Source organism: Pseudochaenichthys georgianus, chromosome 6 (genome assembly GCF_902827115.2).
Source record: "Pseudochaenichthys georgianus chromosome 6, fPseGeo1.2, whole genome shotgun sequence".
NCBI classification, from domain to species: domain Eukaryota; kingdom Metazoa; phylum Chordata; class Actinopteri; order Perciformes; family Channichthyidae; genus Pseudochaenichthys; species Pseudochaenichthys georgianus.
In genome coordinates, this window is record NC_047508.1 from 27104762 (window position 1) to 27248940 (window position 144179).

At 41.2% G+C, this 144179-nt stretch overlaps 10 protein-coding genes across 13 annotated transcripts in view; 7 read left to right on the forward strand and 3 right to left on the reverse strand.

Moving 5' to 3' along the window:
* otogl (otogelin-like) overlaps positions 1–105 on the reverse strand; it is a 25322-nt gene extending 25217 nt beyond the window's left edge. The window contains exon 1 of the mRNA XM_034084495.2: positions 1–105. This exon is cut by the window's left edge and continues 163 nt beyond it. The gene's annotated coding sequence lies outside the window, so the exon portion shown is untranslated.
* Positions 106–1211: 1106 nt separating this feature from the next.
* Positions 1212–6625, reverse strand: syt1b (synaptotagmin Ib). Its single transcript, XM_034085448.1, has 10 exons — positions 6404–6625; positions 5524–5607; positions 4882–5053; positions 3755–3930; positions 3040–3153; positions 2736–2903; positions 2453–2620; positions 2028–2145; positions 1817–1950; positions 1212–1703 (listed from the first exon to the last, which is right to left on the reverse strand). Exons 3-10 carry the CDS (start codon positions 5021–5023, stop codon positions 1497–1499), a joined length of 1227 nt encoding a protein of 408 aa, XP_033941339.1. The 5' UTR covers positions 5024–5053; positions 5524–5607; positions 6404–6625; the 3' UTR covers positions 1212–1496.
* Positions 6626–7951: 1326 nt separating this feature from the next.
* Positions 7952–12164, forward strand: bbs10 (Bardet-Biedl syndrome 10). The gene is made up of 4 exons (XM_034085171.2): positions 7952–8024; positions 8888–9087; positions 9165–10145; positions 10316–12164. Exons 1-4 carry the CDS (start codon positions 8022–8024, stop codon positions 11118–11120), a joined length of 1989 nt encoding a protein of 662 aa, XP_033941062.1. The 5' UTR covers positions 7952–8021; the 3' UTR covers positions 11121–12164.
* A 107-nt stretch (positions 12165–12271) lies between these two features.
* cd9a (CD9 molecule a) lies at positions 12272–18424 on the reverse strand. 2 transcript variants are annotated; one of them, XM_034085172.2, is made up of 8 exons: positions 18218–18424; positions 15378–15480; positions 15153–15250; positions 14621–14695; positions 14377–14481; positions 13753–13842; positions 13317–13400; positions 12272–13195 (listed from the first exon to the last, which is right to left on the reverse strand). In XM_034085172.2, exons 1-8 carry the CDS (start codon positions 18284–18286, stop codon positions 13130–13132), a joined length of 690 nt encoding a protein of 229 aa, XP_033941063.1. In that variant the 5' UTR covers positions 18287–18424; the 3' UTR covers positions 12272–13129. The 2 variants fall into 2 exon arrangements, with proteins under 2 accessions (XP_033941063.1, XP_033941064.1); XM_034085173.1 differs by lacking the exon at positions 18218–18424 and adding an exon at positions 16597–16734.
* Positions 18425–19746: 1322 nt separating this feature from the next.
* vwf (von Willebrand factor) lies at positions 19747–41766 on the forward strand. The gene is made up of 53 exons (XM_034084506.2): positions 19747–19920; positions 20073–20124; positions 20279–20422; positions 20724–20826; positions 20941–21149; positions 21435–21556; positions 22726–22945; positions 23016–23138; positions 23227–23338; positions 23433–23479; positions 23579–23715; positions 23812–23950; positions 24459–24559; positions 24665–24860; positions 24932–25147; positions 25947–26193; positions 26297–26391; positions 26529–26680; positions 26897–27000; positions 27081–27219; positions 27354–27488; positions 27799–27945; positions 28043–28183; positions 29027–29125; positions 29223–29379; positions 29896–30063; positions 30195–30330; positions 30429–30738; positions 30915–32067; positions 32152–32256; positions 32686–32829; positions 33175–33312; positions 33758–33922; positions 34269–34315; positions 34404–34581; positions 34761–35002; positions 35086–35275; positions 35661–36002; positions 36088–36326; positions 36496–36598; positions 36735–36806; positions 37430–37534; positions 37667–37872; positions 38441–38590; positions 38670–38786; positions 39156–39336; positions 39600–39640; positions 39738–39854; positions 40131–40229; positions 40695–40823; positions 40907–40946; positions 41056–41153; positions 41452–41766. Exons 1-53 carry the CDS (start codon positions 19915–19917, stop codon positions 41635–41637), a joined length of 8544 nt encoding a protein of 2847 aa, XP_033940397.1. The 5' UTR covers positions 19747–19914; the 3' UTR covers positions 41638–41766.
* Positions 41767–46876: 5110 nt separating this feature from the next.
* Positions 46877–62782, forward strand: ano2a (anoctamin 2a; the record flags this gene model as incomplete). The annotated part of the gene is made up of 27 exons (XM_034085316.1): positions 46877–47038; positions 47190–47492; positions 49116–49211; positions 49407–49579; positions 49991–50045; positions 50147–50198; positions 50317–50372; positions 50572–50619; positions 50896–50960; positions 53189–53323; positions 53411–53571; positions 54850–54932; positions 55332–55343; positions 55772–55846; positions 55947–56003; positions 56484–56558; positions 57032–57233; positions 57468–57579; positions 57659–57716; positions 57810–57910; positions 58022–58185; positions 58263–58415; positions 58604–58656; positions 59644–59822; positions 60065–60170; positions 60790–61495; positions 61644–62782. Coding segments are annotated over 27 exons (4107 nt in total), but the record flags the coding sequence as incomplete, so codon positions are not given.
* Positions 62783–64833: 2051 nt separating this feature from the next.
* cers3b (ceramide synthase 3b) lies at positions 64834–92661 on the forward strand. Its single transcript, XM_034084538.1, is given in 12 exon segments — positions 64834–65006; positions 65121–65238; positions 65555–65626; positions 65628–65674; positions 65827–65884; positions 66400–66450; positions 66542–66563; positions 71862–71932; positions 72060–72188; positions 91891–92006; positions 92084–92223; positions 92359–92661. Coding segments are annotated over 11 exon segments (981 nt in total). The 3' UTR covers positions 92208–92223; positions 92359–92661.
* Positions 92662–93077: 416 nt separating this feature from the next.
* On the forward strand, positions 93078–97166 carry cfap161 (cilia and flagella associated protein 161). Of its 2 annotated transcripts, none has more exons than XM_034085703.2 (8): positions 93078–93256; positions 94742–94831; positions 94929–95146; positions 95224–95311; positions 95710–95745; positions 95831–95953; positions 96102–96175; positions 96923–97166. In XM_034085703.2, the coding sequence occupies exons 1-8, from the start codon at positions 93194–93196 to the stop codon at positions 97107–97109; spliced, it is 879 nt and encodes a 292-aa protein (XP_033941594.1). In that variant the 5' UTR covers positions 93078–93193; the 3' UTR covers positions 97110–97166. The 2 variants fall into 2 exon arrangements, with proteins under 2 accessions (XP_033941594.1, XP_033941595.1); XM_034085704.2 differs by having other exon boundaries at positions 95230–95311.
* A 202-nt stretch (positions 97167–97368) lies between these two features.
* On the forward strand, positions 97369–106948 carry LOC117447671 (high-affinity choline transporter 1-like). Of its 2 annotated transcripts, XM_034084488.2 has the most exons (10): positions 97369–97491; positions 98084–98155; positions 100117–100306; positions 100405–100518; positions 102267–102422; positions 102525–102673; positions 102876–103022; positions 105118–105271; positions 105574–105791; positions 105898–106948. In XM_034084488.2, exons 3-10 carry the CDS (start codon positions 100123–100125, stop codon positions 106411–106413), a joined length of 1638 nt encoding a protein of 545 aa, XP_033940379.1. In that variant the 5' UTR covers positions 97369–97491; positions 98084–98155; positions 100117–100122; the 3' UTR covers positions 106414–106948. The 2 variants fall into 2 exon arrangements, with proteins under 2 accessions (XP_033940379.1, XP_033940378.1); XM_034084487.2 differs by lacking the exon at positions 97369–97491 and having other exon boundaries at positions 97975–98155.
* A 9229-nt stretch (positions 106949–116177) lies between these two features.
* The window catches only part of igf1ra (insulin-like growth factor 1a receptor), a 93205-nt gene continuing 65203 nt past the window's right edge, over positions 116178–144179 (forward strand). The window contains 2 exon segments of the mRNA XM_034085204.2: positions 116178–117250; positions 130290–130853. Coding sequence (XP_033941095.1) covers positions 117145–117250; positions 130290–130853 — 670 coding nt within the window. The 5' untranslated portion in view covers positions 116178–117144.

Consider the following 144179-nt stretch of genomic DNA (forward strand, 5'->3'; position numbering starts at 1 on the left):
GGACGATGCCTGGTCTTTCCTATAACTCGGTGAAACCTACCTGGTGGCGACAGCCCCTCTGAGCAGGTGACGACCAGCCTCCACCTGTGTGGGCAGATAAGCTGCTCTCTGTCACTCCAACATTCTCAGCCAGCACACACAGACTGGGTTTTTAGCCTCAGTGGTATTTGTGATAGTGTGTCGCTCCATCACAGAGGTTTTCCCTCTAAAGTTACATTTCTGTCTGACCACATGTCATGACCTGCGTATGACAACTTCTGACGTGAACATTAGCGGATCAGAACTGCGTTGCCAATGAGCTAAATAGAGGGCAGAAAGTTTCATTTAACTCGCTAATTGCACTTGTAACACGAGATAGCTTTAGTTAAGCTAGTTAGCTGGGTGTAAACTGTCTCTGTCTCTGAACTAAGTAGGATAAATATCTGTTGTAAATATTATATATTTTTATGTTTTGATCAAACAAAGAGTAAGGGGGATTATTTTCTGGCTGAAGATAATTAACTATACAATATTTAATGTTTTTATTCAAATATGAATTATTTCTAAAAATGTAGGCCTACGGAGAAAAAAAACGCTATTAGCCTACATGCCTGGCAACCTGAAGCTCAGTTCTGTGCTCATAGTCATTTCACCACCATTTTCCAATACATTGAAAGGAATGAGCAATGTTTACTGCCTATTTCCCATGAAAACATTTTTTTCTTGTAAATAAAAGTATTAGTTTTGAAATAATATAGATTATTCGGAACAAAGATGAACCATCCATCCATCTTCTCAAAGTGATTAAATGTTCAAAGATGAACATTTAATCATATTATTGGTGTGACTCTAGCCTGTTCATCCTTCCTGGTTGCTATACTGCAGAGAAAATGTCTATTAATGATGAGGCCCCAACTCTTAGCTTTGCATTTCTCTTATTTAGGGCTGTTCTCCAAGACTCTTCACTCTCCAATGTATTTTCTTAGCTTTATAAGAATCACTTCTATTGTGTTGTGTTTCAAATGGACATTTAGAACACATATATCCATCCAAGCATTTAGCTAAATGCAACAGTGAATAATAATATAAACATAAAGTAGAGAAATAATAACACTCATATGAGTATCTTATTTCATTAGCCATTGGATTGTCTCCCTCTGCAGGCTATTCATGTTTATATCATGCATAGAGTACATGCATTTAAACAGCAAAGTACAGAAGAAAAACACAGGTTTAAAAAATCTCATGGTTTAATAGCACTTTACATAGTTATACATTTGTCCTTAATACTGTTTGTAGTGATTCAGTAAGAAGTAGGAGGAGGTATTTGCGGAAGGAAGATCATTTACATGTAATAACAGTGACTTAGATAGTGTCATGGGTAAAACCGGATATTATTGGGTAGATTTACTTAGTTAAATTAATCCTAAAGAGTTTTTATTGCAATAAGGGGAGGCACATACATTTGAATTAATGTAGTTAAATGCTGCAAGGTCAAAACATACTAGGTGACAGTTTCATCTCTTGTTTGAAATGAGAGCGTTGACTTCATCCTCTGGTTTGAGACTATGCCATTGTGCTATTGGCCTCCGAGGATTTGCCACCATGTCTTCCCAGTGGCGCTGCTCAGTCCCAGTGCTGTTACTGCCCAGCAGCACTTTGCCGATGGCGTCATTCTTCCCGATCTTATCATAGTCCAACACAGTCACTGCTATCTGCACCTTCTATAAAAAACACATGAAAATACACACAAAGAAAAAATGAGTACATTTCATGAATTGCTTTTTTAAATGTTGTTTTTTGTGTGTGTTTGCATAAAAATATATACAGTATTTACCTCCATCTGTTCATATGTCACTTCAAAGCTAAAAGACTCATTAAAGTAAGGGTTTAAGGTGTGCTTCTTTGTTGTTGTTTTCTTTTTCTTGAGTCTTTTTCCATTCTGCATTAAGTGGATCTTTGCATATGGGTCTAACAGAGAAAACAGAGTGGTTAGTTTTTCCTTTTTTAAAAGTCTTGTTGGTGAAGTTGTCTGTCGCTTGACTCACCTGATAATCCACCCACGTCCATTTTCTTCAGGTTTTTGGCCTCCAAAATCACCACCGTCAGCTTCCCTGCAGTAGGCACATACCTCAAGGACAAACATATGTCTCCAAGTCGCTCACTCTAAAACAGAGAAAAATAAGTTAGCATTTTATTAAAGATAAAGTATGGCTTTGCAATTACAATGACATATAAGTGACCTTTCTGTGCATGACTCTGGTCATTGAATGTAGGTGTAAATATAAAAAGAAGAGAGTATTTGATATTACTCACAAAACCCAAATTTTAGTACTCAGTTTAGAAAAGCTTTTTCGCCAAAAAACAGTAATCATTTTGGATCAAGAGATCAATAGCAAGTTTTAATAGTATTTGACTAGTGCATCCCTATTTCAAGGTCATATCCTCCACCCCTCTCTCCGTGTGCTCACACCTCCTCCTTCTCTGCCTTCTGCAGATCCCTCCACTCCTGCAGAGACTGGCTGAAGTCCACACTGCTCATCAGTATCTTCACAGCTCCAATGGCGTCGTGTTTTGAGAAACGGTCGAAATCGTACACAGTCATCATCAGTGTTTTCCCGCCCAACTCCGTGTACGGTACCTACAGAACACATTCACAGATAATAATTAGAAACATATTTTGCACCATTTGCTGAGCCTGAACCCATTTGGGATCATTTAAAAAAAAAAAAAAAAGTATTTATCTTTGAGTTTACCTTAAATGTAAACGTCTCATTGAAGTTCGGTTCAAGGGTCTTCCTGTGCACTTTGGTTTCAAACTTTTTCTTTTTGTCTGGGAGCAGAAATACTTTAACATAAGGGTCAGAACTACCTCCCACATCCATGGCAGGAAGTTCAGCAGCCTGCAAGATGCCGACTATCAGCTAGAATGTGATAGCAAAGGAAAGTAATAACAAGAGATGAGATTCTCAATAATTGACAGCAAGTTATTAATTTGGTGAACATTTTAGAGTTTGCAGATGGTGGGGGAACATGTCATAGGGAATAGTGGCATCTCACTGTGTTGTCTGTGAAGTTGTAGTCTAATGTGTAATGGAGCCTGCCCAGCTTCTCCTCCTCCTTGGGCTCATTATCTGACAGCTCGGTTTCTTTGTTACCTTCGTCTTTCAGCGGCTGCAACCACAGACACACACAGATCACATGCAGGAATAATAAAACATAGCTTTACAAGTAATCAATTAAGTGCTTCTATCTCACAGCTATTTGTGTCGGGTTCATGCAGTATATTGTAAGCACTGCACAGCCAGAGGTGATTAAACAAAGATCTAGTTACCGTCTAAAGCTTATTTATTGTTTAAAGTATACAGGCAGTTTTACAGCATCAGTGTGGTTAAATGCGACCTGAATCCTTGAGGACAAGGGAAACACTCTTAAACAGCTCATCTCAGTCCTCAAACTTTACTACAATATGAGCTATGTGCAAAACATCCATTAGTCCTAACACACACTGACAGTTTTACTAGTCCTGTGTGACCCGGACGTCAGGACTGTGATCCATTGCAAGGACAGTACATCTGCAGGGGGACAGTGTGTGTGTGTGTGTGTGTGTGTGTGTGTGTGTGTGTGTGTGTGTGTGTGTGTGTGTGTGTGTGTGTGTGTGTGTGTGTGTGTGTGTGTGTGTGTGTGTGTGTGTGTGTGTGTGTGTGTGTGTGTGTGTGTGTGTGTGTGTGTGTGTGTGTGTGTGTGTGTGTGTGTGTGTGTGTGTGTGGTTTACCTTGCTGTAATCTCCATCCATTTCAGTGTCAATGCCTCCATTGCTCTTCTCTTTTCCCTTTTTCTTGTCCTTTTCTTTGTCCTTCTTTTTCAAGCACTTCTTCCACACACACACTGCACATGACAACACCACGCACAAGCTTACTATGCAAAGGGCAGCAACTGCCCATGATGGCACTGCAAGATGAAATAAACACACACATAGAGGATGCAAAATTGATTTCTTTAGTCAGCCACTTGAATGCAAAGGTAAACAGAGTGAGGAAAATCTTTATAGATCATATTTTGTGGTGGTGTTGTACTGCATTGCAATGTTCAGTCAGGTGTTTTCATGTCCATCTCTTATGTATTCTGCTTGTTCTAAAGCATCATGGAAGCAATATTTGACTATAAAATCATGTCACATATTCAAATACAAGATGACATTTTTTATGACTTTCAGTTTGCTTCCCCATAAAACATGCGCATAGCATTACAAGCAGTACGCATTAACAATCCTGGTATGTCGGAACTAATACAAATGAATAACTTCCACACAAGAGGAACATAAAACGCAGTTCTAGAGTAGATTTTAAAAGTAGCCAACCTAACCTGTTTTTCTGTCCCCTTTGAGTCAACGCTTGTTTGGCCTTATCATATGATGTGTGTACCTTGCTCATTCAGTCACAAAATGCTAGACACACCATGAGCTTTTACTGTTTTAGGATGGTTTGCCATCCAATTATTTAAACTGACACAAACACAGATGACTATGTTATTTATTAAGTGACTTGTATGATAAATGGAGATTACTTAGACCATTGTAAGACTCTGGCATTGTAAATGTTTGTTGACAGTGGTAGATAGTCCATTTTATTACTTTTGGTTGTGTGCGGTTTTTTTCAAGTTCATTTTTATATTTTTATATAACAATGACTGAATATTTTCTGAACATTATATTATACTTACGGCAGTTGCATAAAATCGTCTTGAAATGACAATAATATTTTGTTCTCGCAAATTATTTCTGTGATATATTTTAGCAGGCTACGCACCATAACAGCATATCAGTATGATAGTTTAGTTATGTTATTCCGGACATTCCTTTGGTTCCAAAAGAACAGAGCATGACCTCAGAGTCTGACTCACTGTGGACGCTGTGCAGTTCACTCATGAACTTGTTGGGACTGTGGCCTCCAGAATGGCCGGGGTTGGTTGTTTCATTTGGCAAGTGGGTTGTTGGAGCAGGGGTGCCCGTTGCAGGGGGGGCAGCTCGACGGTTCCCAGTCATTATTGGACAAGTAACAGATCCAGAATTAAACTGACAGAGAAACACAGAGTCAAGAAAATATTGTCTCAGCCCTTAAATAACAACTTGAGAAATTTAAGGAACATCACACTATACTAAACAAAAAACTAAAAATCTATTTTGAGGAACAATCAAAACAGAACACATAAACACATACAGCCTCCAAGTTTCCTTAAATGCTTTTGATTAGATGTATCTGTAGCATTAATATGCTTTTAGAAACGGTATGACCATCAGTGTCAAATGACTCCTGTTTCTGCTGGCCTGGCACTAACACTTTAACACAGGATATGCAAGCAGCTGTCTCGGTCAAAGCTGCTGACATGCAGGGGAGAGGAAGGGGACAATTGAAGTTGAAGCGTCACGCGTGGACCGCTGCTGTTCCACTGTGAGCTGCAGGGGTCAGAGTCATGGGCCAAGGTCATGCTCAGTATCTACGAAAAAAACTGCCAAGACTCCCATGTTAACAAAAATGTAGATACCTTTTTTTGCTATTCTGAAGTTGAGTCAGCAGATGAGATCTCACACCAAAGCAGGACACTGATCTCAGTTTATGTCTGCTTTTTCTGAAAAGACAGGTGCTAAACAGAAGCCACTGATTAATTACAGCTGCAGGAGCAAACAGATGTACCTAATAATGGCAGAAAGAACACCATGTCTCACATGATACAGGTCTCTTATACTGATCACATTATGTATTTCAATACTTATATATAATATTTCTGATTTGCTTTTGCAAAAGTTTGACTAAGTAATAATGAGAAATTCACAGATTTGATTTTTTTCACATGGTAATTCGAAATGAAAATACTTAAATGATTAATTGTTAAATATCGTGTATATATAAAACATATGTAAACGTAACTAAATGTGTAAATTTGCATCTTTCAATATGTTTGATGCAGATGATAATGAATAATGAATGACCAGCCGCACCATATGTCCCCTTAACTTTAGTTAAAACAGCAGTTAAAACTATTTTTACACCTCATCCAAAAAGTTAGCAAATTCATTACATTAATGTGTTCATTCTAGTGTCATTGCACCGTCACTGACAACTTAAGAGAGCCTTGTTGTTAGCTTGACATTGGACATTTTCTCAACCTTCACAAGAACTGCATCTTTCATAGACACAAAAGAAAATCACGGAATTTGGAGGTAAAAACTAATAAATCACCCAAGGTTATTATGTTGCACCTAGACTGTATCTGGTCAATAAGAGAATGACCCTCACCAACCTGATTATTCTAATGTTGTTATGGTTTACACAGTTACTTTTCACTGAGCACAGTTGGGAGATAAATACATCAAAGTACTTTAATTTGATAAAACTAAGAGAAAGATAAGGACCCAGAGACATACCTGTATTCAGTCGCCCCAGCAGCAATGTCCAGACACACAGGTACTCCTTCTTCCCACAGAGAGGTGGAGGTGGAGGAGGAAGAGGATAGATGACAGGACCAGAGAGGGTGGGACAGGCGGAGGAAAACAGTGAGGGAGGAAAGAGCTTTTGTATCACCAGTTCATAGATGTCACAAAGAAGAGAGCAGGTGTATGAAAAGCTGGATCAAGGGGGAGAGCAAGAGCGTGGTAGCGTAGGACAAGGTGGGGAATTGCAGCTCGGTCTTCTTCTATTGCTTCCTTCTGTGTGGGTGTGTGTTACTTGTGAATGTGATCTTGTCCATCCCTTCAGGTCTCATGGGAGCACGGGTGCTTATTTGCACCCCACCTCTTGTGACCTCTGTCCCATCCCAACAGGTCACCCTCACTGGGCCACTGATGCATATTCATTAGCGAAATGACATGGCTTTTTAAAGGCTTGTTAGCATAGTGAGAGTTCAGCAATAGAGGACATTTACATTCACTGTGGACAGCTCTGTATGTGTGTGTTGGTGTGTGTGCATCTGGCAGGAGCTGCAAAACTGTCTCATATTGTCTATGTATAGATGATGTTGCCTAATTTAGAAACTTAGGATGTGGTTTCTACAGCAACACAGAGATCAAGTTCCGGCCCCGCCCCGTTCACCTTGAGGTACCAGACATACTGTAGAGATACTGTATAGAAGGAGGGAAGAAAGAGAGGGGGATGGGCAGGGGAGGGTGGGGTGGGGTGACATCACCTCTGTCCTTGACATGTGGAAATACACACAATGCATGTTTCTGCTTATCGGGAACATTTTAGATCAACATGGATTATCACTTCCCAAAGTCTGCTATTTTAATAATGATGTGACAGTATGGTCAGCTGACTTTTGCTTTCAGCATTAGTACATTTTCATGTGTAGAAAATAAACTTTATTTAGTTCTAGCCAGTCCCATTGATAATGATCTCTTTAACAAGGGAGACCTAAGAACAATTACATATAAACAGTATAACAGCACAATTTATGAAACACTTACAAATATTGTTGACGTCTGGTGATGTTATATCTGATCTCAACGAAGAATATAAAGCTTCTCTGCAAACATTCAGGAATTTCTTGAAATCAAACAGATCTTCATTTATGTGCTTTCTTAGAGACAAAGAGTGTTAATGGTGGACATAAAGCTTTTTAAAAGACATTGTAGGAAACGCATACGTGTTTGCTTTTTTTTCTACACCTAGCACCACTCCTATTGACCATGTACAGCTATATTATCAGATTATGAAAGAGACTTATGATTTCCATAAAGAAATTGTTCATTCATCTAACCCTAACTCTAACCTAGTCACATGACATTTCATGTCCAGTATCATATATTAATAATCTTAAATGTATTTGTATTTAGTACTTTTGCACAAGCATTTTAAAAGGAAAATTGTGGTACAATAAATGTTGTACATAAGTGTTTACAGTATACCAATGTCCTTGGTTGTAGGGTTAGAAAACATCTTGACGCTAGGTGGCAGCAGTCACTTCTGATGTGAATTACAGCTCTACAACAAACCACAGAAGAAGCCTCGTCTCTAGGATACGGAGGAAGCATTCCTGTTGGGCTGATGGTAAGTACTCTGAGATAAAAGCATCGTGTTGTGGCTAATATTTTTGTTTGTTTGGTTCATACTGGCAGCTAGAAACTAGTGCGTTTATGTTATATCTTGGGTTTGTAATAAAATAAGCCCCTGTGCGGAAGGGTCCATCTCATTTCATTCAGCTAACTAGCAGATGCTAATGTTATCTACGCAGCTTCTAGCTGTTAGCAGTGATCAGAAAATAGTTATACGAGTTTATAACGCTAACCAAGTAAACTAACTTTACACTGATTTTTTCAAAGTGAACATTGAGTAGTGGAGGTGGAAGAAGTAAAAGTAGAAGTACCACAGTGTAGGAATACTCTGTTAGAGTTAAAAGTCCTGGAATCAAAATGTTACTCAAGTAAAAGTACAAAGGTTTGACTCGTAATTATACCTTATTTATCGAAAGTAAAAGTAGTTATTTATGCAAATTGGTCCATCCCAGAATAATATTTGGCATATATTTTTGATATTGCTGTATCGATGTGTTTATTTAAATGTGGTAAAGGGGCAGCTAATTTGTATTACTTTGTAGCTTGTGAATTTACTCCAGGTGTAACTAAAGTCTTATTTAATTGTTGATTATTTTTTACATTATTAATCCAAACGTGAGATGTAAGACTGTAACCCTAAATTGAAATCCATCCTGTGTCAAATGTTTGTAAACTAAAACTGTGCTGCATACATTATATTGTTGGAATTTCAAGCCCATCTGTAGAGTTTTGAGGCAGTAGTATTTAAATGTCGTGTTGCTTTTTATGAAATACCAAAAGCATATTTGGAAAAAAGTTCTGTTTCCTGTTTGTAAATTGTGTATTTTCTCTTGCAATTGATATTTATGTTTCTTTCAGGTTGCAGGGATGCCGCCAGTGGAGCGTCTTCATCTGGATCATGTTGTGCAGACTGTGAGTGTGTTGGAGTCAGTTGTCCTCCGCAGTTTTGGCCCTGAAGGAGGACAGGTTCTGTTCACCAGAGACACGGGACAGGCGATGTTGAGCCGCAGTGGGGCTCGCATTCTCACTGCGCTACGACTTGAGCATCCACTGGCCAGGTAACACACACACTCTGTCACTATGATAGTCTTTGACAAGTGACATTTTATATTTTTTACATATTTGTGTGTTTTAGGATGGTGGTGGAGTGCGTCTTGAAACACAGCACTGTAACAGGCGATGGATCCAAGACGTTTATCCTACTGCTAGCTTCATTACTACGGATGATTCATAAAATGGCCTGCAAGGAGCCTAATGTGTCCCACACCTACACCTCCAGGCAAACGGCAGAGGCTTCAACTGCCAGGCACTTGGCTGACAACATTCTGGCATTTGCATTGGAGGAGCTAGATGATCTCATAGCCATGGGAGTGATTCCATATGGATGCTGTCTGTCATGGGAGGATTTCACTGCAAAAAAACATTTACCAGGACCCTCAAACAATGACTGTGTTCAAAAACTGCTGACATCATTCTTTCAATCACGTCTGGGTCGTTCCCACTGTGACTTTATAAGCAAACTAACCTGTGAACTGCTGACTCACTGGAAGTTTAAAAGGGACCAACCTTCCTTATCACTTGAGTTTGTAAATGACAACTTGGATGCATTGCACACACCTGTGTCAGGCTTCCCTATCAGTTGTTCACGTTTGATTGAGGGGCAAGTCATTCACAGAGACTTTGCTACACCGTGCCCTCAGACTGAACAAAAGACAGTTAAAGCTGCAGTTTTCTCTGGTTACCTACAGCCCAAATTGCTCAATGCAGGACAAGTGCTGCAGCTGGGATGTGGAGAGCAATGGATGGAGGAGAATTCAAAGAACAACAGAAGTATAGTGCAGTTTAGCGCCTGGACAGAAAGGTCCCTGGACTGTGTCTTTGCAAACCTGCAGAGTTTGGGTGTCTCTGTGATCCTGTCTGCAGTGAAGCAGTCGGCTGCTGTCCTGTCTTTAGCTGCACAGGCAGAGATGTGCGTTGTGGAGTGTGTCAGTGAAAATGAGCTGTCTCTCTTTGCCCAGCTAAGTGGGGCCACACCTGTCTCAGACTGCTGGATGGTTGAACCAGAGCACGTCGCTACGCTGACCTTTTGTAGACCAATTCTGCTGGGAGCCCATAGGTATAAACATGTCTCTTTGCCACTCATATAACATGTATATTTAAAAGTCAGAAAAATGCATACAATTCATTATCATAGATAATAATTGATTTAACATACATGTATATTGTTTTGATTTTCTCAATCTTCTTTGATTCATGAATGTTAAAATTGGACTTTTTCTCCCACAGGTATGTCCATGTGGCTTTCAATGATTCAGAGGAAAGGGTCACGGTCAAACCATGTAGTCTGGTCATTTGTGGCCTAGGGGAAGGACAAACTGACCAGTATACATGTGCATTTCGAGACGCCATCCGCATGCTCCTTTCAACATGGGAGCCCATGGGTATGACTGCAACCACAGCCTCAAAGAGGACCTTGCAGTCAACCAAAAGCACTTATTCACATGTGGATCAGATCCCCAATGTACCTCCCTTCCAGCAGTGTGGGTTGCAGCCAGGTTATGTCATACCTGCTGGTGGGACATTCGAGTTTCTCTTACACCATGCCCTCCTACAAAATGGCACCAGTTGCTCAGCCTCTGATGACACTGTTAAGAGTGGCCTTGCTGTTTCCCATCTCTTGGCAAATGCTCTGCTGATCGTGCCCAGACAGATTTATTCCCACAGTCCAAGACATTTCCTGCAGGCTCAAGCAAGGTTCCAGACTATTATTCAAAACCATTCCCACCCCTTTAGCCTTGTCTACAAACAGGAGCACAGATCAATCTTTGGGGAAAGTGCATTTCCTCTAGAGGAGGATAAACTAACAAAGCATCGTTTTACTGAGGCTGACGTGTCAGCAAAACTGTTCATGTCAGACTCCGGCCTTGAATCTGTGTCTTGTAAATACCAGCTACTTCTGGCTGTTCTGCAGTGTCTCTCAAGTATTCTCCATGTAGACACCGTGCTGCACACACACACTGCCTTACACACTCAGTCACGCAGACTTGCTAACACTTCCTGGGAGGACACAGACGACGAGACTGAAGACTGAGATTGTATTGCAAAAGGTAAAATAATTAATATATTTTTGTATCATTCAAAAGGTGGAAGGAGATCATTTGCAGATTGCTCTAGCAATATTAGTAACACATGTATTTGAAATGCAACTTTATACTTCCACTGTAATAATAAATTACATTTCATGGCAGCACTGTTGTATAGTTCAGTTTTTGGCTAGTAAAATGTTACAGTGGTTCTTCACCAATCAGTCCAATCAAAGCTAGGTTTACCAACACCAAAGAAAACATCAAACAACTTAGTCTTAGTCTCTGTATTTGACAGAATGGGCAATTGTTATCATATAATTTAGTCTGTATCTACTGTGTTTGTGTGGTAGAGTTAATGTTGATTTTGGCGTAGTTTCTCTTGAGTTTTCATCATGGTTCCTATTCTTCTCTTCCTTATCTCGTTTTTCCTGCCCTCTTCCTTTGGCCAGTACACATCATGTTACATAAGAGGCATACACACAGAACAACATGGAGACATGTCTCACATATGAACATAGTTCTTTTTATAATCAGCGTTATCTCCATAGTGGGGGTGGGGTGTCTGAGAGGGAAACACCCGGCTGTCAACAACCAAATCAAAGGGTACTTCCTTGTGCTATAATCAGAGGAAAACTAACTTTTCTCACCTCTTTTTGGATGAAAAAGCGAGTCATTAGAAATAACATGACTCACTACCATACATAATTGTGCACCGTTTACTGTAATCTGTCTATACGCCTTGTTTTGAAACACATATTTGGATTGATTGTGATGACATGACTAGGAAAACAAAAACACTTCTTGGCATGGATCAAACTGTACATGAGTCACACTTAATGAAAGAAAGAAGAAAAAGAAGCTGGGAGGAGTATTAAGAATGTATTTTTCCATTGTGCACACAGATTAGGTCCTGGATGTTGTTTTGAGTCTTATCAAGGCACGTCCACCCATCTAACCCCTGCATCCCCCTATATCCTGCACCACTAAATCCAACATGCCAAGGAAAGTCAGTTTGATAGTATCTTATTTTAATAGTGAAGAATTTGCTATTGTACTTAATGTATTTAACTCGGTGACCTTCTGAGAAATGGCTTAAAGAAAACAACATGACGTTCGCTGTGTGAGTAACTGCGTGCCATTGCAAAACACCTTCAGAGTCAGTACAATTTATTTTATTAGGCTCTCATTAATTTTGTCTCTGTGAAACATAGTGCATATGGTATAAATCAAGTCCAGTCTATGTAACATGGAAAGAACATTATAAAATACATCATCACATTTAAAACACATGTACCATACAACCATCTATGTGTATAAACCTTTTACAAATAAAAAAAGACATTTACAAAACTTGACAAAAAATGAAAAGGCGTTTTTAGAAAGGGCATGTTATGGATAGAGACAATAGGAAGGGTACAAATAAAATGTCACAATGTAGAAACTGAGATGCTACTCTAATACCGAGCTAGGTGAACCACACTGACCGCAGTTCCCAGCTTAGCATTGAATCGGCTACTAGTCACCATAGTTTTATATCTGTGTTGTAAAAAAAAAAGGACTAGAATTTCATTGGCTATTGCTGTAGTGATGGTGGTGGCCTTTTCTGAGGCCCTGAGCCATGATTCTTCTGGCTGTCAAGTGATGGCAATAGAAATGTGATCCATATACAATAATATGATCTTTTGTTTAGATAATTAGCAGTTCACAAACACTAATTACAGTCAAATGACCACACAATTATGTCTTCAATACATTGCCACTGAAGCACAGATGACACCCATTCTATAGTTGGGCCTTATAACCACATTGCATCTATGTAGTCCAGAAAGGGTGGGCCTAAGTGTCAGTAGCAGTTATAGCTGATGTATTATGTAATAATCAGAGATATCCCCACACAGCCGAGCTTAGATTGTCCCACTTGAACAAGCAGTGTTTATGGCAGTGGAGAGTCATGTGACTCTAGGAATAGCATCATGCAATATTAATAAAGGACTCCAGGATGTGATGGTGGGACTCACACCACCTCCCGAGATTTCCTGATGGCGCAGCACAGGAGCATGCTAAAGATCATCCCAAACACCTGCAAAAGAAAGAGAGACATACATTACTTGTGTTTGTTCTTTACTCACCTCTGCCCTGCGCTCATCCTCCAGGGCAGCTGTCACTTAAACTTGATGAGTTACAGTAAATCCCACACTTACCATAACAACCCCAATGGTGATGCCGGCTCCTCCAATGATGTGTAGCTTGGAGTCAAACACCTCTTCAATGGCATCAGGGCAGCTCTGCAACACACCAGCATAATTCCTTTCAGCTTCCTCTAAGCCTATGCTGAACAACATGACGTGTGGTATTGCACACTTAACAGACAGCCTGAGAGCATACGGGCTCTGGTAAACCAGTGTTGCCATAGTTACACTGCAAAGAGGCTGAGGACATTAGTGTGCAAAGGAAAGAATGATAACCTATGGCACACGTTTGACAATTATTTGACATACAGTAACGTAATTGCTTCCTAACAGCTTTTAGAAGTTATGGATTGTCTTTGTTATTGAAATATGATGTTCTTTCTCTAGCTCTTGACTGAAGTACCTATCTGTGTTGGCATCCAATCTATACAAACATTCAGAGTTGTACCTTAGTAATGAGCTCCTCAAGTAGCTCTCCCTGGGGACAGGTGTCTTTGTCAGCCTCTTCTACCGTACCACTTGGCCCGCAACAGTTCAGCTGTGGAAAAAAGTCATGCCTTTAGAACACAAGATGGCAGAGGGAATAGACATCTATAACTTAAAGTATTTTAAAGGAACATTCTTGTTACAATTGTTATGTTGTTATCACAATGAGGTTGCTAGTCAACTGGTGGAGGCACTGTCCAAAATAACCGATCTCCAAAATAACCTATAATTTTTCTTACATAACTATTGGTGCAGAGATTAAAGGAACCCAACATGTTTATGCTGTTAAGAAGTTATAAGTAAGTGTGTGTTTAGACTAGCTGTTTCCCCCTAGATGATATGCTGTAGGATAATTGCCTCCGGGCTCACTAAAAAAGAAAGTACAGGTGCTTATTTTCCTAAAATGTGGTATTTTGCTGAATTTACAACTTCTAATCATCGTAAACATTCTTAATATTAGGCGGCACCGACAACTTTCCCATGGGAATACATTGCTTTAAGGAAATATTGCGTGTCAAGTTATTTTAAGATAAGATCTAAGTCTACCTGAATTAGTATGAAGCTGAAACTAAAAGACATGGCTCACCCCAGTTTGAATCATCCGCAGAGTGTCTCTGAGTCTCTTATCTGAATTTGGCATCTTGAACTTCTTGTAGGTCTGCATGTAGGATGATGTGATGTCGTTTACCACCTGAAAAACAGCAGCAAGACGATAAAATAATACTTTATACACATAACTCACATTCATTGTGGTACCATTCATGTTTGTAGCTTTGTAGAAAAGTTCTATCCAAATAAATGAATAATTATTACATAAACTTGTACATTACCTTGCTTTGGTTGGAAAATACCCAGATACCAGCCGCAACTTCAATGGCAAATATGATAAGCAGAAAGAAGAAGAACTGCAAAGAGATAGACAAAATTAAACTCTTTTGATTGCTTGAATGTGTGCAGGCGTCTGCGCATGTCTTTTGAATGCATGTGTGAACAAGTTACAAGGTCACTTGAGTGTAGCTGAACCTAATTTACAGGCTCCTCCTCCTGGGAGATTTAGTACAAGAAGATTAGGGCCAGACAGGGAGGGAGGGGGAGAGACGGGGAGAGACAAGTGCTGCGAAATCTAGAGACTCTTCTCTGGCCTTGATACTGTTCAGTAAACAAAGATGAATGTAGCTTATATTTCTTGGAGAGCCCAATGTCGGTCTACAATCCACACTTGCTTAAGTTCAGTAACAAGGCCATATGCTGCTGAGTAAGATTGTGACAAATACATATAGACCCGGATATAGTATAAGAAACTGTTTTAAATAGTTTACGTTTAATGTTAGTTAAGTGCAGAACGCAAAAGATGGTACAAACCATTCCCAGCATACAGGGGGACTCCTGGATGGCCCCACAGCAGCCCAGAAAACCCACCACCATCATTAGAGCTCCAGCTGCTATCAGGATATATACACCTGCACACAGATACAGAGAATCACAGACATATACAAGCATATTTTGCAGCACTCACATAATCCAAAATGTAACTTTGCTTAAAAGATAAGGGATAATGTTCCAGCTCAAGGACAGAGGGAATCTTACCCGTGTAAAACACATTTGGAGAGTCTGTTTCTTCAAACAGGCCTTTGGTCTGTGGGTCTAATCTCAGCCACAGGCCTATCGTGAAGACAGCAGTGCCTGCAAGCTGAAACACAACATCATGTTTATTTTCACAAACAGTTCTGCAGTTAATTATCATACCACTAAATGCACGATGTACACAGTCAACCTGATAGTACATATCAATTATATTAGCGAGAAACTAAGCTGAAGTTCTTGTCATTCATAAGCACTCTCCATATTTATGCAATATGCCATTTGACATCTTGTGTATTTAATTTTAATTTTACCACACCAGTTTACTTGGTGCTGTCTGAATTTTAAAAATGTTTCTGCTTCCAGTTATCATTTAAAACATGTACTAACTAAGCATTCTTGTGGTCTAATTGTTACATGTTTTTCTCAGTTATCAGTCGAGGAAGAGGTCTCCACAGTCCTTTCTGTCATATCTAATTCTTCACCCACAACATTTCCAACAAATCTATTGAAGATGCCTTTTTTCAACTCTTAAAAAGTATAGGTCTGGGGACAGACATTTGTAACTCCTCACCAATGAGACTTTGATATTATAGTGTATAGAACACATTGATGTATTAAAACATATTGATGGAGGCAGGAAAGGCTGTAATTTGCTCATCTAACTGCATAAAAACAAGGACCCTTTGTGTTTGTATTGTTCACATGTTTGCTTACACATCAACATGTATATTTAATATTGGCACAAAGTAGCATGTCGATCCATCAACACATAGATGCCTGCATGTTATTATGTATGCATGTACATATATTCTGCAGCACTGATGTTGTGCATAGCATGTAACCAAACAGAATAAAGGTGTGTATTTTACACTGCATACGTCCCTTCATGGTACCAGAGATTGTGCAATGTGCTACACATTGACTCACTTACAGGGCTTGGCAGCATACACAGGTCTGTGAATATTTAACTTTAAAAGTCAAACCGAAAGATGGCAATCTGTTTCATTCCAAGTGTGTTTGTGTATATTTGGCCATTCTGTTGATGACTTTTACCTACTCTTTATTCTAGGATGTTTTATGTTCCATTGTGTAAACAAAAGAGCAGGTTAGAGCAAAGAACAAATGTGTACTAGTCCAGTAGTCTTTTCCACCTCTTCTTTCCTCTCTCGTTCTCACACACAATCAATCCAACACCACATGATTAAAAGTAAAGCACACCTACCCAGAAGAAAGAGTTGAAGACAAACATAAGATATTTCACACACTTGATTCCCCCAACGACAGCCATGCTGATCCAGTCAACACAGTTCACAGCTCTGAGTGATTTTTAACTATCTGCTTCCCAGGAGGAAGTAAAACATAATGGTGTCAGTTTAAAAAAAACGTGGTGAAAGGAGAGATCGTTTTCATTACCACGCCTTCATGAAATCACATGACTTCTACAGTTAGGGAGTGGCAAGAGAGCCTTGTTACTCAAAAATCTGACCTCCATTGTTTAATGTGATATGAACTCCTGCCTGTGTTCCTTCCTCTCTTTTGTCCCATGTTTATACACACACAGCTTATGTTTGTAACTTCTGCATTTCTGAAAGTTATGCTGGTGCATACATTTGGATATAGCAGGAAGTAGGACATAGGGCTCTGTCTAGGCATGTTAACCAACACATTTTTTAAATACCTGCCCAGCAGCATATTACCTGCTCTGTTATCTGAACTGTGTGCACAGTTACTAGACTGCTCTAAAATGTGACTATACCTATGTCTCACAGAAGCTGTTTTATTTAAACCAAGGTCTGTTAACCCCTTGAAACTTGATGCATTGACACAACAATGCACATAGACACTCTTGTTGTGTCCAGATTATCGGTGTCATGTGATCTGTGGCTGCATAATGACCAGTGTATCATATATTCACTTCCTGCTCAGTCCAACACAAATGGGAAGTGTCTGCACTTTCATTGGGTTGGGATGTTTGAGCAGGATTTTTCTATTAATTGAAATTCAATCAAGGACATGCATTTTCAATTCATGGTCACCATCCTGGCTTCTTACTGCTATTATTTACAGACACTGGTGATTTTTACAATGTATAGTGGATTTTATTTTTATTTTTTCCATGTTGTGTTGCCTGGGTCATTTGCATCTCACACATAAGCACACACACACTTTGGGAAATCCCTGCTCTGTAATGGATGGTTATTCTAGGCTCTATCTATAGCTGCACTGCACACATAATAAACGTTCATAAATGGGCAAAGCATTCATGTGAAACCACACACACAAACACACCACAAACAAACTGACAGAAGACACACCCTGCAGGCTTAGCTGGACACAAATAGCCTCCATGGGATATCTAGGATTTATGCACACACTCACTCCCTGACATGCGCAACTGTTCACATCACGTGAGGAAGAAGAAGCGTTCATTATTATAATATCAGGGACATTCTCCACCACAATAAAGCCCCCCCCCCCCATTGCATTTATTAAAATGCTGTGCGCGCAAACTCCAAAGAGTAGTCTGCACGGTGGAACTGGGTCACTTGGCCACCGGGAATTATTCGTCCAGCCCTCTCGGTCTGCACGCGTATTGGGACGCTTTGTATTTAGTTGTGGTCAGTGCCCAAAATAATGCAGGGGCACCTCGAGGATATACTGTGATAAGTAACCGAGACTGTGAGCACTCAGTACGATCCTGCATCTGGGACGTCGTCTTATTTCATTCATGATAGTAACTGGCTCACACTCGAACGCGCATGCACGCAAAACTCTCTCTGTCACACAGACAGGGTGTATAATTTATTCTTTAAGAAGAATACAATTTCTCGCTTCAAACTCACCCAGAATACGAGGTTGAAGGCGAACATCAGGTATTTGACGCACATCTCTCCCCCCGACAGTGCAGCCATGGCGGTGCTTGATCTATCTCACTTCTGCTGGTAGCACCAATTAAAACACTCAGTAGAAAAGAAGACCTTCGAAATAACAGTCAGTATGCAGATTGAGGTTATTTGCCGACGCGTCGCACTGATACGCGCACCGTGCTGTGCGCGCCGGTAGTGGTCCGCCCCCACTGTCTGCACAGCCCCCTATAGACTTTTTTTAATTTATCACAACATTTTAACTTTATGCTTTTACACGTTACATTTCTAATTACATTTTTCAAAGACATCTACATTAAATTAAATTAAAGGGCTGATAATTATTGGAGGGTTTTTTGTGTGAGTTATCAATCATGTAATGACGTTGGCATTTGTGGAAATGTTTGCTAAAGTTATCATATTCTTTTAGAGGGGATTGACATAGCAGTTTGCGAGACTAAATGGGGATTTAGTGCACGAGTGAGAATATCTCTGGTTGTCCAAATAGGATTACAGAGAACATCATTATTTTTAATTGTTAGCCTGTAGCTCTGATAGAAAACCTTAAAGTCTGCACTCAGCGTGCGTCTTTGCTTCATACAATGGTACATCAGAGTCCTGCACAGCAGCCTGCGGTGGGCTTTTTGACCACAAGTTCCTGCAGCACCATGGGCTGTGGGATGACGTAATTTTCCCAGAATAGAAAAAGCGCGTTCAGGGATTGAATATACTGTACATGAATGAACACGGTGCACGAGCTGTGCATCTCCCCCAGACAAATTCCTCAAACAAACAGAAAGTGACCAGAATTATCCTTCAGTTCAAAACACCAGTTAGTCAATATCATTCATTTTGGTAATTATATTGTGTGCATGTGTGTTTTGTGGTCTGCATCAGAATGTTGAACCACCCCCTAATTTACCTATCAATGTGGGGTTTAGGAATTTAAACTAATGGTTTTATCCATGAATACATGATTTACTTAGAGTTTACAGATTCATTATTAATAGTTAGTCACGAATAAGAAAGGAAGAACCATTTTTTTATACGTACGTAAAGTTTGCACCTGAGAGCATTGACCCATACACTTTCCCAGTGTGTGTGTGTGTGTGTGTGTGTGTGTGTGTGTGTGTGTGTGTGTGTGTGTGTGTGTGTGTGTGTGTGTGTGTGTGTGTGTGTGTGTGTGTGTGTGTGTGTGTGTGGTGTGTGTGAGAGAGAGATTTTGGCAGAGTTCAGTGTTGTGTTTGTGCATGTCTACCACCACAACAGTGTTATTGCGTGAGATATCTCCAGTAAGTGTGTTTTCCAAAAGGATTGTTTGGGTTGGCGTCGATACAGATACGTATGAGTAGACTAATCATTCAGCCAGGCGATCAGTGGGCATATCCTGGTATTGTCCTGCTGAGTGTGTTTGATGGTGTAAGATTTGGACTGAGTCATAGTCGGCCCTTTTTTATAAATCTGGCAAGGGCGGGGGTCTTAAAGGCCAGCTTTGGCGGCTGGGCGGTGGTATGCTCTTTCCTATAAAATAGATTCCAGGCAGGTTGAGCATTTTACCAAGTTCTGAATGTTGGACAACGACCCTCACACACCGATCATTATGACATGACTGTGTGAGGTCAACATTGTGGATTGCGTTTGCCTTTTCTTTGCAACTCTGTGGATTTACTGGAGACATGGAGGTAGGACTTGCTGGAGTTTAGAGAATTGAAGATTATTACTGTTATTAAAACAGGCTGGCAGACAACTCAGAGTAATGTGATATTATAACAGGACGTGATTCTGATATATGTGATGCTCATGATAATGGAGGGCATATCTACATGTGTTTCAGCTGTGTATGAGGCGGTATTTGCGAGAAATCTGGGTTCTACTGCATCTGACATGTGAGTATCTGAAGGTTATTAATTTATTTTTGTTGTTTGCACTTAAAGGTAAAACTCTCTTATAGACCAATAATATGTGAAATGTTTCATATAAGATCTCCTCTTTTTGTACTCTCACTGACAGTTGCATATTGTGTCTTTTGCATGTGTTCAGCTTGCGTGGCAGCTTTGACAGGGAGATGCAGTCTCTTCGGACGGGACTACGTGCACACGTTTGATGGGGTTTTATATGAGTTTCCTGGAGATTGCAGCTATCTGCTGGCTGGAGACTGCAGCCATCGCTCCTTCACACTGCTGGGTGAGTCACACTCAGACAGTTCAATAAAAAACAAATAGATTTAAATTCTACAGGCATCTGATGCTCATCCAGTGCAGATCAGTGGCTTGTGCATAGTCACAGCCATGGGTTTGATTCTCACTGGGATATGTGTGCTTAAACAGTCTAAGTACTTGCACTGACATTTAAAAAGCTTACTCATTTTCTCTCCCTTTTAATTCACTGATGACCCAGAGATCATCGTTGTTATCATTATGTTATTTCAAACTGTTATTGTCGGTTGAAGGTTTCATAATAAATGAAATATATTTTCAACCCATAGGTGATTTTGCCAATGGCAAAAGAACTGGAGTCACTCTGTTTCTGGGGGATGCCTTCGAGCTGCACCTGTCTGTAGACGGACGGCTCTCACAAGGAGAAAAAAGGTTAAGATAGAGAATATTTAAGTAGTCGTGGAAAAATAATATAATTATGTGAGTAATCAAATTGTCTTAGTCGAAAAAATAAAATCACCCCATAGTGTGTCTCCTTTTTTGCAGACTATCTGTGCCCTACGCATCTCACGCTGTGTTTGTGGGCTCTGAGCTCGGCTTCTATAAGCTCTGGAGTGAGGAGTTTGGCTTCACTGTTACCATTGATAATGCAGCCAACATCGCCTTGACACTGACCAAACACCATGCAAACCGCACCTGTGGCCTCTGTGGCAACTTCAACTCTGCATCAGCTGATGAATATACTGCACAAGAGGGTAAGATCATTCAGGACAAAGGGGTAAAATCAACAATCTGTAACTTTGTATCTGGGATATTCGGATGTTTGAGAGCAAAGCAAGGGCAAGTTCATTATTATTGGAATCAAGGAAAGGATTTGAGTCACCAGCACTCAGCAACAGGAAGAGTAGCAGCTCAGTACAGGAAAAGATAACAAGGTCAAAGAAAGCAAGAGGAACAGTAGTGGGAGGATGAGATTAAGGAGAAATCTGTCAACTCGTTTATGTGTGTGTGTGTGTGTGTGTGTTTGTGTGTGTTTTCAGGATTCCTAACAGATGACAGTTATGATTTTGCTAATTCGTGGGCAGTGAAGGGGGTCGATCAGTCATGTCGACGTGTCTCAAAACCCAGCCAGTCTTGTAACAGCACCAAAAAGAGTTCAACGGTGAGAGAACAATTTATACACAGATACATATACACACATTTACACACATGTTGACATTGTAAGTTCTACTTCGACTTGGTACAGTACTGTGTAAAAGGGCAGAATTGTTGAACAGTTTCTAAATATCTGATAATTTTACTTAGAAATCTGAATTTTGCCTTACAAATTATAAAATGAAATGGAAAACATACTGTTAAATTCTCTTGGGGTGCCTTGATGGCCTAGCGATGAAGGTGCCAACTCTCTATGTTGCATATCATTACCAATCTAGCTTTTCCCTTATTTCCTGTTCTCTCCCTTTTTGTATCTGTCTAATTTAATGAAATCTCCCAGGAATATCATAATTGTGTCTTGCAAAAGCCTTATAATTGTAACTATGCCAGTTAAACCGTTAGCTTGTGTTGCCCAATATCGATTCAGAAACTTTATTTTTACATTTCATAATTGTTCCCCTGGTGCAAATGGGCTTTCATTTACAATAGGTACGAGTTTCGTTAAAAAGGAACAGCTGGTGAGCAACAGATCTGACAGGTGTGAGTTCTGTAACATGTTTACTGTAGACGTTGTGTGTGCGCTGATCACTGAAAATCAGCCATATTTAGCAAGAACATTTTGTTCCACATGAACACCCACGTTTGATGAAACCAGTAAAGGCTACATGACAGTGTGAAACCATCGGGTGTCATCAGCTTCTCCTTCACTAACCGCAAACTGATCCTGCGTCTCTAAACAAAATGGTGCTCCAGTGTAACTGGGATTCATGTAGTAGCTCCCAAAGTCAGAATATTAAATATTGGTTTAAGCTTAAGATATATTCATTGATTGAGTATTTGTTTTATCATTTAAATGTACTCTCTGTTTGCCTTATTTTATGGTTTATAAATTATCAACATTCCGTTTCCATCATGATGACACTAGAAGCCCATCTTCATGTTTACCTAACAAATGTCATTTTTTAAAATCCTTTATCCCTTATTTACATAACCATGCATGATAACTGAAGAGTACTTCTGTTTTCAGTCATAAACAACTAGGGTCTTAAAAGCAAACAAAAATGAACATCACTATCAGCTACTATACACAAAACGTTTTTTTATTTCATCTGATATGTTGAAATGGTTTGACCACATTGCTTCCTTGAACTTAATTTTGCATGCGTGTTTATGTAGATTTTGTCCAGCTGCAGTGTGTTGCAGACGTCCACTGTGTTTCTGCACTGTGCCCACCTGGTCTCTCCCGAGGCCTTCCTTATTCTGTGTCAGGGGGAGGCGTGTCACTGTGACCAGAGGGAGTCAGAGGACTGTTACTGTCCAATCCTGTTGGAGTACGCTCGAACGTGCCACGCCCACGGGATACTCCTGCGTGGCTGGCTGGAGGAGAGCCAATGCTGTAAGTTTGTCATTACATCGGCAGTTGCAAGCTATAACGTCACATTTATAACCATAATGTATGTGTTCAGTCCCCAAGTGTCCAATTGGGATGCTGTACAGTGAATGCACCAAGTCCTGCTCCACAACCTGCCACAGTCTCAACATCCAGGAGGTCTGCAAGGAAGAGTGTGCGGATGGCTGCACCTGTCCTGGTAACCTCCCACTCACTGCATCTCCCTTGTTTTACTTTCTGTCACTCTGTTACTAGTATGTGTAACATGGTGTGCGTTTGTGTCTCAGTTGGCAAGGTTTTGGACGGTAACCGCTGTGTGGAGGTATCTCAGTGCTCCTGTGTGCACATGGGACGACATTTCCCTCCAGGATCCTCTATCTCTCAGGACTGCAACACCTGGTGAGGGAGGAATTACATGCAGAAACATGTATTAATACACAGATACAGATGTACTGCTATATTAAAATGTTTCCTGAATTTTTTTTCCCTGCAGTGTGTGCCGTCATGGCTCGTGGGAATGCACCAATGAAGGCTGCCCGGGTAAGATTGACGTACAGTAGTACCTGACTTTCACATACTACTGGTATATTACGTCCTGAGTTGCTAATTTACAGTGTTATGTCTTTGTTTTATGTGTAGCTGAGTGCTTGGTGGTGGGCCAGTCTCACTTCAAGACCTTTGATAACAAGTTCTTCACTTTCACTGGTCACTGTCAGTTTCTGCTGGCAAGAGACTGCACAGAGAACATGTTTTCTGTCATTATTGAGAATGTACAGGTAATGGGTGTTTTCTTTGATTATTTGTATCTCTTACTTTCCTGCCACTAGCTGCTTGACACTTACAGAATTGAGCCTGTTGATTTTGTGTTTCAGTGTGCAGATGATCAGGATGCTGTGTGCACACGCTCAGTGACACTCAGCCTGTCCTCTCTGGAAGACATGACAGTGAAGCTAAAGCACGGAGGAATTGTCTCTGTCAACAGCATGGACATCCAGACCCCGATGCTTCATGGTATGCCACTTTGGCACAATAGTGAATATATTTCACAAGCCTCTAATCAAACTATACTGTATATGGTGATAAATAATATATAATATCTTTCATTATTCATTATTTACTCATAGTGTACTTCAAAATGCATGTTATAAAGTCCTTCTCAACGACAGCTTTATATGAACAGACAAGTCAAATCATATTTGTAAGGGAAAGATAAAACAATTATTATACTACACATAAAAGAAAGTACAGTAACATATTGCACTTCAACCTATTGTATTTTGAAGAGGCAAAACATTGGCTCTAAGATAAGAAAACACATTTTTCCTCCTAAAATCATTGAAGGAATGTAGTCAACACCAGTATATAAACATAAATAAAAAACACCGGATTTCTCAATAACATTTTGGTCATTAGCATCAGCACTGAAATGTAAGTTGTTGGAATCACTTTTAGTTGTTTCAAATGTTTACAACAACATTATATTAAATCCATCAAGTTAGCTCACTGTACACTTTAACAGGGAGTCTGCAAATCCAGAGATCTGCGCAGTCCTCAGTGCGTGTGAAATTTGGAGATGACCTTCGTCTGGACTGGGATGGGCGAGGCCGAGTCCTCCTAAAGGTATTAGAAAAGCCAATTTAATGGAAAAAGTATTTTAATTTCAGCAATGGTTCATATGTTATAAGATAAGCAAACATGTTTACTGAACCCTGTCTTCCTCCACAGCTGGGACCCCGATGGGCAGGACAGACTTGTGGTCTCTGTGGAAACTTTAATGGTAACCAAGGTGATGACTTCCTGTCTGGATCTGGTCTGGTTGAGGCGAGTCCTCAGGCTTTCGGCCAGGCATGGAGGATCAATGGAGACTGTGAATCTACCCACAGACATGAGACTGATCCATGTGCCATCAACCCCAAAAGAGGTATAACACACATATAGAGGAAAACATAACCACAGATTTGACAACAAATTCACCTCTGCTGCTTCTTTCAGTGCGTTTTGCAGAAGAGGCGTGTGCGGTGATGATGTCAGACGTGTTCAGCCCGTGCCACTATCTGGTGAACCCGGGTCCGTTCCAGCGGTTCTGTCGGTATGATGTGTGTGCGTGTGTGGACGGGGAGGAGTGCCTGTGCTCTGCTCTGTCTGCGTACGCTGCGGCCTGCACTGCCAGAGGAGTGCTGCTCAGCTGGAGGTCTCCCTCACTCTGCGGTAACTCTCACACTGAAGCACACACAGCTGATCTTTCATATGCACATACAATGGTAAACATCCAAACATTTCCTTTTTTTAGAATAGCATTGTAGAGCGAACGCAAAAGTCTATTATGTTTAGCTTTAATCACGTATAAGTAGTTGTATATTAGAAAATCAGCAATCTCATATGAATCTGTCTACGTCAGTGAAGTTAGTTTTAGGTTGGACATTTGTTTTAGTTTTAGGTTGGATATTTGACAGACCTTTAAAATAAACATATTTATAGAACTAATCCAATAATAAATCCAAAGAAAAGAGGCGTGTCTTATGTGTCCAGTGTAGTGATACTATCTAGTATAGATGAAACCGGAAACAACTGAAATGGTCTTCTGGTAAATATAAATGTAAAATACATTTTTGGCACATGACTAATGAAAAAGCGGTGCCACATAAGACCCTTTTAATTATAAATGTGTTAACGTAATTTTACTAATATTGGCACCTAGACCTAGCATTAAGTGTAAGTTAAAGTGTTTTTTTTCATTTCAAACACTTATTTATTGATAATCCATAAGTGAAACCCTGAGGTTAAGAGAGAGGGCTCAGATGTGAGCTGACTGCTGACAGTCTGTGAAGGGAGAAGAAGCCACTAGATTCGGAGTGGATGTCCAACCTCAAACTAAGCATACTGTGTTTAGGAAATTGTAAAATAACAATCATTATTCCAGGGACAGAAAAAGCAGGAAAATACTATTAGAGATAATGACACAGTTTAACTGAGAATATATCCCTAACCCTCCTTGATGTGATGTCAGAGCTGGAGTGCACTGGAGGCCAGGTGTATGAGGCCTGTGGGAGTGCGTGCGAGCAGACCTGCCGTGCTCTGTCTGGCGCTGAGGCAGGATGTGAGGGGGAGAGGGTGTGTGAGGAGGGCTGTTTCTGTCCTGCTGGAAAGTACCTGAGCAACTCCGGAGAATGTGTGACAGCTGACCTGTGCTCCTGCCTGCACGATGGACAGCTTTACCAACCCAGTGATGTTTACGCAGATCATAACAGCATCTGGTCAGTGACTGTGTTTTCAAAGATTTAGCTGATTAAGATATACTAATGGATATTTTGTTTTATACATACGCTATAATTTTGTTTCTGCTTTTCTTATGTGTAGCTATTGTGAGAATGGCTCCATGCGCTGTAGCTCCCCTGAAATGAGCACATTACTGTCTGACCTCTTCTATGATGACGACCTGGCCCCATCCAGAGGTACGATTTCAGGAGCCCTATTGAATGTCTGTGTGTTTTACATTTTCTTATAGTCCACTCTCTATGTGGTATCTTGACTTTGGCCATTTGTATTTGACATGAAACTTGGGATTTGAGTATTGTTTTTGTGTGTGCAGAGCGCCGGTCAGCCCAATGCCCTCCCCCACTCGACCGCACAGAGTGTGAAGCAGGGGAAAAAGGACTTGAGTGTGCCAGAACCTGCCAGAACCTGGATCTGCCCTGCATCAGCCTCGCCTGCATCCCTGGCTGCCTCTGTCCAGCCGGCACAGTAGGTTGTGTGTGTGTGTGTGTGTGTGTGTGTGTGTGTGTGTGTGTGTGTGTGTGTGTGTGTGTGTGTGTGTGTGTGTGTGTGTGTGTGTGTGTGTGTGTGTGTGTGTGTGTGTGTGTGTGTGTGTGTGTGTGTGTGTGTGTGTGAGTGAGGGGGGGTGCCTGTTTGTGTGTATAAAGCTCAAAACATCTTGATTGACAAATGGATTGATTTCAGGTACGTCACCGCAGAGACTGCATTGCACCGGAACAGTGTCCCTGTTACCATAACAACAGGCCATATGCATCAGGACAGAGCATCTCTGTGGACTGCAACACCTGGTAAAATTATTGTTTGCACATATGGATATCAAGGGGAATACCTGCAATATGTTTCCTCATTGAGCTTTTCTTGTTTTCAGTGTATGTGAGAACAGGAAGTGGCGCTGCACAGAGAAGGTGTGCGATGGGGTCTGCCGCACTGTGGGGGAGGGGCATTACATCTCTTTTGATGGCCTCAAATACTCCTTCCCTGGCCTCTGCCAATATGTCTTGGTCCAGGTAAGAGAAAGACACATCCAATAAGAGCTCCAGGGTGGATGCACAGTAAGCTGGTGAAATCAAAAATGCAACATGGATTTATTTTCCTTTAAGTCACTTTTCATTTTCCCCTTTACTACTTTCACTCTCAACAGGATAGCTGTAATGGAGAAGAGGGTTCATTTAGAGTGCTGGTGGAGAATGAGGCCTGTGGAATTGTGGGACATCGCTGTGCAAAAGCTATCACAATCTTCTACCAGGGAGGGTTGATTGTTTTGCAACATGGAGAGGTAACACGCGCGCACACACACATATGTAGTTGGTAAGTGATTTAGTGTCATGGCCGTATTTACTAAAAAAACACTTTCAACAAGACATTCAACATGGACATAACTTCTTACATGTGACACTACAAAGCAAACATACAACTTTGTCTCCTGTCCCAAGCCTGACTAGTAAGATAATTTGCAATAAAAGTTTCCTTTCTGGAACGCAACTCAAGTTTTTGTTCCAAAAGAAAAGTAATTGCATTTGGCAAAGCAGCAAACTGACGCTTGATGATGGTCTGTTCATCTATGTTGGGATCTTTCTCTCCTCTAGGTGAAGATGAAGAGGCCGGTGCTACAGAGCTCACAGGTGGAGATTGTTAAATCTGGTCAGTTTTACACCGTGCTGCTGGGGAAACACATTTCTCTCAGCTGGGACAAGGGAACTCGCCTTCTGGTTCACATCTCAGCAACATACAGGGTGTGTATGTGTTATTATAACACAACCTTTGACAGTTTTGCTTGTTTTATCCACATACATTTGTATGGTGTCTTTTATGTTATATACATGTGTGTAGGACCGGGTGTGTGGCCTGTGTGGTAACTTTGACGGGAACGTCAACAACGACTTGGTGAGCAGCAACAACCAGCTGGAGGTCGACCCCTCACACTTCGGGAACTCCTGGAAGGTTGTTCCCAGCTGTGCAGATGTAACACAGGTAAAGTCTATTCTTAGAGTAAAGGGCTGGTTCTCTTAAAGTAAAAGTTATATATTCTCTTTTGCTTTGGTTTAAGGACAATTTAGGGCCATGTCTTTTAATATAACTGGCTAGATGGGGTTGTACATAAAATACCTGCATCACGGTTCCATACATGATCCTTTGTTTTTGGGTAAGTATAAATAAACCAGATGGGCTGTCAGTAGGCAAGATGATACATTTGATAGGAAATGAAGCAGACTCCATGTTCACTGTGATGGATTACCCACCTCAGGCAAGTCTGTGCATGTTGAGTTTTTAACAGCCTGATTTGAAAACAATGCCTTCCCGAAAGGTTTGAAACCAACCTTGAAATGTAAATTATGCTTTGGAAAATGGTTTGCTATCATGCAAAGTATGAATGATTCGTAGTTAATGTTCTGAAAAATGATTGATTGGACTCTTAAGTCAGACATGCTGTTTTATCTAGGCTGTGTGAAGAAGAGATACCAGAACTACAACAAAAGATTCACTTGTGATAAATATTAATGTGTACCAAACTGTGCAATATCATTTCATATGTGCAATGATGTGAATTCAAGCATTCATGCTTTATATTTTGTCTCCTAATTATGTTTAACTTGTTATGTTGTTTACTTAATAATTGTATATTTTATTTTATAGTTTATTACTGATGCCATTAATTCCGCTATGCCTCACACTGCAAAATACCACACTGTGAGAATAATAAGGATAGATATTATTTTAAGTTTGGCCTTTCTAGTATAGGATAAGACATAGATACTGTTGCACTGAATGTGTGTGTGTGTGTGTGTTTTTGTATGTGTGTTCTTGTGTGTATAGATACCTCTGCCTTGCAGCGATAACATTGTAAAGCTGATAACAGTGGAGCAGTCATGTCGAGTGATCACTGGTCCTCCCTTTAAAGAATGCAACAACCAGGTGAGGGTTATTACAGACAGAATTTAAACTTAATGTCCCGTGACACACCATGCATTGTAAGGTTCATGCCCTTGGTTATTTGCCCTCGTGTTTGTAGGTGGATGCAGAGCCATATGTAGAGATGTGTGTGGAGGCAGCATGCTCTTGTCCCTCAGTGGGCGACTGTGCATGTTTCTGTGATGTCATCGCGGCCTACTCTCAGGCCTGCTCAGAGCAGGGGGTGTCCGTCCGCTGGAGATCCAATGATCTTTGTCGTAAGTGTGTAAAATATCTCCAAATGTCATTTTCTGGCTGGAATAAACGTTACTGTCAAAGAAACATTTCGACTTGTTAAAAGTGTTTTCTGAGTTAAGAATTCTATCCGAGACACAAAGTCCGCTCCCAATGCAGCTCCTCTGCTTTTTTTAGCACACTTTTTCAATACTGCTGTTATTTTGCTACATGAAGCATTTTGTGTTATCAACTAGACTTAAGAGATCTTTATTAACTAGTTATTGGGTTTAAGTAATGGTATCAGGTTCTTAATTTTCACTCAGATCAGGATTTATACTCTTTAAATGTGATGTTCTGAAAATCTCCTCTTAATGATCTAGTTGAGAAAATGTACTTGTTTTTTTTTACATTTCTAAATACTTTATCGTCCTCAGATCGTCTTTATCTTGAAGAAAGATACTTATATGTAGTAAGGAATAGTCAAAAGCAGTGGCCACATTTTGTTGCATGATCAATACAATAGTCTAAAAAATGTAATATAACTTCTGTTTCCTTAGCAATAAGCTGTGAGGAGCTGAACCCCAGGAGCCCAGGTTTGGGGGAGGAGTTATGCCAGTGGAGGTTTAATGCTTGTGGTCCTGCCTGTCCAATCACCTGCCAGCACCCAGATCCCCTCCACTGTTCACTCGATTGTGTGGAAGGTTGCCATGCCTACTGCCCCCCAGGTGCAAAATACTGGACATACAACAAATGCAAATAATTTGAACAATATTTGTAAATACTGAATAAATATAATTGGATCTATTATTGTACAAATAGGCAAGTTAGATGAGTTATATTTATTTTAATCTTTTAGGCCAATTACTGGATGAGGTGGCCATGCATTGCGTGGAACCCTCTCAGTGTCAGGTGTGTGTCCATGAGGGTCAGAGAATTTCCCACGGAAACAAGGTCATCCTGAACCATGATGACCCCGCCCACTGCAAAATATGGTAATACAACACAAGTCTGCACATTTTGGATTTGTCATCAATGCTTTCTAATTTGATTATTTGCAGAATTTAAGATGATTTATTTTTATTTTCCAAAGTCACTGTGAAAACAACACACTGAGCTGTGAAGTGTGTGCCTCCTCCGCCATCTTCACCACACCGACACCAACCCCCACCTATGGCGCCTTCACGACCCTGCCCTTTACCACCATGATGCCTGAGGGCACGTGTGACCGCGCCATGGATCTGGCCTTCCTGTTGGATGGTTCAGAAGCCCTGACCGAAGACGAATTTCAGGCGACCAAAGAGTTCATACTCGGAGTGGTTGAACGATTCCGCATGGGCTCGGCTCACACTCGAGCCACAGTGTTGCTTTACCACTCTGGAGTCAAAACATATGACCTGCAGGTAGATAACTGCATATTATATATGTGTGAGACAGGAAAGTGTGTATTCTTCCACAAGTAAGAAGTGCTGCATGATGCACTCAAACTAATTTAGCCCATAAACATGCTGAAACTGGAAACTATAATAATAATTAATGCCTGGGGAATCTTCCTGTTTTCCCTAATTTATGCTTGTAGGTTCAGAAGTGGCTGTTTAAGAAGACTGTGCGTGAGCTGCATTACACAGGAGGAGATGCAGCCTTCTTGGATGAAGCTGTCAAGTATCTAGTTATCAACATCTACGACAAAAACAAGCGTGACAAGGCTGGCCGGGTTGCCATCATCTTGACTGCTAGTGCCAACCCTCGCCCCGTCCGTGCTGTGGTCAAGATGCTCCGCAAGAAAGCCATCACCACCCTCACAGTGGCCCTGGGTCCCGGGGTAAACATGGGGCAGATTAATGACATCACCAAGGCAAACCCAGAAAACAGGGCGTATGTGTTGAGCAGCACAGGCGAGCTGTCCGATCGAATGTTAGAGCTGACAGATTACCTCTGCACCCTGGGGATGGAGCCTGAGGTGGCCAAACCTCCAGCGTCAAAGTCCACTTTGCAGGGCACCACCACCACAACCCTGGCCCCTCATCTGGAGTCCAACCCAACACGACATCTCCCCAACACTCCTACGTCCACAACCCCTTCTGGCTTGTCTCCCGTCACCACATCGCCATCTTCCACCCCTCTAGCCAAAGATGTGACCTTCATCATAGAAGGCTCTGATGCAGTCGGCGAAGTCAACTTTAACAAGTCACTTCTCTTCTTGGAGGAAGTTATCTCAAAGCTGACGGAGGAAGAAGAGTACTTTCGTATCACTGTGATCCAGTACTCGGTAACGGTCACTGTAGAGATCCGTCGGTGGGAGTTGAGACGCCAGAGTACCCTGCTGCGACAACGACTGAGGGAGATTCGTTGGAGGGGTGGAAGTCAGACCAACACAGGCACAGCTGTCACTACCACTTTTCAAGAAATGGCTACAGTAAGGCCTTCCCGCGGCCCCACACCTCCTCAGCTGGTCTTCCTCGTGACAGAAAACCCGCCTACTGACACTGTGACCCGCCCGCCTTCTACGAGCACCCACACACAAGTCTATCCCATTGGTGTTGGACCAAAGATACGAGAGACTGACTTGCTACCATTCAGCTCCCCTCAGCGGCCGCTGCTTGTTGACGACTACAACCATCTGACAACCCTGGTCCACCGTGTAGTCAATATCACAAAAACCACAGTCAGGCCCCGTTCTCCTACTCTGCCTCCCCTCGTCCTCACAACACTCTCCACCCTGCCGCCCTCAGGTACAGAAAAACATACTTGCTTCAATCATTCAGTCCACCATGAGTCCTTGGCTTGTAATAATTTGTGAGCTTATCTTTGTCCAGTGCCGTGTCAGAAGCCTATGGATGTGGTGTTCCTGTTGAAGGCTGGAGAGCAGTTTGAGGACATGAAGACCTTTGTCAAAGCTTTCATCAATAATGCAGACATAGGTAGGTGTGACCCGGACCCTAAATACCCTATCACCTTTTAAATGTAATATGGACTGCATCTCACTGATGTAATGTATTATTGTAAGTTCTACCTGTTTTTAATCCTTCTGTCTTTCACAATAACATTTAAAAAGAAAATTTGAAAAACCTGGAGCTGAGATTTTTTGCAGCTTAACTGTTTTATTATTTCTCAAATCATAAGTGGTTTAACAGGAATGTACTGAATTACTTACTGTTGTGAGATCACCCAATTATTTGTATGCCTCTGCACTGACTAGAGCCGTGGTGGGTGTATTTTAACATTTTCTATAAAACGATAAAACTTAATTGCATTAAGGTACAAATCGACTACATATTTGTATATAATCAACCAGGTTGTAAATCTCTCTCGTGCATTTCTATAATGATCGAACTTGTTTATGTGTGCAGGGCTAAATGGTACTAAGGTGAGTGTGCTTCAGTATGGAGTCACTAACACAGCAGAGCTCACGTGGAAAGAGGAACAAAGCAAACCCCACCTCCTGAAGCTGGTGGAGAGAATACCAAACCGGACTTCTGCTGCCCCAGCACTAGGTAGTGGACATGTACACTTACACGTGCACACACATTAAAGCACACACACACACACACACACACACACACACACACACACACACACACACACACACACACACACACACACACACACACACACACACACACACACACACACACACACACACACACACACACACACACACACACACACACACACACACACACACACACACACACACACACACACACACACACACACACACACACACACACACACACATACACACTCACTCACTCACTCACTCACTCACTCACTCACTCACTCACTCACTCACTCACTCACTCACTCACTCACTCACTCACTGTTCTGTCTGTCTGCAGGCTCTGCGCTGCGATACGCTGTGCAGACGGCCATCTCCAGCGGTGGGAGAGTCGGTGTAGCCAAGGCCGTGGTGATGCTGGTGACTGACAAATCAGCTGATGATGTCAAAGAAGCAGCTAACGAGGCACTGGCAGCAGGTAATGAAGTCACTATTGACATGTTTACACACATGCATTTCCAAACATTTGGACTACCTATGTTGCAAATGTATTATCTTTTCAATTTACACACGGCATCTATTGCACGTCTGTCCGTCCTGGGAGAGGGATCCCTCCTCTGTTGCTCTCCCTGAGGTTTCTCCCATTTTTCCCTTTAAACTGTGGGTTTTCTTTGGAAGTTTTTCCTTGTACGATGTGAGGGTCTAAGGACAGAGGGTGTCGTATTGTCATACTGATATTCTGTACACACTGTGAAGACCACTGAGACAAATGTAACATTTGTGATATTGGGCTATATAAATAAACATTGATTGATTGATTGATTAACATTTTCTCCTCAGTTAAAAAAACATTTGGTATGTTTCCATCCTTCATCTTCCTGTGTAGTGTCACTTCAAAGTACCTGATAAGTGTTTTCCCTCAGGTGTATCAGTGTTCCCCATCGCGGTGGGACAAGGCTATGACAGGAGCGAGCTTGGTTTGATCGGTCGCCACGGCAATGAAGACAACACTCTGCACTTGAACAGCATGGATCAATTACTGATGGTGCTAACTCTGGACCACAGTTTCATAGAGAGAATCTGTAGAGGTGCTTACCACACACACACACACACACACACACACACACACACACACACACACACACACACACACACACACACACACACACACACACACACACACACACACACACACACACACACACACACACACACACACACACACACACACACACACACACACACACACACACACACACACACACACACACACACACACACACACACACACACACACACACACACACAGTTTCATTTTTCCTAGTAAAAATAATGTTATGAATAAATACATCTGTTCTTAAATATAGTTGTACTATTATAATATATAACGTGTTAATTGATCATAATGCTATTGGTCATTGCTTCCTTTCTCAGCTGGTCCTCCAGGACTGTGTGTAGATGATAATGGGAATGAGAGAAAGGTGAGTAAGGTCTGCTGAGGTTGAATAAAAGCAGTTTAGAAACCTTTTACAGCCCGTACAGCAATACTTGTCTGTTTATGTTTTTCAGCCTGGTGAATCATGGCTGCTGGAGGACGGCTGCCACTCTCTCCTCTGCCACCCCAGTGGGGCTGTGACATTACAAAACCACAAAGTCAGCTGTGACAGACTGGAGCCTCCAGCCTGCAGTAACAACATGCCACCTGTCAGAGTCCAGGAGACCTGTGGCTGCCACTGGGAATGCCCTTGTATGTACATCAGAAGGATGAAATAGCTTCTAAACTTGCATTCAATGTAACCCGTCTATATTCGGTGCACAACATTTGCCATGTGGGTTGCTAACAATGACACTTGCATTCCAGTCTATTTATACCAACTGTTAAGGGATCATGTGTCTCTCTCCTCCTCCCGCCTGCTGTGTTTACAGGCATGTGTATGGGCAGCTCCACCAATCACGTTGTGAGGTTTGACGGCTTGGCGCTCAGGCTGGATGGGGAGGGTTTGTGCTCCTATACACTTCTCACTGTCAGCAAAAACATCAGTGAAGGGTCAGAGGTCAAACTCCACAGCGGGCCATGTCAGGACTCAGCGAATTACAACCAGGTCTGCATGAAAGCCATGGAGGTTATCCATGGGCCGCATACATTGCTGCTGAAGGATGACATGACGGTAAGCTGTGTGTGTTGCTAAAGTGAATCAATACATGTGAGTCCATGAGGGGTCATTTACTAACTATGTGTCTGTTGGAGCAGGCAGTGATTGATAGAGAAGAACTTACGCTGCCGTGGCGGTTCGCTGGCCTAGAGCTGGTGCGTTATGGAGGAGTGATGCTGCAGCTGAAGTCCGACCACGGCTACGTCCTAACTTTCACTCCTCAGAGCAACGAGTTTACCATCACGCTGCTCAGCTCCACCACCTCAGGCCACACTGCTGGACTCTGCGGTAACACACACTGAACAAAAACATAAACACTTCAGTTCACTCTCTCCAATATTGAAGATGTTAAGATAAAGTATTTTATAAGATTTAAACTATGCATGAAAAAGACTTGTACATTTCAAATTAGGCTTTTAGTGCGAACAGCCCAAGCCACTGTAATAACAATGCTGTGAAATCAGCATCTTGAAATGCTACCTGTGTGGATGGATTATCTTTGCAAAGGACAAGTGCTCACTAACACGGATTTGGAAAAGAATGTTGTACATTAGAACATAGTACATAGAAAACATTCTAGTACATAGAAAAAGCATTTAAAACTCAACTGTAACACTGTCTCCTTCCTCTGACCTCTGACCTCGCTCTCTCTCTCTCTCTCTGTTTCTTCCAGGTGCCTGTGGAGAGGAGCAATTGAACGTCCTATCTTTACGTAATGGCAGCTCGACCGCTGACCAGCCCTCCTTTATCTCAGACTGGACCGTGGCTGCAGATGAGGGTGTGTGTCTGCCAAAGCGCAGGGCAGTGTGTGTGCTCGGAGCATCGATGGGATGTCAGGCCCTGCGTTCTGAAGTGTTTGAACCGTGCCACGCACATATTCCTGTCCAGGTGTTCCTTGCCAAGTGTGATGAGCAGGCATGTGAGGAGTCAGATGTGTGCGAGCTCATGTCTGCCTATGCACGCCTCTGTAGACAGAGAGGTGTGTGTGTGGACTGGCGAAACCCCCACCTCTGTCGTAAGTAAGATTTATGATTCAATTCAGCGGACGCAGTTTAACACCCAGTCCGAGCCTAAACTTCAGCCTGGTCTTTGTGTCACAGCGTTACAGTGCCCCAGCTCCATGGAGTATGAAGCCTGTCGGACAGGGTGTGTGGACGATTGTGGCAGCACGCAGAGGTTGCGAGGCGACTGGCCGGTTGCCAGGGGTAACGACTCATCCTGCATGGACACGCCTACAGAGGGCTGTTTCTGCACTGGAGGGACGGTTTTGCATCACGGCCAGTGTGTGTCACCAGAAGCATGTAGGCAGTGTGTTGACCAGAAGGGACGCACGTATTCGGTGAGACTCATGAGGAACATCTAAATTACCATCTTAATTACAGAAGTGCATGCTGGTAGAATTGGATGTGCCAACCATTGAAGTGTTCACCATTAAAACTGTGCTGTGATCGCCCTCTAGTGTCTATTCCTAATATAACCAATACAAATGGTTTACTTTGTTTGTACAGTACATGCAGAGTTGGGTACCAGATGAGAACCCATGTTTAATTTGCATGTGTTTGGACCAACAACACATCAACTGCACTGCCCGGCCCTGCAACGATGTCAAAGGCAAGCTGCCACTGTGTTACTGCTGCTCATTCTCATACAGTAGATCTGGTTTAGCAAACAATGATCCAAAAAAAATGACAGTGTTGTATTAAGATGTCACTCTTTAATGATTAATCATGTGTGTATGTGTGTGTAGCGCCAGTATGTGGACCCTGTGAGATCCTGAGAGAGAGGAGAGAGTCAAAGTGCTGCCCAGAGTACGAGTGTGGTATGTAAATAACAATATGCAACATTATTAAAACGTTCCTATTTCCACACCAATATTACAGGAGCCTCATCAAATGAGAGCAGGAAGAACAGACCAGTCAGTCTTCAATATAATTTAACATTATATTGTGTAATATAATGATATATTTTATGTGAGTGCATGCATTGCTTGTTTTTTTTATCTTAATGTGTGCACATGTATAAATGTGTCTGTTAATTGTGTATATATAGGATATACATATTTTATACATATTTTTTATACATATTTGTATCTTTATATTCGGGATTGTGGGAAACGATATTTCGATCCCTCTGTCTGACTCTGTACACACAAACTGAAAGATTTAAGACAATAAAGTTGACTTTGACTTGACTTTGACTTTGATTGTAATAAAGTCAAGTCATAGTCAATTGATTGCTACTGACAAATGAATAAACCTCTTCCACCTGTATGAAGAAATAGCTAATTAAAAAATAATCTAAATAAGGAAAGAAACATTTAAATAATTCATTCAAATGATTATCGGTGTTTTTCAGTGCTCTGTATTTAACGGAGATGGATTGTTCCTGGAGAGTAAATCCTCGCCCCACTTTAACATGCCGTATCACTCTGTGCATTTTCAGTGTGTGATCTGGTGACGTGTGACCTGCCTGAAGTTCCTCGCTGTGAGGACGGTCAGACTGTGGTTCTGAAAAACCCCGGGGAATGTCAACCTATACACGAGTGCGGTATGCCTTTTTCAGATTCTCTGTGATGTTCCAGCTCTGATTTTCTCTGGCACACATACAGACATGAAACAGAGCACACATCCATTTGATCTCTTTTACATTTTTCCTTTCATCTCTTTTCCCACTTCACAGTCTGCAAAAAGGAAGAGTGTGCTCTGCAAGCTCCCCCTACTTGTCCCGCACATCGTCAACTGTCAGAGAGAAAAACAAAGTGCTGTGATGTGTTTGAATGTGTGTGTAACTGCCAGAACTCCACACACACCTGCCCTGCTGGGTTCATCACTTCCTCTTCTACCAATGACTGCAGCTGCACAGAAACCAGCTGCCTGCCGGACAAGGTGTGTGAAGAGCAGTGGTGGAGTTCTCGAGGAATCTGAAGTATTCAAGTAAAATTATTCCCCTGTGACTATCATTAGGGTTATTATATAGATGAACAAATGCATAACCAGGGTTTGAATGCTGTAGCTGGTTAAGGTAGATGTCATCTTAAAGGAGTGTAAATAATGATTATTTGTATGACTTCCTTTTTCTTTTTGATTAATCTCCTGATTATTTTCTCTTTTACTTTTTGTCAAAATGAAGATATTAGTGAGAAATACGAGAACAATCACACAGAGCCCCAATTGAGTCCTTTGTGCTCATCTATCAGCGGAAAATTATTTGCGTGTTCTGTATGCCAATTAATATTTATGTATATTAATGTAATATTTGCTTCCTAAATGTAATTGAGTAAAAGTAGAAAGAGGCATGATAAGGAAGACTCAAGTACCTGACATTTCTAAATAAAAAAACAGTTCTTGTTTAGATGTAGTCAGTTACATATTGTGTTTGTCAACATGCATCGGTTCCTATTTCTGTGTTGTTACTGTTGAAACTATCCTGTTTTATCATCATGTGTCTCTCCAGGTATGCGTGGTTGGTTCCGTGGTCCACCCAGTGGGGAGTGAATGGGAGGAAGGATGCGAGAAGTGCAGTTGTACCCAGCTACAGGACAAAGACACATCACTGCACATTGCTCAGTGTACACCGCCTGTGTGTGATCGAAACTGCCCTCAGGTGGGACACACACATATCAAACATTTGCTTTATGCTTCTATACCTTTATTGTAACATATATGTTTATTGTGTATTTCAGGGCTCCACGTACACTCCATCAAACGGAGAGTGCTGTGGGAAGTGCACACCGAGCAGCTGTGTGGAGTCAGCGGGGGAGATGCGAGGGGACAATCTGTTGAGGCAAAACCTCAGACATGTATGTGTGCAGAGAAATCATACACGCCTGAACAATATAGGAAACCAATTCATTCTAATGTTTGTTTTTTATGTAATTGTCAATGCACGCTTTGGGTGTTAGGTGTAGAATTACATTTACAGCTGACTGTTTGGATGTTTTAAAGAGGAGCTGTATGTAGTTACCTATCCATAGTCAATGTATTACACAAAGTAGATGGGCATCTGCATGATCCGAGTTTTGAAAAAAAGACACCTTTACAAGATCCAAACATTCTCTTTAAGAAGCATTTAAATAAATAGGGGAATATATGTACAGATACATTTGACACTTCTGCATTTTCTTTCTCTCTTATATTCACTTTTATCAAATATCTGTCTCTGTTTATAGGTGGGAGAGGTATGGCAGTCTCCACATGAAAAATGTGTGTTACATCAGTGTGTGAAAGTAAAAGACGAGGTGTTCATCTCTGCAACAAACGCCAGCTGCTCTGCTATGGACACTCCTTCCTGCCCGCTGGGAACAGAGTTACGCTGCAACACCGAAGATTGCTGCCCCCGCTGCCATTGCGGTAAACTCACATTCATAAACATCATTTAAAAAAGGACTCAAACACACCATTTGGTAAAGCAGGGTGGCATTATGAGTTAGGAGACTGACCTTCCACTAGCATGCATTATTTCATTTTCCTGAATCATCATGCTGTCACTCATACACTTTACTGAGGTGCAGATGCAGGCTCTGTCCAGCAGGTGACTCTCTCACACCGGTGTTACCATTACCTGTCCTTAATATGAATGGCAAATGTATTTATTTGTGCTTTTCTCTTTGCAGCTCCAATGAATGCTTGTGTCCTGAACAACACTGTGATAGGAGTAAGTCATGTGCACAAGAAAAGCACTCTTTTTCATATAAGAGCCTTTAAAATAGTTCCTTCACTTCACTTCCATGTGTGTGTGTGTGTTTGTGCAGGCAGGAGAGAAGCTGATGATGGACGTGTGTACACAATGTGAGTGTACGATGGAGGATGGTGCCGTGAGGAAATACCGGCTGTCCTGCAGGAGTATGAGTTGTCCCACTTGCCCCATGGTAACCAACACCCCGTCATTATTTTGTATTATCACCATTATCCTTTGTCATCATAATTATGTTCATGACTAACCATTCAAATCAAACTTCCATCATTTCCATCAAAGATCCTTTAATCCACTGACCACATTCCCTCTCTACTCATCAACACATTTTAAACTCATATTTTTCTATCATTCACTCCATTCACAGAGGTAAGTAGAGAACTGTTTATTTGAAAAAAATGGCCGTAACAAAATGCCTATATAAAGACCATATTAATCCAATTGTTTTCAGGGATACACTCTTCAAAAGGAGGAAAACGCTTGCTGTGGTCGATGTGTTCCCACTGCCTGCTTCATGCAAGGGCCGGATGGAAATCTGATCAGTCTGCAGGTAGGTGCTCAGCATCAAAGGACATGCCTGGATCATTAACTCAAACTTAAACAAATTTAATTCAAATAATAATGTTGATGTTGAAAGCAGCCGAAATAACACATTGTAAAATCGAATGTTTTGGACGAATCAGTACTGATTCTGCAACAAGGCTGTAAAATAATAAATGTTGTATACTACAGTATATCATACAACTGCATACTGCAATACACTATACGATGTTATACCATACTAACTAGCGCTAGACTGCACTATGTTATATTAAACCAAAGTTAACTACACTTTCTTTAATCAATAGAGTAGTGCCACTAAAATAAGATATGATATAGTAAAAGTTGGTTTGGCATCAGATTAGTGATATTTTGTCTTCAGCTGTTTGCTTTGGTACATTTCAAATGGCGAGAATTGCTTTTCAGCAGCATGCATAAAAACTGTATTTGTATGTGTGTGCATGTCTCTCTTCAGGTGAACACCACTAGCGAGGACGGTTGCAACCTGTATAGCTGTGGTGTGAACAGTAAAGGGGATCTTGTCCTGCAAACCAAAATTACCACCTGCCCTCCTTTCAACCACCAGACGTGCCTCGACCAGGGGGTACGAGGCTACACAAACTGCCCATACATACTGACATCTACCCTTACTTTTCTGTTAAATGTTTCTCTCCTGTGTGATTTCAGGGGAAAGTCAGTCAGATTGGAATAACCTGCTGTGAAATGTGTAAGTAGAACTGTGACCTTTGCAAGATTGGTACAATGTACCATGTAATACAATGTTTAAAAAAAATGTGAACGCTGTGATTTTAATAAGAGTGTGTGCATATGTGAAGGTACGGAGCCAGAGTGCCGTAGGACAGCAGGAACGCTAAACTACATCAAGGTGGATGACTGCCAGTCAGAGCACCAAATAGAATTGCATTACTGTGAGGTAAGAAACTACACACACACACACCCACGCACGCACGCACGCACACACACACGCACGCACGCACGCACGCACGCACGCACACACACACACACACACACACACACACACACACACACACACACACACACACACACACACACACTCACACAGGGTGATTATTACTTCCCATCCCCTAGGATTAGCCTGCAGAGTTCAATGAAATCGTTCTTTAACACTGTCCCTCCATCCCTCCATCCCACCCTCCTCTCTCACCCTGTCCATCTGTCTATGTCTGTCCATCTGTCCGTCCGTCCATCAGGGCAAATGTCGCAGTAAGTCCATGTACTCCCTGGAGAGCGCTGCAGTGGAGCAGGAGTGTGTGTGCTGTGCTGCTGTGGAGACGGAGCCTCTCGATGTTCCCCTGCTCTGTGCCAATGGCACCCGCAGCCACCAGACTGTCCTGTCTGTCACTGTGTGTGACTGTCTGTCCAAACACTGCACCTAGAGAGGAAGGAGAGGAGGGATAAGTGAGTTATAAGGTTATAAATGTAAACGGATTGTGTATATCCACATCAAATGTATCCACATACAATGATAAGAGCAACAATAACAATAAAACAAACTTGCCAATTTCCATGAGCCCTTTTTGTCTGTGTTTGTTGATATCTACACACTGGAGATTGGTATCTGTTTACATGTTTGAATAATTCAAAAATGATATAGATTCTTATAAAGATGTAATGCTTTTTCATACCTAGATCTTGCAATTTCAAATGATCATAATTGAATTTCCTGTGGTTTTGACTGCTACTTAACATAGTTAAGATAAATACATAATATTTAGCATTTATAATTCCAATATCAATCAATCATTCAATAAAATAATGAATCTTTGCAGCCCTTTGTTAGCAAATAACTTATTTTTGAACTATTATTAAATTAAATTAAATTAATTAATTAAATTATTAATATTAAAATATTATTTGTTGAACTATGAAGCCTTTTGTAAAAATAAATAAATGATATCATGATAATTTAAATGAATGAATCTGAAAACTTTTCACGGACCCCCTGGCAGAGTGCCACGGACCCCACTTTGAGAACCACTGCATATAGGGTATACAAGGTTCTCTTTTAGTCACCTGTAAGTTCTTTCTTTCTGATTTCTGAGAAGCTTTTGTTTTGATATAACCTTAAATTGAATATGTTTGGGTATTGGACTGTTGCTCCAACAAAACAAGCTCCTCTTTGTTTATTTTCTTGATCTTTTAATAGATGGACCGTACAAATGATAAATCAATTCACTGGCATGAGAGAAAATGGCTACTTAAGAAAACTGTAATAAGCTTCCTTAATGGGGAAAGCAGAATTTCCTTGAAACAGCTTTCGATTTGATTTTTAAATCAACACTTTCTCCTAATAATTGCTGAATGTTAGGCTTGCCTGTTGAGAGATTACATTGTTTCATTTTAATCTTAACCCTTGTGCTCATACCAAATATTATTTTGCTAAGTGAAAATAATTAGTTTGAGGGTATACCCACGGAAAGAATCAACAGATTGCTCAATAAGGTAAATAATCAGTTGCATCCTTTCTTGGATTTGTTTTGCTCACTGATCATCCTTTCTTCTGGTACAACAATTCCAAAAGACTACAATACACACACACACACACACACACACACACACACACACACACACACACACACACACACACACACACACACACACACACACACACACACACACACACACACACACACACACACACACACACACACACACACACACACACACACACACACACACACACACACACACACACACACACACACACACACACCTCTCTTGCATTGGTAACTAATTTGTATCAGAGCTTCCTTCCCTTGCGTTCGAAACGGTCAGGGAATTAGCTGCCATGTGCGCGCGCGCTTTAAGCCACGGGTTTGGGATCGCGCGAGGATTGTCTCTACCATCTCAGTTTCTCGTCAGGCTGCGCACCTCGCGCGTCTTAGCATCCATCTCCATCGCGAAGCACTGATCCTCCACGAGCACTGGTGAGTCCACGTTATTCTTTTCTTGAATGTAAAGTAAGTGTGATTTTTATTTTAAACAACATTTTACATATTTTACTCTGTCATTTATTTGCCCTGCTGTCGGGTTGAAAGTGTCTTTTTGCACTTTGACACTTAATAATTGGAACTATAGCTGCTTGTGTGGACGTTAGGATTACTCCATAAACAAAGCTTCACCTAAACCCCTTTAGTGTAGAAATCCCCCGATAGCTGTTGGGTCGCGTGCCAGGGGCTGTTTTTTTTTTTTTACCTCTGACCATCTGGGTGCACACGACTGTTGTGTCCATGAACGATTAATTAAACACATATCGAGTAAACAGCTCCTGGAAATGCTTGAGGATTCATCAGTCAAAATTGAATTGAATTAGTTTATTGTATGCTGTATTTTTAAATACAAATGTGCTGGCAGGTGTACCGGTTAAAGTAAAACTCACACATGTGATTTGCACTTGTATTTAATGTATCACTTTAAGCTAAAGTCTTTGTTAGTTTTACAACTGTATGTTTCCTTTTATGGCATTAGAAAGGAATGATTTAGATGTTAAAATTAGCAAAGAGTAATCTGCTGTATCCCAGGACAGGCCGTATTAGACCTTTCGCCTGTTACCCTTTGCCTGGTTCTTTTTAGTGTGAGGGTGCAGCTGGCTCTCCTGCCTGTCAGAGAGCTTACGAGCCTTTAAACCCCGAGCAGAGACACTCTTGGATGCATTTGCGCATTCCTCTTGTGCCGTCTCCAGAGTGCAGAAACGATATACAAATATTACTAATGCCTAATACTCAGGCATTAGTTATAATACCTATGAAGGAAACTAATAAGAACATCTTATAAAGCAAAATAGGATCCATTTTGATGTCTGGTAAAGTTCTATTTACAAGGAGTGTTTTTGGAAAAATTAAATGCCCCTAATATTTTAAACTAAAATGTTTTCTTGCATTGCAAATAATGACAACATTTTGAAATTCATAATTTAATTGGTTTATTACACTTTAATGATAATTTTCTCCTTTCTTTAGGTAGATCTATCACTTTATTTGACCGAGTAAACTTGTTTTTGATAGTTAGACATTAATGTAAAGATATATCATGCCCAAAGAACAGCATAAAAACGTTTTACAAATATCATGAAGGAGTAAAACAACAGTCACAGACAGAAATATTGGTTGTTTTCCATATGGAGAGTGAATAGTAAAAATAGGAAATAAAATCCAAGGCATGGTCTATCTCTGATGTGCTGGTTAATTGATGCTTAATTAAAGTTTGAATTAAATGTGCATTTATTTTTTATTCACAACTTGAGCTGTGTAAGCATTCTTTGAGACAGCATGAAAATCAGCCATTAAAATGTATGACATTATATGCAAAGTGACAAAAGCACCACGCATTGAGAATCTTGCTAACAACATGAGATCAACAAACTCAGACCTCTATATTTTTCCAAACACAACCAAAGTTGTACTCGTACTTATTCTGTACAGATATGACTTTAAAACACATCGATGACACTCTCATGGGATGCAACATAAATCTGACTAAGAGATATGAGGACCAACATGCATATTTTTGTGTGCACAGAATATAACAGTTTTCCAAATGTGTGTTCCTTTATTTCTTAATAACTGATATTTCACCTCCTCAGTCCTTTACAATACTTTAAAAAAGTCTCATAAGGAAAAGTAATTATGTTGTTTATTTGTTCACCAGTCATGTTCACAACAATTAAATGTAAAAGACGGAGAAATTTAGCTTTAAACGTAACTTGGTGTTAATGAAATGTTTATGTGTACATTAGATAGTGTCCATACTCAATATTGTCAGCATTTTACATTCTTTCTGTTTTCATTTATGGTCTGGATGTACATGCCTGATAGATTGCAAATCGTCATCATTTGTTTTATGATGGTTAGGTCAAAGGTTTCAGCAACCACTGACCTACATATCACTGTTTCAAGATGGATTTATTGTTACATAATCCCTTTTTGATCTGCTGAACCCTAAGAGATATATTCTCCCTTTCCATCTTTGCTCTGTGTTTGCCAACACATTGTAAAGTGGGATAATCAGGGATGTGGAGGGGGTGTAAGGAGATTGACGCTTGAAGCACTCTATATGTACACTGATCAGTTGACTGTTGGTGTATTTGTTTGTCTCATGGCTCTTGAGCGGATAGTTTTAAACCTAGCATGGGACAGCTACTGAATGCAACCCCCGTTCTCTTTCACCCACAATAAAACCTAATGATGGAATCTGTATGGAATTTTGACCGACAATATGTGTCTAGATTAGATGTAAAGGCTCAAATATTGTATGTGTATATTTCCCATCTTACAACCTGATCAGTTAAACGACCCAAACTGTATGATCACTTAAATTGACACAAGTGCATTCAAAAAATGTTTAATTTAAACATTGCAGTATACATTTCCATTCATTGTTGTGTGTACAAGTTTTGAATTTCAAACAGAATTAACAGTAACAGATAGGGGTGTGAAACATGGAGTAAAAGATAGATTCATTTGAACAACAACACAAGATGACAGCAACATGTGAAAGATGTGTCTTGTTTATAAGAGCATGTGTAGGGAAGGAGACTTTATTCAGCATTAGGGAACAGATGTATTTCATTACCTAGAGCTCAATTCATGTCACAATACTCCGCCAAAAATAAATGAATGTGCTTCTGAGTTGTGGTGTCACATGTTAACAGGACACACACAGGTAGGGCACCATACTATCTATATAACAACAGGCTCATTGTAATTCAATTAAATCCATTAAAACTATGCTTCCTGGTAACAGCAGTCTTATCCAGCTGTTTCCAAACTTGGAACAGTTGAGAAAGTGAATGGCACATTTTAGGGTTATTAATAGTGTTATGTGTTGCTCTTAAAAACACTTTTTTGATATTTTATATCTGTGGATTCTAGCCCTGGCATACCCATGTGCTTCTGTTAGCGTGAGACTTAACTTCTTGGTTTCCCTTTAACACTTCCGTGTTCCGGAGAATGAGCCGAGTGACCAAATTACCCCAACAGATTGTAAACTGTGCCGCTTGGATTGCAGGGTGAGCTTAATCTGAGCCTACAGCTTCAATTCGGTAAAAAACAGAGGAGACAGCTTAACTTTGACTTACTTTGCTGTCTGTAGCAGCTACTACCGTGATGTTTTTCAAACACAATGCTAAAAAGTCAAATTGACCTACGCTATAAAATGTATATTTCTGTCTCGACATAAACAATCAAAATCAGAGGTCCTTATCATAGCTTCATAATAAAAGAAACCCTGTTCATTCAAAGGAATACGCATCCTAAAATAAGACATGAAAAGAAATGGAAGCACATTCCTATCAACAGAAAACACAACTAAATACAAAATAATTACCAATGAGTAAAACATTGGGTTGTCCATTTTTTCCCCAATATGACATTGATGGGCTACACAATAAAGTAAAATGCATACAATCAGTGACTATGGTTTCAGTTAGACACACTTCACTTTAAATGGTCACAAAAAGTTAAGGCACCATTGTGTTTTAATAATATAATCTAGCTGGGAGTAATGGTGCCTGCATTAATGGATTATTTCTTTCCATTAACAGACACAGAACTGGTGATCGTTCCAATTTCTGAATACTGAATTCTTGTTTTTCTGATCATGTACCGACAGTGATGAAACGGAAAAGAACGTGTGCCTGTCACCACAGAAATGAGTGAGCGGTCTTCCAGTCACTCAGTGAAGCTTGTGTCCTTGGCCCAATCACTGTCCCAGCTTGGGTTTGAGCCCGCCAATGGAAGCCCCGTCAGCCCCCCCGACGATGACGAGCCCCCTCCTCCGGTATGGACTTCTATGAATATCAACAGTCCCATCCTGAATCCTCAAAATCACACAACAATTGATTACCTACTTGGCATGATCTGTATCAAGTACTACCTACATTCTCAATGTGTAACCCCATACATCTGTGTGCTTTTCTGCATTTCTCCAGGAGTCCGGCATCGAGCTAGGCCCTGGACTATTTTTCTCCGATGGCAAGAGAAAAGTTGACTATGTCCTTTGCTACAAATACAAAAAAAAGCCATCCAAACCACGCCTTTCACTTATCCCCAATGGGACTGTGCCCGTTCCGACTACGGGCCGCTGTGAGGTGGAGGCAGAGTCTGGGGATGGAGGTGCTCCTGCAGGAGAGGTGGAGGAGTCAAAGCTGACTGAGGAGGAAAAGGCTTTAATGAGGGAGGAGTTTGAAGCGGGTCTAATGGAAGCAGGACTACAGCTACAGCGTGATAAAGAGGTGCGTTTCTGCTTTTACAGTCCTTTCAACGTGATTATTGTTCATCTGCTACACACTTCTATAGACGTTTATGGGTCAGAGCTGACCTTAAGTGATGTGAACATAAATCCTGTCATGGACGGCTGCCAAACAGGTTGAGGGGAAGATTGACCTTGTCCCTTAAAACTGGAGGACATGCCTGCACTCTGGTTAAAAATAGCCTTTATTACTTATTGGTGATTTATTATGGGATATAATAATAGTTATAATAGTCAAAATTACAGTAATAAGTATGTTGTATGTCTTTTGTCGTGTACATTATATAGTATCTGCAAGTGTGTTTGTTTTCCCTATGTCTGTGAATATGTGCATGTTAGTGTGTGTGTCTTTGTGTGTGTGTGTGTGTGTGTGTGTGTGTGTGTGTGTGTGTGTGTGTGTGTGTGTGTGTGTGTGTGTGTGTGTGTGTGTGTGTGTGTGTGTGTGTGTGTGTGTGTGTGTGTGTGTGTGTGTGTGTGTGTGTTGGTGTATGTGTTTGTGAGATGGTTGTGTGTTAAATCAGCTGCTGTTTTGGTTGAGGATTAAGAACACTCGCCATGAGTCTAAAGCCAAAGGCCAGATTATAGGGCCTTATTAGAGTGATCCACTGCTCAGAAGTGTGTGTGCTGAAACATGAGTGCACAGTGGGGGAGATTGGTGGGTTTAGTTTTGATTGAATGGGTGGAAGGGGGCACTCAGTGGTCACTGTGTACTGGACAGTATGTCTATCTGTCTGCCTGTGCTTAAATACGATAAGAATCTCATTTTTGTAACTGAGCTCTGACGGTTTCATCCAATTGTTTACTGTTGTGGGTATGAATATGCTTAATTGTGTTGTTTGTTTGTGCTACAGCATAAGGAAGTTATTTTACATCATACTTACATCATGATTGTACAATTTACTTTTCAACCAAACTGTGGACATACTTTTTTTTACCACTACTCATTCAAAGTGGTAAAAATATGAATCTTTGCATCAAAATTCTTCCTTTTTATAACATTTTGATGATTTCTGATCAGAATGAGGCAGCTTAATAGTAGTGTATAGTGTCCAATGATGGGTGTTCATGTTGCTGTTGGAAAATTGCTGGTAAATTGCTGGTGACACACAGCATTAGAGGTGTTGGTTGAGCCTGTGCAGTGGTAGCTGCCTTGCATTAAAGTCATTACAGTAATTGCATGGGCAGGTTATAATTCTGTGGGCCATAGAACAAGGTAATAGCTTGTCACTTTTCACATGATCAAAATGGATAACTGGCTACATTAAGGCGGCTTTCAAGTACCTAGTCCAACATTATCTGCACTCATTTTCTATACTTTGGAGGATTGGGAGGTTCTTGGCTTGACATAATGGGATTTCCTACAAAACAGCCTCATTATTACACAAAGTAGCATACTTACAGGTTTAGGGAAGGCTCATCTGACTGCCATGGGCCATGGGTAACAAGAGCATTACATCCAAGGCAAAGGGAGTCAAAAGACCAGATACACAGTTAATCTATTCATAGAGGCCTGTAACCCACATCTAATTACCAATATACACAATGGTTGTAGTAATGCATTTTGTGTTTTTATTATGTTAATGTTTGTCTGTGTGTACATTGGCAGAGGGCTAAAGGCATAGGGTTTATCCGGCTTCACATCCCATGGCCAATACTCAGTCGAGAAGCGGAGCTCCAGAAGATCAAAGTGGCTGTGAAGAAGGTCAGCAGCCATTTACACACCCTGGTTTTGAATGTGAAATTGTATGTAACATGATTCTAACATTTGCAGAAGAATTAACATAACATCCCCTTCAAAGAAATGCAATGTGAATAGTGATGACGGGGATGTGTGTAGTGTGCACAACTTAGTGTAGAATATAATCAAACCTTTTCTACGTGTGTTTTCATTGAGCAGAAGTGTGAATTGCGGAAACGGATGGGAATTGCGGGGATGTGGGATTCCATTATGAACAAAATCAGCACACCGTTTCTTCCGGATGTTCCTGACTGTGAGGTCCAAAAAGACTCACAGACACGTGTCCACTTCAAAACCCTCAAACATCCTTTTATCAGAGACAAGCTCCACCTGTGAGTACCTGGCTGTCCCGCTCACATGCACACATTTCATGGAAGGGAAACTAACCCACTTTATCCACGCCCTTGGCTGGGGACACACATGCCCTTCAGTTGAGTCCTGATAAGTGATTTAGATAACACCCATAATATCCAAATCACCTGCAGGCTGTGTGCTTACATCATTCTTATCATAACATGGTGGAGCTTTCATGTAAATTAATTGTACTGTTTGGACTACTGAAATGCTACTGAATGTCACACTCAAAAGTGATTTCCTCAAGTTACCTGATTTATTTGATTAACAAACACACACAAAGACAAAATAAACACTTTTATTTGGTAAATGTGAAAGTGAGTGAAGTCTGTTGTTAATATTAATCGCTCACATTTTGGTCTTTGACTGCTTCCTGTCATTTCCTGCAGGTATGACATCAAGTCAACAGAAACCTTATTTGACAACGCAACACGCAGCAGAATAGTGAGTACAGAAAAAAAATCCAACAAATGTTATGTAAGGAGGAATATTTATATATATGTAGTTGAGCTCACACAATTTGGATTTCCTTTTTTTGTGTTTAGGTGGCTGAGATTATTTCCCGCACTGTCTGCAGTCGAACTTGCCAAACCACTGGTGAGGTCAAACTTTAGCTGTGGTTTTATTCTCCTTTCCTATATTGTGCATATGCACATTCATGCTACCTCTCAACATGTCTGTGACACTGCGTTGCACTTCCTATTTTCTAATTTAGGCATCAACTCATTATTGGCTCAGGGTGTCTACGACTCTGCCTTCCCTCTGCATGATGTGAGTATAACAGAAAAAGCTACTTCACTTGACAATGTGAAAGTGCATGTGCATATTCTTTATGTTGAGGGCCTTATTGATTTATATAGCACCAAACATAGAAAAAATACTGTTCTTAACCATTGTAATTGCTGTAATTATGATATTGCATCACATAAAGGAAGTGAATCTCTATATAAAGGGTTCTTTTTTTCTACAGGGTTCGTTCACAAGGAGAGGGAGGAGAGATCAGCGAAATGACAGACAGGTGAGTTTAGTGGACCCAAAATGTTCTCAAAAAGCCTACTACACATATTGGTGGGACCAGTGGAGATGGTACCTGTCACTTTTCAGGGCAGGAACATGTAATGTAAAGTGTTGAAAGTTTAATTAACAAAGCACTCTTTTAAATGTATAATGCTTTTTTCCTCTCAAAGCATGACTTTGAGAGGGAAATGGCAATAAAACCGCTGTATATTGTCAAATTAAATCCAATCTGCAATTCAATTATCAAGTGATTTATTCTTGTGTCATGTGCTTTCAGCTCCTCCATGAAGAATGGGCCAACTATGGAGTCATGTATAAATATCAGCCGGTTGACTTGATCAGGTATGGAGCAGTTAGTGAGAACAAAGAAAAAAAGTCTTTAGCTACAGCTATAGTTGGGACTGCAATGAAAACACTCTGTTCCCAGGGTGTTTTAACTAGAAAGCTCATAGAGTCTTAAATGTAAGAGATCTAAATAAACAGTAAGCTACTACTGAACCTACCATGAAGTAATCGTTTTGTTGGCAGAATGTTTTGACATTAGCCTTCACTGGGATAATCTGGCCTTTAGCTGGGACACTGTTTACTACGGTGGAACAGGATTGGACCATAGGCCGGCAACTAGTTCATATATGATGAAAATGAAATTATTGACACAGTTAAAAAACTTAAGCGTAAAAGGTCTACAGACTGTCATGATATTGACATGTATACAGTTAAAAACATTATTGAATGTATAGCCAAACCACTAATTCACATCTGTAATCAGTCAATACAAACCGGTGTATTTCCAAATCAAATTAAAACTGCTAAAGTCATACCAATAGATAAATCTGGAGATAAACATGTACTGTCAAACTATAGACCAATTTCATTGCTCTCACAGTTTTCTAAAATGCTGGAAAAAATCTACTATACAAGACTAAATGACTTCATCACCAAACATAACATACTCTATGAACAACAATATGGTTTCAGAGAAAACAGAACTACATCATTTGCAGTTATAGAATTTATGGAACACATTACAAAGGCAATAGAAAAGAAAGAATATGCAATAGGGATATTTCTGGACCTTAAAAAAGCATTTGACACGGTTGACCATGAATTATTAATTAAAAAACTACAGAGATATGGCATTAGAGGTGTTGCATTATCATGGCTATCCAGCTACCTACATAACAGGGAACAGTACGTTGAACTACAAAGCCATAAATCACAACTACTGCAGGTTACATGTGGGGTGCCTCAGGGCTCAGTCTTGGGGCCATTACTATTTATTCTGTATATTAACAATATATGTGAAGTATCAAAAATTATTAAAACCATTCTTTTTGCAGATGACACAAGTCTACTCTGCTGTGGGGACGATTTAGAACAGCTATTGGTCACAATGGAGAAGGAACTGAGCAGGATGAAGATCTGGTTTGACCAAAATAAATTAACATTGAACGCAAGCAAAACCAAACTAATAATATTTGGGAATTGATTGACCAATACAGAGAAGAAACTCACTATAAATGGCGTCCAATTAGAAAGAGTATCGGAAATAAAATTCCTTGGAGTAATCATAGACAATAAATTAAGTTGGAAACCACATATAAGCTATATCAAAGCCAAAATATCCAAATCAATAGCAATTCTGAATAAAGCCAAATACCTAATTAATCAAGCTTCTTTGTTTATGCTGTACTGCTCCTTCATACTTCCATACATGATGTATTGTGTGGAAGTTTGAGGGAACACATATAAAACAAATACACATCCTATCTTCATCCTGCAAAAAAGAGCCATACGAGTTATACATAAAACTACGTACAGAGAACCAACAAATAAATTATTCATCAAACTAAAAACACTAAAACTACAAGACCTGGTTGACTATAAAACTATTCAAATTATGTTCAAAGCCGCAAATCAACAATGACCTCATAATATCCAGGGACTTTTCACACGGAGAAAAAGCATGCACATGTTGAGAGGAAACTGCATTTTCAAAAAACCACCCGTACGAACAAATGCCAAACTTCATTGCATCTCATCAAAAGGTGTTAGTCTGTGGAATAACTGTAACAATGCACTGAAATATTGTACAAGTCTATCTAAACTGAAAGTATTATTTAGGAGCCAAATCAATAATGGTTATGAACAGGACCTGTAAAATCCCATTTGTTGTTATTTCTTGTAATTGTAAAAGTAATTTATTTGTGATTGTTTTGTAAAAAAACAAAAAGCAAACAAATTAACAAGACAAACATGTCGCTGATGACGATGACCTAATGTTTTATTTATAATAAAAATATATGCTAGAGGGGGTAGGACCAGAAAAGTTTTTTTAAGCTTCTTCTTGCCCCTGTTGAACATGACAGACTATTTGAGAATTACTATTGTTTTTTCATTTTGTACTTTGTTATAATTATTAATTTGAGTGAGAAAAAAAAGGAAAAAAAGAGAATATATATATATATATATATATATATTATTGTTGTATGCTTTTGTTTCTGACATGTTCAATAAACTGACTACAATTCTTTTTTTTTTTTAAATATATATTTGCTTCATTTCAACAGGAAGTACTTTGGAGAGCAGATTGGGTTGTATTTTGCCTGGCTCGGTGTCTATACTCAGCTCCTCATCCCCCCCTCTGTGCTGGGCATCATTGTCTTCCTGTACGGTTTATTCACTGTGGATACCAATGTGCCAAGGTAGGCAGATTAAAACACTCTAATGGATGATTATCAGAAGTACACTATTATCGCCATCCATGTGGTCACATTATTGTCTTTGCTCAGCCAGGAGACATGTGATGACCACCATAACATCACCATGTGTCCACTGTGTGACGGAGTGTGTGACTACTGGCTCCTGAGCTCCGTCTGCTCACTGACCAGAGCATCGTACCTGTTCGACAATGGAGTAACTGTCCTCTTTGCCATCTTCATGTCTCTGTGGGGTAACTAATCATTCAAAGACACTTCCTTGATCATGTTTATTTCTGTAGTCCAGTTTAGAAGCAGTGGCAGGGAGAGTATGAACACTTGAATACAGCACTACGAGAATCACTGATAAAGATATATTATATCAATATCAAGCTACTTAACTGCATGCAAATGTACTGTAGGCCAAACGAGTTGACTCATGTTTGTATCAATTATAGTCGAGAACATTTCTGTATTAAGGGAATACTTTACTCCCAAAAGGATAAATTGTATATCAATTATTCACCCCATGTTATCTTAAGTACATTTCAATAATTTTATGTAAATTATTTCCGCATTTAACAACAACCAAACTATTACAAAATCTCAGGCGAAAAAATCTCACAGAACTTGTACAGTATGAATTAAATGTTGTGTGTTCAGGCTCATCCTAACTATTACCTAAACAAAAAGCATTTTCTTTACAAAAACCTCACTATTTTAAAAATAAAGGAAATACTTTTGGAAGTCTTTTGCAAGTTGAATAGGGAATAATAAGACATGGATTATGCTGGATAAGATGTATGATGGTTTTTATAGATTTGCTCTTGCTAAAGGTGGGGTAGGTAATTTTGGAGAAACCAGCTCGAGTGCGCAATAATTTGAAAATACACAGCCGGAAAAAATCTGTCACTTCCTTACAGAGCCCCTCCTCCAACACACACGAACGGGCACATGACCAATGAGGGCACGAGATAAGTTTGTGCACAGATGGAAGGCTGACAGGCAGGTAGGCCATCCAGTTATTTTAGCCCGGCCGGCTAAAATGATTGGTCGTGCTTTTTACAGTACTACGGCTTCCACAGATGACATTTGTTTATGTATTTATTGTCAAAGCACTTAAGATATTCATTGCTATCGGGATGTTAAGAGCATTCCATGGAATATAAGAAAAAGTGTTTCTGAAATTAATTACATACCCCACCTTTAAATGCAGCAAACCTTTACTTTCATTAAGAGTATCCTCTGTTTTTTGATTCTGCATTCAATGTGAGGGTATAGAATAATTTGTTTTCTCGCAAGCCAAAGCTAACAGGGGTTGAGAGTAATGGATCTACAAACCATCATTTTGGATGTAAAGTATATAAAACATTTGCTTCATTTTGTTTGCTGTTAAGGGAGGCTCATAATACTCCATAACTAAAACATTATTGCCCACTATAATACTTTCTTGTGTAATAAAACAAAAGGGGAAATCTTTTTGTATTGTTTACAGCTAATGATTGTTATTCCTTCTGTGTTTGTTCTTGTAGCTGCCTGTTTTCTCGAGCACTGGAAGAGGCGCCAAATGTGTCTGAAACATATGTGGGACCTTACAAGCCTTGAGGATGAGGAGGTACCAAAATAGATTCAAGAATACACCCACACTATTTTGGAATAGACATAGTGTCAACTGCTTGTCATTGAGAGTATCCATGTTTTTCTCCATGTTGTAAGGTCAGAAAGTGTTAACCCCCTGGCCCAGGTGAAGCATAATAACATTTGTTTTTTTACCTTGCAGATTATCATTCGTGACAGAACAGTGTCAACATACACATTTACACTTGACCATCAGAGCACTAACACAGCTCTTTACCCTGTTAATGGCTGTAATGGGATTGCTCTATTCTTAAAGGCTGTGCTTGCTAGTGACACTGCTGTGTTCAATTATAAACACTCCCAGCATTGCAGCACCAATACAAATCTCTCTTTTTCTCTGTCTCTCTTTATGTATTTCTGCCATTGCTGCTTATAGGAGCGAGTCCAGGTGTGTATTATAAATCATGTCTTTCAGAAATATCTTTGTTTGAATATTTATTACCAATGTATTTGGATAACATATTTTGAGTTGTCTAGGAGACGACTCTTTTTAAACTTTACTGTGGTGGGTCTTCTAATAAGAAATTGTATAAAAAACAGCATTTTATTGATTTTGGAAAATAAATTCCAATCAAAATCAGTCTGATCCCTTTGATAAAATCTATGTTTTTGGGTCAAGGTCCCTGAAAAAACGTGATTCTCTCAAACTGCTAATGTCATGCAGTTTTTCAATCAGAAATGTCATAGAATATGGCTCTGTTGTATAGGTCTGTCTAACCCTTAACTCCGTAGCTAGTGACCAAAGTCCATATACTAAGTTGTGGTGTGAGGGTTCTTTTGTGTGTGTGTTTTACCATGTGCATGTGTGTGATGCAGGAGGAGCTGAGGCCTGAATATGAAGAAGCTCTGCTGGAGAAAAAAGCAAAGGTGAAAGAACTGTCAAAGAAAAAGGTATTGTTTCTGGGTTTATGTTTCAGATTCAATTTTATGATTTGTGACACCAACTGAGTGACAGCTTCTAACACGTTTCTCACTCCGTTTTGACTTGCAGATGGCTCACATTGGGGATGGTATAGATGGAGAAAAAGACCAAATGCTGACCTCACAGGTATCACTGCACCCTTCTGTGTGACTTTATTTCGAGACAGTTGCTAATGGGAGACGGCAGGGCTGTTGCTTCATAGCAACATTATCCATACCAGCATTAATTACAGCATGTCTGAGTTTTTATTCGAAATTAAAGTTGTAACAGACCTACTCTGTCTGTATGAGTTCATGTTGGTGAACAAAAAGGAAACCACCTTCACCTCGAGTGGATGGTTGACTCCAAAGCGGCTTACCTTCCTGAGATTAGCTCAGATTACTGATAGAGAGAGAAAAAGGGAGGAGGGAGAGGAACAAGGGGAGGGGATTCTATCAGGCGGTAAACATGCACCTGGCAGACAGAAACCATAATGTCCTCAAAACCTGTGCTCAGCATTAATGTACATCCCATGCTGTTCATGCATTAAAGTATATTACAGTGCGTGCGTGCGTGCGTGTTTGTTTTTGTCTTTGTACCCAATTAATATGCATGTTTTCTCGACAGCTTGAACCAGAGTCCCTGGAGATTGAGGATCACCTTTCAGGTTATCTCATCAATGTGTCCACTTTACTACTGCTGGTACTGCATTTGCATTCCTCCTATTATAATCACATCAAACATTATATAATGATTACTGTCATTTTTGGTGAGAACAGTGTACAACAGAATTATTCAGCTTTTTCCTTCTGTCATTGTTTGTCTATTCACTTGAATCACTTCCTCACTGTGAAGCATATTATGTCTATTATTTTTCTCACAATGACAGTGTTAATAGTAGTGACCCAAAATGTGTGCTAACAAAACAAATTTATTCTGGAAACAATCTAACTTGTTCCAGACATTAAAGATCATAAAAAAAAAAATTAATTCAAATTCAACAGAAGGATAAAACTGCCCTTCATAAAAATAAGAGTAGAAGCAAACAAAAAAATGCTGATTTACATGCACTTACAATTATAAACATACACTGCTCATAAAGAATAGTCATTAAAAAAGCAATCCTATGTTGTTGTCTAACTTTAATATTGTGGGTATGTGTGTTGTGTGTGCAGATCTTCGTCACCTTCTCAGCAGTTTTTGGGGTGGTGGTTTATCGTATCTGCATGTTGAGTGTGTGGTCCATGAACCCTGACCCTGAAGCCAAGGCCAGCGTGAGGATGACCGTCACCACCACAGGCATCATCCTCAACATGCTCGTTGTTCTGGTGCTGGAAGAGGTCTACGGATCCATCGCTGTGTGGCTGACTGAACTGGGTATTCAATATAATCCTGTCATTATGTAAAAACGGTTTAATAGGGAATCGTCACGTCTCTCAACATTGGGCCAATGGATATTTGCTGAACAAATAAACATATTTTTGGATTAAAACAAAACGATTTGAGCATGTAAGGCCTTGTTAGTTATTTAGTTGACTCCTTTGGATGAAAATCAATCACTGTGATGCCTAACATGATGTGTTTACGTTTCATGTTTCTCCTTTCCAACAGAACTTCCTAAAACAAAGGAAGAGTATGAAGAGAAGCTGATCTTTAAGTCTTTCTTCCTCAAATCCATGAACGCCTTTGCACCTATTTTCTATGTGGCCTTCTTCAAGGGCAGGTGTGTGCCTCATATACAATCTTTTACCTCTCAACATTGTCTTTCCTTATTGCTTATTATGCAACATCTTTTCATACAGGTTTGTTGGGCGGCCTGGGGACTATGTTTACGTCTTTGGAGATTATCGCATGGAGGAGGTATGTTCACTTACACGCATTAAAAATGACGCGTATGTATGTACAGTTAATGTGTATCTGTGTCTTGAGCAAATGTGTTTTGTCTTCCTACAGTGTGCCCCGCCAGGCTGCCTCATCGAGTTGTGCATCCAGCTTAGCATGATCATGCTGGGAAAGCAGCTCATCCAAAATAATGTATTTGAGGTTCTCATACCGTAAGTATATATAAAGATGTGAACACTTAACTTACACTTCTCCTTTATTTATCAATCGTTGCTATCTTTGCTCTGACTCTGCACTCTGTTTTCTCACATTTGTCTTTGCAGTAAGCTGAAGAAGATGTACAGAACGATACAGGAAGAAAAGGGAAAGAAAAGAGCAGCACAGGATGAGGATTCTGTAGCAGAAGAGAAGAGGCCGAAGCAACAATTTGACAAAGACTTCACCCTTGAACCCTATGAAGGGGTGACTCCAGAATACATGGAAATGAGTGAGTCTCTTCTACTATTTTGCTCACTCACTACTGCAATCACACAACATGCTTCTTTAACTTTGTGTGTTTTACAGTAATCCAGTATGGGTTTGTGACTCTGTTCGTGGCCTCCTTCCCGCTGGCGCCAGCGTTCGCTCTGCTCAACAACGTCATTGAAATCCGCCTGGATGCTGCAAAGTTTGTCACTGAGCTCAGGCGGCCTGATGCTGTGAGGTGTAAAGACATAGGTACAGATCACACATGAGAGCACGTCCACTCTGTCAGTCAGCCTGTGTGAATGTGAAACAAGCTATCCTTGAAATTGTAATCACTTTTTCCCTTAATCTTCTCTGCCTTTGTCTGTCCCGCACACATTTCCCTTTTCCTCTTTGTCTTTTTGTCTCTGTGTCTCTTTTCATGCAAATTCTATGTCCAGGGATTTGGTACAACATACTCTGTGGAATCAGCAAGTTTTCTGTCATTACCAATGTAAGTGTGTGTGAGTGTATCTGTGTGTGTGTGTGTATATACTATGTATGTATCTGCTGTGCCCATTAACTCGATGTGCACAACTAGTTACTTAACGTTTTCAATACTGAGTAATAATATATGAGTGAAATGTTTTGCTTTTGCCATATCATTGTTTTTTACATCATCAGGTTTTTATCTTTTGTTTTATTTGCATTTCATACTTAAAGCAACATCAATTAGTTCATTATTATATTGTTGCCCCTTCAATTCTACAATGCAAGTAACCCATACACAGCTGTCTTAAACATATACATATGTCCCTTTACAGGTGCATTTGTACATGTTTTCAACTTTTGATATTACACATTACTATCATAAGTCAGTGTAGCATCATAAACAATTTTGAAGCTGTTAACATTTAAATTATTTTAAGATTAAAATTGTGATATAATGTTGCGTTAAAGAGACAGAGGATCATCATGTGTAAAAAGGAGTGCTCTGGAGTGTCTGTGTAACAAAGAAAATATGTTTACATTCACTATTTCTCACAAAAATGCATTGTGTCATTGATGCAATTTGCATTTTCTAAAGCCTTTGCAAAATAGTTGGAATTATTTGCGTGAATACATTAACATTCATGTTTGCTAGCTGGCAGTCTCCTTTTCTCTTGACTTGTCGGTGCATTTCTTTACACAACATACCAGCTATGTTATCAGTTGAGTAACAAAAGACCATTGGCAGGAATGTGGAGCCAATTAATCAACGAATAGTTTTTGCTGTATTTGTACATTTTCATTTTTGTTTGTAAAGTAACTAGCAATTATATCTGTCACAAAACATATTTTAAATTAACTTTGTCAAAATTCTCACCAGTGTACCTTTAAGTCTAATATAATCCTATATGGTTGTATATAGCTTATCACCAGTTGATGTTGCAGCAGTAATTGGTACACGATGATCATATTACACTATTGTAAATTCATCACTCCTTGTTTGTCTTCCCAGGCGTTTGTCATCTCCTTCACGTCAGAGTTTGTTCCACGAATGGTCTACCAGTACATGTACAGTGAAAATGGCACCATGAAGGGCTTCACAGAGCACTCACTGTCCTACTTTAATGTCACCAACTTCCCACCGGGCAGTGCGCCCACCTCCACCCTCATCACCGGAGTCTCTATGTGCAGGTCAGACTGACTCTCTTATCCCTGACCTACCTAGGTTTTCCTTTAAATCCTGAGCCCAGCAGCTTAGCTCTTACTTTACCTAATTACCAAACTTGACAGGAGTATTCAGAAACTGTAAAATGTGGGGTTTACAGAAGGGGTTTTACGAAGGCAAATCCTCAGATTTTTCTCTGATTGTCAACCTTTTTGGATTTATGGTAGTGTATGATTCTCCTTGTTAATACACTGTCTGTGTTTTTCAGGTATAAGGACTACAGAGACCCACCGTGGGACTCTCATGCCTACACCTTCTCTAAACAGTACTGGTCTGTCCTGGCTGCAAAATTGGCCTTTGTAATATTCTTCCAGGTATACAAATATTATTTACAATGGTTCTAATATTAATGTCTAAAAAGTGTTCCCTGATCTCCAAGTCTTTCTTTTTCAAATCTAACACCAATGCAACCAACTGATATGTGGCTTTCTTTAATCGCATATGTGCACTGTAATTGATTTGTTATTTACTCATTCTTCACCATTGTTTTGTCTTTTTTGCCTGCACATGCATGATGTTATAGATATATATCTGTATATATATATTTGTTTGGGATGCGCCAAACAAACATGTCCTCTCCTGATACTGATTTGTATACATCCCCACAGATTATCTGCTTGTACAGATTGAAGAAGATACTTTATTTTTCCCAAATCTAAATTGTTGGAATTCTTTTTATGTAAGCTAACATAAAGCCAGGGATTTCAATGGTGCTCGTCTGGAGCCCGCTGTGTCTGAATTAGTGTATCTGAACAGCTGAAGATCAATCATTAATATCCCTCGAATACCAGGCGATGGAGCCATTAATTGATGTAGATGGCAGATGGTTAGGACCACTGACCTTCTTCTGCAGTTATTAAAACCTATAAATATGCACCCTTTGATGTGTAAACTAATATAATCTAAAAATGCCGCCTGTCTTTTCCCCTGCAGAATTTTGCAATGTTCCTCAGCATGTTGGTGGCCTGGATGATCCCAGACGTGCCACGATCTCTGCGGGAACAGCTGAAGAAAGAGAACATGATGCTGATGGAGTTTCTGCTGAATCAAGACCAAGGAGCACGTGCCAAATCTCACTCCCCCGAACACTCAATCTCCCGCTATTCCACCATAGAAATTGTGGTGGAGGAACCAATGGGAGAACTACAAGAGCCGCAAGTGGAGGAGGACGAGGAAGAAGAAAGGGTTGAAAACAATCTGGATGAACTCAGAAGTAACAGTGACAGTGATCTAGAGGTTGGGAGGTCTTCCGAAGAAGTTGAAGAGAAGGGAAAGGAGGAGCAAGGAGAGGAAGGAGAAGATAAAGGTGTAGTAGAAGAGGTGGAAGAAAAAGAGAAAGAAAAAGATGAAGAAAAAAAGGAAGAGGATGAAAAGGGGGATACTGAGCAAGAGGAAGGAGAAGAAACAGTCGAAAGAGAAGAAAACAAAGAGGAAGAAGTGGAAGTAGAAGAAAACAAAGGGGACGAAGTGGAAGTAGAAGAAAACAAAGGGGACGAAGTGGAAGTAGAAGAAAACAAAGGGGACGAAGTGGAAGTAGAAGAAAACAAAGGGGACGAAAAGGGAGTTACGGAGACGGAGGTTCATTATGAGGAATTTACTGTGGATCTGGACGCCTTCATGAGTCAGCTGGGTCTGTTAGGTGAGAGGAGAACATGTGCTGTGTTGGTGGTCTTGCTGTTTTGGGCTTTTCAGCTTCATTTAGCAATACATGTCTTATCATTTGTCATCCTTTCTGTAAAGTAATGTTGTCCTGTTTATAATACATTTCTGTATTTCTCATCCTTTAGATGATGAACCCTTCCCAAGCACAGCCAGAGAGACAGAGCTCCCCCGCTCAGAGTCCAAACAGGAACACCAGAAGGAACAGATGCCTCCTTCACATCCATCGTCTAAAAGAGGCTCATCCCTGAGTCTGAGTGGCTCCAGGGCAGAACTGACACCATCAGATATTGACACGAGGCCGTTGTCCTTAATTGCTCCTCCTCCCAAAGAGCACGTCTCAAGGGCCAAGTCCAAGACCCTGCCTTCTCGTCAAAGAGAGTCGGAGGCTTGTTACAGCCTGCCGCGGCCCAGCCACTCCACCAGCCTCACCAGGCTCCAGCAGGCGGCCACAAGTATTCCCCTGGTCCCACTGGGCTCTTCATTACCAGCCTCAAGCAACCAATTGTCTCCCCCCCACAGACATGTGTCACCATCATCACCTCCTCACCCTGCGGAGTCTCTATCGGCCCAGCAGCCCCAAGCCCCCATTGAACTATTCGCGCTGAAAGCCCCCCCCCCTCAGCAGCCACGCTCCAGGGGCAAAGCCCGGTGCTCCACTCTGCCTCCCCGACAGAGAGCCCCCGGTCCTGAGGAGAGCTCCATCAAGCCTAGCCAGTCCACCAGCTTTACAAACCTGGGGGACCGCATCCCCCCCTCCCCCAGTGAACTGAAGCACAACTCACCAGTATGAGAGAGCTGGAAGGGAAAGGGACAGAGGGGGTCAGAGGGAGGGGGAGGACTATCCAGATTAGCCCCTCTGTGACTGGAGCCTCACCCCTCCGTCTGTCCTCTCTCTCTACCCACATAATACCTGGGGTCTGAAGAGTAACCACCTAGAAACACTGAGCGTGCTTTTATCCTCTTAATCTTAATGTTTTCACCACTCAGAGGTTTAGGGCTGACACTGACAAAGGGAGTGCTGAACAATTCAGAGGAAGCGGCTCTGAAACTCTCCCTCCCGTGCCAGAAAACATTACCTCTGGAACTTTGACTCTTTCTATTCCTGCTGACTTTTTTTGGGGTTTGTTTTTTTGTTGGTTTATTTTCACAGCTAAATAGCCACTGCTCCTCTACCATTTTCTGTCCCACACATGCAGCAGTGCTGCCTTGTAGACCAGAGGAAGATGGAAATATATACAGCACCGCTAGTCTCAATACCGTCAGATACCGTTTATTTCTAGAGGTTTTGATATATACAAAAATGTGATTTATAATAAATGAAGGTTTTTAATATCTGTTTTTTTGTTTGTTAACACACAAGGTTATAAGATTTTTTTATATTGCATTCAGTCTTGGCAACTTAGACACAAAGGCTTTTATTTCTGACATCAAATGGGAAAATTGGAAGTATTTTATTTCTTAAAGTTAATTTGAACAAATTACCCATATTCAGCTTATAAGAAGAATACAAAAATTAAGAAGAATAAAGAAACATCAAACAAAAATCAGAGAAAATAACAAAGGCATTAACCCAGCACTCACGACACATTCCCAAAAATGTGCGAATGAATCCTAATCAGGAGAAGAGGGCAGCGTCAACAACACTGAAAGGCTTTGTTGCTGCTGCCCCCCTGTGGTGTGTGCTGAAACACTGAGAAATGATTTGGTGTCCTGTCTTTAGATATCGAAGCTCAGTGATGTTTGCTTTTATATCATTCTCAAACCTGACAATACCAAAGTTCTCAGGCAAAAGAAGAAAAACACCTTTAAATTGTAATTACTTGCTGAAAATGTTGCCTAACAAAAACTTAAAAGGGTAAACGTTGTTATTGTAACCAAGGTTTCGTGAGTTTTTATGATATTTTTGTCCCTGACAGCTGTGCTATTTTTGCAGAGTGAAGTTTCACTCTTTCTGTTTGTGTACGAAAGATCCTTTTTCTCCTCTATCCATAACCTACACTGGCTCCTCCTCCCCTCCCCATCACTGAATGGGGCCTTTGTGGGGGCTTCCCTGCATTCCAAGGGAATTCTTGCAGGTGAGGGTACACAAACTATCCCACTCTTTAACCACTGCGCGTCACATTTATATCTGAAAATACTAAAATGCTCTGTCAGGGCTGTCCAGCGCTGAGCTAACCTCACTTTAGAGGACCGGTTGCAACTTCAAGGGTGTGATCACAGCAGAGAGAGTGGGAGGTGAGAATTACTTTGTTTCTATCCAGGTGAGACAACGTATGCATTCGGAAAAAAAAAAAAACATGCCTACTGCAGCCTGATGCCTCACACAATGAGCTGCATCGTACAGCATTAGCTGAAAAGTTAATTTGCCTTATTTTGAAACTTTTGAGGCCGTCTTTGAAGAAGATTGCCACAAAAGCTGAAATAGTGAACGTATAGGATCTAGGGCTTTTATCTGGAGTGAATTAGTGAAGTACATGAACTGTGTGAGTAACAGGCTACACACACACAGAGGTCCCTGAACATCTCAGTGGGAAGGTGAGTGTGTCTGTGTGTTTCAATGTGCATATATATATATAAATGTATTTATTTTGTTAACAAAGGGACTGAATATGCAGTACGTTTGTTGGCATATTCTACTTTATTGGACTGTGTCCACCTTCTGCCTCAGCTTCCCTCTCTTCGGTTGGTACTGGTCAAGACGAAACAGCCTGCAGGTATGTACTTGTTTTCACATTGAGGTTAAACAATAAACTAATGTGAGCTATACTGTATCCCAGTGAGTAAATCATGGCATTACAGGAAATATTTCTAGTTATTAATGACTGATTGTACATTTCTGGAAGTAGTTTTCCAACAGATTAAATATCAAGTTTTTATCTTCTCTGTTATGGGGAGAGTCCACAAGAGGACAAAAGGGCGTCACTTCTCTAATATTTTGCTCTCAGGAGGGCTCCTCCTCACCCTCCTTTATCTGGCTTGCCCTTTGATATCTTTTGTTCTCCATCTGCAAATTACTCTTCCTTCATGATTGCATGTGCACAGAGAAGTGGCACTGACGGAGACAAGTCTAATCTAATTTTGAAATGTATTACACAAAGCACAATTACTTTACTTGATTGTGTAAAGTATCAAATGTAATTTATGTAACAATAGTGAACTCATGTTCTGTCCTTGAATCAAGTAAACTCACTCACTCACTTTTATGTTGAAGAATGTGATTTCAGAACCTGAACATGAAACCAAATGGTCATCAATAGTGTAACATTTGGTGTTGTTTTGTGTTTTTCTTGGGTGTATTATGTGTTCCCTAGCAGCATGTTGCATACAGTCAGTGAGTGGCTGTGGTGGGAGCGTATGTGGCTGCCAGAAAAAGTCTCCTGGTCGGATCTAGAGGACAGTGAAGGTCGTGTTTATGCTAAAGCCTCTCAGCTCTACGCTGCTCTGCCCTGCGCCCTCTGCCTGCTCCTCGTCAGATTCCTGTTTGAGAGGTGAGCAGATGCCATTGCTTTTGAAATATATGGATTACGTTGCACAAGTTTGGAGGCCTGTTTTGCGTAAGACAATGTGTTGCACTATACTCACACACCTTTACGGTGATGCAGGTACCTGGCCACACCGCTGGCTGATCTTTGGGGAGTCAGGGACCATGTTCGTCTCACAGCAGAGACAAACCCTGTCCTGGAGAAGCACTTCTGCAGCCAAGCACGGGTTCTTTCACAGGTCTGTTAACAATCAACAATTTAGTTACATTATTCAATGTTATTTACATAATTGACTCTCTGTCGCATTTCAAACTTTATGCTGATTAAAGATGCAACAATCACAACCACTGCCTTTTTTCAGAGTCTGATTATTTAAATCATATTAAACTGAACATCTTTGGCATTTCGAAAAAAATAAGAAATGTTTAAGACGTCATTTTGGACTTTCAAGAACTTGGATGGACATATTTCCCTATATTCTGACACTTTATAGATTAATCAATTAATATTTAAATTAATCGGCAGATCTTGGCATGATCTTTCTTGTGTTTCAGGCTGACTTGAGGTCTCTTTGTAAGAAGACCAGCTGGCCAGAAAGGAAAGTTCAAGTTTGGTTCAAGAGGAGGAAGGAACCAGGAGCGCCCAGGTCTTCGCAAGAGGTTCTGCGAGGCCAGGTGTGTGTGTGTGTGTGTGTGTGTGTGTGTGTGTGTGTGTGTGTGTGTGTGTGTGTGTGTGTGTGTGTGTGTGTGTGTGTGTGTGTGTGTGTGAACAACAGGGATTTAAATGTGTGATGAAACGTAACATTATTACCCTTATCTGTCCACAGTTGGAGATGTGTGTTTTATTTGTTTGCATTTGTTGCAGGAGTGCTTGCTCTCTATGATGTAAGTAGCTGTGGCTTGTTAGCATGTTTATACACTGTTTCTATTTCAGGATTTGTAAGTCAATTCTTTCTTTGAACACATTTTTGGCTTTACTGCTGTGAGGTCATGTTTTTCTCTCTTATTTCGCTGTGATGTGCTGTGTGTTTTTCTCTTCTCATCTTATGTTTCAGGGTTTTTCACACACTGGCAGTTCACATGGCACACAGACCAATTTACACACGGCATCTATTGCACGTCTGTCCGTCCTGGGAGAGGGATCCCTCCTCTGTGGCTCTCCCTGAGGTTTCTCCCATTTTTCCCTTTAAACTGGGTTTTCTTTGGAAGTTTTTCCTTGTACGATGTGAGGGTCTAAGGACAGAGGGTGTCGTATTGTCATACTGATATTCTGTACACACTGTGAAGACCACTGAGACAAATGTAACATTTGTGATATTGGGCTATATAAATAAACATTGATTGATTGATTGATTGACCATCCCGTAGACTCCGCTCAATCTCTGTTTTTGTTTTTGTAGAAACCTTGGCTTTATAACCTGAAAGAGGTTTGGGCAGGCTTTCCTAAACAGGTAAATATCTTTGCTATATCTATCAGATGGTACAATATTACAGTATGTAGTATAATTAACATCTTTATGCGTCTGGTATGTGTCCATGCAGTCCATGCTCCCATCTCAGTACTATTATTGTTGTGACTCGACAGATATGTTAGGTTTAGTTATGTTTTTATTTTGAAAGTAATCTTTCCTGTCATTTCAGATCCCACAGTTCCTGCCTTTGTGTGTTTCCGGCCCGTGAGATTGCTTGGCCCTGCCCTGATTGTTTTCACCTGTGCCCATCCCCCTCACCTATATATAGCCCTGTTGTTTCTTTGTTCCTTTGTCAGTTCGTTATGTTTCATGTCGTGAGCACCCAGACCTTTTGACTCCTGATACGTACCTTGTGATTTAGACCTTTTGTCAAGTGAGTTTTTGGGTTGCTGTACAACTTTGTTTTGGCTTTTTATCTACTTTCTATTTTTTGTGAAAGTACGATTTAGTTTGTGATTAAAGAACATTCTATATTTGGACATCTGTCTCCGAATCCTGCTTTTGGGTCCTGCGTCCTGTATCTCGGTTCATAACAGTACGAACTGACCAAAATATGGACCCAGCGGATTCAGAGACAATGAAGATAGCTCTGCGAGCTCAAGGAACAAGACTACACCAGCATGAGGAGCAGCTGGGCGCCATCAACCTGGGGGTGAGGGAACTGACCGGCCGTCAGGAAAAATGTCAAGCCACCGTCAATACTCAGGTGAATCACCTTGCCGAACAGCTACACCGTGTCCTCGCTCACCTGGAAGCTGGTTCATCCCCTCAGCACCCTGCTGTTGCTCACACACCTATTGTTCTAGCTGACCATGTGCCACTCCATGCTCCACCGCCTCGTCTGGCATCTCCAGAGCGATTCTCCGGAGATTCCGGTGACTGCCGCCCTTTCATTGTTCATCTCCATTATAAATATAACCCTGCTGCATTCCCCACTGATCACTCCAACGTGGCCTTCATGGTGAGCCACTTAACGGGGAGAGCAGCGGCCTGGGCTACGTCCGAATTGGCGAGAGATTCATCTACCTGTAATTCTCTGGATGTATTTACAGACACTCTCACCAAGGTGTTTAATCGCACGGCTCCTGGAAGGGAGGCAGCCAGAGCACTGATGCAGATTAAGCAGAGTCAGCGCAGAGTATCGGACTATGCCATTGAGTTCAGGACCCTTGCAGCAGATAGTGGCTGGAATTCTGCAGCACTGCTCGACGCCTTTTTGTCTGGTCTTTCGGATCCCATTTAAAGACCAGTTAATACCTTTGGACCTCCCAGAAGACTTGGATTCTGTCATTGCACTGGCAGTTCGAATAGACAATAGACTGGCCGAAAGACAAAAAGAAAGGTTCAAGAGTGTGGCATGTCTGCCTCGACACCAAGGGGACACACCAAGCCATCGTCCCGCCTGGAGACCTCCTACAGATACTCCTCCTGAGAGAAGAGTGCTCCCTAGTGTCTCAGAGGAGCCCATGCAGTTGGGTCGGGCTAAGTTGACTCCGGAGGAACGTCTTCGGCGCATTCAGGAGGGCAGGTGTTTTTACTGTGGGGAGCAGGGGCACCTCCTGGCTTCATGTACAGCAAAAGATCGGGCTCATCAGGGACGAGGAGGACCCTGGTGAGCCGACTGTCATCTGGATTCCCTCCTCGTACCTTGACACGGGTACAAGTAAAAATAGACAGACATGTTTTAACTCAGGGGGTTCTCATCGACTCTGGTGCGGATGAAAGTTTAATGGATTGGGGGTTGGCCAAGAAGTGGAACTGTGGGGTAATTCCTTTGACGCAACCGTTAAAGGCCTCTGCTCTGGATGGTCGGTTATTGTTTACCGTTACCCATTGTACTATGCCCATTGAAGTACCCGTAAATGCAACGCATACTGAACACATGACTTTCCATTTATTTGATTCTGCTCAGCATCCACTTATTCTTGGTTACCCATGGTTAGTCAAGCACAACCCACACATAGACTGGAGATCTGGGAGAGTTAAGGGATGGGGAGAGGACTGCAAGCATTACTGTTTGAGAGACAATAAGACTGGTGACAACACTCCCCATGCTAGAAGGATTGAGACCCAAGCTGTTGTTCAGATTGCATGTACAGAAATGACTGAGGCTATCCAAGTACAGGAGCAAGATTTCCCTGACAAGTCCAAGGTGCCCAGTTGCTATTGGGACCTAAAGGAGGTTTTTAGTAAAGCCCTAGCCACTGCCCTGCCACCACATAGGCCTAATGACTGTGCAATAAACTTGGTACCTGGCTCCCCAATTCCCAAGGGTCGCCTCTACTATCTTTCTGGACCCGAAAGGGAGGCCATGAACAATTATATTGAGACCTCCTTGCAGGCCGGACTCATTCGCCCTTCCTCGTCACCGGCGGGAGTGGGCTTCTTTTTCGTAGACAAAAAGGATGGATCACTCCGGCCCTGTACTACAGCCCTCTGAACGCAATCACCATCAAAAACAGGTACCCTCTCCCACTCATCTCTTCCGCCTTTGAACTTTTGCAAGACGCCAACATTTTCAACCAAACTGGATTTAAGGAATGCTTATCATTTGGTGAGAATCAGGGAGGGGGACGAATAGAAGACTGGATTTAATACACCTAGTGGACACTATGAGTACCTAGTGATGCCTTTTGGCTTGACAAACGCACCGGCAGTGTTTCAGGCCCTCATAAATGAGGTGTTGGGGGACTTCCTGAATAAGTTTGTGTTTGTATATCTTGATGACATTTTGATTTTTTCTCCTGACAACATAACCCACCAGCAGCATGTCCGTCAAGTCCTCGACCGCCTGCTACAGAACCAACTTTATGTTAAAGCAGAGAAGTGTGAGTTCCATGTCCAAACCACATCGTTCCTGGGTTTCATCATTGCCCCCGGTCAACTAAAGATGGACCCTGCCAAGGTCAGTGCCGTGGCCGAGTGGCCAGTTCCTGTCAACAGGAAAAAACTACAGCAGTTTCTGGGGTTTGCAAATTTTTATAGACGTTTCATCAGAAATGTCAGTTCTATTGCTTCCCCGCTACATGTACTTACCTCTCCTCATGTCCCGTTTGAATGGAACTCCAAAGCTGCTAACGCTTTTCAAGCTCTAAAGGAGATGTTCACCTCTGCTCTCATCCTCACCATCCCAGATCCACTTCGACAGTTCGTGGTAGAGGTGGATGCCTCTAACCTCGGTGTGGGGGCAGTTCTCTCTCAGCGGGCTGCAAAGGATAATAAGCTCCATCCCTGCGCTTTTCTCTCCCGTAAATTGTCCTCAGCGGAAAGGAACTACGACGTGGGCAATCGTGAACTACTGGCAGTGAAACAAGCCTTGGAGGAGTGGAGACATTGGCTAGAGGGGGCCGCTCAGCCGTTCCTGGTATGGACAGACCATAAGAACCTCGAATACATGAAAAAGGCTAAGAGACTGAATTCACGCCAGGCTAGATGGACACTTTTTTTCAGTGGTTTTGATTTTATCTTGTCATTTAGACCTGGCTCCCAGAACACCAAGCCAGATGCCTTGTCCCGTCTGTTTAACTCTGAGCCTGCTGCCAAGGAACCAGAACCCATTCTACCACTGAACCGTGTGGTAGGAGCGGTAACTTGGCAGATAGAAAAGAGGTGCAGCAAGCAAATGTTGAGAGCCCAGCACCTAGTGAGTGTCCGCCTAAAAGGCTGTTTGTTACAGTGCCCTTACGCTCCAAGATCATTCACTGGGCTCACACGTCCTTGCTCACTTGTCATCCTGGGATTAGAGGAACCATGTTCGCACTTAAGCAGCGTTTCTGGTGGCCGTCCATGGCTAAAGATGTTGGTGAATATGTGAATGCCTGTCCTGTTTGTGCTCACAGCAAGACCTCTTCCATGCCTCGGGCTGGGTTGCTGCAGCCGTTGCCCATTCCCCAACGGCCCTGGTCTGACATATCCATGGACTTTGTTACTGGACTCCCGGTGTCTCAAGGCAATACCACTGTACTAACAGTGGTAGATCGTTTTTCGAAAATGACTCATTTTATTCCATTGACCAAGCTACCCTCGGCCAAGGAAACGGCAGAAATTATGATGGTCAATGTGTTCCGGATACATGGATTTCCCAGGGATATTGTGTCAGACCGGGGCCCACAGTTTGTTTCCAAGTTCTGGAAGGAGTTCTGCAGTCTCATTGGAGCCACCGCTAGCCTCTCCTCTGGGTATCACCCCCAGTCCAACGGACAAATGGAGAGATTAAATCAAGTGTTGGAGACATGTCTGAGGTGCTTGGTGGCTCAGAATCCCTCATCGTGGAGCAAGCATCTAACCTGGGTGGAATACGCCCACAATTCTTTTCCCACCTCTGCCACTGGTATGACTCCCTTCCAGTGCGTCTTTGGCTACCAACCACCCGTGTTTGCTGAGACTGAAAAGGAGGTATTGGTCCCGTCTGCACATGCCCTGGTCAGACGTTGCCATCGCATCTGGGCGGCTGCCCGTCGAACCCTTCTAAGGAGTTCTTCTTCAATGAAAAGGGGGGCTGACCGACACCGCCGGCCAGCTCCAGTGTACCAGCCTGGGCAGAAGGTGTGGTTGTCCACGAAAGATCTACCCCTCCATGTAGCTTCAAGAAAATTAGCCCCCAGGTTTGTTGGTCCCTTTCCAATAACGAAGATTGTGAACCCTGTGTCTGTGCGCCTGCGACTCCCCAGATCCCTGCGGGTCCACCCTACATTCCACGTTGGGAAGATCAAGCCTGTCAAGGAAAGCAGTTTGGTGCCCGCAACTAAACCTCCGCCACCCCCCAGAATGGTTGATGGTGGCCTTGTTTATACAGTCAAGAAACTGCTGGCAGTCCGGAGAAGGGGACGTGGCAGGCAGTTCCTCGTTGACTGGAAAGGCTATGGAGCAGAGAATAGGATGTGGATCCCGTCTCGCTACGTTGTGGATCAGAAGTTGATCAGGGATTTCGACAGGCAACATCCTAATCTGCCTGGGGTCAGGAGACGTCCCTAGAGGGGGGGGGGGGTAATGTTGTGACTCGACAGATGTTAGGTTTAGTTATGTTTTTATTTTGAAAGTAATCTTTCCTGTCATTTCAGATCCCACAGTTCCTGCCTTTGTGTGTTTCCTGCCCGTGAGATTGCTTGGCCCTGCCCTGATTGTTTTCACCTGTGCCCATCCCCCTCACCTATATATAGCCCTGGTGTTTCTGTCTTCCAGGCCTTTTGACTCCTGATACGTACCTTGTGATTTAGACCTTTTGTCAAGTGAGTTTTTGGGTTGCTGTACAACTTTGTTTTGGCTTTTTATCTACTTTCTATTTTTTGTGAAAGTACGATTTAGTTTGTGATTAAAGAACATTCTATATTTGGACATCTGTCTCCGAATCCTGCATTTGGGTCCTGCGTCCTGTATCTCGGTTCATAACAATTATTACCTCTTGGAAATGGGCTTCTATCTTTCTCTGCTTCTTAGCCTCACATTTGATGTGAAACGGAAGGTGAGTGTGCTGATGTATAACATCAACAAGTTCTCACATATTTATTTTAACACAAAACCTGTATTATCCTTTTTTGTCATTCAAATGGATTAATTGTAGATTTGACCTGTAGTGTGTATGTGTGTAGGACTTTAAACAGCAGGTGACTCATCACATAGCCACACTGACTCTTCTGAGTTTCTCCTGGATTTCAAACTACATCCGGATAGGAACTCTTGTGATGGCCTGTCATGACTCCGCTGACATACTGCTAGAGGTGAGTGATGGTTTTTACATCAGTGCATATTGCAAGTTAAAGGATGTAATACCATACTGTAGAGCAGGGGTGGGGAACCTTTTTCCTCTCAAGGGTCATTTCAATTTTTTCAACATCCTCGGAGGGCCGTACAAATTATTGACCTCTGCTTAAAAATACTAAAATCACAGCCCATTCATTTGGCCTTTCTTTCATGCTGTGCAAAGAAAAAGCAACCTCTTAATCCAGATATCTTACCATGACTCGCATATGCATGCACGTGCACAGTGTGGCATGACCACCAAAACAGAAAGATATTGTTAGGCTCCTCGTAAAGAGACACAAAACTTGAACCCGCTATGCAAGAACACGTGGACGGAGACTTAGGTGAAGTGTCAAAAAGACTGGATTTAATAAGTCCACAAAAACCCAGGCAGGGGACAAAGCAAACTCTGAACAGAGTGGGGAGAACGTGGAGCAGGGCTGAGACGGAGGTTGGACTGGACATGGCAGGCAGGACGGAATGGAATGTGGAGTTTCTGGAACAGGCAAAAAACAGAACAGGATTAGCATACGAAAAAATCCAACAGGAAGAGTATACAAAAGAACTAGAAAATCTAGTCAGCCGGAACTGGAGTTTTTACTATACGAAGAACTGGCGAAGTCTGATGATCGAACCGGAGTTTTAAGCAGCAGCAGGTGAGTGGTGGTAATCAGTGATGATGAGAAACAGGAGCGGAGGTGAGTTGGCGGAAAACGGAAAGTAGGTCAACCACGCCCAGCCAGGAAGACAGACAAACAGATAGACAAACAAACAGAAAGAAGGAGATACCGCAATTCCTCACAGTAGCCCCCCCTCAATGGGAGCCACCTGGCGACCACCAGGCTTGTTTGGATGAGCCCTGTGAAAGGCCCTCACCATGATTGGGTCCAGGACACGGGAACGAGGAACCCAGCATCGCTCCTCGAGGCCATAACCCTCCCAGTCCACCAGATACTGGAAACCCCTGCCCGACGTCTGACGTCCAAAAGACGGTGCACCGTATAAGCAGGGTGATTGTTGATAATACGGGCGGGAGGAGGGGGTAAGGCCGGAGGGCTCAATTCACTGGTGTGAACCGGCTTAATCTGAGACACGTGGAAAGTGGGGTGAATTCTCAGAGCTCTGGGAAGCTTCAACCGGACTGCGGAAGGGTTAATGATCCTTAGGATGGGAAAAGGACCAATAAAGCGTGGGAAAAGCTTCTTGGACTCAGAGATGAGAGGAATGTTGCGGGAGGACAACCAGACTGACTGGCCTGGGACGTATGGAGGAGCTGCCTTTCTGTGACGGTTGGCTGATCGCTGGTTCCGTGCAGCAGTCTGGAGAAGGGAAGATCGTGTATCTCCAGATCTTCTGACAGCGACGCACATGCTGCTGGACTGAGGGAACTGCTAAGTCTCGCTCCTCTTCGGGAAACAGGGGCGGCTGGTACCCTAATGAAGCCTCAAAGGGGGAGAGACCAGTAGCGGAGCAGGTGAGTGCGTTGTGGGAGTACTCAACCCAGGAGAGATGAGAGTTCCAAGTAGAGGGGTTTCGAACTTTCGGTCGGTGATGCAGCGGAGAGCTGACTCCAGGTCCTGATTTGTTCGTTCTGTTTGGCCGTTTGATTGGGGGTGATATCCAGAAGTCAGGCTGACTGAGGCTCCCAGGAATTGACAACACTCCTTCCAAACTCGAGAGGTGAACTGGGGACCGCGGTCTGAGACAATGTCGGAAGGGATACCATGTAACCGGAAAACATGTTCTGTGAGGAGTTGGGAGGTCTCCAGGGCTGACGGGAGTTTTGGAAGAGCAACAAAATGAGCCGACTTGGAAAACCGGTCTACTACAGTGAGGATTGTGGTGTTGCCCTGGGAGGGGGGTAGGCCGGTAACAAAATCCAGTGCGATGTTTGACCAGGGACGACTAGGGATAGGTAGGGGCTGGAGCAACCCTGCAGGAGACTGGTGGGAGGACTTACTCCTAGCACACGTGGGACAGGCAGAAACGTACTCCAAAGTGTCCCTGTTGATCGTTGGTCACCAGAAATGTCTCTTCAGGAAAGAAAGAGTGCGGTTTACTCCGGGATGGATTGAGAACCGGGAATTGTGGACCCACTGTAGAACCTTGGAGCGGGCAGCATCAGGAGGACCATTGCCTGGGTCTGGTTGCTCTCTCAATGCCTCCAGGATGGTGTTATTAATCTCTCAAGAGAGGGCGCCTACTACACAACTCTTGGGAAGGATTGAAGCATCTGGAGGCTCGGGAGAGTCAGGAGAGTATAGCCTAGACAGAGCATCGGGCTTTACATTCCTGGAGCCAGGGCGGAAGGTGAGGCAAAAGTCGAAGCGACAGAAGAACAGAGCCCACCTGGCCTGTCGGGAGTTCAGTCGCTTCGCCGACTGGATGTAGGAGAGATTCTTGTGGTCCGTCCAGACCAGGAAAGGCTGCTTGCTGCCTTCGAGCCAGTGTCTCCACTCCTCTAGTGCCAACTTAACAGCCAGAAGCTCCCTGTTACCAACATCATAATTGCGCTCCGCAGGAGAGAGGCGACGTGAAAAAAAAGCACAGGGATGTTATCAGGACCAGCCGTCTGAAACAAAACTGCTCCTACTCCAGTGTCAAACGCGTCCACCTCCACAACAAACTGCTTCTCTGTGTCTGGCTGAATAAGGATGGGAGCTGAGGTGAACAAGGACTTGAGTTTGATGAAAGCTCTGTTAGCCTCTGGAGTCCAACAGAACGTGATGTTGACGGAGGTGAGTCTGGAGAGAGGTGCAGCTACCTTACTGAAGTTCCGGATGAAGCAAAGGTAAAAGATGGCAAATCCCAGAAACCTCTGGAGCTCTCTCCTTGTAGTTGGGACTGGCCACTCCACCACTGCCTTGATCTTTCCAGGGTCTGCCTCCACATTGCCCTGGCTGATGATATAGCCCAGGAAGCTGATCCGGTTCTGGTTTGAACTCACACTTCTCCGCCTTAACATAGAGCTTGTTCTCCAGCAGTCTCTGTAGGACCCTGCGGACATGGTTCTCGTGTTCCTCCTGATTCCTGGAGAAAATCAGGATGTCGTCTAGGTAGACAAAGACAAAGCGATTAAGGAAGTCACGCAAGACATCATTGACCATAGCCTGGAAAACTGCTGGGGCGTTAGTGAGACCAAAAGGCATGACCAGATATTCAAAATGGCCCAATGGAGTGTTAAACGCTGTCTTCCATTCATCCCCCTGGCGGATGCGGATCAGATGATAGGCCTTTCGAAGGACAATCTTGGTGAACAGGGTTGCCTCTTGGAGAGTTTCAAAAGCTGAGGTGAGAAGGGGTAATGGGTACTTGTTCTTGACCGTGATATTGTTTAACCCCCGAAAGTCTATGCAAGGTCATAGCGACTTATCCTTCTTGCCTACAAAGAAGAACCCGGCACCCACAGGAGAAGAGGAGGGACGAATAATACCAGCAGCCACAGGGTCCGTGATATAAAGCTCCATAGCCTCCCTCTCAGGACGGGACAGATTGTAGAGGCGGCTGGAGGGTAGAGGAGCTCCAGGGAGCAGATCAATTGGGCAGTCGTAGGGTCGGTGGGGAGGAAGAGAGAGAGCCCTCTCTTTGCTGAAGACCCAACGCAGGTCGTGGTAAGTAGCAGGAACACCAGTCAAATCTACAGATGCATCAGAGCAGACAACAGGATTTGGGGAAACAGAAGTTGAAGGTATGGCAGAACACAGGCAGTTAGCGAGACAGTGCTGATCCCATTCAATAATCCTTCCCTTAGCCCAATCAATGTGTGGGTTGTGAGTACGTAGCCTTGGGTAACCCAAAACCAGAGGTGTGGAAGGAGAGCATATTACCTTTAACTGGATAAGTTCACGGTGGTTTCCGGAGGTGATTAAAGTCACAAGGGGTGACTGTGCTGTGACTGAGGAGATGATTTGTCCATTAAGAGCATAGGCAGTTAACGGTTCCTCTAGAGGCTCCATGCAGAGTCCCAGCTGTTCAGCTAGCTCCCGGTCCAAAAAGCTATCCTCTGCACCAGAATCAATAAGAGCCTGGAGAGGCAATGTCATATAACTAACACAGAGCTTGGCGGGAATTAGAAAACGAGTCAAGGATGGGGTTAGAGATGATTGCTGTGGACTCGTCAGGAACCCCAATCTCACTGACGAGCCTCCCAGTTTGGCCGTACTGGGCAGTTGGGAAGGATATGCCCAGTCTTTCCACAATACAGGCATTGGCCTGCACCTATCCGGCGCTGACACTCCTCCGGAGAAAGTCTAGCACGACCCAGTTGCATGGGCTCCTCCTGAGAAGAGGTGCGCACGCTGGACGACGGGGGGAAAGAGGAAGGTCTAGACACAGAGTGAGCAGAGTAGGAGGAAAAACTGGGCTTACTGAGTGAGGCTGGTGAATCCCCCCGTGTCCGCTCGGCGCTCCCGCAGACGACCGTCCAAACGAGACACTAAGGAAATCAGCTCTGAGAGATCCGCTGGAACGTCTCGTGCTGCCAATTCGTCCCGAAGCTGGTCCCTTAATCCTCTCAAAAACACCGCCTTGAGAGCCGCCTCGTCCCATCGAGCCTCTGCAGCGAGTGTGTGAAACTCAATGGAGTAATCAGCCACTGTCCGGCTTCCTTGTTGCAGGCTAAGCAGCTTATTCTCGGCCGAGCCAGAGGAGTTGGGATGATCAAAAACAGCTGAGAACCGATCAGAGAAGCTCTCAAAACGTAGAGTGTGAAAATCCACCGAAGAGTTTAAAGCCTCTGCCCAGGTTAAAGCTCTCCCGCGGAGCAAACCCAAAACAAAATTGATCCTCGTTGCTTCAGCAGCAAATGCAACAGGACGCTGGCGAAAAACCTTGTTACATTGAAACAAAAAACCTCTGCACTTCTCCGTGAAATGGCGAGGAGAGGGCAAAGGAGCTGGACTGGGAGTGGCCTGAGATGCTACCGTCGAGGTAGTGAGAGCGGAGATCTGGCACGCCAACTCGGAAACATGAAGAGCCATGGATCGGTTACTATCAACCAACGCTCGGATGAGCTTTTCGTGTTCACCCAGGAGGGAGCCCTGACTTGACAGGGCATGCAGGATTGGGGTAGAATCCGCTCCGGATCCTGCAGGGTTCATTTTTGGCCAGTTCTTCTGTTAGGCTCCTCGTAAAGAGACACAAAACTTGAACCCGCTATGCAAGAACACTGGGACGGAGACTGAGGTGAAGTGTCAAAAAGACTGGATTTAATAAGTCCACAAAACCCCAGGCAGGGGACAAAGCAAACTCTGAACAGAGTGGGGAGAACGTGGAGCAGGGCTGAGACGGAGGTTGGACTGGACATGGCAGGCAGGACGGAATGGAATGTGGAGTTTCTGGAACAGGCAAAAAACAGAACAGGATTAGCATACAAAAAAATGCAACAGGAAGAGTATACAAAATAACTAGAAAATCTAGTCAGCCGGAGTTTTTACCACTGTGAGTATACGAAGAACTGGCCAAGTCTGATGATCGAGCCGGAGTTTTAAGCAGCAGCAGGTGAGTGGTGGTAATCAGTGATGATGAGAAACAGGAGCGGAGGTGAGTTGGCGGAAAACGGAAAGTAGGTCAACCACGCCCAGCCAGGAAGACAAACAAACAGAAAAAAGGAGAAGGAGATACCGCAATTCCTCACAGATATGGACACAAGATGTGTGCAAATGTATTTAGTTTCCTATCCACCTGAACATGATTTAAGTGGGAGGGACCTAACCTCCTCTAGGGGGGTCCGGGGGCATGCTCCCCCGGGAAGATTATTTTTTAAATGTTGAAGTTCAAAGCATCAATCTGGTGCACTGAGAGCAACATTAGAAGATCTATGGATACATCTCTCAACACCCATATGAAACAGAACTGTAAGCAGATTTCTTTTTTCTTCATGGATATTTTACAAATCACTCCCCTTTCAAACTGTATTCTTGTTTATTAATAACAACATTTTTTTACTGTCATAGTATTTTATACCAGTTTTTCCTTTATTCTCTTATTTTTGTATAACTATAATGATCATATAAAGATGTACCTTTACCTCACTGGTTGTAGAAAAAGCTTCTTATATTCGTTAGCATAGCTAGATTAGATGACAATGTATGTGTGTCATTTAAGAGGAAAAGATGCCTGGTTTTTTTGTTGTTATTACTGTGAGGAAATGTACAACCTAACCCTGGTCCGCCCAGTAGTAATAGTCAGATCGCTACTCCTGCTGATTTTAAAGCTAGGTCTGGGTTGGGTTTCATCCACTTGAATGTGCGCAGTCTGTTAGGTAAACTAGATTTTGTCCATATCTGGGCAAAATCGACTGACGCTGACGTCATTGTCTTATCTGAAACATGGCTAAATAAATCTATTTTGGCCTCTGACATTGCCTTAAATGGTTTTAATGTGTATCGTACCGACCGGCCTAATAAAGGTGGTGGCGTTACAATTTATGTTAAGAATAAGTTCAGTGTAACCACATTAATTTCCAAATCGATCAGTAAGCAATTTGAATTTTTAGCCTTAAATATAGAAGTGGCAAAGGGTCAACAGGTCATGGTGGTGGGCTGCTACAGACCCCCCTCAGCTGTCAAAGACTCCTTGTCTTCACTAGCAAATCTTTTATCACAACTAGACTACAAGGAAATAGTGCTACTTGGAGATTTTAACTGGGACTGGTTAACTGCAGTGTCAGAGGATTTTAAAAACCTTTGTATCTCTTTAAATGTTACTCAGATTGTGGACAGTCCTACTCGCCCAAATATGAAGTCCCCTAATAAATCCTCCCTAATTTATCTCATTTTAACTAATGTTCCCCATAAATATTCTTCTGTGGGAGTATTTGCAAATGATCTGAGCGATCACTGTGTTGTAGCCACAATTAGGGACACTAAGGTCCAAAAGGTTAAACCTCGCATTATCATCAAGAGAGACATAAAACATTTTGTGGAGCAGGGTTTTGTGCATGATCTGTTTGATTTTGATTGGGGTAAAATCGATCTGTGTGCTGATGTTGAAACCGCATGGTCTTATTTTTATCTTGGTTTTATGGAGATCATTGATAGACATGCACCCCTGCGTAAATTTAGAGTAAAGGGACGAGACAATCCTTGGTTTTCTGCTGAGCTGTCTAGTCTCCTTCATGAGAGAAACAAGGCCTGGGCAAAGGCTAGGAAATCAGGCTCAGAGATAGAATGGCTGCGTTTTAGGCAGCTAAGGAATAGCTTCACTTCAAATGTCAAAAGTGCAAAGTCGAAGTACTATTTGTCAGTTACCACAGAAAACCTAAATAATCCTAGGAAATTTTGGAAAGCAATAAAATCGATATCAACCGGTGAGATCCGTAATGAGCTACCTCCGTGCCTTACCACAGCATCTGGCCCTATATCGGACAGGGCTACTATGCTAAATTGCTTTAATGAGCATTTTGTGTCCTGTGGTTCTCTATTTGATTCTGTCACTAACTCTGCTTCTGTAAACACCACAGTCTGTGACTCTGAACAACGTGGTCTGGAAAACCCTTTCAGTTTTACCCCTTTTACTGTTGATCTTGTTCATGAAGCCTTATCTAAGCTAGATCCTAGGAAACCGGCTGGCCCGGACAACTTAGAACCTTTCTTTTTAAAGATAGCTGCAGATTTTATTGCTCCACCTCTCACTTCTCTTTTTAACCTCTCCCTCAGCACAAATACAATTCCAAAAGTATGGAAGTATGCTTATGTCTTGCCTTTACTGAAAGGAGGGGAGGCAACTATTTTAAATAACTATAGGCCAATCTCTAAATTGTCAGTTCTGGCTAAGGTTCTTGAACGCCTAGTGAGTGAACAGGTAAAGGAGTTTTTATGTACAAATGACATCCTGTCTAAACATCAGTCAGGATTCAGAAAGAAACACAGCACCATCACTGCCACAATGAAAGTGGTGAATGACATTACTAGTATTTTAGATAATAAGCAGAGTTGTGCAGCTCTGTTTATTGACCTTTCCAAAGCGTTTGACACCGTTGATCATCTCATCTTAAAGCAGAGGCTACTCAGTATTGGCCTATCCAGCCTTGCAGTGGGGTGGTTTGTGAACTACCTCTGAAAGGTCCCAATGTGTTCATTTTGATGGACTGTCTTCTGATTGGTTAAACATTTCTAATGGTGTACCACAAGGTTCTGTTTTAGGACCACTTTTATTCTCCATATATATTAACAGCGTAGGTGATACTGTGGATGAAGCTACTTTACATTTTTATGCGGATGATACTGTGATGTATTGTGCAGGTCCCACCGTTAAGGAGTCTGTACACTATTCAGACTCAGTTCTCTGAATTAAAGCTTCTTTTAAATGTGGATAAAACCAAGGTAATGCTCTTTTCAAAAGCAAAAAAGACACCAGAGCCTGTTTTAGATATTGTAACTACGCAAGGAACAAAACTTGAAGTTGTTGCCTGTTACAAATACCTTGGTATCTGGCTTGATGATTGTCTCTCTTTTAAACTTCATGTCAATAACCTGCTAAAAAAACTGAGGGTTAGGCTAGGGTTCTTTTTCAGAAACAAGTCCTGTTTCTCGCTTGAGGCCAGGTAAAGGCTAGTCACTGTGACCTTTTTACCTGTGCTGGACTATGGGGATCTGGTCTATATGAATGCACCTGCCAATTGCCTGGTCAAGTTAGATGCTGCTTATCACAGTGCACTGAGATTTGTGACAAACTGTAAAGCATTAACCCATCACTGTACCCTGTATGCAAGGGCTGGTTTGCTTTCACTAACTGTACGGAGGCTCAGTCACTGGTACATTTTTATATACAAAGCCATGCTAGGGAAACTTCCATCTTATATCTGCTCCCTGATCTCACGGAAAATTGTAAGTGGCTACTGCCTGAGATCGAATGCTGTGGTTTTATTAAATGTCCCAACTGCTAGGACTGTCTTAGGGAAGACAGCTTTTAGATGCGCAGCTCCTCTGTCTTGGAATAGTCTGCAAATTAAATGGAAACTGAACAATCTGGTGCCACTAAATGTTTTTAAAGCTCGGTTGGATGCTAGTCAATCAGAAGCTATTGGTACCTGTTTATGTGGATAATTATGTAACTGATGATGTCCTTTTGTTGTTCTGTTTATGCTTTTATGTTTCATGTGGAACTACTTGAACAGGTCTCCCTTGGAAAAGAGATCAATGATCTCAATGGGATTTTATCTGTATAAATAAAGGTTTGAAATGAAATGAAATGAGATAACCAGATGCTAATAACAAAGAATGGCATCCCCCCTGAAAGACAGTGGCGAGCCGTGAGTTTTATACCTAGGCCCTCTGACCCCCACCCCTTCCCTCGAGTTATTACGTCACAGCATATACTTCAGCGGAATATCAAAACAACGAGCCAGGGTGCAAAACGCATAACTGAAAGCGACCCTCTACCACACAAAACAACACCTGTAAATAACCCTATTTGTGTTCTTTGAAATTGAAAAGGATATTGCATTGTGTTTGTTACTTTTGTTGCAGTTGTATGTCTTAAGTGTAATTTGGCATGCTTTTATTTTGAAGGCGAGTAACGCTGTTGACAGGAAGTTGTTGTTGCTATGGAAACAAGAAAAGTTTCACAACGGGCAGAACTTGTCATAAAGTCCGCGAACACCCACCCATTTAGAGGGAAGATATGATTGGTCAATTGTACTGTCATTTGACATTACTCTCTCGTTCAGTTACTATAGCGGGCCCTCTGTGAATTCATAGCTGGACCGCCTGGACGTCCAACAGCTCCTGTCTTCACAGACTTGCAGAGACGAGCTTCTTTCATTTAACCCTTCACATTCCAACAGAAATTGAATAGGCAGATTCGAAGGATTTATTTCTTTGGAAATGTTATTTTAAATACAATTAAATCAAGTTATTTTGGTAAAACTAATGAAAAATATAACTTAAAAAATATATAAAAAAATATATTATTTTTTTTAATGTTTTTTAATATTTTGTAGAATATCTTAGGCCCTCACAGAGGGCCTAGAGGGGTGGGCAATTATTTTTCCTAGGGGGCCAAATGAGCAACTGAAAATATTTTGGAGGGCCGGGCCAAAATGCCGAACTCAATTATGCATAATATACATTTTATTTCTATATAAAAAGCAGTAAATGGCATTGTTGGGGCGACTGTGGCTGCGAGGGGGTGCGGTCGTCTTTCCACCAGAAGGTTGTGGGTTCGATCCCAGCCCATGCAGTCAACATGTCGATGTATCCTTGGGCAAGATACTTAACCCTGAGTTGCTCCCGATGGCATGGCCAACGGTGTGTGAATGTGTATGCGTGTTAGTTCCTAGAGTAATATACACTGCTCTGTATGAATGGGTGTGAATGGGTGAACGACATGTAGTATGTAAAGCGCTTTGAGGGGTCTTAAAGACTGGATAAAGCGCTATATAAGTACAGTCCATTTACCATTTTGACCGCTGGTTAGAGTGTATGTTATTATTTGGCAATTAAAAGGTGAGGTTAGCTTTCAAAAATATCATTTATTCAAATAGAATTTCCAAAATGATAAACATTTTCAGTCACATTAATAAATAAGGGCATTTTGAGTTTCATATACTATTGAAACAAGGATTTTCTTAGCTTTCTAAAGACATCACATCATCTTTGTAGCCAAAATAAACAAGACATATCACTGAACTGTGTAACTGTGTAAAGAAAAGTGTCCCAGTTTTGTAGCCTTTTTGACTTTACATGCCTATATTAAACATTTAATGTTTTCAGAACTGCGCAAAAAAAAAAAAAAAAAAAGATCAAGTGTCCCATTTCACTTGTTATATTTCCACATTTTAGTGTTCTTCAGTTCTTTTTTTTCATTCAGTGTGAGAAATCCAGTCTCTGTTGAGCTTTAACAAGTCCATCAAAGTCAGGTTGAATGTCTGAGGTGGAGATGCGAAGCACAGCTGACAGATGTTCATCAGTGAGAGAGGATCTGTACCTGGATTTGGTAAACTTCATGACTGAGAATGTCTGTTCACATGTGTAGGTGGATCCAAAGAGAACCAACATCTTCTGAGCATGTCTCCTCATGTTTGGAAAGTTCTCCTCCTTGAGAGCAGAGTAGAACTCTAGCAGTGATGCTGACTTAAAGTGCTCTTTCAGTAGTGAATCAGACTGCAGGTCAATGAGTTCAAGCTGAACCTCAGTGGGTGCACTATCAACACTGCAGGTAAAGGGAGAGGAAACCAGCTGCATTTCATCCTCAACCTTTTTGAAATCTTGAAAACGCCTTAAATTCATCATGCAGTGCTCCTAACATGGATGAGTACCTGTGCCGGTGATCAGCTGATGGTTTGACTTCTTTCAGGGTTTTCATGTGTTCGAGATTGTTGCTGCCTAGTTGCCTTGAAATTAATTGCAACGTTGTCATGAAGGCTTTCACATGGCTCTGCATTTCATGAGCAAAAAGGCCCTTGCCCTGCAGTTGTGTGTTCAGTGCATTCATCATTGCAGCAAATGTTAAATCTGCCATCCAGTCCTTATCAGACAGCTCTGGGATGGTTTTGCCTTTCATCTCACAAAACTCTTTTATCTCTGATTTCAAAACCCAAAACCTTTTTAGCACTTTGCCCAGGCTGAGCCATCTGACAGCTGTGTGGTACCTGACATCACCATGTTCGCTCTCTTGCTCCTCCAATAGTGAAACAAACTGCCTGTGCTTTAATGCTCGCGCTCTGATGAAATTAACTGTTGTAGTAACAACATCAACCACATGGCTAAGTTTTAGCACTGACTTGTACAACGCTTGCTGATGAATAGAATAATACAATGTATAAACACCAATTTCTGCTCTGCGTTGAGTTCACTCACTTTATCTTGCATTCTTTTCAAAAGCCCAACATTTTTCCCTGTCAAATTCGGACATCGTTTACCTCGGTGAACAGATCACTCCCCGTTGTGGTTCCTTTCATTGGCCGCATTGCTGCCAGCTCCTCCGTAAGCTTGAAGTCGCGCGTTATCCCCCGGAGAAATATGAGCAGCTGGGCTGTGTCACGGACGTCACAGCTCTCATCCAAAACCAAAGAAAAAAAGTCGAAGCTTCCCACTTCACTTTGCAGCTGAAACTCCAGATTCTCTGCGATGTCCTCCACCCTTTTCGTCACGGTGCGGCGGGACAGCGGGATGTTTTCAAACGCTCCTTTTTTCTCTGGCCATAGCAGTGCTGCAGACTCGACCATGCACTCTTTTCTGCATGCAGCTTTGTAAAATAGCCTTGTTGTTTTTCTAGCTTTGCTAGTAAATCCGTTGATGTCCGCGCTCGTTCGGCATCAGTCAAGTTTTTGTATTTCGCGGCATGTTTCGTCTCGTAATGCCGTTTCAAATTGTACTCTTTAAACACGGCGACATGCTCCCCACAAACCAAACACACAGGTTTACCCTTGACTTCAGTAAAGAAAAAATTAGTAGTCCATATTTGTTTGAAAGTTCTGCTTTCGGCATCCACTTTCCTCTTTTTGGCATGAGCCGACATTTTCGCATTTTTCAGAGGTGACAAGGAAGGTAGACAAGCATTTCACGTGCACAGTTGACGTGCACGATTGCGTGCACTGTGAGAATAAATGGGCTTCAAAATAAAAGCAATGCGGTTTTAGTCCACCCATAAAATAATTAGAAAATATGTTTTATTTTCTAATTATCATGTAATCTTTCGCGGGCCGGTCAGAATCATCCCGCGGGCCGTATTTGGCCCGCGGGCCGTACAATGCCCAGGTCTGGCCTAGAGGGCCCTGACGGCTCACCACTGCTGAAATAAAAACGGTCAAAATCATCCCCCTTCTAAAACTGCCATTCCCCCTTTCCATCCCTTATGTAATTTGATCAATGAACGTGGCACTGGTATTACTGCTATTTCAACATTAATTTAGCGCATTTTGAGTAAAATACTGTGGGCGAGGGAGCACGCACACACGCAATGACATTTTTACCAAGTCACTGACGCTATACTATGCGAGTGCCCTAGAGGGCGCCAGAGCGCGGTGATGCGCCTGTTTGATCGATGCCAGAAGCGCAGGTAACGGTCATCACAATGGCCAAGCGACCAGGAGGACATCGCGATCTGAGGGACTTCATATTTAAAAATACTAAAAATAACATTTCAGGTAAGTCAAGAGTCAGTAATCTTAGTCATTACTCACTACTTTAGTCACCAAAGGTGGAATCTATGGACATAAGCAGCAATAACAACTTAGTTGGGAGTTTAGCTACGTTGTTTTCTTGTGTTAGCTAGCTGGTAAGACTCAAAACTGTTGATGAAATGATACCACCAGCACCAGAAGAGCTGAAACCCCTCCTTCAAGCAGTGAACACTCTGGTCATCTCCACAGCTGAGTGTGAACGTGGGTTTAGTCAGATGAACATTTTAACCACAACTAGAAGCTCCCTAGAGGTAAAAAGCATGTCAGCCTTGCTTTTCATCAAGTGTGTTGGCCCTGAACTGAACAAGTTCAGACCAGAGGTATATGTCAAGACTTGGCTTCAAAGCCATTGCTTAGCTAACAATCCGAAAGCAAGAGCCAGAAAAATTGAGACCAAAAAGCATGATTATGAAAATCTTTGGAAACTTCTATGAGATGGGGGAGAGTGGAGTAGGCAGCCATTGACAACATTGGTCCTATGTTGTATTATCTGTATAATCTTTTAATATTTTCATATTTTGTAAACAATTTCAATTTGCACTTAATGCCCCGTTAAAAAAAGTAACATTGGGAATGTTAACATAAAATATTTTTATTTGAACTGCAATAAAATGATGATCAATATTTGTCTAATTTTTTCCCTCTAATTTTTCATGAAGTGTTTAATTTACATAATGATTTAATTAATTACGATACAAATGTAACCCTTTAGATACCAGTTTTGATCGTATACCAGTAACTGCTTTTTTGAAAAAATACACTATAATTCAATATTCTAAAAACTAGACTAGACTTCCATTATAACCACATTTTGTTATCCCCTCCCCCCCTTTAAATTAAAGTGAAAAAAAGATTGTGCACTAATTGTCCTCTGCATTTGACCCTAAATGTTAGTGGTGCCATGGCAGCCCGGGGACCGACTCTAATTCTGAGGTGCCTTGGTCAAGAGCAATGAAAGAAGTATCTGAACATCCATAACATGCATGTTGTTTTAGGAGTATAATAATTATCTTTATGCTGGTTGGTCTCCCACCCTCGGCTGGTTATCAGCACACATTATGTCCCCATATGATAAAATCCACCATCCCCCCTGATTTTTTTTTACAACTTGAGTACTGATTATAGTTCATAACAGGTAATGTCAAAGCTATGAACTGCATTGTTGTAGTTTAGCTGCAATATAGGCTATATGTAACATCTAACATTTACAAAAGTCACCTGTAATAGTTACCTTATTTAGGACTAGATGCCGTTTGCATAGTGGAGAGCAGCAAGGTGATGAAGGGACCTTTGAAGACAGCGCCACTGCAGCGCATGCGCACTTCTTATCTCATAATTATGACTTTTTATCTCATTATTTCGACTTTCTTATCTCATTATTATGACTTTCTATCTCATTATGACTTTTTATCTCATGACTTTTTATCTCATTATGACTTTCTATCTCATAATTATGACTTTTTATCTCATGACTTTTTATCTCATTATGACTTTCTATCTCATAATTATGACTTTTTATCCCATGACTTTTTATCTCATTATGACTTTCTATCTCATAATTATGACTTTATCTCATTATTATGACTTTCTATCTCATAATTATGACTTTTTATCTCATTATTATGACTTTTTATCTCATGACTTTTCATCTCATTATGACTTTTATCTCATAATTTCGACTTGCTTATCTCATAATTATGACTTTTCATGGGGATTTTAATTTTTTTAAGTGGCGGAAATGGGCTTCCATAAATGTCACCTGATAAAATGAGGGAATGATATGGGTGTGACATTTTGTCAGGGGGAGGAGCAGTCAAGACTCAAGAGCATATTAAAAATGTATACAGCTTAAGGTAAAACATATATGCATGTGCATGAATACGTGAAGAAGTATATTTGATTGTTTTAAGACTTATTATGTATTTATTAATTTGCTAAAACTATATTTTTTTGTTCGTTGCCTCAGGGCAACACTGTGTCACTTAGGCCACTTTTTTCCAGACAATATCATGCAAGTGTGCAAATGTGCTCAGCTGTAAAATGATTAACCGAGTCAATGTTTTTACTTTCCCATCTACTGATATTTACAGGAAATGGACACCAAAACCTTTTATGGGCAGAAGGGACACGATCAGGCTGTTAGGGCTATTCCGTCTGACAGTGAGGACAGTGAGCTTGATGGGAGTGAAAGTGAGGACAGTGAAGGTCAAGATAGTCAGGAAGAGTGGATCCCTGAATCAGGTTTGAAAAAATAGTTATGTTAGGGGTCAGTCAGTATCATTCAGCAGAGTACTAGTGTGTTTGTTTGTTTATTTGGCAAGCATATTGGATGAAAAAAGGTAAATAACAAATTCAAATGTGTGTGTGCTTCCTGTGTTCTATTAGGAGAATGCATGTCTATTGAAAATTAAACTGAGTCTGTCAATGAAGAGGAAGATGAAGATGTAGCCGAAGTTGGTAATCCAAGCCTACCTCGGTGGAGAACAGTCCACAATCCATCCTACAATCCTTACCCAGAATGGCAGGGTGTATCGAGAAGTGATGAAATCCTCTCCCCCCTCCAGTATTTCAAGCAGTTTTTTTCTGAAGACATTCTAGAAATCATTGTTCAGCAGTCCAATTTATATGCAATGCAAAATAACCCAAACAAGCCCCTAAACCTCACAACAAAAGAGTTAGAGCAGTTCCTGGGAACTGTTGTGTACATGTCACTGTTTGGTTTACCAAGGACCCGCATGTTTTGGAACAAAGCCTGCAGAGTGTCCCAAGTAGCTGACACCATGTCCCTAAATAGATGGACGGCCATTAAAAAATACCTTCACTTCAGCAACAATGAAGACAGGCAGGAGGAAAATAATGATCCATTACACAAGATCTGACCGCTTGTCACTCACCTAATCTCCAAACTGAAGTCGATCCCAATGCGTGAGAAGCTGGCAGTTGATGAACAGATGGTCCCATTCAAGGGAAGAAGTAGACTGAAGCAATACCTACCATCAAAGCCCAAAAAATGGGGGTACAAAATACTCGTCTTGGCTGGCTCTGATGGTGTCCCGCACAACTTCGAAATTTACACAGGGAGAGCGGTACACCCCCCTGAGCTAGCAGATGTGGGAGCAAGTGGCAATGTTGTCCTCCGCTTGGCTCAGCCTATACCCAAGCAAGAGAACTACAAGCTCTTCTTTGACAACTGGTTCACAAGTGTCCCCCTTGTGCTCACACTGGCTCAGCAGGGGATTCACACAATTGGTACTGTTCATTGCAACAGACTACCAGGCGTCAACTTAAAGTGCGATGCTGAGCTAAAGAAAAAAGGATGTGGATCGTTTGAAGAGAAGATGGCCATTGTTGGAGAAACCACATTGCATGTTGTGAAGTGGTATGATAACCACACAGTAAGCCTTCTGAGTGATTACGCTGGAGCGTACCCTGTCAACGAAGTTTAAAGATGGAATCGCAAGCAAAAGCTCATCATGAAAGTCCCTCGCCCTGCTGTTGTAAAGGAATACACCAACAATATGGGTGGTGTAGCGGCAATAACTCCCTATGAGTTAGCTGCTGAGAGGCTAAAAGATGCTCTTTGCTGTGACGCGTTCCATGTAAGAGTCCGTAGTCATTTGTAGTCCATGGTGTTTAATAAAGACGAAAACAAACAATATACAACTCCAGACCTGACGGTCAACAGAAAGTATCGGAGCAAATTCACCCTCTTCCTACATCATATCCTCCCAACCGGAATCCAACAGGTGACTAAATACCAATAAACCACACCCACGTGACCATTGCCGGAAGTGATAAACAATAAGAATGAAACGCGATGCAAACAGAAATACAAGATAATAATACAAATAATAAGTAAGGCAAAAACAAGCATTTTGGCTCCTACATTCCGGCCCCTAATTATTATATAACAATTTATAATAATTATTCAAAACCAATTACAATAAAGCATTGTATATTCTAATGATATGCAGATCATCATGTTTTAAATCCAGTATTCATATATCAGTATACATGTACAAGCAATCAAGTCTGCTGTGTGTAGTATTGTGAGTGCAGGGTGCAAACATAGTCACTGTATGCAGGGGGCAAGGAGCAAGGTCAAACATTTAAAATTATTTAGACATGGCAAAAGTTTCTCTGCCTCATGAAAAAGGCGTACTTGGCTGAGGGGTATGTTCAGAAAGCCACTATTTATCTTCATCTGAATCCCAAGTACAAGTCCTTTTTTCCTTGTCCTTTTCCAATCTAATGTGATTGGTCCTTCCAATAGTTTGGCAGATTCTAAGACTGGATCCCGGAACTGCTGATTTCCCATGGAAAGTCTCTGGATGTCTCTGCCACCTTCAGGATAGTGCATCTTAAATTGATGTTTCCACAGCATATCCACTGTCATTACAGATGTCCTGCTGGCACCCATCACTGACTGAGAGTTTGCAGTCCTCTTCACCGGCCCCAGTAAGGCCACTTGTATGCAAAGAGGCTGGTTCTTTTCTGTACATCTTAGTTTCCTTTGTTTCTATGTCGTATTTAATTTGTCCCGCTTTCATGGTTGCAAATTTGCTTTCTACTGGATGAGGTTGTGACTCGAGTGTTATGGTAGATGTGATGATTTCAGTGTCAGCTCTGTCCTTGGTTGTTATTGTTGATAAGGTAGGGCGGCGCAGTGAACAACGGTGGGGAGTCATCTTTAAATGTCTCACCACTCGCTGTGTCCACCTAGATCTGCTTAATAGCATCGATACAGATGCTTTCCTCTTGGCCTTGAGGCGATTCATCGCTCGGCGCGGCACCCCCTTCGAGATTCTCTCAGATCAGGGGACAAACTTCCGGGGAGCAGCTAGGGAGCTTGAGGAGGCGTTTGCTGGAATGATGCCCCAACTGCAATAGGAACTTGCCAAGAAACAGATCAAGTTTCGCTTTAACCCTCCAGCATCTCCCCACTTTGGTGGTGCGTGGGAGCGCGAGATACAATCAGTCAAGAAGGCTCTACAAGTGGTGATCGGCACTCAGTCTCTCCAGGGAGAAGTCCTCCTTACCTTGTTAGTTGAGGTGGAAGGTATCTTAAATGCCAAACCCTTAGGCTATGTGTCATCAGACCTCGCAGATCCTGTGACGCCAAGCATGTTGCTGATGGGGCGGCGGGATGCCTCCCTTCAACAAGTATCATACGCTACAGACACCCTCAGCAAGAGGCGGTGGCGTCATTGTCAAATGATGGTTGACCACTTCTGGGTGCAGTTCATCAGAAGCTACTTGCCATCCCTTCAAGTCCGCCAGAAGTGGCGGCAGCACACTGATGGTCTTCTTGAAGGTACTGTCGTGATGATAGTTGATCCTCAGCTTCCACGTCCCCACTAGGTCGTCAAGCTGAAGACCAGTGCTGATGGATGCATCCGGTCGGCTGAGGTTCAAGTCGGGGACAGGACGTACCTGCGACCCGTGGCACGCCTTGTGCAGCTACCCGCTTTATCGGACGACGATGCTGATCCAGGGACTTCCCCTACACCTTAGGGAATTTATTCTGTTTTACATAATAGCTATGCTACTCTGGGGGCGGCTGTTGTAAATTCCCCTTGTTTTCTTTAGTCTGCGTTGTATCGTTTGTGTTTTTGGTCGGGCACATTTGGGGACAGCTAGAGTGGGCAGGGGCGGGTCCTCGAGCGGTTTGTTTACCATGTGCGTCCGTGAAGAATAAATGATGCAATCATTCTACATGCATTCATGATTCAATACTGCTATAGCTGTTGTAAGAAGCATTCAAGCTAATTAAAGTCCAAAGACTGTATTCCTTGTCTCCGTGTGAACTCTCTAAACGGAGTGCTGTTTCTGGATGAAGCGGCTCCGGCGCAAACATCGCACAACATAAGATTCCCCAATACACAGAGTGAGAATGTTAGCCTCACACAGAGACACAGACCCCCACACACACACACACACACTGATTTGGACATTGGTTATGAAATGTATGCATGAAATGTTATTTGTTATTTTTTTAATGTGTTCCTGTTATATGTTGTAGCCAGTTGTGGTTATTTTTCTCAAATAAAACCTTTTGAATTCATATAGAGTTGTTTTTTCTATTTCTTCTGATTTGTAGACATCCTTGGTGTTTCAATACTCTCGTAGCACATTGTTGCCCTGAGGCAACAAACCGACCCCTGGTTGAGGGGTGTGGGGGGGGGGTCACATTTTATTATTGATATAATATCAGGGACCCCTAAGCTCCTAAAATACATGGTGAAACATTGTTTTCCTCCCAAAATAAAAAGTCATGCCATAGAGGGTTAATATATGCATTGCTATCGGGATGTTAAGAGCATTCCATGGAATATAACAAAAAGTGCATCTCGAGCCGTTTTCTCAAACTTACATATCCCACCTTTAAGTATTATTTACCTTGACCGCCGTTATTAGCATACAAAATAAATGTGCATTGAATGAGAATTATTACATGAATACAACTAAATATCAATAACAATCATGAATCAGTGACTTTATGATTGTGAACTGATCCCTTTAAACAAAGCAGTGACACTGATTGTTTTTCGCAGGGTGCCAAGCATAGGTGCCAAGGTGTTTATGCAAAGGGACAACGGACTGCTAACACCATGTTTGTGGTGTTCACAGCTCTCTTTACGCTGACAAGACTTGTCATTTTTCCTTTTTGGTAAGTTTTTGAAATGGAGTGATTCTGTATGGTGATCTTGGTCAAATATGTTACAAAATATTGTATGTTTTTTACAGGCTGATCCACTGTACATGGGTGTACCCACTGGAGGAGTTTGCTCCCTTCTTCGGCTATTACTTCTTCAATGTGATGTTATTGGTTCTTCAGATACTCCACCTTTACTGGGCTGTTGCTTCTTAAGTTAATATTCAGTAAGGTGTGTTTACAGGTGTTGCTGTTTATGTATGTAAAGGAAAGAAATGAAAACGCTGCACATTTCTCAAATGTCTCTCAAGAGTCTTGGGATTGCCCTTATTTAAATGTTTCTCTATGGCACATTTCTGTCCTGCAGCTGGAAGGTGACGATCGGAGTGATGAAGAAGAGGATGACAGTGATTCACCAAAGGAAAGAAACAACAAATTGAGTCACATTAATGGCTCTGGAGCCAGAGGCCGGAGGACAAATGGTCACTGACACATTTACTGACAAAAGGAGATGGACAAAAAGGGAAATGAACAGCAGAAGACTTATTCAGTGTGCAGCAGCTGGAATCTAATGGCACTTCAGAAAAGAGTAAATACACTTAAGCAGAAATAATTATATGCACAGGAACTGTGAAGGATTGTAGTCAAACGAAATCATTTGAAGCTTTGTCTTTTCTGGAGTTTGCTGAATTCATAATAACTATTAATCTTGTTGTACTAATTATTAAAAATAGAGGAATACTCTTTAAAATGTTGGGTTTTTTATGTTGTTGAAAAAATGTAGGCTATGTTGAAAATGGATATACAAAAATTACACGTGTTTATATGTGCTTCCACATGTGTTTGGTGATGCACATTAATGCAAAGACGAAGCTCTACGGGAAATGTTTTACAACTGTGAGTTACTGAAGAGTGTTAAAAACTGTACATGTGACAACATTTGGACATGCCTTGCGTGGGAGGCAGAATGAGCTAAGACTGAGAGGTTTAACTGACTGGATCACGGAAGTACAAAGACAACTCTGGATCTCGCGACAATCAGCGAGAACTGACTGAAGACTCGTCAGTTCATCGCCATCAGTTGCCATAGAAACATCCACACAAACTATGCTTGAGCTCAGTTAAAAAACTCAAACACGAAAACGTAGATTCACGTTTTATATCAACAGTACACAAAAAGTTCTCTGACTATTACTACTACAATGGCTCAGTATCGCACAAGTGTGAAAATCGGAAACTGGAACGAGGAACTGCGCTTAGAAGAGGTTTGTTATTATAATGTCCATAACTTTAAACTTTAGCTAGAATAGCTACCTAGCAAAACACCAGTTGGAGTGAAGTCATTCATCTAAGCTAGCATGTGTGCCTGCGTCAACATGTAAACACAAGCTTACAATTAGTTTGTACGCTAAATGCTACATCTCTTGGATAATGACTACAAACGGATTTAAAATGGCAATTCAGTATTCTTATTAAGCTACCCATTTCAGTTTTTAAAAAGCAGGTTATCTACTTTGACAACTTACTCAACAAACAACAAAAGCAGGTATAATAAGGCTGGATAATTAACTGAAAACAATGTTTGCTTTCTTTGGCAATTGAAAAACAATATTTAACTAGAAGAAAAATTATTAATTGTATTGGTAAAATTACAAATTCCTGTTTACTGATACTGTATGATTCACATGGGAAGTAATATACTTTAGAAGCCATTCAGTACCAAAGGGGGAAAAACAGCATTTTATCAAATAGCGAATGTAAGATGAAGATAGTAATACATCTTATTCTACATTATTTATGTGTAAAAAAAATGCACTTATAGTGTATAACCTGCAGTAGTGGACACATTCAATAATTAAGAATTAACACTCTTTATACAAAAATATAAACGCAACACTTTTGTTTTTGCTCCCATTTTTCATGAGATGAACTCAAAGATCTAAAACATTTTTTATATACACAAAATAACCATTTCTCTCAAATATTGTTCAAAAATCTGAAAAAATCTGTGATAGTGAGCACTTCTCCTTTGCCGAGATAATCCATCCCACCTCACAGGTGTGGCATATCAAGATGCTGATTAGACAGCATGATTATTGCACAGGTGTGCCTTAAAATGGCCACAATAAAAGGCCACTCTGAAACGTGCAGTTTTGCTTTATTGGGGGGGTCTGGGGGGGTCCGAAAACCAGGCAGTATCTGATGTGAGGGGTAGGGGTAGGGGTAGGGTTAGGGTTAGGGTAATGTTGTGAATCGAGTGGCCCATGGTGGTGGTGGGGTTATGGTATGGGCAGGCGTATGTTATGGACGACGAACACAGGCCACTCGATTCACAACATTACCCTAACCCTACCCCTACTCCTAACCCTAACCCTACCCCTAACCCTACCCCTCACACCAGATACTGCCTGGTTTTCGGACCCCCCCAGACCCCCCCAATAAAGCAAAAATGCACGTTTCAGAGTGGCCTTTTATTGTGGCCATTCTAAGGCACACCTGTGCAATAATCATGCTGTCTAATCAGCATCTTGATATGCCACACCTGTGAGGTGGGATGGATTATCTCGGCAAAGGAGAAGTGCTCACTATTACAGATTTTTTCAGATTTTTCAACAATATTTGAGAGAAATGGTTATTTTGTGTATATAAAAAATGTTTTAGATCTTTGAGTTCATCACATAAAAAATGGGAGCAAAAACAAAAGTGTTGCGTTTATATTTTTGTTCAGTGTATGTTGAATTGTTTTCCAGGATACAAAGAGAGAGCACCTGGAGAAAAAAGAGAGGGGCGAGCTTGCTGCCCAGAAAGTAGACTTCCTAAAACAGCACATGTTGAGCCCGGTAAAAAGAGTTTAAGCTATTAGAACATCTTTAATAACAACAATAATATCACAGTGATGATGTGGATGGAAATGATGCTGTTTTTGTATTTGTGAAGGTGGATCTCACTGTGACAACCGATGGAAGATTGCACTTTGGGGATGTTGTGATGTTGGTCAACATGGGAGGAGAAGAGAGGGACTGCAGTGCATTGAGCATTAATGCAGATGTTAACAGTTTTAATAAGATTCCTACACCTGGCATTATATCCCCGTGTGGAGTTGTCGCAGGAAGAGGTATTCAGGCCTGCCCACGCACTGCCTTCATCATTACCAGGTATATACATTAACACATCAACTTACATAACATATTAAACATTCCCAGATGTTAACCTGTAACTCTGCTTATGTGAGCACTAGTGTAGATGGCAGTCCTGAAGGGTCGACTCTTCATTTTGATCAAAGCTTTGCCCTGAAAACAACAAGTGGCTTTGCCAGGGGAGTAAGTGAAAACACACACATATATATATATGATTATATAATTAAGATCTTAACACAAAGACTGTCTGTTGTAGAGGTGCACCCCACTGTTTCTTCACATGGAGTTGACGTTGTATGCCGTGAGAACAGTTGTGTAATATCCTCTGTGGTCCTGAGGGGAGCTTTATAAGGTTAAGAAAGTAACCGGATTATGACCCTTCTTTTTGGGCTTGGAAGCAATTTTTTTAAGATGTAGTTTAGAGACAATGTATTTTCTAAGTGCTCATTTACTTTCAGTGAAACAAAACTTGATTCCTTCACATGTTGTTTTTTTAAACACCGAATGTTTTTCACTTTACATTTTGCAGTACACGTCTCATCTTTAAATTGTCACTTTGTGTGTTCAAATATTTTTCTCAGCTTTACTTGACAAGTGACCTGCAAAGTTTTCAAAAGGTAGATCACGTTATAACATTATTCATTTATTGACTACATTTTCTCTGGTTATTTTTCATATATTTTATTGTGACTTTATTTAAAGTGTGCAAAGAAGTCCCGGCTACAAGAAGTTAACTTGGAAGACGGCAGCTCCTTTCTGTCATGGTGGAAGATAGTTCACTTTGACCCCCAAGAGAGGCTTGAATATGAGGGTCAGCCTGTTCCTGTAAGTCTTAACCAAATCTTCATGCTGAACTAACATCAGACTGTTATTGTCTGTTCAATCTTTAACTAAACTGTTAGTGTAATGTTGCTCAACCTCTGTTGCACTGAGAATTTCCAATAAATCATCCACTGGCTTTTCTTTTTTCCAGGCTAATATGAGTGTGCTGATCATACACTGCAAGACAAACCAGGCTCTCGCTGTGCTGGGTGGTCACGTCATTTGGTATTTTCCATTTCCCCTTTAAAAGTCACCATATGTTGCTGTGTTAAAGGCAATGCTTTTGATTTGATGTCTGATGTGAGGTACACAGGTTTGGCACAAATAATGGCCTTTAACAAAAAGACAAATATCAGACGAAGAAAATTGCAATGTGGATGTAGGTCAGCTAACTATAACTATAAGCTAAAAGCTTGACAAGGCGCTATTAAAAAAAAGATAAGGTTACAGTGATCTGAAAAACCTCTCTCTGATCTCTATAATCTTAGTCAACTCCAAGGCAATCTCTCAAGGTGGCAGTAATCATTAAATAGAGACGTACACAATGTTGCTAATTTATGATTACTGGCTAAGATTCTTTGATTGAGAGTTTTTCACTAAAACGTATATTCACTATGAAAAGATGTGTATCTGTCTGTCTGTCTGTCTGTCTGTCTGTCTGTCTGTCTGTCTGTCTGTCTGTCTGTCTGTTTATTTCTAAACATAATGCAAGGTAAAGTCAATACAGTATGTTTTAGTGCCATTTGAAGATTTTTTTTAAGCATGTTTGATGAATATTGAGATAATATTGTGAATCACAATTGTTTCAGCTAGAATAATCGTGACATGACATTTTCATTTTGTCCCATTCCTGATGTAAATGTACTTTTGTTGAAACGACAGCCTCAAGCTCATCAAAGCCACTCAAAAGTCATGTTACAATGCCTGTATGCCGGGTGTCGTCCTGTAGGTAACAGTTGTCCCTTTCTGTAGGACCACGTATGGCAAAGAGTGTGAGATGACGGCTCACACATTCCTAGACTCCCGCAAAGCAGAGCAGGACAACAACCGCTGGACACTGTGCAACTCTGACCCAGCAGGGAAGGGCCTCGTCCTCCTCACCCACACACAGCTAGGGGCCCCCAACAAGGTGCTCACACAGGCAGACCCTGGCATCTAACACAACCCACTCATCGACTTCACTTTTACATTTTAAAATAAAGGTTGTTTTCACTTCTGTTTGAGTTGCTGACCTTTTTTCTCTCAAGCAAAGTCATTTTGGGATGGACTCTATGAGTATATGATACGCTTTAGCCAGCCAACCACCAGGAGGCTTTGTAGCAAGAGGCATTTGATACGTTTCCTCAAACAGCACTATCATTGTTTTAGTTGGGCGATAGCATAAGAAACCCACCGTGATATCGGACAGTTGGATGACTCAGGCCAATTTCCCATGCATTTGAAAATGTCCCTGAAATACATGATATAAGAGATATTGATAGGGTGAAGTAGGGTTCTTTCATGGAAGAAGCAGTGCATTTTAGGAAAAGGGGAGCTCAAAGGTAAGTTATCATCTCCCTGCAGCCCTTTTTTTACAGGGCTTCTTTTTTAACAAAGGGAAAGGATGAAGAATGTCTCTGCTTTTGCTGCAGTTATTCTCATGTAAATAATGAAATGCTTTGATCACAAAAGTAAAACGGATGAAACATAAATATAGATTCCTGATTGTCCTTCCATTGCTGTCTTGCAACTTTCCCCCAGGATTGTTAAGTAAAAGGTTCAAAGTAATCTTAGGGTTTAGACGTGGCCTTTCACAGGTAAACTATAACAACTACTGTAGGCACCTTCCTCTATAGATAACATGCCTAGATACAGATAATAGATAACCATTATTGCCTCTTGTCCAGGGTGCGTTCAATTAAATACGTTTTAGCAACACTAATTTGCAACGTTTCACGACGATTTAAAAAATATTGTGTCACCTTTACACTTTTGACGAGGGCGTCATCAACAATGATTTAAAGGGGACGTCGTAGCCGCTAACAACCATTTGAGACGGCACATCAAACCGGCTCTTATCGTTATCTTATCAAACGATTGGCTTCTTCTTTTTTTTTACAACAATGCGCTGAACGCGTCGGTGTCATGTTTCAGATGGAGACAATACTAAAGTGAGAAGCTACACGTGCAGCAGATGAGCGTGAGAGAGGCAGGCTCCACACAAAGGTAACGTTACGGTTCACCATTTGATGTATGGAGGTTATAACAACGAATCATTGTTTCATTAAAATAGATAACATTCAGCTTATCTAGCCACTGTTGTGTTCTTATTATAATTATCAGTATTCATGTTTGTAATCGTAATTATCTGTTAACGCGTGTGTGGTCGGCAGATTTCAGTATGCAGTTGCGTTTTTATTTCTGCCTGAATATGTTTATAATAAGCGCATTTATCTGAGCCGGCTTACAAATTATACAATTAATATTCAATATATTGATACAATGTTAGTGTTTGTTTCAAATAAAGATGTCCCGTTCTGATGAATTATACGATATACCTCTCCGTGGCGTATGGCCTGTCCTCAAATAGCTAATGTCATATTATACCGTTATTTATAAAAGAAAAAGCCATTTAACCTCCTACACATATGACTTATTATTCTGTAAAACACCCATGTATGATGGTTCTTAGAAATCAAATCAAGTTTTATTTATATAGCACATTTATAAACGATTTTTGGTCGAGCCAAAGTGCTGTACATATAATAAAAATAGCCTACAGTAGAGATACTTTACAGAAAATACAACAGCACAGATTGTTCAGAATATCAGTATGAGAAAAACGACACCCTCTGTCCTTAGACCCTCACATCGTACAAGGAAAAACCTCCAGAGAAAACCCACAGTTTAAGGGGGAAAATGGGAGAAACCTCAGGGAGAGCAACAGAGGAGGGATCCCTCTCCCAGGACGGACAGACGTGCAATAGATGCCTTGTGTAAATCGAAGAGATAATACATTGTACAGCATATAGACAGAATGTTAGGAAATGCATGTGTCTGTCATAAGAAGATGAATCCACGAGGATGTCAGCTACAATCCTGTGGAAGCCATCAGGGAAGCAGCATGACGAGACCCAAGGCAGGACCGCAGAGACAGGTTCAGCCACAACCCGAAGTCCACGACTTAATCCAGAACTCAGGATAGAGGATCCAAGACACAGGACTACAGCAAGAGGATCAGCCTCGACTCCGGATCCCGGCGTAGATATAGATACACAACAAGAAAAAAGATTTGTCTGGGTTAATCGGAACAAGAGAATACACAGACACAGACAGAGAGGGAAAGGTCATTGGATAAAAGTTATTCTTGATAACCCTCTAGATTAAGATCTCATGAACTTCCCCACTCAATCTATCAAGACCCGAGCAGTTCTATTAGATATAGGATAAAAAACAGAGATAGGGAGCACAACAACCTATCTCTTCATCAGATGCACTCCCCCGCTTATTTAAGCAACTCTGTACCCAGATAATAAAGATAATATCAGATAAGGCTTAGTCATGGTCAATGGTTGCTTTAGGTCGATCTTTGTGTTGTCCTTTATAGATGGATCTGAACGTTTCCATTTATAACACCGTGCTACCAGAGAACATTTAAAGACCATTGCATTACTGACTGACTACACTCCTTTGCTTATGTAACAAAAAGTAAGGGCTACGATGTGAGTGAAATAACCAATTATTTTGTATCCATAGTTAAGTGCTCAACTATACTTTCTGCCCAGGTTATTTACCTAGTAACTGGTAAAAATGTGTAAACTTATACGTAGTTGACACAGTAAGCTGAAAAGGCTGTAGTGCTTTTCAAGATATCATAATACACAATTATGTTGTGTATTATTTTACAAGAGTATCATTAATAGCACTTGCATTCCTTATCGAATACATAGCTTTTTATTTGTCCTTTTTAATTCACACATGAGTTTACAAACTTATGCTTTACCACGTTTTCTTGACACATCATGATATATACTGTTAACAAGATATGATTGCAAAACATGCATTGTTTTAAAAATGATTTCTACATTCATTGTGCCCTTTATTATTTTAACCAGTATAAGCAATATGGGTTTTATATGTTGTACTGTATGTCAGTTGAATTGATGCCCGTTGCTTTGTTTAACCAGACAATCATGGCAGTGAATGTTCCTGGACTGGCGGCCGTGGTGGTTTTTTACATCGTCATCCTGGTTATTGGGATCTGGGCATCTCGAAAGTCCAAGAAAGTGGAGAAAACATGTGCTGGCACAAAAAGCGAGGTTGCCATTGTTGGTGGCCGCAACATCAGTGTCCTGGTCGGGGTTTTCACCATGACAGGTAAAACCTTTGTTTATATGCCTGTCATTTCATATTTCTTGATGTACTTATTGTGTGTGCTATGTTTCTACCTTGACAAATGATTTTATTTTCTTTAGCAACATGGGTTGGTGGAGGTTACATCTTGGGAACTGCTGAGGCTGTTTATTCTCCGTCTCAAGGTCTCATCTGGGCCATGGGGCCTCCTGCATATCTTACCAATTTTGTTTTGGGTAAGTTCCCTCAACCAACAATAACACACAACTGGGACAAAATGTGGGAGCAATTGTACACTAAAACAAGAGTATTATATTGTTTATAAACATTTAGGGCTGCCCTTGAATAAAGAAATACTTAGTCCACTAACACTCCGACGATTTTGTTGACGAATGGATTAGTTCATGTAATTAGAACTGAGTTTCTCCATTTCAAATCATGCAAATTCACCCTTTAATGTTGTGTTTGCCAGAGACGTGCCCATACATCTTGGGAACAAGTCATTTCGCAAGAGAATGCAGCCCTAAGATGATCTGACATTTAACAAGGTTTTCTTCTTGTTTTGGGGAAATAGAACATACCTGGATTTGTTTTTTCATCCTCACAAGATGTGGTTCTTGAGTGTGCTTTTTAGTTGGTGTGAAGGTTTGTGGGTCATAGTTTTTGATGATATTCTTCAACAGGAGTAACGTCAAGAAGACACTTAGAGTAATACAAATTACGTCTTGAAATTAATGTGATTTGCACATGCTCAAAATACACCTGCTGGTAAAACATTGGTGTCAGTTATGTGTATGTATACAAAGCTGAACTTATACCCAAAACTTGTAAGGCAAGGCAAGTTTATTTATATAGCACCTTTCAACACAAGGCAATTCAAAGTGCTTTACAAAAAACGAAAGACATTAAGAAAATGGCATTTAAAATCAGTCATTAAAAAGTAAAGATAATAAAATAAACATTAAAAGAAAAAATACATGGATAAAAGTTACAGTGCAGTTTAAGATGTGAATAGTTCAATTAAAAGCAGCGGTAAAAAGAAAAGTCTTCAGCCTGGATTTGAAAGTAGTCAGAGTTGCAGCGGACCTGCAGGTTTCTGGGAGTTTGTTCCAGATATTTGGAGCATAATAACTGAACGCTGCTTTACCATGTTTAGTTCTGACTCTGGGGACAGAAAGCTGACCAGTCCCTGAAGACCTGAGAGATCTGGATGGTTCATAGTTTAGCAGGAGGTCAGAAATGTATTTTGGGCCTAAACCATTCAAAGCTTTATAAACCAGCAGCAGCATTTTGAAATATATTCTTTGACACACAGGAAGCCAGTGTAAAGACTTCAGAATAGGAGTGATGTGATCCACTTTCTTAGTGTTAGTGAGGACTCGAGCAGCAGCGTTCTGAATCAGCTGCAGCTTTCTAATAGATTTTTTAGTGAGACCTGTGAAGACACCATTGCAGTAGTCTAGTCTACTGAAGATAAAAGCATGGACACGTTTTTCCAAATCCTGCTGTGACATTAGTCTTTTAATCCTAGATAATATTCTTTAGGTGATAGTAGGCTGATTTAGTAACGTGACTGTTGAAACTCAGGTCAGAGTCCATGACTACACCTAGATTTCTGGCTTTATCTGTTGTTTTGAACATTGCAGACTGAAGCTCAGCGCTAACTTTGATACGTTCTGCCTTGGCTCCAAAAACCATTACCTCAGTTTTATCTTTGTTTAATTGGAGAAAGTTCTGACACATCCAGTCATACTCACATTTGAGCATGAACTGTTTTTTTTGCAGCTTTTTCTCAAAGAAGGACTTAAATAATGTATTAATTATCTAAATTATTTCTTATGTTTCTCCATTGTTTGTGTTAAAACCTAATTTATTATAAACTCAGCTCCACTTTAATTCATTATATATATTTATAATGACAACACACTTCAAGTTATGTTTCACTTCAACAGTTGTTTTGTCTGTTTACTCTTTGCTTCTTAAGGAGGATTGTTTTTTGCAAAACCTATGAGGTCAAAGCGCTACGTGACGATGTTAGACCCGTTTCAGCATCGCTATGGAAACATGCTCACTGCAACACTCCTGCTTCCTGCTTTGATGAGTGATATTTTGTGGGTTGCCTGCATTCTCGCTGCTCTGGGTAAGAAACGCATTGTACAAACCCAAGGCTATGACTCTGCCAAACTCTGTGACATTGCATGTTGTGTTTGTGTCTCTGAATACTGTCTTGTGTTATTTATAGGAGGAACGATGAGCGTCATTCTTGGTCTGTCATCTGCCCTCTCGATCGTTATCTCGGCAGGTGTCTCCATCACCTACACATTTCTAGGGGGATTCTACTCTGTGGCATATACTGACATCATCCAGCTGTCCTTCATCTTTGTCAGCCTGGTGAGAAATACAGAGGTTGCAGTAAAGTAGGGAGTGACAGATATGACTGAAAATAGAGAAAAAGGAGGCAACAGGAGTAATGGCACTTAAATAAGACAGATAACGGCATACAGTAGATAATCAAGTATGACACAAAGCGCAAGTAATTCAATAGATGACCTGTCCTGATTTTTGCAATAACAGCTGTTTTCTTCTGTTTCAGTGGCTCTGTATTCCTTTTTTGTTACTTAGTCCTGCAGTTGCTGACGTCTCACATACAATCAACCTGAACCAAACCATTGGAACCTCCTGGGTCGGAGAGTTGAAGTTGGAGGATGCAGGAAAATGGGCGGATGAGATGCTGTTATTGGTTAGATTCTAAATTAATTTTGTTTCACTGTTTATGTAGTGGAGTAAGGAGATTAAAATAAAAACATCCTTAGAATTATCACTGCACACATGCAACCACTGAATATACTGCATCTCTAGTTCAGGCTTCCCTCGCATCCATGATTTGAACTTGAATCATTGAAGTTATTCAGTCAAGGAAACATTTCTAGTTTAAAGTCACCATAATACAGTATGTGTTTTCTGTTACGCGAGATTCTCTAATGTCTTTGTTTCTGCAGCTGATCATGTACAGCTCTGGGGCCTCATTTATAAATGGTGCGTACGCACAAAAGATAGAAAAAAAATAGAATGTTACCTCTCATTTATCATATATGAAGAATTAATTTTCACAAATTGATTAAAGCCAATCTTAAAATGATTTAACAAACGCCTGTTTGAGACTCCTCAGTGCTCACAAAAACATACGGAAATGTTATTGATCACCCCTCGATTATGTTCTCTTGTTAAGAAATGTATTCTCATAAATGATGTGGTAAACAGAAGGACAGAATTACTTAAAACTGAGGCCGTTTTGCAGTTCTATAGGTTGTATAGATACGAGCAAGGTTTTATATACTATCATGTTTAATCATATTTTATGCAGTTCGCCAATAGCCTACTTGATAAGTCGCTCGTAAAACACAGGAGGTATGGAAAGAACACAATATGTGGTAAATTGTACAGCTAATATAACACAACACATTAGTTGTATTTCCTTTAACTGGTGGATTATGGATAGTTGCTGATCGACAGCTGGAACACAAACCACCAAATACAAACAAATAATTCAGATCCAGTGGTCATGACTCCACTCCGGAGGGATTCCCCGATCATTTCTTACAGTTTCTCATCAAGGGGGTGTCTCCTGTCCCCAGTACAAACACACTGCCTGAGGAAGGTTATGTGTATTTTCTTTGTCATTAACCTTTTTCGGACCACTTATTTATTTATTTTGGTGACGATCCGACCTCCATGCTGCTACTCTGGTTCAAACTGCATCCACCAAGCAATATGATTTATCTCGACCTCCCCAAAATAACCAAAATCTGACACGGTGTGAGATGTCTTTTTGAGCTGTTCTGTCGTCATTTCCTGCGATCTTCTTCATGCAGTCAGTCAAAATGAATGAATGAATGAATGGGCGTTTCTTTGACTATTTATAGGCAAATATGGGCGTTACGTGAAGCCCGCAAAAGCTGCGCCGCATTTCGAGTCGATTGTGATTTATAAAGGGAAACCGGCGTAGGATGTGCCGTACGCAAGTCCTGTGCCGGTACGCAGTCTTTTATGAATCGGAAAGTGTCTGTGTGTATTTATTTGCTTTGTCCTACATAAGCAACCTTCCCACGCCAATCCTACGCAAGGCTTTATAAATGAGGCCCCTGGTCAGGTACAAAGTCACCTGGAAATTGTTGTAATTAAAAGACCTGTTTTAGACAATGTGTACTTGTTATAGGAGGTTAAGCACATGTGCACTAAAACTACTGTAGTGGCATTCCAAAAAGTCCATGAGGTGCAGCTTTGTCTGCGAACGTAGCTTACAAGCACTCTTAGCTGGGTAGCACAAAAAACACTACAACAACTAGGCTAGGTGAAATGATAGTCTACCTTGGCTGTTTTTTCCTTAATTTATTGCTTTCATATTTACAGCGTTGTATGCATTCAGGTAACATCATCATTGTTACCACCCCCAGCATGCCACATGCCTGACTGCATTTAATTTCCTGTATAAATGCAGTCCCATTACATGTGACTGCCACCCAGTGTACACAAAAGTGCATTACACCAAATAAACAGGCAAAAGAAAAGAAAAGTTGGCTCTGCAGTACCTCACACTCTGGCCCATTTTTGTTGATGGCAGGCAGACACAAAAGTTCCAAACAATGCAAACAAAGAGCCATCGAACACATAGTATTCTCAGTCTTAGTTCACTGTTGTTATATGAATTCCTGCAGTGAGCCTGTACTGTAGACTTCCAATCTAGAAGAACATAATCATCTGTCTGTCTGGTGCTTGTGTTGCCGAGTTGTTCTCTGATTAAACTTGTGTTTTTTGCGCATCTGTGTGTGTTTTAGGCTTTAGGCGGACTGGCCTATCAAGCTCTATACCAGAGGATCCTCTCTGCAGCCTCCTCTGCTCAGGCTCAGGTCACCTGCTTCGCTGCTGCTGGATCTGTTTTTATTATGGGAATCCCCTCAGTTATCATTGGAGCAGTAGCTTCGACTGCAGGTACACATGAATGTGCTCACTCAGCTGAGCACACAGAGCACACACGCCAATCATTCATAATAAATCTAACAGTAAGGTTGCATGTGTGTGTAAAGAAATTCCTGGTTATTCTCAGCATATTAAACTAATTATAGTAGGACATTAGCTTGCTTTCAATTATTTTGCTTCCTTCTCCCTAATGCTTTTTCTCACCATAATCCTAAAAGCTTCTTCCCCTCCCATTATTGTTTTCCTCTCGACCCTGACTGTCTCTTTCTCTACCTCCTCTATCTGCTCCCCTTCTTTCTCTCTTTTTCTCTAAGACTGGAACCAGACAGCGTATGGTCTACCCCCTCCTTTTGAGCGAGGGGAAGCGGGGAAGATACTGCCTCTGGCCCTGCAGCACCTCACCCCCACCTGGTTGTCTGTGTTGGGCATTGGCTCTGTGGCCGCAGCAGTTATGTCCTCAATGGACTCTGTGCTGCTGTCCTCAGCATCCATGTTTACACAAAACATATACAAGACGACTTTGAGGAAGCAGGTGTGTGTGAGTTTTGCGTGTGTTTGTGCGTGTGTGCATGGTTCAGCATCAATACAATTGAACGAACTCCATTTGGTTTTCGTCCATTTCTCCTGTGTTATTGCAGGCCTCGGAGCGGGAGTTGCAGTGGGTGATCCGTATTAGCGTGCTGGTGGTTGGCCTGGCAGGAACAGGCCTGGCCTTTGGTGATGACAGCGTGTTCGGCCTCTGGCTGGTAAGCGGTGACCTCCTCTACTGCGTCCTCTTCCCGCAGCTCATCTGCGTGCTGCACTGCGGCTTTGCCAACAGTTACGGAGCCTTCAGCGGCTTCACAATGGGACTGCTGCTGCGTGCGCTGAGCGGGGAACCGCTGCTGGGGATCCCCGCTGTCATCCTGTACCCCGGCTGGAGGGAGGTGGACGGTGTTATCGTACAGTACTTTCCCTTCAGGACTCTCGCCATGCTTGCCTCCTTGACAGGTGTTATTGCAGTTTCCTGGCTGGTGCAGTTAGGCTTTTATCACAAACTAATTCCTCAGTCCTGGGATTTACTGGGGGCGTTTGAAGAGAAAACAAAGGGACAGGAGGAGGAAGTACCTGTTCCTTTGGAGGAAAAGAACAACATCCTTAATACAAAATTATAGTGTTAGTACAATCTCAGCCAAAGGATACCTAAACCTTTTTTTATGCAAAATTCCTACCAACATTCTTCTCTGCACAGACTATTTCCGCACAATCTTACATGTACTGTACACTTCACCTTTAATACTGATGTAAATGCTTTATATTCACCAAGTTCTGAACAGCATTATGTGGAGAGTATTTAAAAGAGGCAGTTTATACACTCTAAAAACAAATGCCTTGGCTCAACAAAGAAAATCAACGCAACAGTTTGCATCGATCTTTATTGAGTTAAGACAACTTCTAATGAAATTGTCTTAAAGCAACAAAGTTATTTGAGTTAGGGGAGAAGGCTTTTCCTCTACAATCAGAGGTGTTTTTAATGACCACTTACTTAATAATTGGTAGCATAAACACAAGTTTTGAAAAAGATTAAGTTGTTCCAACTAGTTTTACCACATGATTTAAAAGGAATTTTAAGTTGTATGTACTTAATTGCCATCATTGTGAACACACGTTTTTAAGTTGATAACCATTTATAAATTAAGTTGCTCCAAATATATTGTATTCAATAGTTGTTTTTTTTAGCTTTTTCATGTTTTTGCCTTTAAAGAAAGAAATTAATTGATTCCACAACAAAAATATTAGGCAATTCACTTTTTATTTTGAACTGCAGTTGTTTATTTCAACACATGATGTTTCAATCAGGAGAGAATCCATTTAGTTTGAACATGTATTGACACATGCCATACAGTATGATAAGGTGCATGAACACCTGAAATCACAGCTGACTGCAGGAGAGAGGAGAACCATTTTATAGTTTGTTTGCAGCACGTTGATTGGCTGCTGGAGAATGAGCTGAAATGTAATAGGTTAAAGAGAACGCCTGTGATGAGCTGATTATATGCAGCTGCGGAGTGAATGTATATACACCCAGTCTTCCTGAAAGAACTTGCGCTGAGCTTCATTTCAATCTTGAAAAAAAAGATAAATAACACAAATTTAAATTGCCCCACAAATAATAAATAAACACATTAGCCATATTACCATGGGACATGGGGACACAGCAAATAAATGCTGCCATCACAACGAAGTTAGAGGCCTTTGCTTTAAAACCAGTGCCAAATATGTCAAATCTGTAAAGTTTTTGTAAAACTACAGAAACAAACTCTCAATGGCCACCAATCTGCAGATCACACACATCAATTTTACAAAAGATGTAACAAAGATGTTTACACTGCCAACAGTCATTATTTCAAACAGTATGAACACATTTAACGCAGAATGCTCATTCATTTGTTTCCCTCGACCACAATGGTTGCCATCGTATGGTCAGATCCTGGGGTGGAAGGCGATATTCATGTCCTTTTGAAGCACATTAAATAATAGGTTAGCGCATAAGAGATAATGAATTAGGTAATGCATACTTTTTAAACTGTCACTCTTAGCTAATTCAGAGCCATTATTACCAGCTGCTAAAGCAACGCTGGTATTGTTTTCACCTATTGAGTCTGCATGTGTGTGTCGTCATGGCAATGTGGTCCTGAAGACACACAGAGGTGCTTTGCTTTACTTTTGAGTGTTTTAATGCATGTGGACAGATTTTGTCAATCACAACCGTGCACGTTTGAGTGTATCTTCTCATCTTTTTAGCAGGTTCCATACAATACTTGAACTTAACTGAAGAGCAGAAGCCACTTTTCAAATTGTACACAATCCTTTTCCCATGCCATTGCTGTCAACATCTATCCATGCTGAACGTTGCTAAGATATTAATAATTGGGGTGTGGCCAAAAGTGCAATATGCTTCAAAATGTAACTGACAGAGAGCAGTGCTTTTGTGCTGTGTTAAAAACACAGCACAAAAGCACTGTGCCCGTGGATTTTTATTTTATTTCAAGATTTTTAATTACTTAGCTAAACTCCTTGTAAAGGTCCTCTTCCTTTGCTCCAAGGTACACGACAAGGCAGCGGATGGCTATAGTTCAAACCGGAGAGACGTGATGTAATAATTACATATTTATTGTTTACACGTCATATGAATGAAATGATTGCCATGATAATACAACAGGAGAATGTAATGGTGTTTGGCGATTAGGCCCCGGTTTGCAGGATAATCATTCAGGAGGGAAAGCACCGCTCCGATGAAATCCCCGGGGTCTAGACACTGGTGGTGGTGCTGAGTAGGTGAGACCGGTCTGAAGAAGGAAGGTTTAGCTTTGTCCTGGAGGAGACTGGAGGCGAGAGGGGTGGAGGCGGGTTGCGGTCATCTGCAAATGACAACTGACAGGGAGGAAGAGCAGGCATTTAAGGAATGGAGCCATAGAGTGACGTGTAAGTGACTCGTGTTAGGTCTTCCTTATTGAACTTGCGCTAAGCTTCATTTGTCTGCGTACTTCAATTGTATTGTGCTATTTTTGAAAAGGGGAAAAAAGAGAAATTACTTCAATGATTATATTCTGAATGGGTGACTGCCAACAACTTGCATTTCAATGACAACTCTAAATAACGATCCTACCTCAAGAAGCATGTCCTTGATCTGCTTCACCGAGATTCATTTTTAATAAAAAGCGATATCACTATAGTAACCAAAGTATTTTTACTCTCACAGTAGCCTCTACTACTTTGAACCCTCTCACAGAACTATTCACAGTTCAAAGGCTGCTAATTTTGGTCAAACAGCAATTTGCCTATACAATGCAACTAGGCTATCTACTGTATTTGAATGACAAGAGATGACACTCACCTTAAAATGTCCTTTGTATATTTCTATTTGTCTTAACTGTCGGAACTTGTCCCGGTATGTTAAGTGGGAGTGGACTTGAAATCCTTAACTCAAGGTGTAGAACAATTAAGTTATCAAGCCAATTGCATTACTTACGACAACTTGAATTTTGTTTTAAGTCAATTAACGCAGAAATCAGAGTTCAAATTACACACATTAAGTTGATGTAATTACCAACATTATTACGTCAACACAACTTATAAATTAATGTTTGCAACTTAAAATGTTTATCTAAATCAATGAACTCACATTTTTATCTTGCAACCATGCATTTAATTAAGTGGAGGTGAAAGGTCGCCTGAATTCGTTTTTTAGAGTGTACGTGCTGGCTGTTTGTTTTTGACAGAACAGCTTTAAGGCTACATCCGCAGACCTCAAGATTCTGATGTTAATTTCAGTCAAACTTTTCCACATTGTCCCAAAAAATAGCATTTTCCTTGTTTGTTTATCACTAGTAACACAAACATTTTTGTACTTTTTTAATGTAGACCCTTCCACTCAAACCTTTTCAGTCAATTAATCTCAACCCAGACAGTGTTATTTGAATTTTAATTAATTGTTGTACTTTTTAATGAGTTTTTTCTATTTGCATTCATTAAGCACTGACGGGCAATGCAACATCATTGGTGATGCAATACTTGAGGTGTGTTCCTCAGAAACAAAAAAGTCCACCAGTATGTGCCTGCTGGTAAAAGTGTTTACAATGATATCATGTTTTCAAGAGATTAGCATTGAACTACTAACAAATTACATAAATAGAAGTGATATTTTTCAGATGTTTTTGTTGATGGCAGGTGTTCATAACAAAACCACCTCTGTTTCATTATCTTTGAATCTGATGTATTTTTAATGTGCATTTGTGTGTAAACGTAAGAAAAAACAAACATAAGCTTATTGTTATCTTAATCACTGTACACAGGGTCATGTCAAGTGCCACAACTTTTGCATTTGTGTTTTCCTATAACATTAAATTACACCCCCCTGAAAGAAGTTGCCTGTTTTTGAAGCACTGGTTTTACTTTTGGTTTCAGTATCATTTGACAATAAATGAAAAGTGCAATGTCACCTTTGCGTCAGCAGAGGGCGCTCACTAAACACTAAATGGACCTTACCACACTGAATGGCACGGGATGGTGTTTCTAAAGAACTGCCTTTAACAGGGGAATAGGAATACAATATAGATTTTTTAAAAAGCCAGCAGTCACTCAGGTCCATTTTAACTTGGAGGAGATGTGTATTTAGTTTCTTACACTCCCCCAAGTTCTCGCTTAATCTGAAAACATATCTCAAGTATTTCAAAAAACACCTGTTGTTTCATGAGTTTATAAAGCAAATGTATAATCTAATCCAACATAAAGTCATTAGTAGCCTAATTTCTTAAAATTAAAAAATTCTCAAGTAGCTTTTATTCTCTCCTTTTACCATCTACTCCTGTCTTGTACTTAACTATTCTCAGTATATTTATTTAGTTTGAATTAATATGAACTTTATCGAAAGGCCATGGTTAGAATTATTCATTCATTTGAATTGCTGAATTTTTCTTCTGAGTATGATGCAATTATAAAACCGCTTTAATTTCGTCTTTTCATTTACAATTATCAACACGTAATAAAATGGTATGGGAAAACCTACACTTTACAAACTCAGGTGTGTTTAAATATGTCACAAAAAGGATTTAGCTGTTTACCGAATACGAAAAACAATTATGTGATTTTAAATGAACTCCATATTGTCTCTAAATCCACTTTTCATCACAAACCTGCACCCAGGATCAAACAGCCTGAGAAGCGACGCCGTGCTGCCGCATCATGTCTGGGATGAATGGACCCTGAAGGCGGTCCTCTCCTCGAGCTCCATGTCACATTTCACTCTGAACCCCTCACAGTACAACCTATGGAACAACTCCAATGCACAAAATAAGACTTTCTGCTCCTGAAAGTTTCAACCTAGTCATGTTCACTTCAGTCAAGAGGTCCTCTAATCAGAATAAATTAATATGTAATCTTTATAAGGATAGTACTTGACAAAAGAAAGTATCCTCTATAGATTAAAAACATCAAAAACAGCATTGAATGTAATACTTTAAGAGGGAACAGTTTGTAAAGTTGTCTAAGTTGTAAAAGAGTATGATCTTAATTATACTTTTTATATTAATTTTAATGTTGGATTTAACATAATTAGGTTAAGATTATGATATAAAATCTCTCCATATATGACTCTATATTACTTTGTGTCAATTCAGTCTACTGACAATCTTGTATTAGATAGATCTATCTAATGTGATGTGAAAACTGATATGCACACATTTGGTTTGAATGTTATTTGGAAACACATTTTAAATATCAAGTTAATCTAACCCAATTTTTGTGTAAACAAATCTAAATAGGTGGGTGCTGACATTGCTTTTGCCTAAAAGACAAATAGAGGGACTAATAGATGACTTCTGAAGGGAAACACATACAGTGTGACATTAAACGTCTTTATCAAGTGCAAGAAACTTTTTTAAATGAACCGAAGGCCATACTGTATATCATATACTTTGAGCACTTTTGTTTCTTTTTGATAATGACCTTGCACATGCTTTCTTTGAGATAAAATTGATAAAACTAAGCTCATATGATTAATAAAACTGTTTGTTGACAACCAAACAACTAGAAAGGTAAACTCTTACATTCATTATGAACAAAGCAAATCATTTACGTCTCTTGGAATCAAAGTTATACAGTCAGCAGTTGTCTTGAAAGTAATCTCAGATAGCATTTGATGATTTCATTTCACAACAATTTAATATTTTAAGTCAATGAACTTTGCTACAGCAAGACCGGATGTAACATTTCCCTATTTTTGACTGTGAACAATACATAAATCATTAGAGGCAAAACTTCTTAGTTTAAAAGCAGCACATTATGTAAAACCAGGGACAAATTCATTAGCTATGGAGGGTACTCAGTATGTCTGATAATGAGCACTACATTTTTAGGAGTTATTTTTTCCCCTTCTCAGATTGTGAAGTGTCAAGTTATTTCATTTCATTTCAAACCTTTATTTATCCAGGTGTATCCCATTGAGATCAGATCATTGATCTCTTTTTCAAGGGAGACCTGCTCAAGTAGGTTCCACATGAAACATAAAAACATAAAACAACAGAACAACAAAAAGGACATCATACAGCATCATTACAGGGATTATAATGTACAATAACATGTACCAACAGCATTCGATTGAGTAGCATCCAACCGAGCTTTAAAAACATTTAGTGGCACCAGATTGCTCAGTTTCCATTTTAAGTGCAGACTATTCCAAAACAGAGGAGCTGCGCATCTAAAAGCTATCTTCCCTAAGACAGTCCTAGCAGTGCACATTTAACAAAACCACAGCATGCAATCTCAGGCAGTAGCCACTTACAATTCACCGTGAGATCAGGGAGCAGATGTAGGATGGAAGTTTCCCTAACATGGCTTTGTATATACAAATGTACCAGCAGGGCCGTATCCAGGATTTCCTAAATACCGAGGTCCAAACATGTTTGGGGGGTATACCCCCCCGAGATTTGGGCGATTTTCATGATCTAGTTAGGTGCTTTTTAAGTCCTGTGGGGGGTCACAAATTGGATAATATATTGATTTCAAACCATGTCAGTGGCCTGCAGCATAAATAATTTTTGAAAGTGTAATGCATAAGAATCAGTTGATTGTTACTATTAATGATCTGGACATGCAGAAGAGGCTAAAATGATCACAACACATTGTCAACATTCATTTTCCATGTCTCTCTCCTTTCCATAACCTGCACCCTCTCTTCCATCGTCTTTAGTATCTCTGTATTCTTCCTGTTCATTACTCTCTCTGTCCTCTACTCTTTCTCTTTGTTCAATCTCTCCCTCGTTGTTCACTTTTTGCTCCTCCTCACTTGTTGCTCCTGCCAGTGAATTAAAAGCAATTCAGCAGTTTAGTTAATTTCACTTGTTTGTTTGCATAATCTTTTTTATTTAAATCTGTTTTATTTGATTCTCAAAAGAGAACAAAAATGTAAGCAAATTGTGTTTTATACAATTCTATGTTATTATGACATCATAACTGCAATAGATGTATGTTGTTTTACAATTATGCCTATTGTAAATGAAGACTATTGTTATAGATAGATGGATAGATGGATAGATAGATAGATAGATAGATAGATAGATAGATAGATAGATAGATAGACAGATGGGGTTATTAAGACTATATTATTTTTGTGTGACTGTACCTGCAGTTCCTCCCTGACTTCCATCACTTTCTCTTTCTCTCTGCCTGTCCTGTCTCTTTCTTACCAACGCTGAGCTTCGACTGACTTGGTCTTTTCATTATATCTGAGTCAGTGTAAAAAGAAAACAATACAATGTTAGATCTTCAATGTTTTACTCAAATTGAAATGAAAGAAAAGTATTACAACGTTTGTTAAAAGGTAATCCTTCTGACATTGGATGAATGTAATTAACTTTAGCTCTCTAGCTAGTTTATTCACACAGTTTAAATCAAAGTATAGCCTATAGCTGCAATATCAGTTAGTGTGCATGTTGTCGGACGTCCACTGACTAACGTAGAGCGTTCACACAGGATCTGCTGGTCAGATGATGTCCTGATGAACAGGAACACAAGCAGCCCACTGGACTGAGATCTCTAGATCAGTGGTTCTCAAATGGGGGTACGCGGACCCCTATGGGTACGTTGGAGTACTGCAGGGGGTATGTGAGATTTATTTTATGTTAATGAAAAAAAGGTAATTAATGCATTTAAACAAACTAGCCTACTAATAGTAGATTAATTACTTTCTTCAAAAGTTTACAGTAATTCTGGATAATAAAATGGGAACAATAAACGGGGTGCTCTCTTTTGCTTTCCCTCTCCTGGCAGCCCGTCAGTCTCGGGCAGCTCGCTGAACCTGTAATAAGTGACCCGACAGTAAAGAATAAATATATGTATAACTAGTTTAGCTAGTTCCAGAGTAGATTAAATAAGTGTGTTAGGTCTAACTCTTAGTGTATTTTGCTCCACTCAACGGTCCGTCACAGCGGACGGAGCTGTGATCATGCAGAGCTGCGTATTCTCCGTCAGCAGCAGCTGATCTGCTCTCCGGTTATACTTCACTCGCGTTTATGTCCAAATCTATCAGACCTAGCTAGTTCTAGTTAATGATATGACTGCCTGCTTATCAAAGGACCTAAACAATAAGTGTTGCTTGGCAACGGCGTGTGGCCGCAAAGTATAGCATTATGCATATGAGAGGTCAAAATCCCATGCTCATAAAATACTCATATATATGTTTCTCTTCATTCCCCACTCCCCAAAATAAATAAATGTACTAATTTTAGGAAAAGTAACGAAGTTTGAGCAGTGTGGGTTTTATATGAACAGAGTTACACATATTTCAAAATGCGAAGTGTAATAACTGCAGTTTGCCTCCCTGTCAGAATGACAAAGGTCCTCAGTGAAGCACAAGCCCATGTTTCTCACTAAATTGTAAGTACAACTTATTAAAAAGATCAGTTAAATGCAACTAATGTCGTCTTAGTGTTATTGCATGATGTTAAAATTGGTTTGCCATGAATTTAGTGATGGATTGTAAACATTTGAAATGCAGCATTTAAGTGTTTCTCAGATACAAGGTTGTTGTTTTAATAAATCAGACACTGATGGTGCAGCGCTGTACTGTACCTCTTTATATAGGCATTTGTTCCCTAACAATTTTTTTTGCGCTGATCAGGGGGTACTTGGCTGAATTTTTTTTTCAAAGAGGGTACATTATTGAAAAAAGTTTGAGAACCACTGTTCTAGATACTTCATCACTCCTCCGCTGCTCCGATACAAGTCCGGGCTGCGGTGGTTTGTTGATACATGTCTTCTTCTTCTGTTTGCTTTAATCGAGGCTGCAGCGCCCTCATCGGCAGTAAATGGAAGTGCTACAAAGAACCCCGTTTAGTGCAATTATTTCACAAGTTTAGTTATATACACAGCTCGGAGAAAATTACCAAGGTCCGGACCTCGGTGACCTCAATGGTCGATACGGCCCTGTGTACCAGTGACTGAGCCTCCTAGTTATAAAACTAGTATTTCAGGAAAAAACAAAAGGAAAAGAGAAATGTTTGCGGGGGTGGTGCAGCATGCCGTTTCCCAGACATGTGACTTAAACAAACTCAAATAAGACACATTTGTGAAAAACTTTACAGACATCCACTTTCAAGTTTCTCCCACCAACTATTAGGAACTTGTCTTTTGGTCAGATAATTGCAGCCATTGATGTATACGGAAACATCTCTGGTTGATAATTGGGATTCATCCAGGGTTCTCCAGCAGAATAATATAAATAATAATACATTCCCTCTGACAGAGGGCTATAAAGTATTACATTTACACAGGTTGGGAATGGATAAAGCTACCAGTATCTAACACCCATACAGGCGCTTGAAGACAGTGCTGGAGGAGTAAGCTTCCTTTACTCAAGTTCTGTCCTTTGTTGCAATTGTGATTCTCTTGTAGCCTACTGTACTCAAATATTATACTTTTACTCCACTGAACATTTAAGTTGCTTGATACTTTTTTAGAATCAAATTAATAATTTGGTTATAATCAACACATTATTTCTAACATTACTAAATGATCCTGATCAACAATCCAATAATAGTTTACATTTAATTGTAAAATGGGCTATTCTGCTAAATAAGTTATTTTGTTAGCATTTTGATGCACATCATTTTGTACATTACTGAAGTAAATTGTAATGCTTGTAACTGAGTTTTTCTACACTGTATGGCAGATATATTTATTTTTGTTTTAACTGAATTAAAACATCAGGCGAGGATGTTTCCCCCCCAAACCCCCCGGGGTTGCTGTTTTTCAACGCGGCCCTGAACGTCTTGTAGGAGGTGAGAGATTTGTGAATCCCCGGGTCCGGATCCACTCCGGGTTTTCCAGCCTCCTCCCGGCCACCTTACCGTAGCACTGAGCGTTCTGTGTGAGGAGCCGACTCTTGTTTACAGCAGGATTCCACGGAGGAGCATAGACCCACAGCCTGCGTTCAGAGAGGGCGAGGATTTCAGCCCCTGGATATACACGCTACGGGAGTTTTTGTTTTCTCTCCTTTATGAGGATAAAGGCGACACACGAAACACTCGTAAAGGGCAACTCCTTGTGGACACATTCTCCCTCCCACCCCAGCCGAGGTCGTCTAGCTGGAGAGCCATTCTCCTGCGTGGCACAAGTCTGCTGTTTTCTTTCAGCTGCAAATCCCGATTGACGGCGGAAATAAGTCCGACCCGAGGAGCTGGAAAATTGGTTTAAAAAGCGACTTCTCACCGCGAGCCAGGACTGCTTGATGGGGATAGAGAGCTTGTGCTGGTTGAATGGCATAAGCAAAAAAAGGTTTTTCATTCATTTTCCAACCTCGCAGCCACCACCCCTGTGGATCTGGACGTGTTTTCTGCCCCATACCTCCCCTTACACACTCAATCACACGGGGGATTATTGAGAGCGATACTGGCGTAAATGTAATATGGTGTCAAAGGCTGCCAATAATAACATTTAGCCTGGCATTTTGAAATTGTTATTACCAGGCCTGATCGCACTGTACGCGCACTGCTGTTTTCAAGAGATGGAGACTGAAGATGGGGATTACCATCATTTATCCAGGAAAATCACTGGCGTGTGTGCCATACCAGCCGACGTCTGGCAAAAATAGCAGACTGTTTTAGTATTTTTTTTTCTCCATAGGAATTCCCTGTCATAACGTGGTGTACACATTTATTTATATATTTTTTTAGAGCAAATCCTGGAAGCCACGCATTTGCAGGCTACCACGGTGTAACCTTTTTGGGCTACAAACATTTATTGCTCCTCTTTTTCATATTTTTTTTTAAAGAAGCCAACGTGTACAACCTTCTTTATTGTATTTCATTTTTTATCCCTGCATTTTTATTTTTTTTGAGGGGTGAATAATGTTAAGGAACATGAGATCTGACACACGGATGGGTAGCACGACCTTGTTTTGGGGTCTGATGCTGTCTGTGTCCACTATCTGCATCTGGTCCACACATGGAGAGAGTAAGTCCTTTTTTATTATTATTATATTTTGTTGATTTCTAACAGGGAATGCCTTAATATGCTACACAATGGGTCTTTTGTAGCCAAGCTTAACCTCTTGTACAGCAGGATTTGGATGAATGCTTTAGGAAGAATAACGAGTTATAATGTATTTATTTTAGCAACATAAGTGGGAAACTTTTTATACTAGAACATAGGCACTCACTACGAGAATCCCAGGGATCATGGAGCTCCCCTGTGTGCTATTTACTCACATATTAGCTGAGGACCATGTGGTGTAACTGCCCGTCAGTAGGTGAACACATTTAAGCGAATTTTCTTTACGGTTGTCAGTATCACCTCATTTCACAAAGCAGTTTATTCATTAACAGTCGGAGGAACGAAGCACACGTCGCCTTAACGTCTCCACGTTAGATACCCAGAGAGCAGGGGATGAATTTAGGGACCGGAGCTGAAGGTTACTACGACCATGTGGCCATTTTGCATTTTGTGGTGTGGCGTCGCTGTGTATGAAAAACCTAAATCACACAAACATGTGCTTATTAAAAGGCCATACAGATAACACACACTAACAAAATAACATAGTTTACTTAAGCCGAACACCTTTGTTAACGGTCACCATAACAAAACACCATTTAAATTGTAGGAGGTGATAAGGTATCTTCAGAGAACATTCTCAGTTAACTGCAAAGTACCCTGTGTGAAGCTATGTGGTGACAAATAAAGCAATAGTTAACATTCAGGAGTTCAGACCCAGTCCTAACTCCATGCTCTCACACTGATGAAATGACACTTTGTGTAAGATACGTCATAACTTTACAATTTTGTCTCCGAACAGTTTCTGGACAAGCTTATTAAACTCCCTCAATTTCTCTGTTTATTTGAGTGGTTTAGTAACCAACTATATAGACATCTTTTTTTATGTAACTCCCTACAATGTAACTGCTTTTCATGATTTAGTTATGATTCATGTCTTGCTTCTACTCAGTTCAGTATCCTTGCTTTGATTTTAAATGTTTTGAAATTCAGAATTTGCTCATCACTGCTTCATCAACAATGTTTTTCTTACAGTCTAGTTATTCTAATAATTTAATCTAATGTTATTGATAGAGATGGAATCAAGACTTCTTCTTGGATATTTCTTTGATAGAATAACTGGGTATTAATAAGGGCCAAAGAGGGCTGATTCTCTTTTTATTTCTTATTACCTATACAGCTCTTTCAAAAGTTATCTTAATATAATAAAACAAGCCTACTCTGTCTAAAAAATAATTAGGCCAAAATTAACTTAATTAAATAGATAAATTAACCAATTTCTGCATTTTATTTCTGATGTTTATCATAAAGTAAAACAAAAAGATGAGAAGTTATATGAATTTTCTTATTTTTAACAGGTTTTTTGTAACAAAAAAGTACACTTTTAATTTAAAACATTGTTATTTGTTTTGCTTGTTGCATTTCTGTCGAGAATCAATATTTTTTGACCACTTCCACTTTAAAACTACATCAATCGTCACCCTTGAAGTATGGGTTATTATTGTGCTCAATCTAAAATCTCAAGCCAGAAGTTCAGCCTGTGCTTGCCTGCTGGTTGATTGTCTGCGTAACTAAGGTGACATGGCAGGATTTGTTTATGTATATAGGTTTGTTTTTAGGGTACTAGGTCACTCATAATTTGTCTCATATGTGTGATGATGCATGGAGACAACTTGACATGGGAAGGAGACTTGTAGTCTGACCTCTATTAGCATTCAAATAGAGAAGAAAAAACGTTTTCAGGCTTATTGACCAGTGGTCCACCCACAGCCATGTGGGGGTGCGTTTCTGTGCACCCTTCTGAGCCGGAGAGACACCCATGAACGCAGCAGGGGGCTGGGAGACAAGTGGTTGCTCTCAGATCCCGACGCTCTGTGGTGTAAAACACATCAGACCTTCCACAACAAAGCGTTCAGCCAACAAAGACTGGTGAATATCAAGATGGTCTCACCAGTTTATCACTCAGAGATGATGTTTACTTCACCAGAATTTCCTGCTTTTATCATCACTTAGTGGAAAATCACAGATATCCATTAGGGGGTTGAACCTTTTTTTTCTTCCCTCCCTGTTCATTTTGATAATCTGTCAACGGCACAAAAAAAAAGTAATTAAGAACCCTTTTAACTCACCACAGTACACTTTCCATGCCATGGCTTGCAAGTATGCAGCAAACAAGTCTCTAAAAGGGAGAGGGAGCACAGGGGAGATAGAGACTTGGTGTTTGGAAATAGTGTGCACAAATACACTTGCAAGAGAAACAGACTTGGTTTTGTTGATTGGAAGAGTAGAGAGTTTTTGAACTGTTTTATTGACCTTTGCTGTCTCTAGTACGGACCAATGCGCTTAACTTCATGACTTGGCACCAATACTACAAGGGTTATAAATAGATATGTCACCAACAACATTGGCTCAGGGTTGTGTGAGTACAGGCATCCTCTGTCCCGTTCCATGAGGGCACACCACTGTTCTTGTTAACTTATTTATTAAGGTACATGTTGCTCCGGGAAAACTTGAATGGCGGCATAAATAATCAAACGTCAGCAAGCATTGTGTTTGACAGGCACTAACCCCCCCCCCACGTCTCCCTTTGGGGTATGTTACAGTGCAGCTCTCCTTGTCGTGACAGAGCAAGTGGCTCAGATATGACTGCTGTCACTCTACTCCAAGGTGCCCCACTCCATCTTGTGACCGGGGTTACACACACTCCCCCCCAAACCCCTCCACTATAAGTTCCCTTCCCCCGTCCCTGGCTCGACTGGATGCAGGAATGCCTTGTCTCACCCCCTGCGAAAAGTGTAGTGAGTGTTCATAGCCCTATGGTGTGTGTTTTCTGTTCATGCATTGTGCGTTCATTGTGCATCTCAGTGTGTGCTGCAGCAGGACTCAGCGTGGCAGCCTGAGTCAGTGGCCCTGTGTTAGGATGTGAAAGTGTGTCACTGGGCTAGTTTGTGCAGTCGAATGCTGTCCTGCAGCTCCTCCATGCTGTCAGCTGAGGTTTACAATGCTTAATTAAACACTTTATTTCAAATGGCCCGTCATTGGATTTGCTCAAACACAGTCTCTGGCCAACCGAACATACATCATCATGGGCGGCTGGTTTAATGGCCCATGGAGTATTGTACAGTTTGTGAGATGAGTGCAAATGTTAGCTCTTCTAATGGATTGCTGTATGACTTGAAAGCTGATCATCAAGAACTGAATGTGGATCCGTCCCGAGTGGAGGCCAAATAATATTCCTCAGAGGTGTTTTCAGAATCTTAGCGAGAAACCTTTTCATAGTTTCATTTTAATTGTTCGCTCATAACTTGGTTATTTGGATTGTTGTACTGAAAATAAAAATGTGGCCATAAACTTTGAAGTTCATGTTGTATATGCATGGAATTGTATAGCACAGGTGCATAGAATATATAAAAGGCTAGAGCTTCACATTACACCTTAGAGAGAACATCTAGAATAATGCTTGATTATTTACTTTTCTTTTATGGATTTCATTCCTATAGTATACACCAAGAGAGGCCATGGATTGAAGCTCAGAGCAACTTGTTTTTCTTTTCCCAAACAGCTGCAGTGGTAGGAAAAATATTTTTGGGTTGACTCCAAAAAAAGGATTTTATGCTACAACGCAAGAATTAAAGTAGTAAATTCATCACCATTTAATTTTAAATGCTAATAAAATACCTCGATTTTCCTTCTCTTATTTTGTGTGTTTCCTGCAGGCTTCCACACATCCTTCCATCCATTAACCTGTAATAAAAATCACAGCAAACCATATTTTACTGTAATCCAACAGTAAAATATGTGTTGTTGTTTATAGTGAACAGGCTATAGTGTGCATGTACACATGGAGTATTTCACCTCCTGCCCTCTCCCCTTATTTTGGGAGAGGGGGAGTCTTTGTGTGAGAGTTGTTATGATGGAGAGTGTAGTGTTACTGTTTGAGGTTTTGGTGAAATCTGAGCCACAGTGTTTGAAGTAAGGTCCACTGAGGGGAAGTGGCCACCAGACCGCTGGTCAGATGACTTCCAGTATGCCGGGGATTAGGGCCAGTTGATGTGGCAGGTGTGAAGGGATATGACCGCACGGTGACCAGCGTCCTCACTGCAGGAACTACCACCGGGTTTCAGTTGGAACATTCTGATGCTGATTATTATGGTTCAGTGTAGGGTATTCTTATTTGTGTAACCTTTGTTTGTTAACTTTTGTTTAAGCACAATGCAACTCTTAGAAGTAAAAGCCAATGCTTTGTCATTGACTGGAAACAAGAGCCAAATGTTAGATTGAAAAATCTAACCTAATACAACAAAATATATATATGTAGTAGCCTATACATTGGAACATTTTAATGTGCTGATAAAAATCATTCTTTCTCAATATTTATTACTAATTTATTGTTTAAGAAAGTTGATACCAAACCAAATATGACATTTCAATGCTTTATTTTTTACATTTAAAATGCATACTTTAGAAACAATTCTTCATCTGTCACATTTTATTTGTTAAACGTTTCTTAATTCTGCCAAGAATTCAGTTAATTTTATTTATTGTTGTTTTTAACAACTACATTATGAATTAGGTCTCAACTTCAATGTGGTAGGAGTTGAATGAAAGATGCATACTATATTTAGAGTACATCTTGACCAGAAATCTTTGTTTGATCAGTTTGAAGTCAAGTAGAACACACTGTGCGGACAGTCTCTTACACAGATAAAGACATATTTGTTTGATATTTGTTAAGCACATTTTAAAGAAAATAATGTTTAAAAGATACCCAGTATATTGATTAAAAATCTAAATGCTAAAGAATACAAATCCTTTTTTTCAGTAGAAATACTTATTCTAAATACGTAATCAGTATTGTACATATACATTAACAGATCTCCAACTATCAGAGGAGTTTCCCTAATCACCTTTTCTGGAAGTTACAGTAAATCGTATCGGACGGAATACAATTATGTGCTTTTTCTAACATTGCTCAGTCAGTGGCCTTTTGCTAAACGCATAATGCGGTCTGAAAGATTACTGAGTCACAGTTTATGTGAGGTAAAGATAAACAGTGACCTTGGTTTGAATAAGAAAGACTTTCTTTGTGTTTGACTGTTTGTGCTCTCTCAGGTGTGAGTGTATGCGTTTGTGTGATGACATTTCCATGGAGGGCCAGGGCAAGGTTTATCAATCCTAAACATGAGCCCATGGATCCCATTACATTGTGGAGATATGTGTGTTTACTCAGCAGTGTGAAGAGCAAAGAGAGGCAGGAGGGAGAGACCAAGGCTTATCTCTCTCTGTGGATACTGGCTGAAATATCCACATCGTTCCTCTGTCATTATTTTAATCAGAACTTTAATTTGACCCCCTCTTTTTCCTGCTTATCTATCTATAAATAAAGGGGTTTGATGTCCACATTTTAGGTAAGCATTGTTGTTTAAAATCAGAGTAGCCTGGAGGCTTAGTTTGAGGCAGCATCCTACTCAATTATTTTCCAAGGAAATGATTGGAATTCCTGGAACTTAACATCCCTATGAGTACAACAAGGGAATCACAGAGGTTTTTCTCTCTGCATTCTTTTCCTCTTCTCTTCTCTCTTTCTCTTTAGCAGTTTTTCTTTTGTATAAATCAATTTTAGGTAAGGATATAAAAGATTATCCGACACCCTGAAATACGTTTACTGCCTTATGGTGCATTTCCACTGCAGGGCCTCGCACTGCTTAGTACGTATAGTTAGGCCTTTGTAGGCCAGGCTCATTTTATGCTACGTTTCCATTACAGTTTAGGAACTGGGGTAGTAACTATAGTAATGCAGTGTAGGCGGAGCCGTGAAGTCATCTTCAATGCGAAACACAAAACCAACATCAGCCGTTAGCTGTTGGCACTCAAGCTGGCCCGGAAAGAACCTCGATTTTGGAGAGCCAGAAAACTGTGAAAAAGTACCCGCTAGCCGGAATTACGCCTAGTGGAAACGCAACCAAAAACAGGCCCGGCACGGCACGCTTAAACCGTGTTAAAAGTGTGCAGGTGTGCGTCATATGAGAGGCCCCGTCTTACATTTTCCGCCACAGATTTTGGGGCCGTGGCCACCCCCAGCTGAATCCTGGCCACCCCAAACACCCTCACCACGGGGGCCCAAACTATTTTAGAACATTAAGAAACATTTTTTTATGTAACCTTTCATCACGAATTAACATTAATAGGACGTTTTATTGATAATGTACTCACTAAACTCACAATTCATTGAACTTATTTTCTTCCAAATGTTAATTATCCTAAGCCTCTGTACACCCCCTTCTATTTACATGTAATGGTTTGGTCCTGCCTCCAAACGCGGTGCAGCACCACGGTCCACCGGCACTTTCTAGCAGAGAGTGAGAGCATGTGCGGGGCAGGGATGCTAGTAGTTACGTGTGTAGTTGTATACCATGTCTCAACGACTAACAAAGTCAGGCTTTCAAAAGAGAAAAGAAAGGAGAGAAAGACAAGTGAGGGCGACAGTATGTCACCCAGTTTTTCAAAGAAAAGATGGGTGTGGTCCATGAGTGGTGGAAATGTGTCTGTTAGCTAAGCGTAGTCCATTGTAAACAATATATATATATTTTTTTTACTAAACTGACATTTAATAAAAGCAGGTACATTTTTAGCAGCTATTCATACTAAATAAGTTGTCCCTCCCCCTGGTGCCAGGACCAACAGATCCATTTCTAGGCTCAGCAGCCCTGTCCCCCCAGAATGCTGAACCTGAACCAGCTTTTCTCCCAACTGAAGGAGGTGAGCAGCATTGTGTTGAATGCCATGCCACTTAACATATCTGAAGGGAGACTGGAATACAATATATATATTAGGGATCGACCGATATGGCTTTTTCAAGGCCGATACCGATTATTAGTAATCAAGGAGACCGATAACCGATATTTGGAACCGATATACATTTGCAGTAAAATCAGAAAATCTATAGTGTCAAAATGTAGAATAACACAAACTCCAACACAACTCAACACAACTTCTTTGAAATGCATTTAAGCATATATTATGTTTAATGAACTTTTAAACATCTTACAACTGGTTTCCTCTCTGTGCCCTTTCTCTTTAGTGCAGCCTTCTGCTATGAGTTAGAGAGAGACAAGTGGGGCTGCAAGCTGACATGCTTAACTAACAATAATGCTTAATTTATTATATCAAACCAATGCCTGTCTGTCTAGCATAAAATCCCAATAAGCTGCTAGCAACTGCAAAACACTAGTGCTAGCTAATGTTTTGCAAACTATTAAAAGTGAGGCTATTACAGTAGACCTAACGTTAGACTAGTAGCCTCACTTCTAAACATTTGCTAAATACATTAGCTAATGAGCTTCACATATCAACCTGAAAAACTGCGAGGCTTCACTCGCAGCCCCCCCTCCGCACCACAGTTCCGCTGTGAGACGCTGCACGCTGACTGACTTCCCGCGTCACTGTGTAACTGGGAAGCTGATAGAATTGGATCAATAGATCGTGCTATTTTTGCAACTTCAGCATATGGGATTGGGATGTTTATTGAACTTCGACTTTCAACTGATTTACCTTTGAAACACATGTATGGCTCTGCCGCTCAGCGCTGCTGCTTGCCTCTGTCTGTGTCTGCGTTCTTAGCACCTGCCTGTAATCTGAGAAGGTCCCGCCTCTATGGCTGGCTCCCGCCCGGAAAATCTTGTTGATTGACACTTCAGTAATAGCCTATCAGATAGCGCTGTGGGCGGGACATTGCTCGTGTACAGAGAGTGGTGACTGCAGACAGAGAAACGGCCGCATCAGAGCCAAAGTGTTATCGGCAATTTTATAAAAAAAAGGCCGATACCGATAATCGGTCAAATGAGGAATATCGGTCCCGATAATCGGTCGACCCTTAGGGCTGTCAAACGATTAACATTTTTAATCAGATTAATCACAGTTTAAAAATGAATTAATCATGATTATGATCTATGTTTATTATAACATTTTTCTGCGTGTTAAAATGAAAGACAACCCACACACACACCTATCAATCATCAAACCGTGGGGTCTTAATTCATTACATGTTGATTTCTATCAACGGGGGAGGAAAGTCGACAGAGGGGGGGCGGCGGCTAGTGGAGTACTTCGTGACCACAGAGTGTGAACGTTGTGATCAGCTGTTTTAGCGCAGTTCTCCAGTGATGGGGGGAGTCGCCCTCCGCAGCCGGTTGGCGTAGTTTTGGCACAAGTCCGTTATACAGACCGACGTTAACAGCAGCCCTGTCTGTGCACACGGAGACCGACTCTGTCGTCTGGTGATCTAACCGCCTTCTGGAAAAGCTTCACAAGTACGTCGGTACGCAAATGCGTTTTGTGACACAAGTGACGGTACGCATTTCAGATTACGCACATACCCTGCGTACCAGTTAGGTGCACCCCTGTACTACACCAAAAGTATTCTCCGTCGGGACTTCCTGCAACAACACCACGCCGTTATCAAAGATGTTCTATTGAGAAGACGATCACTACGTGACAAAAGTTTTCAAAACCGTGGCTACTGAAATCAATCTTACTAACTGCTGTCTGTGCAATTTACTCCGCGCGAGTTGGCAGACTTTATTTGGCTTACTTTAACATAATTTTTCATGGTGGGGCTAAGCCATTTCTTGGTATGGGTGTAGCCTACCCCAGCCATACCCTGGCGCTGCCACTAGTGGCATGTATGGGGCGGGCCATTCTGCACATGCGTTAAATGCGTTAAATATTTTAACGCAATTAATTCAAAAAATTAATTACCGCCGTTAACGCGATAATTTTGACAGCACTAATATATATAATATATATATATAAATATATATATATATATATATATATATATATCAAAACAAAAAGCTAACATCTAATTTCAATTACACATTTCAAACACAGTATTTTTCCACATATTTAAGTTATATTTATTTAGTTTTATGCATTCATATTGAGAATGTTCCATTCAAAAATGTTATTAAAAATGCATTTACACCATAAAAGATGACTATTGAGATCTATTGTCAGGAATGTTAGTCTTATATCAAATAGTGAATTCGACTGCAGCAGAATGTTGCACGTCTGCACAGTGTTATATTTTCACAGCTCAGTGTCAGTAAATATTGTGCGGTTAGTATTGGACTACAAGATAGATGCAAGCATGTACAGGTAGAGTTATTTAAAGCATAAATGAGTCGGTTGGGTTCTGGAGGTGTGGTTACAGCAATTGTGCTTGGTTGGCGTGGCCTGGGCCTGGTGGTGGGGCCCAATGTGATATATTTTCATGGGGCCCAAAATCCCTGGCGTGTATGGCCAGAGGGCAGGACCTATAAATACATTTACTACCCAATAGCATTGTGAGGCTGAACAAAAGGACCTTTTGAGTTTGAGTGTTTCGTCAACTTAATGTGTTGCTTCAAATAATACTTCTGCATACAGTATATGTGACAATGTAAGTGTTGCACGGCCAGATACGGCTCGAGAAGCTGACTCAGATAAGGAAATATTGTGATATTATATGATCGATGATATGATTGATGATGTGATATGAAAGATAAGTGCGACACGTTATGTGTCTTCCCAAACCTGAGCCTCACGCGCCACCTATGAACCCCTGAATTGAGACACGGCCGTTAATTGAGCCGAATGTGTGTGAACGGAAGACTTTTTTGAAAACGCATGCACGGTGCGTAAATGCAAACGTTAAATGTAAATGGGATCTCAGTCTCAGTATCTCTTCCTCCCCCCTCTCCCTTTCTCTGGCCAGACGCACCCTGATTTTATTAATGCCCTCATCAGGAAGTGGGTCCTCGAGTTTCTCTTTACTAACAAACAAATTAGTCTTTGTGTTTGAGTGGCTCCACCCCTCCTCCCCCTCTCTCCGGCTGCTGGAGAAGCTGGGAGAAAATTCTCAATGAAACAAAGAGGACATGCAGCTCGATGGCTCACAAGGGGAGCCCAGGGGCATTGGTGTTGATTGGAGGCAAATACTATTTTCTGGTGGAGTAATCGTTTCCGTTCTAAATTTGGACGAGTGAAACACCCTGCCAGGAGCAAGTATAGCCCATTCATCCCTGAAAACAATGCGGGTCCTATTTTTTGCTGAAAAAGTTTAAAGAAAACACTTCAAACATGGCCTTTTTTGTTTCCACTGAAGCAGGAGCATACGCATACTCAGTGTCATTTTGAAAACAAATGCAAGTCATTGTCATATGTTTAGGTACAATGGTCACATGCTCTATTGTTTAATGATTTATTTATACAACGCCATATTACAAAGGCACTGGTGGCACGGTGTTTATTTTGAGAGTAGTAACAGTTTAGTTCTTTGCTTTATCCCTCGTGTTTTGAACAAGGATCAGAGAGTGTTTTTGAACAGGCACTGTGACGGTGTCGCTCACTGCCATGGCACCCTAAGCCTCTGTAAGAACATAACAGGTTTAAGCAAGGAGCTCATATGTCAAGGCATTTCCTGTGCCGACTGTCGAACCTTCTTTTAGACTCTTAAAAATAATATGCAACCTGTTAGCTGGAGGATGTCCCTATTCTGTTACTATATAACTCATTTATTGTTTCATAATTCATTTACCAAATGTATTGTAAGGAACTTTAGGGATTTTAATCAGTTTTACCGGATACCTTTTCAGTTTTCTGTCAGTGGCATTAGAACAGTGCTTGAACCTCAGGTGGTAGAGGTGCTTTGAGGTATTTTGAAAGGTTAAAAACTAAGAATTTAAAGAATAAATTACTAACTAACTAGAAATTACTTATTAAATATACCCACATATTGAGTCATCTCTAACACTTGAACACTGTGTTACAATTGGGATTGCAAAACGAGCTAGCAGGAAAGTCGAAACATCTATCTGAAATTAAATGGTTGAAATAATAACGGTGAAAAAGCAAAACTTAGTTGATACATTACATTACATTGCATTTAGCTGACGCTTTTATCCAAAGCGACTTACAATAAGTACATTCGACCAGGAAGACACAACCTTGAGGAAAACAGAATCATATAAGAACATCAGGTTTCAAAGAGCCAATCGTTTCAAGTGCTGCTCAACTGGCTAAGCCAGTCCTTTATTAGTATATGTGCTTTAGTATTAGTATTAAGTGCTCTGTTAGCAGTTCTTTGTTAGTCATTCTATCGCTCGAAGTGGAGTCGAAAGAGATGAGTTTTCAGTCTGCGCCGGAAGGTGTGTAAGCTTTCTGCGGTCCTGATTTCAATGGGGAGCTCATTCCACCATTTTGGAGCCAGGATAGCAAACCCACGTGTTTTTGCTGATGGGAACTTGGGTCCCCCTCGCAGCGAGGGTGCAGCGAGTCGTTTGGTTGATGCAGAGCGTAGTGCACGTGCTGGGGTGTACGGTTTAACCATGTCCTGGATGTAGGAAGGGCCAGATCCATTCGCAGCATGGTACGCAAGTACCAGTGTCTTGAAGTGGATTCGAGCAGTTACCGGAAGCCAGTGGAGGGAGCGGAGGAGCGGCGTGGTGTGGGAAAATTTTGGAAGGTTGAAGACCAGACGAGCCGCTGCATTCTGGATGAGCTGCAGAGGTCGGATGGCACATGCAGGTAGACCAGCCAGGAGGGAGTTGCAGTAGTCTAGGCGTGAGGTGACGAGAGCCTGGACCAGAACCTGCGTCGATTTCTGGGTCAGCTGTGGGCGTATCTTCCTGATGTTGAAAAGCGTGTATCTGCAGCAGCGAGTTGTAGCAGCGATGTTTGCAGTAAACGACAGGTTGTTATCTAGGATAACACCCAGATTCCTTGCAGTCTGAGTCGGGGAAACAACAGAGGGGCCGATGTTGATGGTCAGGTCAAGAGAGGGACAATCTTTTCCCGGAAGGAAAAGCATTTATTTAATACATTGTTTAAATAGTTGGTGAAAAGCTAAATGTTTGAAAGAAAGCATTGTTTAGTTAAATAACATCAATTGCTTAAACAATTAGCTTAAAGGCCTAATGAATACATAGTTGAATAAAAATGATGGCTAAATGCTTAAACTGGTTATCTGAAAGTAAAGAGTTAGCTCAAACAATGGTTAAATAGTAAATACTTCAACGACTGGAATACGTGTTATGAATGTTAACTTGAAGAAACCCTCCTAAACCCTCCTATAACACACAGCTGCAAAAACATTTCAATTGCATAGAGAACAAAATAAAATATCCACTTTAATATTATTAATAGTGTGAAATAAGAACCAGTTTGAAATCAATTCATATAAACACATGTCGGAAAATTATGTGTGGTGTCGATAAATAGAGAACCTGCTCATTTAATTTGTCAGTGCGGGGAAAGCACATCAGACAAAATAAGTAATGGAACCATTGCATTAGAGCATTAATCTACCATTCATTCCCAGGTGTAGTAATTGATAGGCACGATTAGATGGAAGTCGATTGTCATCAATAATAAATGGTGTCTTTGTTGTATGTGTGTGTGTCTGTGAGTGTGTGTGGTGTTGGAGAACGCTCCAGGCTCTGTGGTTTCAAGTGTTGTTTTCCGAGCACAGAGGAATGGCTAATTCAAACGCTGGGGTTATTTGAGGTGACGGAGCAACATTTTAGTGAAACAATATTTGCGTCTAATAAAATGAGAGTACGAGGGTTTATCAACATGTAAACCTCATCGTGAAACAATAACACCTCTTTGTTTACAATATATTTACCTCAGCAGGCCCTGATGATAACATCTCTCTTTTAATGATCCAAAGGCCTACCTAAGACAAACTTCTTATAGACAATGTAGCTAAAAACATTATTTCATATCACTACGCTCACTTTGCTGTTCAGAGCTCTGTATTATCTGTATGTATGACATATTGACTAACAGGATTATATGCTTCACGAAGATTACTCTAATTAAAATCTTTTGGCAGAAGTATTTTACATGCTAATCTATATGTAGCATTGCTGTATTCCCCACCACACACATTCATGCTTGTATTATTGTACATGTGTGGTTAAGAACATTTAGCATTCACGTTTTGTCTCTTTTTGTCTTCCAGTTTGTGGTCCGAGCATCGACATCCGGAATGACATCAGCGAGTTCAAGCGTCTGGAGAACTGCACGGTGGTGGAGGGCTACCTGCAGATCCTCCTCATCAACGACAAGACCAACAACATCAACCAGGAGGTCTTCCGCTCCCTGAGCTTCCCAAAGCTGACCGTCATCACCGACTACCTGCTGCTGTTTCGCGTCTCGGGCCTGGACAGCCTCAGCATTCTCTTCCCCAACCTGAGTGTAATCCGCGGGCGAAATCTCTTCTACGACTACTCCCTGGTGATTTACGAGATGACCAGCCTGAAGGACATCGGCCTGTACAATCTGAGGAACATCACCCGGGGAGCCGTGCGGATTGAGAAGAACCCTGAGCTCTGCTACCTGAACTCTGTGGACTGGTCCCTTATTATGAATGCTAGGTTGAACAACGTTATAAATGGAAATAAGAAGGCAAAGGAATGTGACAATGTCTGCCCGGGCATCATGGAGGATAACCCTCTTTGTCAGAGGACGTCGTTTAATGACAACTACGACTACCGCTGTTGGACCTCCACGCAGTGCCAGAAAGGTAATGTGAATTCCATGGTGTTTTATTTCATCCTCCCAAATGACGAAAAAAAGCAGCTTCAAAAGGGGATGATTGCTCGATACTAGTGTTGCACGGTGTACCGATACTTGAAAGGTACCGCGATACCCTGCCGTTAAAAACGGTACGATTCCTCCGTTTCATTAGTATCGGTACTTTAAGAATGACAGGGAAAAGTACTCCCGTGAAAAAGCGCCGTTTTAATAAGAGCCGTGTGTGTTCAGCGCTCTGCTTCCACTCCCTGCACTGCAGCCGTGCCTGCAGTCCCGCTCCTCTCAAGCACGTTCTAAGTCCCTCCTCTCTCTCTTGCACGCGGCCACGTGCTAGCTGCCAGAGCATGTGAGAAAACGAGAAGCATGGCTGCAAGTGGGAGTGCAACTGCCGCTGCGCCTCGGCTTGTTGACAAAAAAGACGCCAGAAGTCTGTGAACGGGCCGTTCAGGTGTTCAGAGCAGAGCTCCCTGTCGGAGCGGCAGAGCGTGATGTGCACTGAAAAGTGTTTCTGTCGCAATATTATCGTTGAGCAAACTTAACTAGCAAACTAGCATCACTATCTGCTATCGTTAGCTTTAGCCTTCGTTTTCTATTAGTTTTTTTCATAGGCTATAAACGGAGGTGGTATAAGTATATATCTTGTACTTGAGTAAAAGTAGAAGTGCCCAGGTCTTGTACTTGAGTTAAAGTAGAAGTACCAGAATGTAGGAACAATCCTGCAATCAAAATGTTCATCAAATAAAAGTACAAAAGTATTATCATCAAAATATAGTTAAAGTAGCGACAGTAAAAGTAGAAGTACTCAGGTCTTGTACTAGAAGCACCAGAGTGTAGGAATACTACAGTAAAAGTACTGCATTCAAAATGTTCCTCAAGTAAAAGTATTAAAGTAGCGACAGTAAAAGTAGTCATTGTGCAGATTGGTCCATTTCAGAATAATAGATATGATATGTTTTATAATGATTGATCATGAAAGTGTTCTCAAAGCTGGTGAAGGTGCAGCTAGTTTGAATGACTTTGTATTCTGCAGGGTAGCTGGTGGATTTACTCCAGGTGGAACTAAAGTCTGATTCAACACTTGATTAGATTTCACATCATTCATCCACATCTGTGAAGTAACTAAAGGTATTAATACATGTAGTGGAGTCAAAGTACACCATTTACCTCTGAACTGTAGAGGAGTAGAAGTACACCATGTACCTCTGAACTGTAGTGGATTAGAGGTACAAAGTAGCAAAAGAAATACTTAAATAAAGTACAAGTATCTCAAAATTGTACCCAAGTAGTACTTGAGTTTATGAACTTAGTTACTTTACACCAGTGGCTATAAAGATAGAAAGACTAAGCCTTGCACAGAGGCATGAAAATACATTTTCAAAATGCTCAACAGTGCTGCCAAAATGTTAAACTCACTGCTACACAATTAAAATAAATGCTTTTATATATATTTATATTAGATGTGACTCTTTGGCGTTTCTGTTCTTAGTAACACTGCTGCTTTAGTTGTTCCGACTGCTAAAATCATCTGTTATTCCTAATTTTAAAGCCGATATTCCGTGGGGTCGGGGGGCTCGGATCCTTGTCACCTTTTTCATACCTGATGAGTTTGCATCCCTGATTATATTTAAGACTGTTTCCCTTTTTTTAAGAAAAGAATCGGAATCGCAATTCTTGACTTGGTATCGAAACCAAAATGTCGGTATCGTGACAACACGATACCAACAGCTGTGTGATTTTTGTAATTCGAGTATAGTAAATGCGGATGTGACTTGGATCCATGTAGGTGGTTTCCAGTCTTATAAATGTTCTGAAATTGTGCATTTTTTAACCAGCTAACAAATCCCATGAATCTGTGCAGTGTTTTCCCTTCATTTCTGTCAAGCTGAAGGATTGTCCACGGGCCAGTGCAAACACATACCCTCTGTTCATTATAGAGACCTTGTCTTTAGATCAGGCTATTTGCGGAGTGAAGGATGGCTGCAGTATAGAGCACTGGGTATTAGAAAGGCATATTCAGTTGAGGTTAAAGTTGCTCTGCCAAGAAATGAGCTAGTCTACCTGTCTGGACCATGTCAGTTAAATATTTGCCTTGGGGACTTTTTACGATTTATGAAAAGGGGTATATTGAAGAATTTGGGGGAGGGTCTTCCCTGTTTAACTTCGGGCCCAGTGGTAGGGTCATGCATTTTTAAAAACGGTTCAGAAGAGGGTCATATAATATATAGAAACGTAATATCCTTATGATCTGCAGGTTGGAATTGATTGAGTTTTTCGGGTTCAGTTTGTCATACACAGCTCTCAAGGCGAGTGTCGGGGCTTGTAGCAACATTACATATCTTCACACACTCTCAGATTTCAGAATGAGACTAGACAGCTTGTGCTTTTTTGATTAGACATTGGGACAACCAGATCAGCTGTCCCATGCCTCTTCGAATATAAAAGACAGTTCCAGACTTTCTAATATATCCTGCAGCCTGTTTGACACAGACAGACTAAGCACTGCGTTCTTTTCTGACATCAGAACAAACTATTTATGTAATATCATGTTTCTTGGCTGTATCGTTTTTCATGCAGTTATTTAGCTACTAGGGTGCAGCGGGTTTGTGGATGTTGTTTTTACCAGAGGTTGAAATTCCTTTGGTGACTTCACTTATTAATAACACATTACCCTATCCCAACAGTTGAAGAAGTATTCACTTGTATTCAGAAAAGTCTATTTAAATCATTTGAAAGATAATTAAAGTATATTAACGGTGCTTTAATTCCAACATGTCTCCTTGAAAGACATCATAAAAAGGGACAAAAAGCATTTAGATCTTATTGTTGTATATGTAGGAATTAGGGGTGTAACGGTTCACAAACATTTCGGTTCGGTACGTACCTCGGTTTTTAGGTCACGGTTCGGTTCGGTACGTTTTCGGTACAGCAGAAAATTATCACAAAACATAACATATTTTTTTTAAATTATTATTAAACTGTGAATAATGTATTCACTCAAATAAATACAAAATATAATAAAACAAACATTAAGGTGCAGCATTTCGATTAACTGAAATAATCTGTATTTGAACTTTACTGTACTAGTACTCACAAAACGTAAACTATTAGTTTTGGGTTTTTAATTATTATTAAACTGTGAATATTCACTCAAATAAATACAAAATATAATAAAATAAACATTAAGGTGCAGCTTTTCGATTAACTGGAATCATCTGTATTTGAACTGTACTACCTAAGCAGCCAGTTTGACATTAGGACTTGCTTGTCATTGTATTTTCATGTTTTTTTAAAGAAGAATGTACCTGTCCACATTGCTTGCCGAAAGGGCAGATCTGCTGGCACTAACAATGTCTCCTGCTGTGGAGAACACCCTCTCGCTAGGGACAGAGGTAGCAGATACAGCCAGGTAGCGCTTTGCTAACATGGCAACATAAGGATATTTGCCGTTTGTAATAGCTTTGGCTCGGTCTGATGTTTTTGCGAGTGGTGGAGGCTTAAATGCTAGCGGGAGTTGGGTTTGCACTTCAGTCTTTTGGTACCGGTGATATTCACGTTCAGGTGATGCCTTTTCAAATGAGTGTGTACGTTTGATGTATTGCCAGCCGCGTAACCAATTGTAGTTGAACAATGCCGACAAACAGCTTTGGTTCGGTCCACCTGTCTTTATCCGTCATCCTTGTACGTAACTGCGAAACCAAAATGTTCCCAAACCGGAGACTTCAATGATGCTGGAGGATTTTCGAGCTCAACTTTATCTGCGTTCGCCATTTCGACAGTTCCTCAAATTACTGACTACATTTGAACGCATCCCTCTGACCAGCTCGTCCAATGAAATGACTTGCTCGCTCTATGACGCGTTGAACACAATGGGAGCAAATTACTCTGAATGCTGCGACGCAGCACCTGAGATTACTTCCAAGAAGTTGTTCACGTTCTCAATTTTTTACGTTTAACGTTATATTCGTTCGGTACACTTCGGTACACACGTGTACCGAACCGAAGGGCCGGTACGTGTAACGGTACGTGTACCGTTACACCCCTAGTAGGAATGGTAACTCAACGTCTTTTTAGATGCTGATAAGATATAATAACAAACTATGGCCTTCCATCTGTCTGCTGTTTTGTTTTTATGGTTACAGGTGTCGTTTGTGTGTGGTTCAGAGGGTGATATCAATGCAGCAGCTTCAGCGTCATTTGCCTTTATTTGTTTATTTTGCATAAACTATATTAACACATTGGTAGTTGAGAGACACTGGTCCTTTTGTCCTTCCCTCTCTAAAGGCTGACTATCCATACTGTACCAACTGTGGAGTAAATAAAACGGCTACATGTTTGGCTCTCTTTCTTTCTTCAACTTGTTTTGATCGCCTACTTCATGCTATTTTCTCAGTCCTCTCCTCTGTGTGTAATGGTGGGAAAATGTACCCAATTTTCTATTGAAGACCTGTGTACAGCTCCCATGGTTAGTTGGGAGTCTCACACACCACCCTCCTTCACCCCCGGGGACCCTCAGAACAAATAGTGGAAATCAAGTATGCGTTCTTTCCCTAGTGATAACTTCTGTCTCTATAGAAAAGCTATGTTGTTTATTGTTGTTCCTCTGTTTATTTATTGGATGCCATATCCTGCCAGAGTTCCCCGCATGTTGTTATTGATTCCTTGATTCATGCACAGTGGGCTGTGTGACTTTGGAACCATTTTGACCATTATCTTTGTTTAAAAGGGTTTCCTTACTTTGCTTGATTTACAAATAATCGACATTGTGAAGGACCTTTTTTAAGTCACGTCTGCTCTTCCAACAGAGGATGTGTTTTGTGGTAAAACTCTTCGGTCTTGAGGCAGAGCCGGAGTATTGTTTGAACAAGATCACTGCTCTTTGAGGCCCAGGCCGAGGTCAGGCTAAAAGCATTCACCTAGAAGGCCCTGAGGTCTCAAGGCTGCAGATAAAGGCTCCGGGGAGCAACCCAGTGGGGAAAAAAGGAGGAGTTACTGAAGCTATAGTAGGACCGAATAAAGCTAGAGCTCCGTTAATATTCCAGGCTTTATGCCCCTTTTGCAACATTTTTCACCCTGCCTTTTGAAAGACTTGATGTTTATACCTCTCTGCTTCCTGCTTAAGATTCCTCTCTCCTCCCTCCACCCCACTGCATAATTGTCTTGTTTTTCTCCTGTACAGATGTTCCTTCAAGGGCATTCAGTGGTTTTGTAGTCAATATGGCCCGGTCTCCTCTTTAATTACACTACATGAGGGGGGAGTGCTGTCTGCCTTTTAGCCTCTGGGCCTTCTGGTGCTTCACAGAGCACACAACTCCTCTTTCCACATGTTTGTCCACCTACCAGATACTGTTCCCCACAACGGTCCGGGTGTATTAGTCGAGAGGGGGATGTTTATATGATAAGCCAGGTTAATTTGAAGTGAGTGGGAGTGACCGTGTAGGGATGTGCAGATTGGAGCAGGGGTTGGTTGCTTTTTAGTGGTGGGCAGCGATGCATGGAGAGGCCCTGACTGAGGAGCAGGAGGAGGGGCACTGAGGGGAAATGTCAGACAAATGTCAAGTATACGAGCTCAACAGCAAGCTTGCGCTAAAGCACATTGCTTGGAGGGCTAAAAAATGCCTGTCACTCCGCTTGTTTTTTTTTTGTACCTCGTCCTCCTCCTTCTTCCCCCCATGATTCTCCCCTCTTCATACACACTGTATGTCTGCTTCTTCCTCACTTGGCCTAACCTCAGCCTGGATCTCGTCTCTGATTTCACCTTGTCAGTTGTTCTCCTGGTGTTTCCTCCTCCATTTTCACCTCGCTCTTTTTCTACTCTGCTTATCAGGGGCTGTTAACAGCTCTGGCTGTCAGATATCTCTCCGCTGTTTACTTGTCGGGAGACATTCTCTCATCACTGCAGTGGTCACAGCCAACCGTCTTGTTTGGCCAGGCCCTAGATCCTTTGACACCGCACACTGTTTGCTTTGAGTTTCGGGGGATCCCGTGACTAAAACTGTCTGGCCTGCTTCAAATAGCCCTCTCAGGTCTCTGTGTTTGCTGCAGCAGACAGGCCTCCCTTCTGCCCCTGAAACTGAGCCAGAGCCAGATAGACAAGAGGCTTTTAAAAGTAGGCAGACGAGCAGGAAAGCATGCTGCTGTGTTCATGCCCAGTCCCGGGGCAGGTTAGACTTCATAGCTCCACAGGGAGGCACACACTCTCACACTGGCTACTCCTCACATTGCTTACATGTCTTCTGTACGCGATAGATTATTAACTTACAGTATGCTGTATCATTCTAAGGAACACCATGTCCTGAATGCTGCATTATGATATGTCAGAACTCAAGTCTGCATGTAAATGTTTAATGAACGAAAATGTCCACATACTGAAACTGCCTTTTTGCTTTTTGAGAGGGCAGACCTGTTAGTGTTAGTGGTGCAGTGTAATTTAGCATTTTAGTGTCTGAAGCTATAGTGGTGTAAGGTGAAGTTTGACGTAAGGAGCCCTGCTGTCCTGTTATGCCACTGACAGTCTGCTCTGTGTGTCCTTGTCTGGAACCCCGACAAAAACACCGCTGAGCGAAAAAGCATTTTTGAGCCGTGGCAGTTGTGAGAGCTCTCCGCCGGCCCGGGTGACTTTTGCATTTGATAATATGTTTGCTCCCTCTTTGCCAGAGATCCACTTGATATCTCTGGTCTGAGTGCTCTGACCTAAGGCCACTTCACAGCAGGAAAATTGTTTCTTTTAGAGGATGTAGGGGAAGCAGTTTCAGACGGACAGACAATATTTCTTTCTTCTCTTTCTGTTGTTTCTTTTTACTTTGCAATTGTTATATATTTTGATATAATTGAGAAAGATAGGGCTTGCAATATTACATTTTTCTCATTTGTATCCCAATGCTTTTTGATTCCCTCCACTGTCTTTCAAAACGAGTCACAAATAATGTAATTTACACCAAACAGCTGGCTGGGCTCCGTAGGTTTTGGAAAAACATATTCGCACTGTAGTAAAATTGGTCAGAATTAATTTTAACTGTGGGTATGATTTACTAGAAAGTATTTATGGCACCAGAATGCTGTATGTGTGATTGCTTCAAAATGAAACTTTATTTCCCATGTTCATCATAATAAAAAGGAACCCAGTACTGCAATGTAGTGTTGTCACGATACCAACATTTTGGTTTCGATACCGATACCAAGTCAAGAATTGCGATTCCGATTCTTTTTCGATACTTTTCTTAAAAAAAGGGAAACACGGAATATCGGCTTTAAAATAAATTAGGAATAACAGATGATTTTAGCAGTCAGAACAACTAAAGCAGCAGTGTTACTAAGAACAGAAACGCCAAAGAGTCACATCTAATATAAATATATATAAAAGCATTTATTTTAATTGTGTAGCAGTGAGTTTAACATTTTGGCAGCACTGTTGAGCATTTTGAAAATGTATTTTCATGCCTCTGTGCAAGGCTTAGTCTTTCTATCTTTATAGCCACTGGTGTAAAGTAACTAAATTCATAAACTCAAGTACAATTGTGAGATACTTGTACTTTATTTGTATTTCAATGTTTCTTTTGCTACTTTGCACTTCTAATCCACTACAGTTCAGAAATAATGGTGTACTTTTCCTCCACTACATGTATTTAATCCCTTTAGTTACTTCACAGATCTGGATGAATGATGTGAAATATAATCAAGTGTTAAATCAGACTTTAGTTCCACCTGGAGTAAATCCACCAGCTACCCTGCAGTCTACAAAGTCATTCAAACTAGCTGCACATTTACCAGCTTTGAGAACACTTTCATGATCAATCATTATAAAACATATCATATATATTATTCTGAAATGGACCAATCTGCACAATGACTACTTTTACTGTCGCTACTTTAATACTTTTACTTGAGGAACATTTTGAATGCAGTACTTTTACTGTAACAGAGTATTCCTACACTCTGGTGCTTCTAGTACAAGACCTGAGCACTTCTACTTTTACTGTCGCTACTTTAACTATATTTTGATGATAATACTTTTGTACTTTTATTTGAGGAACATTTTGATTGCAGGATTGTTCCTACATTCTGGTACTTCTACTTTAACTCAAGTACAAGACCTGGGTACTTCTACTTTTACTCAAGTACAAGATATATACTTATACCACCTCCGTTTATAGCCTATGAAAAAAACTAATAGAAAACGAAAGCTAACGTTAGCAGATAGTGATGCTAGTTTGCTAGTTAAGTTTGCTCAACGATAATATTGCGACAGAAAAACTTTTCAGTGCACATCACGCTCTGCTGCTCCGACAGGAAGCTCTGCTCTGAACACCTGAACGGCCCGTTCACAGACTTCTGGCGTCTTTTTTGTCAACAAGCCGAGGCGCAGCGGCAGTTGCACTCCCACTTGCAGCCATGCTTCTCGTTTTCTCACATGCTCTGGCAGCTAGTGCGTGGCCGCGTGCAAGAGAGAGGGGAGGGACTTAGAACGTGCTTGAGAGGAGCGGGACTGCAGGCACGGCTGCAGGGAGTGGAAGCAGAGCGCTGAACACACACGGCTCTTATTAAATGGCGTTTTTTCACGGGAGTACTTTTCCCCGTCATTCTTAAAGTACCGATACTAATGAAACGGAGGAATCGTACCGTTTTTAACGGCAGGGTATCGCGGTACCTTTCAAGTATCGGTACACCGTGCAACACTACTGCAATGTGGCTCAATATTCAGTTTTTAATAAGTTTTGGGCATTATGCCGCTTGGAAACAAGTTGTGTCAGGCTGTGGCTACAATGAAAATACCATGATCATGTGTTGGTCTGGTCTTTGTTTTATATATTTTTTTTAAAGAGAGGGAAAACAGAATGCAAATCCCTTTTATGTTTTAAAAGTTTGTGTTCCTATATTTCTGGAGTCACCACATAGCTCATACTTGTTGTCGAAAGAGTGAACCGAGCATAAACGATACTCAGTTTGTGCTAAGAGTTACATGTGCTGATACTTTAGGTACAAGGCATGTATGTTCACTTGGGAGGAATGAGTCTGCCCCTTTAAGTATATAAGGTAGAAATTCCTGCTGGCTTACTCATTGCAGTTGTGAGGGGATAAAGAGGGGGAATTCACAGCACAGGCTGTATTTGCGGACTATATGGGCAGCGCCATCCAGAGACTATTTATTGGAAATAAGAAGGAACTAAACTGATGAAGTTGACAGAGTTTTTGTGTGTGTGTTGTGGGCCAAGTTTTTATAAACATCTGTCAGTCGTTTTTGTATAACTAAAACCCCAGAGCAGGTACAAGGAAGCATTTAAATATTTAATGTATTTTCTGAAGCTTATCACAGTCATGTGGTTATAGGGACAGGATGCAGAGAAGGGCTCAAATTCCAGTCTTGAAAGTGGTGCTTTCCTGGGGGCACACTCACACAGCAGCACCATGACTCAGTACGCACACATGTGATGTTTCCACCCGGCATGAGCTATACTCGCCCGCCTCTGCTCCATTTTGTACAAAGCTTAGGCAGCGTGCCAGTGTGAGTGCCAAAGAGATGGCACTAATCTCGATCAGACTCATTCATTCCTGCCCTCCCACAACCAGCAGACTAAAGAAGGGATAATCGGATCCATCATGTTCTCCACTAACATGCTCAGAATTTCTTTCTGTTCACCGGGTCAACACCGGGTCAACACCGGGTCAACACCGCGTCTTGGGAAAGGAGAAACTTGGCCCGTGCTCGAGTAACGGTTCAGCATTTCAACACTTTAATGTAAATGGCCTTTGAAGGTCACTTCAGGAAGATGTTTTCAACATGTGAGCCACAGTCGTCCCGCACACAGTTGCCCTTGTCTCTATTATACTCACAGAAGACTCGGGACTATTGATTCAGTGTTAGAACTCCATGGTGTCATTGAAATAAATATATTAGAGAAAGCAGACAAAGCTCCTTTCACGCCAGCCCTTCGTTTTCTTTGTGTTCTTGGACGCTTATGTCTTTTTAAACAGTGTTCGAAGGGCAAGAGAAGCGACAACAAGCTGTAAATAGCGCTCTCTTTTTGTGTTAGTGTTAGAGAGAGATAGAGAGAGAGAGCGTACACAACAGCTTCTTTTGTTATTCCTTTACGGCTGTTCCTTCAGCTAAGGTATGTACGGCACCGGAGTCACCTTGTGTTTTCATCTATTGCCGTTACATGTTCAAGTCAGTTTGGTGTATCTGTAAAGTGAAAAGTAAGAAAGCAAAGCCATTTACTTTAGGTATATTAACAAACCACCTGATATAAATGTACGAGCAAATCATATAAGCAACTTTTAAAGGAATAAATACATATTTAGGAAATAATCATATCTTTCCCGTTAATATTAAGCTATAACATTTAAACAAAATATGAAACCGATTCAGTTGCTATACGGATTAATCTCCCTCAACTGATCGTGTCTCTATGACCTTTAAATGTTTTGGTTGTTATTATTCAGATAGACATGCTTGCTGTTTCCCACCTTTATGCTAAGCTAACTGGCTGCTTACTGTAGCTTCAAATATGATGTCTCCTTCCCTCTCCTGGCCTTTGCCACATTTTCTCCCATCTAGGTCACATTCATAAATGTCATTCTTGGGAAGTGTTACCGCCCGATGTACATTCATCCAAAACAGAGACCTTCTTCACGGAGTACCCAGAACCCGAGTCTCTTAAAGCGAGGGGAAAAACTCTGTTTGGTTACAAATAGTTTTTCTGCTCAATTGGTTTTATAGGTTGCCTTTGGACTTTTGAGAGGCCTGGGGCAAGAGGCCTGGGGCAAGAGTGGCGAGTGTGATTGGTTAGAATGGAATTCTCTTTGCCTCACGCTTTAATTTGTTTTGAGTTCCTCCCAAATGCAAAATTGAAGATATTATATTTGCCTCACTGCTTGCGCAGAGTGTGGTGTAACTCATGAAAAAAACCACAAACATTATGTCAACTGCTCTTGCTAACTTTTAATGTCCACAACACTGTCTTTCTCTGCTTAATTTTCTATGTGATGATTTCAAGTTAGCAAAGTTCATTCATGATGACATAGTTATACAGTGTGTTATTGTCCATGTATGAACAGCAGGTCTTATTGTCCATTGATGGCGGGTTTCATGAGTTTATCCGACTCCTGTCCTCTGTGGCCTACAAAGGACTTCTCTCAAAGCACTGACAGATTGTTCTCTTTTCCTAGATTTCCTCTCATAGATTTGATTGACCAAAGATTGACCAAAATAGGACCCATGTGTCATGCTGCAAGACTCATGCACTCCAACTCCTCTCTCACATGCCATCCTTTTTTTCGTTTACAAATTTAAAGTGTGCCCACTGTGGCTGTGCCTGCTGTGTTTGTCTAGTGCTTCCAGCATGCTTGATGTCGCCTATTTGAGCCACCCATTGCCTCCTGGTGATAGGCTGCCTGCTGCCTTCTGGCTGTACAGCTCGGAAGCTGTGACTCATCCTTTGCTCTCACAACTCATTCATAATTCTGCGTGAATAGTATAACTTCCTCTCACAGAGCCCAGGGGCCCCATGGCTTTTTGGTAGGTCCCCTTCACCCCTGTTCTAAAAAGGAAGGAAGGATGCTATCTCCGCCTTTTGGTGAATTGAGAGACGGGTGCCCACGCCTGCTGCCTGAGCAGTGCTTCTGTCTACATGCTCTGACTCTATCTGTCCATATAGCACAGGCTAAACCAGCCATTTACTCACTGCTGGGCTGGGGTGGCAGTGCTTCCTGGGAGATAATGTGCCATGCCCGCAAGTAAGCTCTGGGAGCATGGGTTAATTCCACTGTGAGAAGGGAAAAAAAGACATCTACTGCTGACAAATCTCTCCTGCTGAGGTGAGGATCTTCACTGTCGTACCGCAGGGAGAGGAGAGGATCCTGCTTTGCCAGAATAGTTGGCCGGGTTCCCTGAGGTCACAGAAACACTGCGCCTCTATTTTCTTCGTGTGTGTGTGTGATATGATCTACTCCCTCCACACATGGCTGAAATGTGTGTTTCTTTGAAAACGGATCCAATTCCCAAGGGCATGTCGATGTGGGATGTGTCTTGTTTTGAAGCTGTATGAAGTAGCACTGGTTTGAAGGGATATATCTTATTATCAAATCTATAAAAGTAACTGAACAATAACTAAAGAACAGTTAACTTTCAGTATCCTGTAGCAGCTTGGCTCACGATGAGTCATGGATCTAATGTGTGTGTGTGTCTATAAAACAGACAGCAAGCAGGCCTCGGCGTGCCAGTGGTGTTTTGCCGTCTGTTCTTTTGAGGAGCATACGCACGATCCGGACATGAAAGAGCATATGAACTACACCGCTAAATGAAACGCCTGTGAGTGTGACATCACGTCCCCTCGAGGCTCCCTGTGAGCCAGCATCAGCTTTGATGTTATATCAGCTCCCAAAACATTTTTGATCATGTCAGCTCTTTACAAATCTTCCCCCGTGTGTTTCAGTGTCAACAATGCATAAAGCAGAGTCACTTGTTTAATGTCATTAGTAAAAAATGACTATGACCCCCGTCTGGTGCGTCCCCTTCCTCTCTCCTCAGCTTGTTTTGGTGGGTTCCCAAGGGCCTAGTGCAGTTGTCAGCACCTAACCTAATGGGCACAGGTGGCTGGGGCTCCTCTGCCTTCTCCAGCCCTCTTGGCATGACTCTTTTGGCACAACGGCAGCACCTTGGCAGGCCGCCTCAATGGGCCACTCAAACACAGCCATCACCAGTTGGTGCTTTGTCAGCATCAGGGTGGCCCAAGATGAAATATGGGTCTCAACTTTGAAATATAGCTCCTCTTGTAGAGAAATCCAGCGGCATGTGAAGTGCTGTCGTTGAGCTATTCAGTGCCAGACATTCTGGGTTCTTCCTGTAGACTCGGATGCAAATGTATGTGACGATGACTCAGAGTGGTGACATGTTGCCGTGTCATCCCTGGTTTCCTGATCACTGGCCACAGCGAACAGAGTTCAGAAGGGATGGGGAGGGTGGTGGTTCAGTGGAGAGGAACTGTGCAGCTGTACTGCAGCAGTCAGACAGCGGCTTGTTACTGTGTCAGATAAATATAGAGGTCTCTGGAGCTCCCCACTGCACCTCTATCTCTGCCTGCTGCTCGGAGGGAGGGAAAGGCTGTGTCACCTGGGAGCTGCCACTATCCTCATTCATCCTCGCTAATTGGCTTTAGACTCACAGGACATTAGAGATTATTCTGACTATGGTGACAGATAGGGTAAGGTGACAGGACAATTGACAAGTGATTCAGTGTCTCCAGATGTTGGGGATATCTCCAGTGTACCCAGCTGTTGATTAACTCTCTGTAAACTAGTTAAAAGGTCTATCGAGAGAGAG

Coding starts and splice junctions, on each gene's coding strand:
- cfap161 (XM_034085703.2), top strand. CDS start 93,194: ATGGCTCAGTATCGCACAAGTGTGAAAATCGGAAACTGGAACGAGGAA. Junction 93,257..94,741: donor AGGAACTGCGCTTAGAAGAG/GTTTGTTATTAT, acceptor ATTGTTTTCCAG/GATACAAAGAGAGAGCACCT. Junction 95,147..95,223: donor ACTGCCTTCATCATTACCAG/GTATATACATTA, acceptor TGCTTATGTGAG/CACTAGTGTAGATGGCAGTC.
- syt1b (XM_034085448.1), bottom strand. CDS start 5,023: ATGACTGGGAACCGTCGAGCTGCCCCCCCTGCAACGGGCACCCCTGCT. Junction 2,904..3,039: donor ACAACTTCACAGACAACACA/GTGAGATGCCAC, acceptor ATCACATTCTAG/CTGATAGTCGGCATCTTGCA. Junction 2,621..2,735: donor ATGAGACGTTTACATTTAAG/GTAAACTCAAAG, acceptor TGTGTTCTGTAG/GTACCGTACACGGAGTTGGG.
- cd9a (XM_034085172.2), bottom strand. CDS start 18,286: ATGGCTGCACTGTCGGGGGGAGAGATGTGCGTCAAATACCTGATGTTC. Junction 14,696..15,152: donor CCCCCTGTATGCTGGGAATG/GTTTGTACCATC, acceptor ATCTCTTTGCAG/TTCTTCTTCTTTCTGCTTAT. Junction 14,482..14,620: donor TATTTTCCAACCAAAGCAAG/GTAATGTACAAG, acceptor GCTGTTTTTCAG/GTGGTAAACGACATCACATC.
- bbs10 (XM_034085171.2), top strand. Junction 9,088..9,164: donor CTTGAGCATCCACTGGCCAG/GTAACACACACA, acceptor TGTGTGTTTTAG/GATGGTGGTGGAGTGCGTCT. Junction 10,146..10,315: donor ATTCTGCTGGGAGCCCATAG/GTATAAACATGT, acceptor TTTCTCCCACAG/GTATGTCCATGTGGCTTTCA.
- vwf (XM_034084506.2), top strand. Junction 27,001..27,080: donor TCTGTGGACTGCAACACCTG/GTAAAATTATTG, acceptor TCTTGTTTTCAG/TGTATGTGAGAACAGGAAGT. Junction 40,947..41,055: donor AATAACCTGCTGTGAAATGT/GTAAGTAGAACT, acceptor GCATATGTGAAG/GTACGGAGCCAGAGTGCCGT.
- LOC117447671 (XM_034084488.2), top strand. CDS start 100,123: ATGGCAGTGAATGTTCCTGGACTGGCGGCCGTGGTGGTTTTTTACATC. Junction 100,519..102,266: donor TCTTACCAATTTTGTTTTGG/GTAAGTTCCCTC, acceptor TTGCTTCTTAAG/GAGGATTGTTTTTTGCAAAA. Junction 103,023..105,117: donor CGGATGAGATGCTGTTATTG/GTTAGATTCTAA, acceptor TGTGTGTTTTAG/GCTTTAGGCGGACTGGCCTA.